We start from the raw sequence: 144,179 nt of genomic DNA on the forward strand, positions 1-144,179 counted from the left end.
TCTTCTATACTCAGGGGAATACAAGCCTAGTCTATGTAATTGTTCAGGAGCAATGTTCACCTGGGGTGGGGATCCAGGTGCAAAGGTTTGGTTTTGGGGCCCTACATTTTACCAGAAGTACTGATGAGGTGCTCAAAACACACAAGCAGTTGGGCTTGCCCTTGCATGATTGTCAGTGGAGAAACACCTGCAGCACTGTGTGACGTGTAAGGCAGGGTGAAATGTGTTGACCAGGGTAAGGCTGCACGGTTCGCACGTCCTGGGGTCGACCACATTTGTGCATCGGCTATGTGTACTGTGCACTGAATCCTGCTGGCTCGAAACGCCCAGGGACCCCTTGGGGCAAGGTCCTAATGTAGGGGTGTCAATCTTCCAGGATTATCCAGGAATCTCCAGGAATTGAATATTAATCTCCAGGATAATGCTGTAAGCAACCCAGGAAAAAAATCAGAGCAGGATTTAAAAAATGGTCTATTTTTCATTTTCTTTGAACATTTTTGTTTATTGATTATAAACATATTGGGGATAGAAACATAGAAACATAGAAAATAGGTGCAGGAGCAGGCCTTTTGGCCCTTCGAGCCTGCACCACCATTCAATAAGATCATGGCTGATCATTCACCTCAGTACCCCTTTCCTGCTTTCTCTCCATACCCCTTGATCCCTTTAGCCATAAGGGCCACATCTAACTCCCTCTTGAATATATCCAATGAACTGGCCTCAACAACTTTCTGCGGTAGAGAATTCCACAGGTTAACAACTCTCTGAGTGAAGAAGTTTCTCCTCATCTCAGTTCTAAATGGCTTACCCCTTATCCTTAGACTGTGTCCCCTGGTTCTGGACTTCCCCAGCATTGGGAACATTCTTCCTGCATCTAACCTGTCCAGACCCGTCAGAATTTTATATGTTTCTCTGAGATTCTCTCTCATTCTTCAAAAGTCCAGTGAATACAGGCCAAGTCGATCCAGTCTCTCCTCATATGTCAGTCCTGCCATCCCTGGAATCAGTCTGGTGAACCTTCGCTGCACTCCCTCAATAGCAAGAACGTCCTTTCTCAGATTAGGAGACCAAAACTGAACACAATATTCCAGGTGAGGCCTCACCAAGGTCCTGTACAACTGCAGTAAGACCTCCCTGCTCCTATACTCACATCCTCTAGCTATGAAGGCCAACATACCATTTGCCTTCTTCACCGCCTGCTGTGCCTGCATGCCTACTTTCAATGACTGATGAACCATGACGCCCAGGTCATGTTCCACCTCCCCTTTTCCTAATCTGCTGCCATTCAGATAATATTCTGCCTTCATGTTTTTGCCACCAAAGTGGATAACCTCACATTTATCCACATTATCCTGCATCTGCCATGCATTTGCCCACTCAGCTAATCTGTCCAAGTCACCCTGCAGCTTCTTAGCGTCCTCCTCATAGCTCACACCACCACCCAGCTTAGTGTCATCTGCAAACTTGGAGATATTACACTCAATTCCTTCATCTAAATCATTAATGTATAATGTATATTGTAAGTAGCTGGGGTCCCAGCACTGAGCCCTGCGGAACCCCACTAGTCACTGCCTGCCAGTCTGAAAAGGACCCGTTTATTCCGACTCTCGATTGTAAGGGGAATAGATAGGCGTTTCTACGGCCGCAACCGAGACTCCAGGATGGTATGTTGCCTCCCTGGTGCAAGGGTCAAGGATGTCTTGGAGCGGGTGCAGGACATTCTGAAAAGGGAGGGTGAACAGCCAGTTGTCGTGGTGCACATTGGTACCAACGATATAGGTAAAAAAAGGGATGAGGTACTACGAGATGAATTTAAGGAGCTAGGAGCTAAATTAAAACATAGGACCTCAAAAGTAGTAATCTCAGGATTGCTACCAGTGCCACGTGCTAGTCAGAGTAGGAATCGCAGGATAGCTCAGATGAATACGTGGCTTGAGCAGTGGTGCAGCAGGGAGGGATTCAAATTCCTGGGGCATTGGAACCGGTTCTGGGGGAGGTGGGACCAGTACAAACCGGACGGTCTGCACCTGGGCAGGACCGGAACCAATGTCCTCGGGGGAGTGTTTGCTAGTGCTGTTGGGGAGGAGTTAAACTAATGTGGCAGGGGGATGGGAACCAATGCAGGGAGACAGAGGGAAACAAAAAGGAGACAAAAGCAAAAGACAGAAATGAGATGAGTAAAAGTGGAGGGCAGAGAAACCCAAGGCAAAAAACAAAAAGGGCCACTGAATGTAAAGGGGCTGCAGGAGGGATCAAAACTAAAAATCATGGATTAAAAACTAGTATTAAAACATTCTACCTAAACGCACGCAGCATTCTAAATAAAGTAAATGAGTTGACGGCACAAATCATTACAAATGGGTATGATTTGGTGGCCATTACAGAAACGTGGTTGCAGGGTGGCCAAGACTGGGAATTAAACATACAGGGGTATCTGATAATTCGGAAAGATAGACAAGAAGGGAAAGGAGGTGGGGTAGCTCTGTTAACAAAGGATGATATCAGGGCAGTTGTGAGAGACGATATTGGCTCTAATGAACAAAATGTTGAATCATTGTGGGTGGAGATTAGAGATAGTAAGGGGAAAAAGTCACTGGTGGGCGTAGTTTATAGGCCCCCAAATAATAACTTCACGGTGGGGCGGGCAATAATCAAGGGAATAATGGAGGCATGTGAAAAAGGAACGGCAGGAATCATGGGGGATTTTAACCTACATATCGATTGGTCAAATCAAATCGCACGGGGTAGCCTGGAGGAGGAATTCATAGAATGCATATGGGATTGTTTCTAAGAACAGTATGTTACAGAACCTACAAGGGAGAAAGCTATCTTAGATCTGGTCCTGTGTAATGAGACAGGAATAATAAACGATCTCCTAGTAAAAGATCCTCTCGGAATGAGTGATCACAGTATGGTTGAATTTGTAATACAGATTGAGGGTGAGGAAGTAGTGTCTCAAACGAGCATACTATGCTTAAACAAAGGGGACTACAGTGGGATGAGGGCAGAGTTGGCTAAAGTAGACTGGAAACACAGATTAAACGGTGGCACAATTGAGGAACAGTGGATGACTTTTAAGGAGCTCTTTCATAGTGCTCAACAAAAACATATTCCAATGAAAAAGAAGGGTGGTAGGAGAAGGGATAACCAGCCGTGGATAACCAGGGAAATTAAGGAGAGTATCAAATTAAAAACCAATGCGTATAAGATGGCCAAGGTTAGTGGGAAAATAGAAGATTGGGAAAATTTTAAACGACAGCAAAGAATGATGAAGAAAGCAATAAAGAAAGGAAAGATAGATTACGAAGGTAAACTTGTGCAAAACATAAAAACGAATAGTAAATGCTTTTACAGATATATAAAACGGAAAAGAGTGACGAAAGTAAATGTTGGTCCCATAGAAGATGAGAAAGGGGATTTAATAATGGGAAATGTGGAAATGGCGGAGACCTTAAACAATTATTTTGCTTTGGTCTTCACAGTGGAAGACACAGAAACCATGCCAGAAATTGTTGATCACAGGAATGTGGGAAGGGAGGACCTGGAGACAATCACTATCACTAGGGGGGTAGTGCTGGACAGGCTAATGGGACTCAAGGTAGACAAGTCCCCTGGTCCTGATGAAATGCATGCCAGGGTATTAAAAGAGATGGCGGACTCTGGGGAGGTACCAGCGGATTGGAAAGCAGCTAATGTAACGCCTCTGTTTAAAAAAGGGGGCAGACAAAAGGCAGGTAACTATAGGCCAGTAAGTTTAACATCTGTAGTGGGGAAAATGTTTGAAACTATCATTAAGGAAGAAATAGCGGGACATCTGGATAGGAATAGTGCAATCAAGCAGACGCAGCATGGGTTCATGAAGGGGAAATCATGTTTAACTAATTTACTGGAATTCTTTGAGGATATAACGAGCATGGTGGATAGAGGTGTACTGATGGATGTGGTGTATTTAGATCTTCAAAAGGCATTCGATAAGGTGCCACACAAAAGGTTACTGCAGAAGATAGAGGTACGCGAGGTCAGTGGAAATGTATTTGCATGGATAGAGAATTGGCTGGCTAACAGAAAGCAGAGAGTCGGGATAAATGGGTCCTTTTCGGGTTGGAAATTGGTGGTTAGTGGTGTGCCACAGGGATCGGTGCTGGGACCACAACTGTTTACAATATACATAGATGACCTGAAAGAGGGGACAGAAGGTAGTGTAACAAAATTTGCAGATGCCACAAAGATTAGTGGGAAAGCGGGTTGTGTAGAGGACACAGAGAGGCGGCAAAGAGATTTAGATAGGTTAAGCGAATGGGCTAAGGTTTGGCAGATGGAATACAATGTCGGCAAGTGTGAGGTCATCCACCTTGGGAAAAAAAAGGGAATACTATTTGAATGGGGAGAAATTACAACATGCTGCGGTGCAGAGGGACCTGGGGGTCCTTGTGCATGAATCCCAAAAATTTAGTTTGCGGGTGCAGCAGGTAATCAGGAAGTTGAATGGAATGTTGGCCTTCATTGCGAGAGGGATGGAGTACAAAAGCAGGGAGGTCCTTCTGCAACTGTATAGGGTATTGGTGAGGCCGCACCTGGAGTACTGCGTGCAGTTTTGGTCGCCTTACTTAAGGAAGGATGTACTGGCTTTGGAGGGGATACAGAGACGATTCACTAGGTTGATTCCGGATATGAGGGGGTTACCTTATGATGATAGATTGAGTAGACTGGGTCTTTACTCGTTGAAGTTCAGAAGGATGAGGGGTGATCTTATAGAAACATTTAAAATAATAAAAGGGATAGACAAGATAGAGGCAGAGAGGTTGTTTCCATTGGTCGGGGAGACTAGAACTAGGGGGCACAGCCTCAAAATACAGGGGAGCCAATTTAAAACCGAGTTGAGAAGGAATTTCTTCTCCCAGAGAGTTGTGAATCTGTGGAGTTCTCTGCCCAAGGAAGCAGTTGAGGCTAGCTCATTGAATGTATTCAAGTCACAGATAGATAGATTTTTAACTAATAAGGGAATTAAGGGTTATGGGGAGCGGGCGGATAAGTGGAGCTGAGTCCACGGCCAGATCAGCCATGATCTTGTTGAATGGCGGAGCAGGCTCGAGGGGCTAGATGGCCTACTCCTGTTCCTAATTCTTATGTTCTTATGTTCTTATGTTCGCTCTGCTTCTTCTCTACCACCCAATTCTCTATCCCCGGCAGTATATTACCCCCAATACCATGTGCTTTAATTTTGCACACCAATCTCTTGTGTGGGACCTTGTCAAAAGCCTTTTGAGAGTCCAAATACACCACATCCACTGGTTTTCCCTTATCCACTCTATTAGTTACATCCTTAAAAAATTCTAGGTTTGTCAAGCATGATTTCTCCTTCATAAATTCATGCTGACTTGGACCGATCCTGTCACTGCTTTCCAAATGCGCTGCTATTTCATCTTTAATAATTGATTCCAACATTTTCCCCACTACCGATGTCAGGCTAACGGTTCTATGATTACCCGTTTTCTCTCTCCCTCCTTTTAAAAAAAGTGGTGTTACATTAACTACCCTCCAGTTCATAGGAACTGATCCAGAGTCAATAGACTGTTGGAAAATGATCACTAATGCATCCACTATTTCTAGGGCCACTTCTTTAAGTACTCGGGGATGCAGATTATCAGGCCCCGGAGATTTATCAGCCTTCAATCCCATCAATTTCCCTAATGCAATTTCCCGCCTAATAAGGATTTCCTTCAGTTCCTCCTTCTCACTAGACCCTCGGTCTCCTAGTACTTCCGGAAGGCTATTTGTGTCTTCCTTCGTGAAGACAGAACCAAAGTATTTGTTCAATTGATCTACCATTTCTTTGTTCTCCATTATAAATTCACCTGCTTTTGACTGCAAGGAACCTACATTTGTCTTCACTAATCTTTATCTCTTCACGCATCTATAGAAACTTTTGCAGTCAGTTTTTATGTACACAGCAAGCTTCCTCTCATACTCTATTTTCACCCTCCTAATTAAACCCTTTGTCCTCCTTTGCTGAATTCTAAATTTCTCCCTGTCCTCAGGTTTGCTACTTTTTCTGGCCAATTTATATGCCTCTTCCTTGGATTTAACACTATCCTTGATTTCCCTTGTTAGCCATGGTTGAGCCACTTTCCCCGTTTTATTTTTATTCCAGACAGGGATGTACAATTGTTGAAGTTGATCCATGTGATTTTTAAATGTTTGCCACTGCCTATCCACTGTCAATCCTTTAAGGATCATTTGCCAGTCTATTCTAGCCAATTCACGTTTCATACCATTGAAGTTACCTTTCCTCAAGTTCAGGACTCTAGTCTCTGAATTAACTGTGTCACTCTCCATCTTAATAAAGAATTCTACCATATTATGGTCACTCTTCCCCAAGGGGCCTCGCACAACAAGATTGCTAATTAGTCCTTTCTCATTACACATCACCCAGTCTAGGATGGCCAACCCTCTAGTTGGTTCCTCGACATATTGGTCTAGAAGACCATCCCGAATACACTCCAGGAAATCCTCCTCCACTGTATTGCTACCAGTTTGGTTAGCCCAATCTATATGTAGATTAAAGTTGCCCATGATAACTGCTGTACCTTTATTGCACGCATCCCTAATTTCTTGTTTGATGCTGTCCCCAACCTCACTACTACTGTTTGGTGGTCTGTACACAACTTCCGCTGGTATTCTGCAGCTCCACCTATACCAATTCCACATCACCCAAGCTAATGTCCTTCCTTACTATTGCGTTAATTTCCTCTTTAACCCGCAATGCTACCCCACCTCCTTTTCCTTTCTGTCTACCCTTTCTGAATGTTGAATACCCCTGGATGTTGAGTTCCCAGCCTTGGTCACCCTGGAGCCATGTCTCCGTGATGCCAATTACATCATATTCGTTAATTGCTGCCTGCGCAGAGAGAAAGACTATTGGACTGAATCATCCAATCGGGTAATGAAGAGACTGTTTGCTTTCCAGTTGGCATGGGAAGGCAGTGCGTGTAGATTAACATTTCCAGCCACCAATGACAGGAGTGTGGGTGCTGGGCGGTTGAAGGCGGACGGGCATGTGATGAAACCTTCGGGAATATGTCCACCCAGAGAGGGCAAGTCTATTCCAACACTGCCCATGATTATGTTGGCTTTGTTGATTGCTGCTCTGCATTGCTTGGTAAGGTTGCTAACCTTCCAGGGTTGTCCTTGTGTCTCCAGGAATTAAAGATTGATCTCCAGGGCAGTGCTGGAAGCAGTCGGGCAGAAAAATCATAGGAGCATTGCAAAATGTATTTTTGAAATTTCTTTGACCATTTTGGTTTATTAGTCATAGACATATTGGAGATATGGGGCGGGGAAAAGCTGTTTGACTGACAGACAAAGAGTTATCCAATTGGGTAATGAAGAGGTTTTACTTTCCAATTGGTGTGGGAAGACAGTCCGCCGTGAAAGAGACATGTCGGGCGACCAATGGAGGGAGTTAGCGCAGGAATATGTCAAACCAGAGGTGGCAACACGATTATTTGGACATGTTGAGCATTGATTCTGCTCAGTCTGAGTTCTCTCAGCTTATCCTTCAAGGAGTACATATGTTGCCCAGTTGTCCTTCCTAGAGCAGTATCTTTTGCTGTGCCATTTTCCCTGAGTACTAAATGTCTTTTCGAACTTGCACGTTTTGCTTACTGCCAAAAATAATTTTTCTTCCTTTACGTATTTTGCTTAATGGAACTTCTTTCTGAGCTGCCACCTTCAATTCCTCCATGCCCGCCAATATTGCTTTAAAGTCTTGACGCTGTCACTTTTTTCTTCAGGAGCTTGGCTGGTGAATTTTATTATTTTTTCTATTTAGGTTGCAATAGCCACAAATCACAGGACTGTCAAACGTTCGGTTTGTTATTGCGGTTCTTGTTGCTGCCGCGGAGACGCGCTCGGTGCAACCACTATTTGTGCCCGGGCGCTCCCGTTGCTTGGCAACGCCCAAACAAAATGGCGAAGTTCGTGATAGCAGGTGAGTTGTTTATGTTAAATGAGGCAAAACCTAAAAATAATCTTTAAACAGCTGGAACTCGCGTTATAAGTTTAGTCACAGGTATCTAAGGCACTAACTTGAATCTTAGAGAGAAACAATAGGGGACAGAAAGGGCAGCTGGGGCAATGGCCATTGGCCTCAGTACCTTGGCCTGGGGAGGTTAATGATCAGCACGGGTTTTTGCCCGGATCCCGATTCAGCGATCCTGACTAGACAAAGTGGGAGAGAAAGAATCAGCGACAACAACTAACAGCTTGCATTTGTATAACTCCTTTAATATAGTAAAACGTCGCAAGGTGCTTCACAGGAGCATTATCAAGCAAAATTTGACATCGAGCCACATAAGGAATTATTAGAACAGGTGAGAGGTAGGTTTTAAGAAGTGTCTTAAAGGAGGAAAGAAAGGTAGGCACGGTTGCCAATGATTGAGCGAATAAAACTGGAGATACTCAAGAGGCCAGAATCAGAGGAGAGCAGAGATCTCTGAGGGTCATAGGGTCGGAGGAGATTACAGAGATAGGGAGGGGTGAGGCCATGGAGGGATTTAAAAACAAGAAATGAGAATGTTAAAATTGAGACGTTGCCGGAATGGGAACAAATGTAGGTCAGCGAGTTCAGGGGTGATGGATGAATGGGACTTGGTGTGAGTTTTGGATGACCTCAAGTTTACATAGGGTAGAACATGGGAGGCCAGTCAGGAATGCGTTGGAATAGTCAAGTCTAGAGGTAACAAAGACGCGAATGAGGTTTTCAGCAGTGGATGAGCTGAGGCAGGGATGGAGTTGGGTGATGTTCTGGAGGTGGAAATAGGTGGTCTTAGTAATGGAGTCAGATATGACACCAAGGCTGCGAACAGTCTGCTTCACCCTCAGGCAGTTGCGAAGGAAAAGGATGGAGCTGGTGGCTAGGGAACTAAGTTTGTGTCGGGCACCGAAGACAATGGCTTCAGTCTTCTTAATATTTGGAGGAAATTTCTGTTCATCCAATACTGGATGTTGGACAAGCAGTCTGACAATTTAGAGACAGTAAAGGGATCGAGAGAGCTGCAGTCAGTTCGAGAATGATGAGGAGGGATAGTTTACCTTTGTCACAGTCACGTAGGATGTGACTTTGATAAGAGCCGTTTCGGCACTGTAGCAGGACCAGAAACCTGATTGGAGAGGTTCAAACATGGAATTCTGGGAACGATGGGCACGGATTTGGGAGGAGGCAACATGTTCAAGGACCTTGGAGAAGAAAGGGAGTTTGGAGAGATGGGGCAGTAGTTTGCAAAGATGGAGGGGGTCAAGGGTTGTTTTTTTGAGGAGAGTGGTGATGAAGGCAGATTTGAGGGAGAGGGGGACAGTACCTGAGGAGAGAGAATCGTTAACAATATCAGCTAACATGGGAGCCAGGAAGTGAAGTTGGGTGGTCAGCAGTTTAGTGGGAATAGGGTCAAGGGAACAGGAAGTGGGTCTCCTGGACAAGATGAGCTTGGAGAGGGCATGAGGGGAGATGACAGAGAAATTGGAGAATGATACAAGTTCAGGGCTAGGGCAGGGGGAACCTTAGAGGAAGTTTGGCCTGGTGGGCTAGTGGAAGGGAGGGAAGTGGTAAGGCAGCTGATCAGATGGTCTCAATCTTAGTGACAAAGAACTCCCTGAGTTCCTCACACTTGCTATTGGTGGTGAGGGTGGAGGAGACAGGAGAGAGGGATTTAAGAAGACAGTTTGTAGTAGAGAAATAAAGCTGGGGGTTATTTTTACTTCCATTTATATAGAAAGGCCTTGCATTTATATAACACCATCATGACCTCAGGATGCCCCAAAGGTGCATTTAAGGGAACACTAAAGTACACGAGGAGCAAAGGAATAGAAGGATATGCTGATAGGGTTAGATGAAGAGGGGTGGGAGGAGGCACGTGTGGAGCATAAACACCAGGAAAGTCCAGGGCCTAGATTTTCGCCGACTTTGCGACTGGGTTTTTGCAGCAATTTGACTCTCTGTGACGGAACCTCGGTCGGTGGGATCCTCGGTGACCTCTTTGTGGCGGTGCTTTCACGTACCGCCAGGGAGAGGTGCGCCGATGTGAAATTATGTGCAACGCAGCGGATTGCATTAGCGTCGTACTTTCGGCTCGCTCGGGAACCTTACCACGCCCAGAATACTGACCGGGTCAAACTTCTCGGTACGTCCCTGCCAGCAGCAGTAAGTATGGAGACCTGCAAAAAGGTAAGTTAAAGTTTTTATTTTTTAATTATTTCTCAGCGATTTAGTAGGTAAGGGTTTTTTGAATGTTTGTGAATGTTTTTTGAATGTTTATTGCAATTTTCATTTGTTGTTTTTCCCCCCTCCTAAGGTCTCTCTCGCAGCACTACTGGCCTCAGACTAAAGTTGCCGAAACTCGCGGTTTGCACCGCGAATCCTCGTGCAACGCCGACTTAGACGGAAAGGAAGAAAGTTAGGCCTAAAAACGATAGCGCAGCGAAAATGGTAATTTTGGCGTAAAACTACCGTTTTCGCACCGAAAATCTAGCCCCAGGTGTCCTAAAGGACCTGTTTCTGTGCTGTAAATTCTATGTAATTTACAGCCAATGAATTGCTTTTGATGTGTAATCAGTGTTGTAATTTAGGGAAACGAGGCAGTCAATTTGCGCACAGCTAGGTCCCACGAACAGCAATGAGATAAAAGATCGAATAATGTGTTTTTAGTATTGGTTAAGAGATAAATGCTGGCCGGAACATCGAGAGAAGTCCCCTGCTTTTCATTGAGAGTGCAGATGGGGCCTTGGTTTAATCTCTTAACCAAAAGATGGCATCTCTGACAGTGCAGCACTACCCCAATACCAACATTCCCTCTAAGCTGCGCGGCCGTTCAGCTGTCTGCCGGTCCCACACAGCCCGGGACCGTGTTTTCCAATGTGAAACTTCGCATGCATGAAACTTTGAATGGGCCGCTCAGCCTGTTAAAGGGATCACGCATCCAAATTTAAAATTAGGGAGAACATTATCCAGTACTGCACTGGAGTGTTGGCCTAGATTACATGCTCAAGTCTCTAGAGTGGGGCTTGAACATCTAACTCCGAGGCAAGAGTGCTACTACTCACGAGTAGCAGGCAGTTGAGCAAATATCCTGGAGGAGGCCTACCAGTGCTTGTGCAACAGTATTCCAGCAACTGTGTCCCAGTGTCTTCAGGAGTGAGAAAGAAAATTGGAGAGTATTATAATATTTAAAAGCTGGCCTAAGTGAAAGAAATAAAGAAAGAAAGACTTGCATTTTTGTAGCACCTTTCAAAACCTCAAGACGTTCCAAAGAGCTTTGCAACCAATGCAGTATTTCTGAAGTGTAGTCACTATTGTAATGCAGGAAACGCGGCAATCAATTTTTCATCCAAGCTGTGAAATAGGAAAAGAAAAAGACCCTGGAAGTGGACTGTATAAATGGGTTCAAGGAGCAATCCGATGCATTTCCGAAGAGAGAAGGGTTTGAGGGATATGGCGAGAAGGGAGGTTGATCTGTGAAAAATGGACAGCCATATTGAACCAATTCCTGTTGCTAAAAATGGTGATGTTCTTACAGCAATGTAAAATTGACATATTTTGATTTGTTTTGCATGTTGCAGGTAGAGCAAATTGCCCTTATTACGCCAAGGCAGAACATGTGGCAGATTATCTTGCGAAAAACTTGCCAGACTTCAAGGTGCATAAAATTGTCCAACCACCTGATGATTGGAAGGTCAGTTAATCTTTAGTTCTGAAAGCAGAAAAACAACTTAAAAAAGTAATCAAATTAGCTGAATTTCAGCTCTGACATTTGTGTTTCTCTGAATCGAATTGTTACTAAGTTTCATTGACGTAGGTCCAGTACTGAACTCAATAAGGCGAGTAGTGATATGCCAAGAAACAGGCAGCTAAGACTGAGTGCTGCATTGGATTTAAGATGCTGAAATTAGGAGTAATTCAGACTCCATGCCAATACTGACTGGATTGAATGAACAAAAGTGGAGTAAAATGTCATGTGGTAATTTTTTCCCCCTAGTTGTTTTTAGAATGATTTGTAAACATAAGGGAAGCTTTCTAAGTGATACAGCATATGATCCTTTTAGTTTGGGTTCCAGTTTAGTAAGTGCTCTACCTTTGTACAGCTTTAGTCCAGATGTCAGCAAGCATGAATGTACAGAAGTGTTCATAAATTGCCACAAAATTACTTCAAAAAGCTCACAAGTAACTGATGTGGGAAATGTCAGTGCTGCACTGATGCTTTTAGAGGGCACTTTTCAGAGTTGTGGGTTGGAATATGGAATTTTGCAACAACATATCAGCATGTAGAAAGTGGCACTACTACAGTATGGTTACTTTGAGCATTTTATAGTGATGGATTAAAAATACAGTTTGAGATATTTATTAGGGGAGGTGTATTCAATTAATTTGTAAATTCTCACTGCAAATTTAGAATCATTACATGTCTTAATGTACCAGAAAAATCATCTCATTTGTACAGGGCATTAATCAATGTCAAACAAATTAGAAGTGCCTGATGAAAGGATGAAAAGGTGCTTCATGGTTCAATTGTTTTATAAAAGGAACTATAGATTAAGAACGAATGAAAATAATGGGCAGGAAAAGAGCAACTTGTCCATCAAGCTTGTCACACATTCATAATAGCTGGAGCATTGTGATCAGTCAATTCCTACCCCCTTCCTCCCTCCCTGACCCCTGGCAGCCATTTACATTTCTAGGAAAGGCAAAAAAAAAAGAACCCCATGGCCCCACATGGAAAAAAATACAATGAAAATTCCTCTCCAACCCCCTCAGGGCATCAAAACCAATCCATGGACCAAGTGTTATCTATAAAGACTTACTTTATGCTCGATCTCTGTCCCAGTCAAGACCTGCTCCAGCTCCCTCTTGAACGCATGTAGAGAATCAGCACCCACCACACCTGCCAGCAATGCATTCCTGAGGCTCACTACCACTTGGGAATAGAAGAACCACCGAAGAGAGGTGTGGGCACTTACGAGGAGAAAACCACATAGACAACATAGAAAATAGGTGCAGGAATAGACCATTCGGCCCTTCGAGCCTGCATCACCATTCAATAAGATCATGGCTGATCATTCACCTCGGTACCCCTTTCCTGCTTTCTTTCCATACCCCTTGATCCCTTTAGCCGTAAGGACCATATCCAACTCCCTCTTGAATACATCAACCGAACTGGAATCAACAACTCTCTGCGGTAGAGAATTCCACAGGTTAACCACTCTCTGAGTGAAGAAGTTTATCCTCATCTTGGTCCTAAATGGCTTACCCCTTATCCTTAGACTGTGACCCCTGGTTCTGGACTCCCCCAACATTGGGAACATTCTTCCTGCATCTAATCTGTCCAGTCCTGTCAGAATTTATATGTTTCTATGAGATCCCAAGCTTCTCCATGTAACTGAAGTCCCTCATCCCTGGAACCATTCCAGTAAAACTCTTCTGCACCCTAAGGGCTGGAAATCCTTTCTAAAGTGTGGTGCCCAGAATTGGACACAATAGTCCAGCTGAGGCCGAACCAGAGTTTTATAAAGGGTAATCATAACTACCTTGCTTTTGAACTCTATGCCTCTATTAATAAAGCCAAGGACCCAGTATGCCTGCTCAATTTGTCCTACCACCGTCAAAGATTTATGTACATACATGTCTCTCTGTTCCTGAAACTCCTTTAAAATAGTATCATGTAGTTCATATTGCCTATTCTCATTCTTCCTACAAAAAATGCATCATCTCACACTTCTCTGCATTAAATTTCTGCTTCAGTTGCTCTGCCCTTGGTTGTAAATATGGCCACAATGATTAATGTTCGAGCCACTGGACCATTGTAATCACAAGAAGTAATTTTTTTCAGGCACTGGGCAAGTAACTATCTTCACCGTGGACAAGAAGTGACTTATGAATATTCTGGAAAAACTGGAAGATACAAACACTTGCACCGTAATATCACTATAGGTTTAATGACTTGACTAAGGCAGCGAAGAATAACCACCTTCCCATTTTTCATTTTGGTGACGGGAACCTCAATTCCCTCACTGATCATACTCACTCCTTAAATGGAATGATAAAGGGTCTTCATTCACATTGCACTATAACTCAATGGCATCATCTTGCTCTCATCGGCATACTGTGGCTGCATTGTATACTATCTATAGGATACACTGTAACAACTCACCAAGGCTTCTTTGACAGTACTTCCAAAACTCACAAGCTCCACCACCTAGAAGGGCAAAGCAGCAGGTGCATGGGAACACAATCACCTCCAAGTCACACACCATCCCAACTTGCACATATATTGCCATGCCATTTGGAAGTTTAAGAACGGAGACAAGATGATAATGAACACCATTTTGCCTCTTGCACCTCTCACCCATGCTGTCTCTCCATCAGTGACACCACCTGTGCCAACCATCTTATCAGTGCCAAGCACTAGCTCTGAGTCTTTCAATCAGGAGGATCTAGTTAGCAGGTATGAGGATAGTGCCTTGGATGACTTACTGAGCACGGAAGCTGGAGGAGCAGCATGTGAATGAGGATTCATCTTCCCCAGCGGAGGCTGTGCAGAAGCCTTCCCTTAGCTGATGATTCAGGGGGCATGGATGTCATGGATACAGCCCTGAACAGAAGAATGTTTGAAGAACATCTCAACTACATACAGGCATTGAAGTGACTATTGCATGATGTGTATAGCATATTACAGAGGTCCGTCCCATTCCATCCTTCATTGCAGCCGCCCAGGAATAGTCAGTGCCACCCCATTCATCAGAAGCAAAGATTGCCTTTCTGGAAGCCTAAGGAGGATAGACTTGGGAAATCACTACATTCTGGACTTCAGACATTTGAGACCAGTCTACTGGAGACATTCCCTAGGGTTTTTATGATCTGGTGGAAGTCATTAGATCTACCCTCCTGCTTAATTAGCCACAACCTGGCCTAAGTACATGTGGTACAGTTGGAGTTGGCTGACATGAGGTTGCTGTTTCTCAAGATACCAGGCTAGCCACTCCATTTCCTACTCAAAGAGCATGCTGGAGACCAGGCTCTGTGTGAGCACTTCAACTGCTGCTTTGGAGCTGAGCCCATTCTTCTTCGGCTCGGCATTCATTCTTTTCCCCTCATATCTCTTTGAAGCACTTTGGGACATTTTTGAACTGCATAACCAAAAGAGAATACGCTATTTGGGTATAAGAATAAAAGAAATAGCAGCAAGAGTAGGCCATACGGCCCCTTGAGCCTGCACCACCATTCAATAAGATCATGGCTGATCTAATCATGGACTTAGCTCCACTTTCCCACCCGCTCCTCATAACCCCTTATCCCCTTATCGTTTAAGAAACTGTCTATTTCTGTCTTAAATTTATTCAATGTCCCAGCTTCCACAGCTCTCTGAGGCAACAAATTCCACAAATGTACAACCCTCTGAGAGAAGAAATTTCTCCTCATCTCAGTTTTAAATGGGTGGCCCCTTATTCTAAGATCATGCCCTCTAGTTCTAGTCTTCCCTATCAGTGGAAATATCCTCTCTGCATCCACCTTGTCAAGCCCCCTCATAATCTTATATGTTTCGATAAGATCACCTCTCTTCCTCTGAATTCCAATGATTAGAGGCACAACCTACTCAACCTTTCCTCATACGTCAACCCCCTCCTTTCTGGAATCAATCTTGTGAACCTTCTCTGAACTGCCTCCAAAGCAAGTATATCCTTTTGTAAATATGGAAACCAAAACTGTATGCAGTATTCCAGGTGCGGCCTCACCAATACCCTGTATAGCTGCAGCAAGACTTCCTTGCTTTTATACTCCATCCCCTTTACAATAAAGGCCAAGATTCCATTGGCCTTCCTAATCACTTGCTGTACCTGCATACTAACTTTTTGTGTTTCATGCACAAGTACCCCCACGTCCAGCTGTACTGCAGCACTTTGCAATCTTTCCCCATTTAAATAATAACTTGCTCTTTGATTTTTTTCTGCCAAAATGCATGACCTCACACTTTCCAACATTATACTCCATCTGCCAAATTTTTGCCCACTCACTTAGCCTGTCTATGTCCTTTTGCAGATTTTTTGTGTCGTATGGTAGCATAGTGGTTATGTTTGGACTAGTAATCCAGAGGCCTGGACTACTGATCCAGAGACCTGAGTTTAAATTCCACCATGGCAGCTGGGGTAATTTAAATTTGATGAATTAAATAAATCTGGAAACAGTAATGAACTATCTGGTTCTCTTAATTCCTTTAAGGAAGGAAATCTGATGTCTTTACCCTATACTGACTCCTGACCCACGGCAGTGTGGTTGACTCTTAACTTCTCTCTCAAATGGCCTTGCAAGCCACTCAGTTTTATTCACCGCCACCTTCTCGAAGGCAACTAGGGACAGGTAATAAATGCTGGCCTTGCTGGCGACATCCACATCCTGTGAATTAACTTTTTAAAAGTCATGATCAAACTCTGGATCAGTTCCTATGGAGTGGAGGGTAGCCAATGTAACCCCACTTTTTAAAAAAGGAGGGAGAGAGAAAACAGGGAATTATAGACCGGTCAGCCTGACATCGGTAAAATGATGGAATCAATTATTAGGGATGTCATAGCAGCGCATTTGGAAAGAGGTGACATGATGGGTCCAAGTCAACATGGATTTGTGAAAGGGAAATCATGCTTGACAAATCTTCTGGAATTTTTTGAGAATGTTTCCAGTAGAGTGGACAAGGGAGAACCAGTTGATGTGGTGTATTTGGACTTTCAGAAGGCTTTTGACAAGGTCCCACACAAGAGGTTAATGTGCAAAGTTAAAGCACATGGGATTGGGGGTAGTGTGCTGACATGGATTGAGAACTGGTTGGTAGACAGGAAGCAAAGAGTAGGAGTAAATGGATACTTTTCAGAATGGCAGGCAGTGACTAGTGGGGTACCGCAAGGTTCTGTGCTGGGGCCCCAGCTGTTTACATTGTACATTAATGATTTAGACGAGGAGATTAAAGGTAGTATCTCCAAATTTGCGGATGACACTAAGTTGGGTGGCAGTGTGAGCTGCGAGGGGGATGCTATGAGGCTGCAGAGTGACTTGGATAGGTTAGGTAAGTGGGCAAATGCATGGCAGATGAAGTATAATGTGGATAAATGTGAGGTTATCCACTTTGGTTGTACAAACAGAGAGACAGACTATTATCTGAATGGTGACAGATTAGGAAAAGGGGAGGTGCAACGAGACCTGGGTGTCATGGTACATCAGTCATTGAAGGTTGGCATGCAGGTACAGCAGGCGGTTAAGAAGGCAAATGGCATGTTGGCCTTCATAGCGAGGGGATTTGAGTACAGAGGCAGGGATGTGTTACTACAGTTGTACAGAGCCTTGGTGAGGCCACACCTGGAGTATTGTGTACAGTTTTGGTCTCCTAACTTGAGGAAGGACATTCTTGCTATTGAGGGAGTGCAGCGAAGGTTCACCAGACTGATTCTCAGAATGGCGGGACTGACATATCAAGAAAGACTGGATCAACTGGGCTTGTATTCACTGGAGTTCAGAAGAATGAGAGGGGATCTCAAAGAAACGTTTAAAATTCTGACGGGTTTAGACAAGTTAGAAGCAGGAAGAATGTTCCCAATGTTGGGGAAGTCCAGAACCAGGGGTCACAGTCTAAGGATAAGGGGTAAGCCATTTAGGACCGAGATGAGGAGAAACGTCTTCACCCAGAGAGTGGTGAACCTGTGGAATTCTCTAAATTCACTAAATATATTCAAAAAGGAGTTAGATGTCGTCCTTACTACTAGGGGGATCAAGGGGTATGGCGAGAAAGCAGGAATGGGGTACTGAAGTTGCATGTTCAGCCATGAACTCATTGAATGGCGGTACAGGCTCGAAGGGCCGAATGGCCTACTCCACCTATTTTCTATGTTTCTATGACTCCCGGTGTCACTGGAGCTGGACACGGGCACGAGCCAGTCCATAATGAGCAAAAAGACTTTCGATAAATTGTTGTGCAGCAAGGCCTCAAGGCCACTCCTGACTCCCATTCATACGAAACTGAGAACGTACACAAAGGAACTGATTCCCGTAATCGGCAATGCTACCGTAAAGGTCTCCTATGATGGAGCGGTGCACAAATTATCACTCTGGGTGGTACTGGATGATGGCCCCACGATATTCGGCAGGAGCTAGCTGGGAAAGATACGCTGGAACTGGGACGACATCTGAGCGTGCTCGTCCATCAATGACACGTCATATGCTCAGGTCTTAAACAAGTTTCCCTCGCTATTCGAACCGGGTATCAGGAAGTTCCAAGGAGCAAAAGTGCAGATCCATTTGATTCTGGGGGCACGACCCATCCATCACAAGGTGAGAGCAGTACCATACATGATGAGAGAGAAGGTGGAGATCGAGCTGGACCGGCTGCAAGGAGAGGGCATCATTTCGCTGATCGAATTCAACGAGTGGGCCAGTCCGATTGTTCCAGTCCTCAAGGAGGACGGCACTGTCAGAATCTGTGGTGATTACAAAGTAATTATCGATCGTTTCTCCCTGCGGGATCAATACCCGCTACCAAAGGCAGACAACCTATTTGCGACGCTGGTGGGAGGAAAAACGTTCACGAAGCTGGATTTGACCTCCGCCTACATGACGCAGGAGCTGCAGGAATCATCGAAGGGCCTCACCTGTATCAACATGCACAAAGGTCTCTTCATTTACAACAGATGCCAGTTTGGGATTTGATGAGCCGCGGAGATATTCCAGAGGAACATGGAAAGCTTCCTGAAGTCGGTCCCGCGCACCTTGGTCTTCCAGGATGACATCTTGGTTACAGGTCGGGACACCGTCGAACACCTGCAGAACCTGGAGGAGGTTCGTAGTCGATTTAATCGTGTGGGGCTCAGGTTAAAACGCTCTAAGTGTGTTTTCCTGGCGCCTGAGGTGGAGTTCCTGGGGAGAAGAATCGCGGTGGATGGCATCAGGCCCACTGATTCGAAGACGGAAGCAATCAAGAATGCACCGAGACCACAGAACGTGACGGAGTTATGGTCATTTCTAGGACTTCTGAATTACTTTGGTAACTTCATACCAGGTTTAAACACGCTGTTAGAACCACTGCACTCTTTACTGCGTACAGGAGATGAATGGGTATAGGGTAAAAGCCAAGAAAATGCATTTGAGAAAGCTAGAAAACTTATGCTCAAACAAATTGCTTGTGTCGTATGATCCATGTAAGCATTTGGTACTAGCATTGTCATATGGTGTCGGGTGTGTATTGCAACAAGCTAATGTATCTGGGAAATTGCAACCGGTTGCTTATGCATCCAGAAGTCTGTCTAAGGCTGAGAGGGCCTACAGCATGATCGAAAAAGAAGCGTCAGCGTGTGTTTGAGGTAAAGAAAAATGCATCAATATCTGTTCAGGTTCAAATTTGAATTGAAACCGATCATAAGCCACTTGTATCCATCCCTCTTTTCTGAAAATAAGGGGATAAATACGAATGCATCGGCCCTCATCCAGAGATGGGCGCTCACGTTGTCCGCATACAATTACGCCAACCGCCACAGGCCAGGCACGGAAAACTGTGCCGATGCTCTCAGTAGGCTGCCATTGCCCACCTCAGGTGGAGAAGGCACAGCCACAGATTTAGTTATGGTAATGGAAGCATTTGAGAGTGAGCAATCACCTGTGACCGCCCAACAGATTAGAACCTGGACGAGCCAGGACCCCTTACTGTCCTTAGTAAAAAAACTGTGTGTTCCACGGGAGTTGGTCTAGTGTCCCATTAGAGTGCAGAAAGAAATAAAGCCGTACCAGCGGCACAGAGATGAAATGTCCATACAGGCAGACTGCCTCCTATGGGGTAATCGGGTAGTGGTGCCAAAAAAGGGCAGGGACACTTTCATTAGTGACTTCCACAGTACCCACCCAGGCATTGTAATGATGAAAGCAATAGCCAGATCTCCCACGTGTGGTGGCCCGGTATCGATGTGAACTTAGATTCCTGCTTATTACCGCACAAGACCCACTCGCTCACTAGGGTTCCCCCGGCTGAACTGCTCATGAAAAGGGCACTCAAGACAAGGCTCTCGTTAGTCCACCCTGATCTACACGAATAGGTAGAGAGCAGGCGGCTTCAACAGAATACTTCTTATCGCGCAAATGTGTCACGCGAAATCGAGATTAATGATCCTGTATTTGTGTTAAACTATGGACAAGGTCCCAAGTGGCTTCCCGGCACTGTCGTGGCCAAAGAGGGGAGTAGGGTGTTTCAGGTCAAACTTTCAAATGGACTCGACCTGCAGGAAACACTTGGACCAAATCAAACTCAGATTCACGGACTATAAAGAACAACCCACAATAGACTCTACCTTTTTCGACCCTCCAACACACACACAAGTGGCAACCGACCCAGCGGTTGACCACGAAGCAGAACCCATCACCTGCAGCAGCCCAGCAGGACTCACCACACCCATCAGCCCGGCAAGGCCAGCTGCGCAGCAGCCCAGCGAGGGCCCAACAAACGACTCACCAAAACCAGCATTTGCACCGAAATGATCAACCAGGGAAAGGAAGGTCCCAGATCGACTCGCATTGTAAATAGTTACACTATTGACTTTCGGGGGGGGGGGGGGGGGAGTGTTGTTATATATGTAAACCTGTAAATACATTGTTTACCCGCCAGAGGGCTCATCCCCTGGAGTCTCCAGGGATCCCACAATCTCTTGGAAGCACCTGTACATAAGGAGGCCTTACAGGCTGGAGAGACACTCTGGAGACCTGAATAAAGGACTACGGTCATAACTCACTTTGAGCTCACAGTATCTGCTCAGATTCTTTATGCAAGATATAACAGGTGGGATGTGCCCCGGAGCGGTAGCGGCCTAGATTATGTTTGTGCAGCCCAGAAGAGCACTCAATAAGGCGAATGCAAAAGGGCACCACCTAGATTTCAGTTGGGCTTATGAATAATTGAAAAATTTCGGCTTGGGTGTAATAAAATAGAAAGAGTTTTTGCTCCATCGTACAGGTACATTCTCTCACATTGATTTTGGTTGGTGTTTAATATTGTGCTTCCCCATTGTTACAAATGACTCAGTTTGACCTTGAGAACCAAGAAAGCAAATACATTTCATGTCTGCATGTTTGTGTTTCTCCAGTCATGGCTTCAAAAGTTATGCAGTGCAAATGACTGGACGCATCAACACTCCCCAATTGTATGGCGAGAGCTTGTGGACCGTGGAGGAAAGGGATTACTGTTGGGTGGATTCAATGATTTTATGGAGTATGCACAGGTAGGTTTTATAAAAGAGATGCTTTGGTGTCTGAAGAGCCATTGGCAAGTTGGAAATGTGTTGGAAAAGGTATTCATTCTTTTTGTCTGAGGTGTTTCTGAATATGGATGTGCTAAATTGTATGAGGATTTTTGAAAAGGGGCAGGATAATGTCTAATTCTAGCAGTTGTAGCCCTCTTTTTTTTAATTTTGTAGAATAAGTCTCTTTGTGTGGGTAACAAATTATCTAAAAGATTGGTCCCTTAGAGGATGAGGCAGAAGAAATTATTATGGGGAATAAGGAAATGCACCCGCAACCGCTGAGGATCCGCTGGAAATGTATGTTTTCTGGGCAATTCCTCCAGAACCGCCCATCTGCCATCCAGGTTCTGCCTGGCGCGGGATCTGCCAGTGTGACGTCATACCGCCTACCTATGCCGGATGCTGCAAATCGGCCATTTTGGCGAAGGATGCTGGTCTCCGATTGACCTGCCGCCCGCCAGAAGGACTGCTCGCAAAAAGCAGGTCTGATCTGGCCGCGTGTCGGGCAGCAGGGAGAAGGGATCCGAGTGCTGCAGCGCTGCATATCGCGGCCATGGTGCAGATACTGGACCATTATGAGTGGGACTGCTGGAAAAAAGTTAGGTAAATTTTGCTTCATTTTATTGCTGATGGTCATGTTTAATTTGGATGTAATAAAAGCGACTGAAATGCGTCTAGGCTATTGGAAACTTTTTTCTTTGATCTTGAGGAAAGACCTTCATTGAGAAGCCCAATGGCGAAGACAAAATAGTTATGAATAAGTGAAAAGTCACATTTTGTCCATCCAAGCTGATTAATTAATTCTGTGACACAGTCCTTCAAGAAGTTCTTCGGGAAGCACTACATATCACATCGAGGGTGAGAGAGTTAGGGTTAGAATGATCTATTGTAAGCCTGAGACAGCTGCAGACTCTGACAACATTTGTATGGGAGGAAAAGGGTATAAAGTTACAGCTATTCAACTTTAGGGGCAGCGCGATTACAGACCAAACTGAGGAAGGACTACGGTCAATAAAACACGGCAAGAGACAAGTGCAGCAGTGACTCAGTGGCCTACCGTTGAGGTTTCAGCGACTAGACTGTTACTATCGCCTTGTTAATGTGTCTTTCTTTGTACTGCAAGGAAACTACTTCATAAAATCTGTTCTGATCCCAACATGCATTGTTGTGGTGAATGACATATGTCTTTTCTGAGAGATATAATTAATCTGACACATCGAATAACCCTCACAGCACATAAAACGTGTTGCGATGGCTTGATGACAATACCCATTATACAGTGCAGTCATTTGTGGATGGGAAGATATTCCTGATAAAGCAGATGACTTGAGGGACAGATGTGTGTTTCTCACAAGGCACCACATATGATGTTAAAATCAGACACTCACCAAGAGAGGGTCAACAATGTGAGTGTATTTACAAGTGCACAATAACAAAGGTTACATAACATTATTACATTTACAAACACACCACCAACACCCACCCCTCTACCCGGCACCACCACCTCGCCCCACCCCCCCCCACCCCCCACCCTTGAAGCGATGCCCAAGCTTCTCTTCCTAACTCCGCCTAAACCCTGGCGTCCCGCTCCCCTGGCCTCTGGTTGATGAGGTTATGCACAAGGGCAGCGGGATGTCTGCAGACGTTTGCATCTTGGTGAGAAGGCAGGGGGCGCGGCCGAAGGTGTTGGGATCTTCTGCTCCTCCGGACTTGTCTGCCTTGAGGGTGTGGGATTGGGTTGAACTGCGCATCCAGCAGCCATCTCTTGCCTCATCGCCTCAACGGTCTCGATTGTGCGCTCCAACACAGTGATGAGCCGATCCATCTTGTCGTCATGCTGCTGGGTGAAGGTGGCCATGCTGGCAGCTATCCCAGTCATGGTCTGGAGCATATCGCGACCTATCTGCATGCTTGTCCGTGATAGCTGGACCATCTCCAGAATTGCAGAGAGTCGTGGTGAATCCTCAGGTGGATGCTCGCTCCTGGTGTGTTCTGGCACCTTGCTTGCCTTCGCGCCACGGCCTCTGCGTTTGGTTGAGCTTGAGTTTGCCAGTGTGGAGTCCGTTCCAAACCCCAGGAACTCTGAGGCCGACGCTGAGGTTTTGCTGACACATGGCTCACATGGCAGGAGGCTGCTGTCATCCTGTTCCTGCTCCTGGAGTTCAAGGGGCTCAAAGACAGGCCTTTCTCCCTGCTCTCTATCCTCTTCTTCGTGGCTCAAGGTGGTGGAGGCTTGCCATGATCACCCCTGGTGAGATCTTTGTACCTGCGCTTCACTTCCGTCACAAGCTCCTCCAATTCCTGCTCATTAAACCATGGAGCTCTGGGCCTGGTTTTGCCAGTATTTCTGGCCACTCATCATCAATGATGAAACGAATGGCTGCTCAACAGTTTGTGTGTCTCAATTTCTCCAATTACCCCCTCTCCAACCTCCAACTCCGTCCTCTCAAGCCTTCAACTCGCTCCTCTCCAACCTCTCACACTCACAGGTGGAATAAAATGTTGTGCCTTTATGCGCATGAGCAGTATAGCAATCAACTTCAAATGGCCCTGAAATGCCGACCGTCGGAAGACAAAAACTACACAAAAAGAAGTCTCGCGCATGCGCATTGGAGGCCCTCCGAAGATCCCCGAGTGGAGAGGCCTCCAACTGCCGCACACTGATGATGCCGGTCGCTCACTCCCACGCCTGCTCGGTGACTGCCGCTGATGCTGCCGCCCATACAACGGAGCTGAAAATGGCTCCCGACAGGACCCAGTGGCAGGCAGGCGGCAAAAAGGTTGGTGCCGCCCAGGTGCCGCTGAGAAATGGGCGACGATCAAATTTGGCCCCCAAGAGTCTAATGAGGGTGAGGAACTTAATGTAAATCATATAAGTAGAGAAAAAGTACTAGAGAAATTAATGGGACTAAAATCCGAAAAATCCCCTGGACCTGACGGCATCCTAGGGTTCTAAAAGAGGTGGCTGCAGAGATAGTGGATGCATTGGTTTTGACCTTTCAAAATTCTCTAGATTCCAGAACGGTCCCAGAAGGTAGCCAATGTAACACTGCTATTCAAGAAAGGAGGGAGAGAGAAAACGGGGAGCTACAGACCAGTTAGCCTGGCATTGGTCATCGGGAAAATGCTGAAGTCCATTGTTAACGAAGCGCTATCAGGGCATTTAGAAAATCATAACATGATTAGGCATGGTTTTAAGATAGGGAAATCATGTTTGACAAATTTATTAGAATTTTTTGAGAATGTAACTAGCAGGGTGGATAAAGGGGAACCAGTGGATATAGTACAGGTTAAACCTCCCTTATCCAGAACTCCCTTATCCAGAACTACCCTCATCCAGAATAATTCCCAGCCATCGGGTGACGCATGCGCAGAACTCTGACATGAACAAATTGAAGTCCTTCCTCGCTGCCGACTCCCACAATCACTGGCCTGACCCCACGATCCACCGCCCCCTCAAGATATCTCTGCCACAATCCCAGCCCCAAGCCAGCCAGTCCCGATATCCCCTTGCTCAGTACCTGTACCATCTAATTTAATGTGACCTCCCTTTGTCCGGAAAAATCCCTTATCCAGAACAGGCCAGGTCCCAAGGGTTCCGGATAAGGGAGGTTCAACCTGTATATTTGGATTTCCAAAAGACATTCGATAAGGTGCCACATAAAAGATTATTACACAAGATAAGGGCTCATGAGATTGGAGGTAATGTATTAGCATGGATAGAGGATTGATTAACGGACAGAAAACAGAGAGTAGGGATAAATGCGTCTTTTTCAGATTGGCAGACTGTAACTAGTGGGGTACCACAAGGATCAGTGTTTGGGCCTCAGCTACTTACAATCTATATTAATGACCTAGATGAAGGGACCGAGTGTAATGTATCCATGTTTGCTGACAATACAAAGCTAGGTGGGACAGTAAGCTGTGAGGAGAACACAAAGTGTCTGCAAAGGGATATAGACAGACTCAGTGAGTGGGCAGTAAGGTGACAGATGGAGTGTAATGTAGGGAAATATGAGGTTATTCACTTTGGTAGGACGAATAGAAAAACAGAATATTTTTTAAATGGTGATAAATTTTTAAATGTTGGAGTTCAGAGAGATTTTGGTATCCTTGTGCAAGAAACACAGAAAGCTAGCATGCAGGTACAGCAAGCAATAAGGAAGGCAAATGGCATGTTGTCCTTTTTTGCAAGGGGGTTGGTATAAGAATAAGGGGGGCCGAAATTACTCCTTCCGAAAAGGCCTCTAGTCGCCTGAAAGCGGGGCGGTGTGGAATGGCCACCGAGTCTCCGCAGAAGGGCTGCCATTTTAAACATTGTCCTTCCTCAGGGTCAGAGCAGTGTAGGGTGTAGCGATGAGCCTCTGACGAGCAGTCCTTGCAGCCGCAACATTGTCAGGCTGCCTCCTCCTCGGCTGAAGCTCCTCGTCTTCCTCCTCATCGTCACGTCCTCCTGAAGTGGATCATCCATCCCTTCTGGTAATGGCTGCCCCCTCATGATGGCCAGGTTCTGCAGCATGCAGCACACAACGGTGAAGATGGACACTCTATCACCCTAGGTGAGTGCTAAATGCCACTCCAGAGTGGTCAAGGCAGCGGAACCGCTGCTTCAGAACCTTGATAGTTTGCTCTATTTTGGTCCTGGTTGCAATATGGCCAGTGTTGTAGCGCTGCTCGGTAGATGTGGTGAGATTGCGGAGGATGAAGGCATCGTGACAGCTGCCAGGATAGTGCGCATTGACAGCAAGGATCATCTGCCTGTGGTTGCAGAGCAGTCGAACGTTGAGGGAGCGGTAGCTCTTTCGATTGCAAAACACCTCTCCATTGTATGGTGGGGTCTGCAATGCCACATGCATACAATCAATGGCCCCCTGAACCATGGGGAAGTCCACTATTCTAGCAAAGCCACGGGAGCACTCATCCAAGTCTTGCCTGGACATACTGAACGTTATGTAGTCCATGCATTGGCTGTAGAGAGCGTCAGTCACCTGGCGAAAGCAGCAATGCACTGCAAACTGCGAGATATTGCATATATCACCTACAGGAGACTGGAAGGAGCCAGTAGCATAGAAGTTGAGGGCTACTGTCACTTTCACTGATACTGACAGCGAGGTCCTGGTGCCAATGTCAGCTTCGAGGTATGTCAGCAGGAGGTGACAGAGCTCCGTGACCATCTCCTTGCGGAAAAGCACCCGGGGAGCGCTAACGGGATGCAACCGACTTTTCTTCCTAGGTCGGCGTATCTGGCCATTCCCGAAAAACCTTCTGGGCACTTAAGAAAACCAGCTCACATTGAGAAATCGATGCTGAAAGACAACATTGTTTTTAAATCGAAGATTTTGGAGAGAGTCAAGAACACTGTCAAAATCAATAATAAAGTTCAACCTTTTTTACCTGTCAACGTAGTAAATGGAAGTATGTTGGATTTCAGATGTTTTCTCTTTTTTTTTTACTCACTCACACGCCACCACCTAACATCTTGAAAGCAGGGCTGGAGGATCGTAGCGTTGGTCGGCAGAGTCAGCCCCACGGCTGGACACAGGGACTCAGAGTTTAGCTAGAAAACAAGCCATTGAGAGGGGGTAGCGGGGGAGGAGAGGGACAGAGCGAGGTGCCGATTGGAGGGCTGCGAGCCCGGGGAGCGAGGTGCCGATCGGAAGGCTTCTGAAGACTGCAATGAGTGGGGGTGGGGGGAGGGAAAGAGAAGGGGAGAACTCATGACTGCAATTAGTTAATGGGAGAGAGAGAAGTCACAAGACTGCAAGTAGTTAAGGGGGGTGAGGTGGAGAGGAGACGTCATAAGACTGAAATTAGTTAAGTGGGGAGAGTGCGGAGAAGTCACAAGATCTTTGGGTGTGGTCCATCCACACAGACCTTTGGGAGAGAGAACTGCAAACCTGTCCTGCCTGCTGTCCTGCCCTTTTGAGCTTCTTTCAAAGGTTAAATTTAAGTATGTGGGCAATACTGACAATGCCATACCTTATCCGAGCCTTCTGCATCATGGTGCTACATAAGAGACAATTGATTTGACATCATCATATCTGTTATATATTTAATCCTTTGTAATTTGCATTACACCTGACCACCAGAAGGCCCACCTGTTGGAGTCCCAACGGATCCCAGCATCCCTTGGGAGCACAGTATATAAGCAGATCACCCACGAGGTATCTGCACTCTGGAACCTTAATAAAGGAGCTAAGGTCACACTTGCTCATTAAACACAGTACTCTGTCTCACCATTTATTAGGAGTGTTACAGCACCAGGAACAACATAGCCTGTAGGGTGTTGGACAGGAGACCTTACCCACTTCGGGGATATTGAGACAGGTGTTCGTACCTCCACCTGTGTGATGCAGACTCTGTCAGAAAGCTGCGTTTCCGCAAAGAAGTTGTGAGAGAGATCTGTGAGTTGGTCAAAGCAGACTTACAACCGAGAAACATCAGGAGAACTGCTTTGTCAGTTGAAGTGAAGGTTACAGCTGCACTTTCATTCTATGCCTCTGGCTTGTTTCAAGCTACAACTGGAGATGTGTGCGCCATCTCTCATCATGCAACGCACGTCTGCATTCGCCAGGTGACAGCTGCACTGTATGCGCGTAGGAATGACTTCATAAAGTTACCCATGACCGCACAAGCAATCCATGACAGGGCTGTGGGCTTCTCCAGGATTGTTGGTTTCCCAAAGGTACAGGGCTGCATTGATTGTACCCACATCGCCTTACCAGCACCTTTGGGGATTCCGAAATATACAGGAAGTTTGGTGTGAATGGGGCTGAGCTTGGGCCTGTGTGCCTTCTTCCCCCACAACCTGTCGGAGGCTGTTTTACTCATTATAGACTGACTTGCCCCCATGTCCAGCTCCATAGATATTGGAATACCATTCAGTTCAACTTTCAACATTATTGGTGGGCACTTCGTCGTGAACGTGTGTATCCCGTACACCTCTGCCTCCTCAGTACGAGTTTCCAATGCCATCTGATCCACTGTGGATCGATCTTCCTCTGTAACGTGGTGGTTTGCAGGGTTTGCAGCTCGTCTGCAAATATGTTGGAGGTGTCCCATTGTTCTGCAGCCATTGCACGAATAGTGCTTAAAGCGGCATTGATGGGGCAGATAATCACTCCCGCAGCGCCAACTGTTAACTGCCTCACATTAACAGATGATGGCAGACTCTGGGTCAATTGAAGTCGTGCCACAGCAGCCAGTGTATACGTTCTGCCCTGTACATTTCTGCTCAAAACCGATGTACTTTATGCACAGTACTGGCCGAAACTTCTTTGCTCTGTGAAATCTGCTTGGTGTTGTCGCTGGTGGACATAAATGCCTGGGCTATCGTTATGGCTTTACTCAAATTCGGAGTTTCTACAGTCAACAGTTTGCGAAGGATTGTCTCATGTCCGATGCCCAGTACAAAAAAAGTCTCTGAGCATTTGTTTTAGGAATCCCTCAAACTCACAATGTCCTGCAAGGTGCCTTAGTTCGGTGACGTAGATCACCACTTCCTGGCCCTCCGATCGTTAACATGTGTAAAACTGATATCTCGCCATCAAAACGCTTTCCTTAGGATTGAGGTGCTCCCGGACCAGCGTACACAGTTCTTCGTAGGATTTCTCTGTTGGTTTTGCCGGGGCCAGGAGATTCTTCATGAGGCCATAGCTTGTTGCCCCACAGACAGTTAGGAGGATCGCCCTTCATTTGGTCGTGTTCTCATCCCCTTCCAGCTCGTTGGCCACGAAGTATTGGTCGAGTCTCTCCACAAAGGCCTCCCAATCGTTCCCCTCTGAAATCTTCTCCAGGATGCCGACTGTTCTTTGCATTTTCACTCGGTTGTTCATTACCTCGTCACCAATTGTTATGCTCATAATAAATGGTTAGACTGAGTACTGTGTGTAATGAGCAAGTGTGACCTTAGCTCTTTTATTAAGGTTACAGAGTGCAGGTACCTCGTGGGTGCTTATATACTGTGCTCCCAAGGGATGCTGGGATCCCTTGGGACTCCAACAGGTAGGCCCTCTGGTGGACAGGTGTGATGCAGATTACAAGGGATTAAATACATAACACTTTGCTTGCCTGCTTGTTTCAACTTTAGGGTTATTATGGTTTTACTTCTGATATGATGACTGAACTCATGATCAAGACTGCAAAGGAGAACTTGAAGGCTAACCAAAACCAGTTGGAAGAAGAATTATCCTACAAGAATCTGATTAAACCAATATCAATCTGGATTAGTGGGTAAGTAATTTATTTTTTTTCTCATAGCCATCACTATTAATTACATAGAATTACATAGAATATACAGCACAGAAACAACCAGTCCATGCCAGCACTTATGCTCCACTCAAGACTCCTCCCGTTTTTCCTTATCTAACTATCAGCATAGCCCTCTATTCCCTTCTCCCTCATATGATTATCTAGCATCCCATTAAATGCATCTATACTATTCACCTCAACCACTCCATGTTGTAGCTAGTTCCTTATACTTACTGTAATGTATTTGTTATATGGGTTCTTTGCTTAAGAATTCATAGCAACACATTGCTAATAAAAACTAGTTGGTTTCTTGACAAATGTTTAACAATCACACTATATTTTACCAGTTCCTTCACTAGGCTCACAACTACATACCTCATTGTGGATGACCTAGACTCAACTGACTGGGGTTTTATTGAGTCTTGTGAATATCAGGTGAATGGCTAAGCCACTCACAATGCAACAGGTCTATAAACCTGTGACATACTTACAGGTGCATACATTATACTTACCAATCTCTGGGTAAAGAAGAATTTTTTGAATTCCCTATTGATTTCTTGGTGATTATCTTATATTGATGGCCTCTGGTTTTGTTCTTCCCCACACGTGGAAACACTCTCTTTGTGTCTACTCTATCAAAACCTTTAATAATTTTAAAGAGCTCAATTAGGTCACCCCTTCTCAAGAAAAAAGAGACCCAGCCTGTACATCCTTTCCTGATAGGTATAACCTCGCATTTCTGGTACCATTCTTATAAATATTTTGTGCACCCTCTCCTGTGCCTCTATATCCTTTTTATAATATGGCGACCAGAATTATACACAGTACTCCAAATATGGTCGATACAAGTTTAGCATAAATTCTCTACTTTTCAATTCTGTCCCGCTAGAAATAAACCCTATTATTTTTTTTAAAAGGCCTTATTAACCTGCGTTGCTACTTTTAGTGACGTGTATTTGATACCTTTGTTTCTCTACCCCATTTAGATTCTTATTTTCCAAGTAATATGTGATCTGATTTTTCTTATCAAAATTTAAAACCTCATACTTATTAATGTTAAAATTCATTTTCCAATCGTATGCCCATTCTGCAAGTTTATTAATGTCTTCTTGCAATTTGTTGCAGCCCTCCCCACTCCAGCCCAAATTTGGTGTCATCTGTAAATTTAGAAATTATATTTCTGATTCCGAAGTCTAAATCGTTAATATAAATTGTGAACGTCAGTGGTCACTGAACCTTATGGGACCCCACTTTCCACCTTCTGCCACTCTGAATAGCTACTCTTTACCTTTGCTCTCTGCTTTCTGTCTTGAAGTAAGCTAGCTATCCATTCTGCTACTTGTCCCCAGACTCCGCATGCTCTGACCGTATTCATTAATCTATTATGTGGCACCTTGTAGAAGGCCTTTTGGAAATCTGGATAAATTACATCTCTGCATTACCCTTGTCTACTCTCTCTCTGTTACCTCTTCAAATAATTTAGTGATGTTGGTCAGCAAGATTTTACCTTTCGAAATCTGTGCTGACTATTCATTTATATGTTTGGTTTCTAGCTGTTTTTCTATTTTCTCCTTTAGTCGGGATTCCATTATTTTTCCTCCCACTGACGTTAAGCTGCCTGGTCTATAGTTCCCTGGACATGTTCTATCTCCCTTCTTAAATATAGATATTATGTTAGCTATCCGCCAGTCCTCTGGCACTACACCTTTTTCGCATGAATTATTAAATATATGTAATAGTGCCGCGGCTAGCTCTTCACTACATTTTTTAAAATAATCCGTTGTTTCTCTTAGCCTCCTTCAGTGCATTTTTCCTCATAATTGTCAGTGTTTGACTATTGCATACTTCTCGGAATTTTCACTACCGTGTTGGTTTCTCATTGCTGTTCTACTGTGTATTGTATTACTTGTGACATAACATTACCATGACCATTAAGAAAATGATCAAATTAAAATGGTAATTTTTCCTTTTATGGAGTTAATATGCCGAGAATTACACTTCACCAAAAACTGAATATATAAAAATATGAGCCTACATATTAGTGCTTCTGACATCAGCTCAGAAATGCTCAACATATTTTTGTGACATTGCTTTACTATTTTAACTTGGACATTAACCAATTTCAAATAAAGGGTTTAATATCTCCATTAAAATATCGGGAAAAGTAATGTCATATGAATTTGATGCTATAATTCCTAGACTCTGATGTCCATCAGCCCAGTTTATTTTCGAAAATGCTACTCGGGAAGCACTTTTTTTTTCAATTTGTTCCTGGGATGTGGGTGTCGCTGGCAAGGCCAGCATTTATTATCCATCCCTAATTACTCATGAGAAGATTGTGATGAGACGTCTTCTTGAACCTATGCAGTCCGTGTGGTGAAGGAACTCCCATAATACTGTTTGGGAGGAAGTTTCAGCATTTTGACCCAGCGACAATGAAGGAATGGCGATATATGTACAAGTCAGGATGGTGTGTGACTTGGAGGTGATGTTGTTCCCAAGCACCTGCTGCCCATGTCCTTCTAGGTGATAAAGGTCGTGGGTTTGGGAGGTGCTGTCGAAGAAGCCTTGGTGAGTTGCTGCAGTGCATCTTGTAGAATGGTACACAATGTAGCCATGGTTTGCCGGTGGTGGAGGGATTGAATGTTTAAGGTGGCGGATGGAGTGCCATTCAAGCAGGCTGCTTTGTCCTGGATGGTGTCAAACTTCTTGAGTGTTATTCTTCTGTTTGTATAAGCACAGGGAAGAGAGGCATGCTTCAGTTTTTGAGTGTATTCAGTAATGTTCCCACTAAGCTGCTCTCTGCTGATCGTTCCAGCCTGGGACTGGCTTTTCCAATATTAGGTTTTGCGCATGCTTTTTTTCCTATCAGTGCGGCAGCTTCCCATCGGGAAATTCAGTAGGCCTCCTGAGCTCCCGCCCGAGGATGAGTGTGCAACGTCACTTTTTGGTGGTGCTTTCTCATCTTTGCAAGTAAAAACTGAATTTAGGACTTTGAGGTTGCACTTTACGCCCGGCACTAAAATTAGCACTCTGGCGGTGACACCGCCTCAAAAATGGTGATACCGAATTTCAACCCCGATATTTTTACTGTGTAAAAGATAAATTCTAAAACATATATGCTTTTTAAAATGTATTTTCAAGCCACATTAGCAAGTGCTTAACAACTCAATTGTAGTATTGTAGCACTTTGTAAATGCTATGGAAAAATGTTTGCCACTGCATGGAGTCTTCAGCCTTGCTCTTACATTTCTAGCTCCATTTTCTAACGTTGTAATCCTTTAGCAATCTTCTGGCTCCCAGATTTAAAGTGGCATTAATGATATTCGGGAGTTTGTGAGAAAATTCACTGCCTAGAACTGCAAAGGAAATATTACAAGAACTCCATTTCAGAGTCGTCATTTTGGTTATAGAAGGAAGTATTGTGATTTTGTTTTTGTGCTTCCATATTTGTTTCTGAAACAAAATGTAAAAATGCATCTCAGTATAACTGCTTCCTCTCCCTTCCTCTCATGTAGGTAGTGCAGTTGCTTGTGCCCCTTTCCATTGTGTTGCTCAAGTGGCCATTCTCATGTGTCAGGTCAAACAGAAAGTGTTGGCAGACTATTCAACTAACAGGGGGAAGGTTTGACATTTTCCTCATCCAACATTTTCATGTGCGTAGTTGTATTTACTGGGATTGTATTCCCTTGAATATAGAAGAGTAAGGGATGATCTAATTGAGGTGTTTAAGATGATTAAAGGAGTTAATGGGGTAGATAAAGATAAACTATTTCCTTGGTGGGGGGAGTCCAGAATAATCAGGCATTGGCTTAAAATTAGAGTTAGACAGTTCAGGGATGATGTCAGCTAGCATTTCTTCACACATAGGGTAGTAGAAATCTGGAACTTCTCTTCCCCCAAAAAGCTATTGAGGCTGGGATCAATTGAAAGTTTCAAAACTGAGAATGATAGATTATTGTTAGGTAAGGTTATTCAGGCGAGTAGATGAAGTTAAGATACAAATCAGCCATGATCTAATTGAATGGTGGAACAGGCTTGAGAGGACGAATGGCCTCCTCCTGATCCTACGTTTGAAACAGAAATTATTCTAAAGTGATCAGGAGCAGGAATCCTGGCTGATTTCCCATCACCCCACTCCTCCCCTTGCTAGCCTGGGAACATTAAAAGCACTTATATTGTTTCCATTGTTGCTCCAGGGAGATCAGTTAACCTCAGGATCAAACCTGTAACTTACCTGATCTATACCGCTCAGTACCACACTGAACAGTAGGCTTTATCCATTGAGCTATCAAGGAAGCTGAGCATAGCAACCTGGCTCCCAGAAGCTGCAATATGTATATACAGCACATAGAAAATGTATTTTTTTCCAGTGAAAGTGGAGATATATCTCAATACTTTGATGATATAAATAGTATATACCACATAGCTATGTAACTTATGGAACCCACTGGGCACAGAATGATTGTGTTTTCATCGTGTAGCTCTTGTACAATTGGTTCCACTCACAATGCTTTATTGCCAAGTGGGTCTCCTACTTTTATAGTAAAAATCATGAATTGAAGTAATCTGTGGACATTGGAGGATCGCTTACATGGTTCATTTATGTGATTTGCTTCATATTTTAGAGCATTGAATCCTGCATGCAATAATCTGATCCCTACCTTGTTAAATGGGGAGCTGTTTGGTGAAGGAAAAGTGGTCAGCTTACACCTGCTGGACACTGAAAGCTCCCCAGAGAAATTGTACGGCATACAAATGGAGATTGAAGATATGGCCTGGCCCCTGCTCCATAAAGTAACAGTGCAACATACCCTAAGAAAGGCTTTCATGGATGCCGAGGTCATCATTGTTCTCAACGATATCGTGCCAGGCGAAAATCGATCAATTGAAGACTGCTACAAAGAAATGGCCTCTGTCTATCAAGACCTTGCCGTTAAGATTGACACCTTTGCAAAATCCAGTGTCCGTGTGCTTGTGGCCGGCGAGTACATCTTGAATATGAAAACACACTTCCTCATGAGTAATACATTTTCTATTGATCATAGTAATTTTGTAGCAGTGCCAACTCAGTTGGAAGGAGAAGTCAAAGCACAGCTAGCTAAGAAGATGAATGTGAATACACAAGGTGGGTGCGTTTTACACTTTATTGCCTCTTTCAAACCTCTCTGCTCCCTCATACAGATGCTTCCCTCCACAGAGTCATATCCATGGCTGCAAATCACTTGATTAATTAACATAAAGAGTTGAAAACTTCCGCAATATGAATTTTATCCCATTTATGGAACTAAGCAGAGCTCATCCATGACTCTGGCACCTGTGAATGATCAAATCAGCCATTTCAGGAACATAAGTTACATTTCTCAAGCATCCTTCCTCTCTATCTGCCCTGCAAATCCTGCGGCAGCATTAAAGCGATAGAGAGCAAGCAGTTCAGCTATCCAACCTTTTATCTTGACTCTTGTGCTGAGGGCACAGAGTGTTCCCTAGGGGCAGGAAGCCATGAAAATTGGCTGTTATTTGTGGCCCACAGGGCTATGTGATGTGCTTCTAAGTGACCCATTAAAATAGAAACACTGATGAACTAGAGTATCAGCAACTTTTTGAACGTAGGCTGATCGAAAAATTAAATGCCCCCTTGTCTTCTATACATTATAAATCTGCACGAAGATAGGACTGTTCTTTAGGTTGTCTCTGTATTTCAGCTTGCTATTGAATTAAAACAATTATTTGATGTGCACTTAAGCTTGTTAGTAGTGTTATAAGTGATGGCCCTTTTTCACCCCACTCTGTAGATGTGAAAGACGTGATTGTGTGGGGAAACATCGGCAGGACTACGTACATTGATCTGCATAGAGCACGTGTCCATCGATATGAAAGCTCCATCTGGGGACCACCCGAGTTCTCGCGCCCTGTACTGGAGGTGCTGCAAGATAGGTATGGGAAAGGTTATTGGTAGAGAATTCGTCTGGACATTATGCTGCACTGAAGCCTTTTCTACTGCTCTGCTAGATAACAGTAGAAACAGCTGTTGCAACAGTTTTGACATGCAGGATTGTATAGTTAGGATTATATCATTCAGAATTTTAAAAATTCTGAAAAATAATCTAATAATTTAAATCTTAACCACTGCTTCCGTTTTCTCTCGGACACCAGGTGCTGGTAATGGAGGATGGCTCCACCTGAGCCACTGTCAGTGGAGGAGGTGTGGGCTAATACTTGGGATGGGGATCCCCTATCGATACATGGCTGGCGGGGTGTTCTGCACCCTGAGGTTTTTGTTATTCATTCACAGAATGTGGGCGTCGCTGAGCAGGACTGCATTTATTTCCCATCCCTAATTGCCCTTGAGTGGCTAGGCCATTTCAGAGGACAGTTACAAGTCAATACATTGCTGTGCGTTTGGAGTCACATGTAAGCCCAGACCAGATAAGGCCGGTAGATTTCCTTCCCTAAAGGACATTAGTGAACCAGATGAGTTTTTACGACAATCCAATAGATACATGATCACCATGACTGATACTAGCTTTTTATTCCAGATTAATTGAATTAAATTTAAGTTCCCCAGTGCTGCGCTGGGATTTGATCTTTTATCTCCGGATCATTAGTCCAGGCCTCTGGATTACTAGTCCAGTAACATTACCACTATATTACCGGTAGGGTTGCCAACTCTCGTTGGAGGCATTCCTGGAGATTTGATCATGTGACATTCTGATCACCTGACATCTGACCATGTGATGCCGGATCACGTGGCATCTGATCACATGATCAGTGTTTATATCATTCCCTTTGAAATGAAATTTAAGTCTCTACTTCAATAGCCACATGTGGTGAAGGATCTCACGGTCTAATAATCCTCAGTTCAAGAAGCTTCCTTTCCCCATTGTTTCTTTCAGTGAACATTTTTTGTTCTTTAGTTACCCATTTGCCTACCAATGGACTCAATCTTCACAATTTACCTACAATGAAGCCCCCAAGATTCACTTAGCACTTTATTGGCTGCTCCTCTCTCAGTACTGCTTGCACTCACCACCTTGCTGCTGTTGCTCCCACTCTATGGCAAACCACGTTCCCCAGTCTCCCTGAGCCTCCATTCCCCAATCTCCCCAGTCTCCCTCTCTCCCCATTCCCCAGTCTCCCTCTCTCCCCATTCCCCAGTCTCCCTCTCTCCCCATGCCCCAGTCTCCCTCTCTCCCCATTCCCCATTCCCCAGTCTCTCTCTCTCCCCGAACCCCCATTCCCCAGTCTCCCTCTCTCCCCGAGCCCCCATTCCCCAGTCTCCCTCTCTCCCCATTCCCCAGTCTCCCTCTCTCCCCGAACCCCCATTCCCCAGTCTCCCTCTCTCCCCGAGCCCCCATTTCCCAGTCTCCCTCTCTCCCCATTCCCCATTCTCCCTCTTCTCCCCGAACCCCCATTCCCCAGTCTCCATCTCTCCCCATTCCCCAGTCTCCCTCTCTCCCCGAGCCCCCATTCTCCAGTCTCCCTCTCTCCCCAAGCCCCCACTTCCTAGTTTCCCTCTCTCCCCAAGCTCTCACTTCCCAGTTTCCCTCTCTCCCTGAGCCCCATTTTCCATCTCTTCTCTTCACTCTCAAGCTTCCTAATTCCGGACTCCCCACAGCCAGTCAGGACTCTCTGCCTGGGTTGGCACTGAGCAGCAGCCGGTGACACACTCCTTGGAAAAGGCTGGGAAATGATTCTGATTAAAATGAATAAAAACAGAAAATGCGGGTCAGGCAGCATCTGTGGAGAGAAAATCAGAGTTAATGTTTCAGGTTGATGACCCTTTGCCAGAACTATTTACACTCTATATTAATGACTTGGATGAAGGGACCGAGTGCAATGTAGCCAAGTTTGCTGATGCTACAAAGATGGGTGGGAAAACAAATTGTGAGGAGGACACAAAAAAATCTGCAAAGGGATATAGACATGCTACATGAGTGGGCAAACATTTGGCAGATGGAGCATAATGTGGGAAAATGTGAGGTTATCCACTTTGGCAGAAATAATAGAAAAGCAAATTATGATTGAAATGGAGAAAAATTGCAAGTGCTGCAGTACTGAGAGACCTGGGGGTCCTTGTGCATGAAACATAAAAAGTTAGTATGCAGGTACAGCAAGTAATCAGGAAGGCAAATGGAATGTTGGCCTTTATTGCAATGGGGATAGAGTATAAAAGCAGAGAAGTCCTGCTACAACTGTACAGGATATTGGTGATGCCACACCTGGAGTACTGCATACAATTTTGGTCTCAGTATTTAAAGAAGGATATACTTGCATTTGAGGCTGTTCACAGAAGGTTCACTTGGTTGATTCTGGAGATGAGGGGGGTTGACTTATGAAGATAGGTAGAGTAGGTTGTGCCGATACACATTGGAGTTCAGAAGAATGAGAGTTGATCTGATTGAAAGTTGTAAGATAATGAGGGGGCTCAAAAAGGTGGATGCAGAGAGGATATTTCCATGGATAGGGGAAACTAAAACTAAGGGACATAGGGCTAGATTTTACACTTTTGTGCTTATTGCCCAAAAATGGGCATTATTTCCGGCGTGGGTGGTAAAAATGGGTTTTCAGATCGCCGGCTTCTCGGTCATTCTCAAAGCACCTGGACTCCATTTTTGAAATTGGGCGTTACCGCGAGTGATATGAAATGGGCGGTAACGTTAAATCTTGCTGACCTTCTGCCATAAAGTGTCGTCGTCCTTAGCAACGGCATGGCAATGCTCGATTCCCGCGATTCAGGAGGTCAAGGGTCATCATGACATGCGCAGAAAAGGAGACAGAGAGGGAGCTGAGAGGGACTGATGGCGTGTGGTGTGGCTGCTTTGGGAGGAAGGAGGGAGACTTTAGAGCTTCACAGAAAATAGGGATATAAAAATTGGCTGTTACCAGCCACATATTTGTCTGAATTTGGCCTATAATGGAGGGAGAGGAGGAGGAATCTCAGCATGCTGTGGAGACTGACACTGGAGAGAGCAGTGAGGTAGGAGAGGAGCACATTGGAGGCCGCAAAAGAGCCAGGAGGTTCTCTGATGAGGCAAATGCCTCCCTCCTGCAGGAGGTCGAGTTACACTGGGGTGATTTGACCCAGGGAGGGCGTGGGAAGCCCACCCCAAAGGTCTACCAGAAGATATGGACCGAGATAGCAGAGGTGGTCTCGTCGGCGACCAACGAGGTGCGTGAGGGCAACCAATGCCGCAAATGATGGAACGACCTTGTGGGATCTGCAAGAGTAAGTATTACATTTATTTACATGTACTTAAGTATTTATATAATTTGATTTATAACAGTCATGAGTGATTATCAGCAGATCTGAGGTCTTTCACTTTTACCGGGAATGTTTTACTCAAAGCCTGTGGTCACGCTCCACGTCTTTAGGTAAAGAATGATAATTTTCATAATAATAATGATTTCATCTGTCGGTTATGTGTTGTATCAGTCTCTGTGACAGTACCTAGCAACGATATCACGCAATGATCTCATGCCATGTCGTCCTGTCACCTTTTACCACCACTGAGATGGAGGAGCGGGTGCTCGCACTCGTGGTGAAGCACACCAGGACAGCCACGGAAGCATCTGCAGACCCTGATGCCACGTAAGTAAAGCTTACACCATTGCGTGATGTAAAGTCAATAGATGCCACACCCACTCATATCCGAAAAATCATGTATGATAGATGGTTTCTAAAATTGTCATAGAAATAATGCTGGCCTAATGATAATCATTGCAATGCAAATGTGTTAAGAACATAAGAACATAAGAATTAGGAACAGGAGTAGGCCATCTAGCCCCTCGAGCCTGCTCCGCCATTCAATAAGATCATGGCTGATCTGGTCATGGACTCAGCTCCACTTACCCGCCCTCTCCCCGTAACCCTTAATTCCATTATTGGTTAAAAATCTATCTATCTTTGACTTGAAAACATTCAATGAGCTAGCTTCAACTGCTTCCTTGGGCAGAGAATTCCACAGATTCACAACCCTCTGGGAGAAGAAATTCTTTCTCAACTCGGTTTTAAATTGGCTCTTCTGTATTTTGAGGCTGTGCCCCCTAGTTCTAGTCTCCCCTTCCAGTGGAAACAACCTCTCTGCCTCTATCTTGTCTATCCCTTTCATGATTTTAAATGTTTCTATAAGATCACCCCTCATCCTTCTGAACTCCAACGAGTAAAGACCCAGTCTACTCAATCTATCATCATGAGGTAACCCCCTCATTTCTGGAATCAGCCTAGTGAATCGTCTCTGTACCCCTTCCAAAGCTAGTATATCCTTCCTTAAGTAAGGTGACCAAAACTGCACGCAGTACTCCAGGTGCGGCCTTACCAATACCTTATACAGTTGCAGCAACACCTCCCTGCTTTTGTACTCCATCCCTCTCGCAACATTCCATTCGCCTTCCTGATTACCTGCTGCACCTGCAAACTAACCTTTTGGGATTCATGCACAAGGACCCCCAGGTCCCTCTGCACCACAGCATGTTGTAATTTCTCCCCATTCAAATAATATTCCCTTTTACTGTTTTTTTTTCCCAAGGTGGATGACCTCACATTTTCCGACATTGTATTCCATCTGCCAAACCTTAGCCCATTCGCTTAATCTATCCAAATCTCCTTGCAGCCTCTCTGAGTCCTCTACACAACCCGCTTTCCCACTAATCTTAGTGTCATCTGCAAATTTTGTTGCACTACACTCTGTCCCCTCTTCTAGGTCATCTGTGTACATTGTAAACAGTTGTGGTCCCAGCACTGATCCCTGTGGCACACCACTAACCACTGATTTCCAACCGGAAAAGGACCCATTTATCCCGACTCTCTGCTTTCTGTTCGCCAGCCAATTCTCGATCCATGCTAATACATTTCCTCCGACGCCACGTACCTCTATCTTCTGCAGTAACCTTTTGTGTGGCACCTTATCGAATGCCTTTTGGAAATCTAAATACACCACATCCATCGGTACACCTCTATCCACCATGCTCGTTATATCCTCAAAGAATTCCAGTAAGTTAGTTAAACATGATTTCCCCTTCATGAATCCATGCTGCGTCTGCTTGATTGCACTATTCCTATCTAGATGTCCCGCTATTTCTTCCTTAATGATAGTTTCAAGCATTTTCCCCACTACAGATGTTAAACTAACCGGCCTATAGTTACCTGCCTTTTGCCTGCCCCCTTTTTTAAACAGAGGCGTTACATTAGCTGCTTTCCAATCCGCTGGTACCTCCCCAGAGTCCAGAGAATTTTGGTAAATTATAACGAATGCATCTGTTATAACTTCCACCATCTCTTTTAATACCCTGGGATGCATTTCATCAGGACCAGGGGACTTGTCTACCTTGAATCCCATTAGCCTGTCCAGCACTACCCCCCTAGTGATAGTGATTGTCTCAAGGTCCTCCCTTCCCACATTCCTGTGGCCTGTAAACTTTGGCATGGTTTTTGTGTCTTCCACTGTGAAGACGGAAGCAAAATAATTGTTTAAGGTCTCCGCCATTTCCACATTTCCCATTATTAAATCCCCCTTTTCATCTTCTAAGGGACCAACATTTACTTTAGTCACTCTTTTCCGGTTTATATATCTGTAAAAGCTTTTACTATCTGTTTTTATGTTTTGCGCAAGTTTACCTTCGTAATCTATCTTCCCTTTCTTTATTGCTTTTTTAGTCATTCTTTGCTGTTGCTTAAAATGTTCCCAATCCTCTAGTTTCCAACTAACTTTGGCCACCTTATACGCATTGGTCTTTGATTTGATACTTTCCTTTATTTCCTTGGTTATCCACGGCTGGTTATCCCTTCTCTTGCCGCCCTTCTTTTTCACTGGAATATATTTTTGTTGCGCACTATAAAAGAGCTCCTTAAAAGTCCTCCACTGTTCCTCAATTGTGCCACCGTTTAGTCCTTGTTTCCAGTCTACTTTAGCCAACTCTGCCCTCATCCCACTGTAGTCCCCTTTGTTTAAGCATAGTACGCTCGTTTCTGACACAACTTCCTCATCCTCAATCTGTATTACAAATTCAATGTTGGTGTTATGTTGTTGATGGTCATGAAATATAATGTCTGTGATGACTTTGATAGCGGTGGTGCTTTTGTCGTGCATATGCTTTGTGTAGCGCTGGACTCACCTTGTGACCCTAGCACCTCTTTCTCCTCTAATAACCACATTTGTGTTTTGCAGCTCAGCTAGCAGCGTGGCCCCAGGCAAGGCCACAGAGGCCAGAAGGTGGAGGCGCGGGGCCCGACTCTCTGGTCGATCCTACATCTGGTGCTGAGGAGCTCTGATTCTCGCCCGTCAATCCGCTGGGTCTGTTCTCTAGGGATGAGAGCGTCGACTTCGAGGAACCTGCATTGCCTCGCTCCAGAAGCCATTCCACCCCAAGACCATCTGGTGGTCCTCCGGTCATTCCCGCCTCTATTCTGGAGGTACCAGCCCCAAGCACCTCACCACAGGCACTCAATTTGTCCCCAGGACGGCGCCAACCCCGCGGAGGCCTCATGGATGCGGCAGGTCTGGTCCACGAGCGCCACATGAGAGCGGAGAGATGGTACAGTTGTCCAGGAGAACTGTAGACATTGGTAACCAGCTCATCGAAGCATTGGGGGACATATTCCGACAGCTGGCCACCATGACTGAGTACATTCTGCGGATGGCGGAGGCCCTAGATGCGATAGCCAGGAATACTGCTGGCACAGGCCTCCCAATGGGCCCAGAGCACGGCATTCCACTGCTCTGTTCCGCACCACCACTGTGAATGACAGATGAGAGCAAGGATCAAGATCCTGCTTCTGTATCAGAGAATGTTGCCCCCACGGCACCGCGCGCTCCCGTACTTGTGCAAACACCACCTCTGCATTGATCACCCCCAATGAGGCACCACCTGAGGAGCTCCTCAGCCTGGCGCTGTGGAGCGAGGAGGGGAAGGGATAGAGGTGGGGAGAAGAAGGGGAAGGAAAGTGAGGTGCATGTCTGCAGGTGATGGCTGTGTTATATCTCCATCTGGGTGTATGCAATTTGTTGGGGGAAGGGGACCACCCTCCTGCTTTGCCTTTGTATTCTGTGTTGCTGGACATGTTGAACATTTGATTGATATCAATGGTGGGAAAAGTGGGGTGTGGGTGGGGGTTGGGTGTTATTGCCTGTGATATTTATGAATTCAGACCAATGTTGGTATAAATATTTTTTTACTGAACATAACATTGTTGTGCATTGTCTCAGATAGCTGGACCGTTACATACTGGTGATTCCTTAACATGAAAGGGTTAAATAAAACTTATCTTCAATCAAAGTAAACTTTAACTGGCATCCAGGTGATGGGCACCATTGATGTCTCAGCTGCATATACACAGCAGTGTGTCAGCGTTGTCACTCACAGCAACGTTCTTTCAGGCAAATCGTTCAGATATCAGCTCCTCACGTAAGAGTCTTGCAGCTATATAGCCACCACGGGCCCTTTCCTGCAGTCTGGAGGGGGTCGTGGGCATGGTTGCATAGCCAGCCTGATTGTCTGGCCCTAGGTCAGCATCCAACCCCTCGTCGTCCTCTTCCTCTCTCTCCTGAGGTGGCAATTCTTGGCCCCTCCTGATAGCCAGGTTGTGCAGCATGGAGCACATGACCACGAATTTACCTACTTGCTCAGGGTTGTATTGTAACTCCCCTCCTGAGTGGTCAAGACATCTGAAGCGCTGCTTAAGCACAGTTATTGTTTTCTGGACCACATTGCGTGTGTCTTTATGGCTCTGGTTGTATCGCTTCTCGGCCTCGGTTTGGGTGTCACGCAGAGGGGTCATCAGCCAGGTGGCTAGGCCATATCGGTTATCACCAAGCATCCAGCATTGTCCTTGTGGCTGACTCTTAAAGATGTCAGAGACAGCGCTCTCACGCAGGATGTGAGCCTCATCGCAGGTGCCCGGACATTTGGCATTTACTGCCATGGTGATCTGGTTGTAGTCGACAACTAGTTGGACCTTCAGGGAGTGAAATCCTTTTCTGTTATGATCACGCTCCGGGTCCTGAGAAGGTGGCCGCATGGCGATGTGAGTGCACTGTTTGGCTCCCTGCACCCTGGGGAACTTAGCAATGCGGTACAATGCTCCAGCCCTGTCAGTCTGAGTCTCCATGGTCATGGGGAAGCTGATAAAGTCCATCCTTCTCGCATACAAGACTTCCGTAACCTGTCTAATGCAGTGATGGGTGCATGGTGAGACAGAGGGCAAATCTCGACCGCAGAGGCCCGAAAGGAACTGGACGCATAGAAAGACAGTGCCGCGGTGACCTTGACCTCAACCGATATTGATGTCCTGATGGCAGGCTGCATATGTGGCCTGATGAACGCACATATTTCATTGATCACCACCTTGTGGAAGGCAGGTGTGGTCAGAGACGTCGTGCATGATATGTATGGTCTGGCACTCCTCCTCATTCTTGCATGTCTTAAATTGGGGACATAATGATGTGCATCACACATCTGCACTCTGCAGCATCTGCATATTAATTGATGCAGGCTGATAAATAGCTGGCTCCGTTGCAATGAAAGTATAATAGCGATTGATCAGAAGCAACAATTTCCTCACTAAAATCCACCAAGAGTAAATCCCCAATAGTTCAGAGTCTGAAAATATGTCTGTTGTGATGGTGAAGAACTCCAGAGTCAATGCAAACTCCCACGAAGTTGAAGCAGCCTTTTGAATGAAATGACCTGCGATTTTAAAAATGGCAGCCACACCACTGGCTTTAGTTCAGAATAGTTCCACTTTTTCTGGGCGTTTTTTTGGGTGAGCGATATTGTGGGCGATATGTGTGCGAGGTGGTGAAAGTGACAGTGGGAGATCTCCTGGGCGTTAGTTTCACCAAATGTGCTCTTTACAACAAAAAAAAATGGGCGGGCGGTATTACTGAATCGCGGCGTTAATTCCGTGCGGACCGTAATGCTGGGCAATATTATGGGCGTTGATTTCACCCATTCTGATGATTCTGCCCAAAAAAAGTGGGCGGGCAGTATTATTTTTTCCCGGTGTTAAGCACATAGGGAAAGTAATGCTCGGTGATAAGTTTCCGAAAGATGCCTGTCAGTTTCCATTTTGTGGCTAAATGGGCGTTAAACGTCATTCCAGCGGTAAAATGGACGTTAAGTGGCCGTTAAGCATGCAAAAAACATGGAAAATCATGCCCTATAGTCTTAGAATAAGGGGCCGCCCATTTAAAACTGAGATGAGGAGAAATTTCTTTTCTCAGAGGGTTGTAAATGTATGGAATTTTCTGCCCCAGAGAGCTGTGGAGGCTGGGTCATTGAATATATTTAAGGTGGAGATAGACAGATTTTTGAGCGATAAGGGAGTAAAGGGTTATGGGGAATGGGCGGGGAAGTGGAGCTGAGTCTATGATCAGATCAGCCATGATCTTATTAAATGGCGGAGCAGGCTCGAGGGGTCAAATGGCCATCTCCTGCTCCTATTACTTATGTTCTTATGTACTCTCCTCCATCGTCTCGGGGACAGGCTGTGCTGCTGCTTGTTCTTGGTTATCTGAAAGCAGAAATACACGAGTCGGGTTATGGTGAGCGGAGAGTCGGGGGAAAGCAAAATATGAATGCCTACAGCATCAGCAGCTTTTAAATGAGGAGGGAGCAGGGGAAAGTGAGTCGTGAGAAGAAGGATTAGGAATGAGCATACCGTTGTCCCCAAGGGCTTCAACCTCGCCCGTTGCCACGGCCTCCATGACTTCCCATCCACTGATGTTGAGCACTTGCTCCTCCAATTGGCTCAGAACCAGTATGGCAGTTTGGCTCCCCCACCCCACACCACTGCCTGTTTGCCACTGCTCATGCGTGACCTTGGCCTGCAAGAGAAAGGGAAGTGTTTGTGTGAATTTGATACACTGTGTTTGGGTTATGTGTCTGCCATGGTTGAATATCAGTGTGTGTGCAAGGTATGAGATGTGGTTGTGAGAGTGAAGTGAAGTTATGATTGTGACATATGAGTGGTGATAGGTTGAGATTGTTGGTAGGTGAGTGTTAGGGGTGTGGTGTATTGAGCAGTGTATGAAGCTTGTGGTGCAGATGGTGTGATATGATATTTGCTGAAGCCTTCTCTCACCTTGACCTGCCATGTGAGATCATTAAACTTCTTACACCATTGGATGGACGACCTGGGAACCACATTGGTGGCCGTCACATAATCGGATCATCCCGCCACAACCTTCTGGATGTATGGACTGATGGCTCCCTGCAGACTTGCGGCAAGAGCACAGTCCACCTCCTCTCCACGGCCACCACCAGTGCCTCCAGAGCCGCATTTGAGTATCGTCTTCCTCTCTCCCTGTGCTGAGGCTCAGCCATCTCTTTATAGTTGGTTCTGTTTCCATGTGGAGTTCCAAGTGGAATGACAATGAGGTGCTGTTGCTTCAATGCACCTCCCCTTTAAGTCCTGGAAAAAGTCTAGGCTAAACTTGACTAGGGGAGAGAAATTCGGTCGTGACTCATTTGTGACGGTAACCCAGGCAGAGCAGTAATTTTAGCGCCTTGAAAAGGTTTGCGCTCTCCGCCCAGAAATTTGTCAAAATCGGGCGAACAGCTGACAGGGGCTCTAAATCACTTATACACCAGAGCTGGGGGGCGCGATAACGAAAATTTGGTCGGTAAATTTGACGGACCAATTGCGCATGCGCTGAACTCCGAATCAGATGCCGGGAACAGCCGAGTCTTAAAGGTGGGGCATAGTAATCACCCATTAATGTTTTCAAAATCACTTGTTTTCAACCTGTACTTTTATGTCTGTCTATCGCTGCAAACTCGGAGGCTCATGCACCGTTGTCTGTGTAAATGTTGCACTGACTGTGACCTCTGAAGAAAGCGCTTCCTCGTCTCTTTAAGTAGCCATCAGTTAACGACTCTGCAAGCCTATTTTTCCAGACGTTGTTCTTGGTGGCCGCTAAATGAGACGGCCGCATCTAATTTTCCAACCGAGGCGCAAGCGTGGGTGTTTTACCATGAATATATCATGATCACACTGATCGTCAGCAGCCAGGCACTACTGGTTTGCGCCCCCGGTAAGCCTCCAATGAATTTTCGGTCGGGGCGCTAAATGTTCCACTCCCGGTCAGTAACCACCTACGCTCCCATTAACGCCCCCTCTGGCCACTAACCGAGGCATTAGACAACTGAAGATCCAGCCTTAGGAATTAAGTCTTCACCTGATATTGGCCCACCCACCTGTTGAGCGGTAAGCCAATGAGCAGCGGTTTTAGCATTGAGATCAGCACTATAATCATGTTAATGAGGACTGTACACGAATGTTGTGTGCTACCTAAACCAGTTTGACCCGTCGCCACTTAGTGATGCTAGGCCATGACACCACCTGTTTTTGGATCATATCCAATTTCCAGGCCTGTGTGTTGTAACTTAAATATGTCATGCCAGCTATAGGGGCCGAAATTTAAGGCCTTACCGCCCACTGCCGCCGAGATCTGCCGACATTGCTCTCCGGATTGCGCCAAGTGCCAGTTTGCACTTGGGCTGGAGCGGGCGGGAGGGGAGAACCGCTGGGAACCGCCCACTGACATCAGCGGATGGCCAAGTGGCGCAAGTGACCTTCCGCCCGCTGCGATGCCAGATTGGTGCGGGTGGGAGTCAGTGCCAGCAGAGGGAAGGACCACCGCGAGGAGGCTGGTCTAACCCCCAAGGTAAGTTTTAAAAAACTGAAAATAAAGGAAAGTGAACTTTTTAATACATTTTTTTTCACAGCGATTTACCTTAATGGGTTCTCCTGAAGGTCTCTGGGTAATTTTTTTTCCAATCATTTTTATTTGAACGTCTTCTGTCCTGTATCCTACATGGCTACTGTTGGTACTATCACAAGGTGTGCCACCAGAGGCCACAGCAGTGGGAGACTGGTAGGTTACTTGTACAGATGAGCCTGGCTTAGTATAAAAAGCAGGCCACCAGGTGTGATCCTCACTCTGGAGTTAGCAAATAAAGGACTAAGGTCTCTACAGTTCAAGTACAACACATTGCCTTGTGGAGTCATTATTAGAGCATCAAAGGACACAACAATTGGTGACAAGATTCAGAACTTTCACGCGAAAATGGCTACCCTTGGTACATTGAAGCAGTTCGCCGATGGTGATGATTGGGACGCCTTTCGGGAGAGGCTCAAATATTTCTTCACAGCAAACGACCTGGCAGGAGATGACCCGGCCACACTGGCAGATAAGCGCAGAGCTATCTTGCTAACCAGTGTGGGCCCACGTCTATGGCCTCGTCAGGGACTTGCTGGCACCAGTGAAGATAACGATCAAGACATACAAGGAGCTCATAACCCTGATCCATGAGCAACTCAAGCCCAAGGAGAGCATCCTCACAGCCAGACACTGGTTCTACACCCACCAATGGCCCGAAGGCCAGGAAATCGCGAAATACGCCACAGACCTCAGGAGTCTGGTGGCACCACCTCAACGAAGTGCTGTGGGAAATTTTTTGTCATTGGAATTGGCCATGAGGGCCTTTATCATAAGCTACTGTCGGCGGATACACAGTCACACTGCAGAAGGCCATCTCCGTGAGCCAGGCATTCATGACTTCGACCTGCGGCTCTAGACAGATGACTCACCCTCAGGACTCACACCCACCGTTTAGAGGCTGGACTGTAGAGCGCAAACCCTCTCAGGGAAGAGAGAACAGGCCCCCAGGTCCCTTAACTCAGAGTCCGCCGAGGGGGGCTAATCAAGTAGCTCCATGCTGGCATTGTGGAGGGAATCACAGGGCTCACCAGTGTCGCTTTAAAGGCTATGTATGCAAAGGCTGCAGCATAAAGTGCCAACTCTAGCGAATGTGTAAGAGAAATATGACTCACTGTGTCGATGAAGAGTCTTTAGATGGCCAATAATCCAATGCAGATTATGAAACGATAGGCAGAGAGGCAGCCCAGCCCCACGGGGTGGTACATAGCATGTTTACCTGCACCCCCGAGTGTTCCCCGCTGAAGATGGAAGTCCCGCTGGAGATAGATGGCGTTCCAGTCTTCATAGAAGTGGACACGTGGGCGAGCCAGTCAGTAATGAATCAAGAAGCCTTTAAGAGGCTATGGGACAATCGAGCTGAATGACCCAAATTGGTCCTGGTTCAGGCAAAGCTGCGCACCTACACCGATGAACTTATCCCAGTCGTTGGTAGTGCGAATGTAAAGGTACTCCATGATGGCGCGGTGCACAAGTTACCTCTGTGGATTGTTGCAGGTGATGGATTAACCATGCTCGCAGAAGGTGGATGTAGAAGATCCATTGGAAGTGGGAAGACTTCAACCCTCCAGCGATCGACGTCCTCCGCGTTCGGAGGCACAGCAAGCCCTCACTTGAGGGTGGACCCGGCACCAGAGAGCAGACCAGCACAGCACCCGAGGCACAGACCGCTCAGCACGACTGCATAGAGATTATCCAGCTGAGACGACTCGAAAGCACCTTTCAGGCTCCAGTGGCAGGACTCCGGAGGAAGAAAATCAAATCCAGAGGCCACTTCCCAGCTGCAGTGGCAGAACCTGGGGAGAAGAGGATCACCACAGTCGACAACATGGAGGGAGGAAAGATGGCGCCCAAACCATGAGGTGAGGCGCTAAAGAAAAAGATGGCGGCGGCCAGACCACGAGGTGCAGCGCTGATGGAGCAACACGTGGCACCAAACGGAGAAGCGGATTGGGGTAAAGCAAGCAAGGCTCTCTTAAAGGAGGCCTGTAACCCACTACAATTAAAGAGACAGTTCTACACACACACGCAATGTAATAGCAACTGTAAGTTAGAGACAAAATGTATAACTGATGATCAGAGTTGTATACATGCAATAAGCAGGAAAAGTCGCGCGACCATGTAAAATGTGTAAGTGATCTGAATTGTGTACATGCAACCAGCGAGGAAAAGTCACACGATCGCGATCAGAACAACAGTATATCCATCATAAGTCATGAAAGGTTGTGCGATGTGGGATTTCAACTGCACGCAGCCAATGCAGCGAGCAGACACCCATCAGGAGCACACAGGTCCAACGAGCTACCTAATGCTGTAGCCTGCGCCCCGGGGACCACAGTTATGCACCATGGAGTATGGCCACAAGCAGCCAACTCACACGAGCTGCAGAGCAAGCGACCTCAGCAGGGCAACGGCACCGGTATCGCTACCCTGCCCCTGATCGGCTCCACCTTTCAGGCACCCAATGGCACCAACCGCCACGAGCCTGAAAGAGCAGACTGTGCTAAGGCGCAGTCCCCAGACCCTATCGCCACCAAGGCCATACCTGTAAATGAAGGGTCACCTGCTACAGTCCCCCCCCCCCCCAAAAGGGGACCGGGCGGACTAGTCAGGATCCCAAACCAATCAACGCCCAGGCCAGCGAGTCAGCAGTTCCCTTTGCACTGCTAGGCGACAGCTCCTCAGGGAGCAGCTGCGACCCAGGGCGCAAAGAAAGGACATGGAGGTCACAGGCATCTGTGAACCGGCCCGACGCTAGGAACCACGGCAACAGCCCCGAGAGCAGGCAACTTGAGCCAACCAGGTTCCCACTGCCAGCACTGGGCACCATGCTGCCACTAGACTGCAGGGACACCATCCAGCAGCTCTGGAACTAGTTTGTCCTTATGCACCGGTAACCACATCGATAATATATCTCAGCAGTCTAATGTATTTGTCTCACAACGGAACCACTAATGTCATGCAACCTTGTTTTTCTGAACTTGAATGTACATGAATGCAATTAGCCTCCAACATAATCTATATGTGGGGCGGGGGGGTGGGGAGAGAATGGGGTGGGAGGGACGTACACAAACAGCAACCACCAGCACTCCACGGCACCAACCACTCACCCAAGATTGAAACGACCTATCAAGGGTCAATCAGATAGAACCCAGATAGAGCTAAGCCTAGAGCACAGTCAATGCAGAGGCAATTTGCACTAAAGGCTCAGGGAAGAGCGATGTCATGTATCCTATATGGCCACTGTTGGTAATATCACAAGGTGTGCCACCAGAGGACACAGCAGTGGGAGACTTGTAGGTTACCTGTACAGGTGTGCCTGGCCTAGTATAAAAGGCAGGCCACCAGGTGGGATCCTCACTCTGGAGTTAGCAAATAAAGGACTAATGTCATTACAGTTCAAGTTCAACACATTGCCTCGTGGAATCATTATTAGAGCATCTAAGGACACAACATCTTTGAGCCTCCATCAGCCCAACTTCATTCTCGGCGGCACTTCGGCGGCAAAAGCCTTTGCCCCCGAGATTAGGAGCTCCAGCCCGCTCCCGCCCAGTTTGACGTCGTACGTCGCTCGTTTGCTGTCGGCCCAACTTTTAAATTATTGTTCAGCAATTTCCCGCCCAAAGTGGTGGCTTTTTGGGCGGTACTTGGCCTTCACCAAGTTCAGCCCCATAGACTTTAATTCAAGTCACACCTCTCTTTGACTATCTCCATTGATTCATTGTTAACCATGATATTGATTTTGAAATCCTCCTTTCTAGTCTATCCTCCCATGGTTTTTAAAACCATCTCCAGCTTTACATCCCAGTCCACACCCTCTGTGCATCCCAGATCCTTCCACTTTACAACCAGCAAGAGCTTTCAGCTGTCAATCTCTAACTTAGAAATCACATCCACAGCTGTATCACCTTGATACACCCTTTCCCACCAACAAAGGACTAGTCAAAATATTTATCTTCAAACAGAACTTTAGGACGAGTGACTTCAGATCAGTGGAGAGAAACTGGGATTGTTCTCTTAGAGCAGAAAAGGTTAAGGGAAGATTTAATTGAGATGTTCAAATTTATGAAGAGTTTTGACAGAGTAGATAGGTAGAAACTGTTTCCACTGGCAGGCGAGTCAGTAACCAGAGGACATAATTTAAGATAATTGTCAAAAGAACCGGGGGGTGTGAGGAGATGAAGAGAATTTATTTTACGCAGCGAGTTGTCATGATCTGGAATGCACTTGATGTGCTGCATGATTCTACGATTTAGTAACCTCCCCGGTCTCTCGCTTGGTGTCTGTCACACCTCCCCCATGCGAAGCACTTTGGGCCATTTGTCACATTAAAGTTATCCAGTCAGCCTCACTTGTTAGAGGTAATTATCAAGAAACAACAGCTAGCCATGACATATAGCTTTTCACTAGGTATTGTGTGTCATTCAGTATGTTTGTCTCAACCTCTTGTTCACAGTAAGTGGGTTGAGGCAGAGTTCCTGGAAGCAGTACATTCTCACCGATCAACAATTCAAGCAGCAATGAAACACCGCATGGGTATTTCCCTGGCCGCTGCAATATTCAATGTCTTGCATTGCTGGTACTTTGATTCACCACCGGGGGAGATTATGTCTCTTGGAGTCATCAGTGAAGGTAAGCTATCTCTATGTTTAAAATATATTTTCTTCCTACAATTTTCTCCCCTCTTCTCTGCAGTGACTGACTCATGCAGGGAGGAGAACGGATCTACAGGCAAAGGGTCCCTCATCCAAGTGGCCATTTTACCAGCACAAGCCCAGGTATTTTTGAAAGACATCACACTTTAGCCCAGTCCTGTTTTACTTAACGGCCACACTTACCAGCAGTAGTTATAGGAAATAGTAAGAGACCAGGTTGATTTATTTTCTGTCTAATCCAGCAGAGCTGAGGCCAATGTACCATCCGGGTCATCCTTGACACGAGGGACTGCCTAATACTATACTATCCCTTACAGATATCAGAAAATGCAGCCAGGATCAGGGATTGCACCTCATGAGCCAGGCTTCGAGCAGACAGTGCACTTTCCAACCACATATCTGGAGTACCAAACCACTTCTATTAACCAGTGATAGTTGACAGTTCAGTAGAACTAAATGAAAAGGATTAGCCCCGATCAGATCGTCTTTTGATAAAATTGTCCTTATTCTCAAGCCTCACTCTGTTACTCCCAAGGCCACTATTACCTGCATGTTACTCATAATAAATACAAAAATCAGCAGCTTGAATTTCATTATATCCAAAGCATTATTATATATATATAAATGTCTTTACGCAGAGAGTGATTAGAATGTGGAACTTGTTACCACATGGAGTAGTTGAGGCAAATAGCATAGATGCATTTAAAGGGAAACTAGATAAACACATGAAGAAGAAAGGAATAGAAGAATATATTAATAGATGGAGAGGTGGGAGGGAGGCTCATGTGGAGCATAAACACTGGCATGGACCAGTTGGGCCGAATGTTTCTATGCTCTCAATTCTATGCAATATTAGGATCAATCATGTGAGTCTGTATTGCCAGCAGGGAGCATCATCCACTTTCAGAGCGAATCAGAAGTTCAGACATGCACTGCCCATGGTTTTCTGACCATTGCTTGAATTTCCAATCTGCGCTGCTCCTGGGCAATGCTCCCACTCATAAAACTATATCTGAAATTCTTGTATATTAATTTCTTCCTGCAGTATCTCAGTTGCATGACTTAGTTAGCGGCAGCAGATGCACAAGAGCAACATGGAGATACTGTGATTTTGTTGCTTGCACAGCTGTAACTTTATGTCCAATTACAACCACCCCCCTTCCACCACTTTATTCTGTTGGGGTAATGTTGGTGCTTTCCTATGACATGAGTGAGAGCAGGATCTCAACATATGGGAAAAGAATGGACACCAGCCTATGTCTGGCCACTCTGTTGGGTAGTGCATTGGACCTCCAGTACATTACTGTTTAATATTGTCTGTGGATGTGGACACCACATGGGTCAGGCACTACTCCTGACTCTGCACAGATTAATTTTTATTGCAAACCCAAAGTGAAGATCAAGGCCTATAGAGCAGGACACCAAAGTTGAAATGAATAAAGTGTGCATTAATGTAAATCAAAGTGAGGGGAAAGGATGAAAATGTACAGGATGCAATTGTGATCAGTGTTGCATGCACTACTGGATACAACATATACAGTGAGATGCTATTAGTTGTAAAATATGCAGTGAGATGAATAATCTTTTTATATTTATCATTATTTAATTGGAAATTACTCTCCAATCTGGGAGTTTAATTTAATCTGGTAGCGCACTGTATATAACATTTGCATAAGATGCCCTTTGTGCACTATTTTAATGCAGCCATTAACCCTAAGTGAATGTTTTAATTGCGTTAAAACAGAATCCGTCCTTTGAAGAAACGTTGAAATGAAGTCCCGTCTCCCCTCTCAGATGGACATAAAAGATTCCAGGGCATTATTTCAAAGAAGAGCTGGGAAGTTCTTCCAATGTCCTGGCCAATATTTATTCTACAACTAACAACATTAAAACAGATTGTCTGACCAGTTGTCTCAGTACTGTTTGTGGGAACTAGCTGTGCACAAATCAGCTGTTGTGTTTCCTGCATTACAACAGTGACTTCACTTCAAAAAGTACTTCATTGGCTGTGAAGCGCTTTGGGAAGTCTGAAGGTCATGAAAGATGCTATATAAATGCAAGTCTTTCTTACATAAATGTGTTAAAACAGTGCGCGATGAGAGGAAATTAACCCCTCCCCCCCCAGGTTACTGGAATTCTATATGTGCTCCATGTACAGTTGTTGCAAGGCATGCACTGAAATATTTAATGAGATGCAGTATCTTTTGACCCCGTGAGCCAGGTGATTTCGGAATTCCGGCGGATCTCGTCTTTTCTGTGCCAGTTCGATTCTGTGGTGGAAAGTATGTGATCCAGTCAGAGATTGAGATCAGTGAGGAGACGAAAAACAAACTGGCGTACATTGCTCAAGAACTGAAGTTGGTAAGTTCTCAATAGCAATAAAAATTTATTTTGACCCGCCCTGACAGAGTACTCTTATCTTACACAGACCTGATGAAGAGGGACCTCAGCACAATTGAGGGTAAAAATAAAATCATCTCTCAACTAGTAAGGTGCCTCCATCCTTGATTCTACAGTCAAACTAAACACAAGTCTCTCTCATAATCTGCTTGGTATTGTCAGAGGGCGCACTTCCAATTTTATCAGTTTTCAACACACATTACGTCCCCACCCGCAGACGTCCAATCAGTAACAAATGCATATTAACCAATGGATATGCAGGAATCAGCTCACATGAAGTGCATTGCAGTCACACACTGGAAACTCGGGGTGAAATTGAGCGACCGTGCAAAGCTAGGCAGTAGCGAACCGGCCACCCGTCTTACACACCACCCAGTTTTCTGCTCCATTAAAGTCTGCCACCCAAGATGCATTTCACCCCCTAATATAGAGTGAAAAATATCACTTCCTAGAGTGGCAACAGTCCAAAAAGAGAGGTAAGACTGAATAACGATGTTGGTAAGCCGTGGACTCATCCTTCTGATCAACCTATCCTAAATTCTGTTTCTAGTTATGTGGTTACTTATCTATTAATCTTTGGTAGATTTGTCCATTTAGTGTCCATCCAGTGACCACATGTTCAGGTTGCATGAACTGAACTCGAGATACATCAAATGCATCAAAAAGCAGCTGCCTTCCACAATTTTCATATTACATTATGCTCCCTGATTTGTGAAATATCACCTCCTATCTCCAAGCAGGGTTTACAGCTCCTGTGGTCATTTATTCACAATTTACAAGCTCTTCTCTTTATACAATATGTCTTTGTGATGAAAGTTCCTTTTTCCCTTATAGACGTTGGGCCGAGTCTCCAAAAAATGCTTTTCCGTAGTCCCCTCTGTGGGAAGTACACTATATTCACACCAATATTAGTTTAGGGACTGCTTATCACAAAAATTGATGTTTCCAAAAAGTGAGTCATTTGCAGAAATTTACTTAAATGACCAATCACAACTGCTGTATTTGTCAGTACCACAAAATCAGCCAATCACGATCTCTGTACTAGATAGCTTAGAGTCAGTGACTGCATGCACCGAAATAATGGCGTGCTGTATGCACGTAGTTGCGGAAGCTAAAGGTGGCATCATTTATTTTTCGGACTCTAGCTGGATAACATTTTTCACGTGTGTTCATCAGTGGAAATTGCAGAGAATTGCTTTGAAAATTTAGATCTGGAGCTGGTTATTGCACCAGAAAGACTTAGAACAATCACACATTTGACTGGATATCATCGGCAGTGCTACATGCGTTTCATGCTAAATCCAATATCGATAGAGTCAAGAAGAAGCGAGAAAGGGAAAATCAGAGCTATGAACGTGAGTACACATGATTTTACAGCATTTCCAATGAAACTGTCAGCATACAAATGTTTATATCCAACTTAGTTCAATAGTTATGGCATTTTACACATTCCATTTTGTGGGACTTCTTCAGCCCCTTATACTTATTTCTGTGTAGACTGACTGACTCACAACATGCACAAACACAGCAAAAAACAGGTGTTTTGACCAAGTATCATTGTCAGTGGGGCTGATTAGAATATCCATTTTATCATTCCTTCGCAGCCATTGCAGAACCAGTACAGAAAGCAGAGGAGAGGAGTGAAACCGGCACCAAGGTTCGATTGCTTCGTTCAATGACGGCAGACCCCAAAGTTATACCTGCGAGGGCTTCCCATCGTCTTCCAGTGAAGTGCCTTCTCTGCAAGAAGGACAAGAACATTGTGGAGAGACACAGCCGAAAGAGACAGAAAGAGAGGCTGGTACAATGTGAGACTAAAACTGCAGGTACGCTGCTCCTTGCAGCTGAAACCTGCAAAGATGAGGCAATCCTGTTGCATATCCACGGACAAGATCTTGTTGCCCTTGAAGCAAGGTATCATCTAAGCTGCTACCAGAGCTACACCAGAATTCTGACCAGAAAGGAGCAGGACGACCCTCCTGAAGGCAACCTCTAACAGACAGGATACAGGCACTTCAGTGATACAGTGATAGAGGGCAGGACTGTAAAGAACCGGGAAATTCTTAGAATGACAAAGCTGAACAGTTTGTTTAAGAAAGAGAGTATCGATGTTTCTTATAAAATGTATAATCTTAAACATAGAATGCAAAAATCTTATTCTTTCTTAAAATTTGTCAGATCATCACACAGTGATAAGAGTGATCTTTTTGTAGAAGATCTTGCAACAGAAGAAGTTGTTGAGAAGGTAGTCAGAGATTTACTTTCAGAAACAAGCACATATACAGCATACCAATTGCCAGTCTGCAATTCACAAGCGGTGTCTTGAAAACATGCCAGAAATCCTATTTGCAAAGGACCATGGGTGGAAACTTGAAGATGCTGTTCTTGTCACAGACTGGATGTCACTTCCTCCAGCACCAGCTAATGTAATGGAGTTTGCACATTGTTCATGCAAAAAGACCCAGCGTGTACAAGGATGGTGCTCTTGTCTTCCCAACAAGCTACCTTGCATCGACATCTGCTCCTGAGTAGGTTGTGAGAATGTTGCATCTTTGCCCGAGACTTCTAGGGCAGAGGAAACAGATACCCTTGATTCTGATGATGATTAATAGAGGCTTTTCAGCCTCTAACTTTTTTCAGATCTATTTTGTTTTTTCAGTACTTCTATCTTAAAAAAAAATCAATCTTACTTCTAATATTATTATAATTATATGGTTGACAAATGAGTGTAGGTGTCTGTTTGAAATGTCAATAAGTGTGTATGAAATAATTTGTTGCTATGGTAGATTTCTTTCTTAGCAACAGATATGAAAACAAAACTTAGATTTATGTATAACTGCACTATATGATGAGTCGAGATGTCAGATGTCCTCAGTGATACTTTTTTAAAACTAATTACACTATCCATGCTTAAAATTTAGCACAGATATGTCACCATTGCTAGGGAAAAGAAAGTCCATCGCAACCATTTTTATGTTTTTCTTTGTTTTTGGCCATTTCTTGGTAACACTCAATTTTCAGACTTGGGAACTTTTGGTTTTTGCTTTGGATACATATGTTTAACATATTTTGCATGAATCCCACACGGAGACTATGGAACTAAAAATCTAGGCAAGAAAATAGACTTTGGCCCACGGTCTATTAGGCATGCCGTATTTTCAACTGTGGCTATAGCGGTTGTTAATTTCTGGTTTTATAGGCTGACTAAAGATTAGTTACGCTTCTTAATTACTTACCTTGCAAAGTGCTGTTTGCATTTCATTCACTCCCATGCTGACTTTCTTATCACTTATTTTTTGTTATTGAACCTATTTACCTTCTTTACCAAGAGTGTGGTGAGAGTGTGGAACTTGCTACCACAGGGGAACAGTAGCCTAGTGGTTCTATTACTGGACTAGTAATCCAGAGGCCAGGACTAATGATAGCATGTAAACATGAGTTCAAATCCCAGGAATTTAAATTCAGTTAATGAAATCTGGAATAAAAAGCTAATCAGTAGTGGTGACCATGTGTGACTCTATATCCACAGCAATGTGCTGAACTGCCCTCTGAAACAGTCTGGTTGTATCAAACTGCTACGGAAAACAATTTCAAGAATAAAACCGGACGGACCACCTGGCATCAACCTACAATCACCGAACATGACAAAAGCACACCCAGCCCAGTTCACCCTGCAAAGTCCTCTTCATTAACATCTGTGGACTTGTGCCAAAATTGGGAGAACTCAAACATAGTCATACAGAATCATACCTTTCAGACAATTTCCCAGATTCCTCCATCACCGTCATGGGTATGTCCCATCCCACCAGCAGCACCGGTGGCACAGTAGTATACAGTCGGGAGGGAATGGCCCTGGGAGTCCTCAAAATTGACTCTGAACCCCATGAAGTCTCATGGCATCTGGTCAAACATGGGCATCAGGCTAATTACCACCTACCGCCTTCCCTCAGCTAATGAATCAGTACTCCTCCATGTTGAACACCACTTGGAAGAAGCACTGAGGGTAGCAAGGGCACAGAATGTACTCTGGGTGGTGAACCACCTTAAGTATGCAATTTGTTGTATATGCAGACTATGGATGTACTCTCTGTGTAGTCACTGTGTGGTTGCATAAGATGGAGACTTGTTTACCTGATGTACTTTCAATAAGGTTTACACTGAGTACATACATGCTGGCACCACTAGAGGGTGCAACTGGTAGAGACCGGGGATTTCCTGCCCTGGTGGCAGGGCCCAGTATAAAAGGCTGCACACCATGCTTGTGCCTCACTCTGGAGTTTGGAATAAAGGACCAAGGTCACTACAGCTTGAGTAAAGCACATTGCCTCGTGGAGTTGTTCATAAATACATCACAGACATAACAAGTGACGACGAGAATATGGACTTTCATGCGATTATGGCTACCTTTGGCCCACTAAAAGACTTCGCAGAGGGTGATGATTGGGATGCTTTCACGGAAAGGCTTGAGCTATATTTCATGGCAAACGACCTGGCAGGGGAGACAGATGCATCGGCGGAGAAGCGCAAGGCTATACTGCTGACGAGTTGTGGGCCCGAGGTCTATCGCCTCGTCAGGGACTTGCTGGCACCCAAGAAGGCCAAGGATAAGACATACAATGAGCTGACTGAACTAATTTGCGACCAGCTAAAACCAAAAGAGAGCATTCTCATGGCCAGGCACAGATTCTGCACTCACCGCAGACCTGAGGGCCAGGAGATTGCAAAATATGCTGCCGACCTCAGGAGACTTGCGGCACCATGTGATTTTGGCACGCACCTCAATGAAGCATTGCGAGACATTTTCATTATAGGAATTGGCCACGAGGGCCTCCTTCTCAAGGTATTATCTGCCGACACCACAATCAACCTGCAGAAGGCCATCAGCATCAGTCAAGCGGTCATGACCTTGACCGGCAGCACCAAACAAATTATTCATTCTGTAGACTAAAACCCGGCAAGTACTGTACACAGAATGGTGCCCAGGGCAGAGAGCACAGACCTCAGGGTTCCAGAACTCAGAGTCTGCCGAGGGGTGCTAATCGAATAGCACCATGATGGCATTGTGGAGGAAACGATAGGGTTCACCAGTGTCGATTTGCTGAGTACGTATGAAAAGTCTGTAACATGAAGGGCCATCTCCAGCGTATGTGTAAAAGAAATACGACTCACCGTCTAGCAGAGGAGTCGGTAGATGACTTAGAATCCAGCGGGGAGTATGATGATTTGGCCAGAGAGGCAGCTCAGCCCCAAGAAGAAGTGTATGGAGTGTATATCTGCACCACCGATTGTCCTCCAGTAAAGATAGAAGTCGAGATAAACGGAGTTCCAGTCTTCATGGAAGTGGACACGGGAGCGAGCCAGTCAGTGATGAGCCAGGATGCCTTCGAGAAACTATGGAACGAAAAACGGGGGGGGGGGGGGAGAGAATGCATGTTTATAGCCAAGGTCACACCCAGAACCCACTGGAACCTCCACTGCATCATCGAACCATCCAAACTGGTAACCACTACCCAACGTTGTGGCAAAAGGACTTGGGGGTTAACAGGGAGAGAGCCAAGCCAAAGCACAGCCAAGGTGCAAGGGCTATTAGCACTTAAGTCTGGGGAGAGCTAAGCCAGACCACATAGTGCAAAGGATTTGGGGGAGAGTGATGTTGTATATGCAGACTATGGATGTACTCTCTATGTAGTGACTATGGTTGCATAAGATGGAGACTTGTTTACCTGATGCACTATCAATAAGGTTTACACTGTGTATATACATGCTGGCACCACTAGAGGGTGCAACTGGTGGAGACTGGGGGTTTCCTGTGGCAGGGTCCAGTATAAAAGGCTGCACACCATGCTTGTGCATCACTCTGGCGTTTGGAATAAAGGACCAGGTCACTACAGTTTGATTACAACACATTGCCTCGTGGAGTCATTCATAAGTAAATCATAGACATAACACACTTCCTCCACCCCGGTGCACCGTGGCTGTAGTGTGCACCATCTACAAGATGCATTGCAAAAACTCGCCATGGCTTCGTCGACAGCACCTCCCATACCTGCGACCTCTATCACCTAGAAGGACAAGGGCAGCAGGCACATGTGAATACCATCACCTCCAAGTTCCCCTCCAAGTCACACACCATCCTGATTTGGAAATATATTGCTGTTGCTTCATCGTCACTCGGTTAAAATCCTGAAACTCCCTCCTTAACAGCACTGTGAGAGTTCCTTCACCTCAGGGACTGCAGCGGTTCAAGAAGGCGGCTTACCACCACCTTCTCGAGGGCAATTAGGGATGGGCAGTAAATGCTAGACTATCCAATGACACCTACATCCCATGAATGAATTAAAAAAATTAAAAAGTTATATTGTTTCATATTTTTTCTTTAACACTGTCCAAATTTTCGTTTTTACTCCATCCCACAGGAGCAACATTTAAATTTCGCTCCTATGGATGGAATTGAGAAGGAACCTGGCCGAAAACTACAATTTGAATCAGGAAGCGATGACAAAGTATCGATCTCCTTTTAAAGAATGAGGATTCAATTATAGAGGAACAACAATCAGAGAAGTAGCTATTGTTCTTTAATCATTTGCTTGCACTGCATATATAGTGTATGGACTTAGGAAAATCAGAGGAATTTCAGGTGGTTTAAGTGACATTTTGCCTCGAAAACACCACAGAACACCCTGGTTTGGGGAGGGGAAGGTGGAAGCATGAATGCTTTGCCTCTGACACCACAAAGAATAGCAACTTGACCCAACACCATCCCAACACAAAGAAGTGTAGAACCTGGCAAACTATGTTGGTTCCCCCACAACCACCAACAGAACAGCCTGACCCTCAAGGTGCAACATTTGTCAAGCCTCTAGAAATACAGCAACAAACTCAGGCAATAGACTTGTGTACTCTCAGTTACTGTGTGTATAAAGATGCAACTCAACCAGTATATGTAGCAATGTAACATTTCTGGAAAATACATTTTTAAAGAAAGACTTTGCAGGTAGAGCTAATTTTTCTTATTTTATCTTGGAATAATTCTTAACATTATTTTGTTGTAACAGAAATGTTCACAACCCTTTAGAAGTCATCCCCATTGTACATTAGTTTGGTTGTTTTGGGATGTACAAAGCTGAGATGTGGTGCTTCCTCACATGGAGGGAAAGCAAATTGGATTTACCTGATAGAATGCATGCAATGGTAACATTAGTTAGTCACAGTATGGCATTGACTGGATTCAGAAGAGCATATGGCTCTCTCATATTTTCAATGAGGGCATGGTGAAGAGCTGGTTGGCAGGGAGGAGATAATTGAGGTTGGTGTTGAAGAATCAGTTCCAAGGTTACAATTAGTCCCCTTCTCACGTGGGAATAAATCCATGGGCTCAATTTTCCCCAATGCTGTTTTTTTGCGTATTTCAAGAGTTATGCCTGTTTTTTTTGGCCCCCAACTACTCCCCAAAAAAAACTTGCAAGTTTCCCCATTCTAATTTTTGAAATTGGCGCCGTGCAACCTGTCCTTTAGTTTTGGGGGGGGTGGAGCCTAATGTCTGCACCGAAAAAAGGATGCCGCACCTTCTGCGCATGCGCGGGAAAAAAAAACATTTTTTATGTGACTGCTATGCCAGTGCATCTCCCGGTCTGCATTCGGCCATTTTTAAAGAGCCAGTTGTGTGTGAGAACTTTGAGTGCTGTGTGAGAACAATCGGAGCTGCAATATGCAACGCGGCTCAAGGATCAAGAATTTCTCACAAGAGGAAGTGGAGGCACTAGTTACTGTAATTGAGGCCAGATGGCACGAGCTGGACACCAGCAGAGTTCACATAAAAGTTTCACCAAAACAAATGAAGAAATGCTGGAACCAACTTGCCGAAGATTTCTGTGTAATGGTGACCACCCCGAGGTCTGGAGGCCAGTGCAAAAAGAAGTGGCAGCACCTTGGTCAAGTTGTTAGTGTAAGTAATATTTTCATTTATTCAATGGAATTGCAATTGTAAATGTGACCATCTGTATATTCCACCCAGCAGAAAGACACCCTCTCTAAAAAGTTATATTTTCATCTTTGCAGAGGAAGGTGGCACACAACAAAAGAGAGAGAATTCGAACAGGAGGAGGCCCGGAAAATCTGCACCCACTGACACACTTGGAAGACAGGGTCGCTGCTTTGACGGGTCCTGCCTGGAAAAAAACAACCACCACTGCACAAGCTGGGCCCGCACTCAAGTAAGAGGGTAAGTCCTGCAAATTCCACATTCTGGCTTTGCTAAAAGTCAAGTACTGCTTGGGCTAGCCATGCTTCGGTTCATGGAGATGTCTCCGCCAGCTATGCTTCGGTTGATGCAATGCGCTATCATTCATCATGGTCCTTCAAATGAGCCTGCTGCTCATGCTGCGCTGTGTGAGCCTACTCACGCCAAGGGGAATTCCAAAGCTTAGGGTTTTGTATTGCACGATTTTTTTCCCTTTTAGCAAGCTTTGGGAAAAACACAGACCAAACTATGGGCTAGAACCTCCACTTTTAAGCTTATCACCCAAAAATGGGCGTTATTTCCAGTGTGGGGGGTAAAAAGGGTTTTCTGATTGCCGGTTTCTCGCCCATTCTCAAAACACATAGTTTACATTTTTGAAAATGGTCGTTACCGTGAGCGATATCAAATGGGCGGTAGCATTAAATTTTTTTGACTTTCTGCCTTAAAGTGTGGCCGTCCTTAGCAACGGCATGGCAACGCTTGATTCCCGCGATTCTGGAGGTCAAGCGTAGAAGAGGAGACAGAGAGAAAGGGAGCTCAGAGGAACTGAAGGCGTGGCTGGGTGTGGTGTGGCTGCTTTGGGAGGAAGGAGGGAGACTTTAGAGCTTCACAGCAAGTAGGCAAACAAAAAGTAGCTGTTAACAGCCACATATTTGACCGAATTTGGCCTATAATGGAGGGAGAAGAGGAGGCATCACAGCACGCTGTGGAGACTGACAGTGGAGAGAGCAGTGAGGTGGGAGAGGAGCACATTGGAGGCCGCAAAATAGCCAGGAGGTTCTTGGACGAGACAAATACCACCCATTCTGCAGGAGGTCGAGTCACGCTGGGATGCTTTGACACAGGGAGGGCGTGGGAAACTCACCCCAAAGGCCTACCAGAAGATATGGACCGAGATAGCAGAGATGGTCTCGTCGGCGACCAACAAGGTGCGTGAGGGCAACCAATGCCGCAAACGATGGACCGACCTTGTGGGATCCGCAAGAGTAGGAATTACATTGATTTACATGTACTTATGTATTTATATAATTTGATTTGTAACAGTCATGAGTGACTATTAGCAGATGTGAGGTCTTACACTTTTACCGGAAATGTTTTATTTAAAGCCTGCGGTCACGGTGTACGTCTTTAGGTAAAGAGTGATAATAATCATAATAATCATGATTACATCTGTCGGTTATATGTGTATCAGTCTCTGTGATAGCACCTAGCAATGATATCATGCAATGATCTCATGCCATGTCGTCCTGTCTCCTTTTACAGAAGAAGCTATCAACGATGAGGTCCATGCAGAGGCGGACGGTTGGGGGGCCACCAGTCCCCAGCGACATCACAGAGATGGAGGAGCGAGTCCATGGGGAAGCACTCCCGGACAGCCACAGATGCATCTGCAGTCCCTGAAGTGATGCTACATGAATAAAGCTTTCACCATTACATAAAAACATAAGAAATAGGAACAGGAGTAGGCCATATGGCCCCTCGAGCCTGCTCCGCCATTCAGTAAGATCACGGCTGATCTGATCATGGACTCAGCTCCACGACTCTGCCCGCTCCCCATAACCCCTTATTCCCTTATCGTTTAAGAAACTGTGTATTTCTGTCTTAAATTTATTCAATGTTCCAGCTTCCACAGCTCTCTGAGGCAGCGAATTCCACAGATTTACAACCCTCTGAGAGAAGAAATTTCTCCCCATCTCAGTTTTAAATGGGCGGCCCCTTATTCTAAGATTATACCCTGCAGTTCTAGTCTCCCCCATCAGCGAAAACATCATCTCTCCATCCACCCTGCGTGATGTAAAGTCAATAGATGCCACACCAACTCATATCCGACCAATCATATATGATAGATGATTTCTAAAAGTGTCATAGAAATAATACTGGCCTAATGAAAATCATTGCAATGCACAATGTGTTGATGGTCGTGAAATGTGATATCTGCGATGATTTTGAGAGCGGTGGTGCTTTTGTTGTGCATATGCTGTGTGTTTTGCTGGACTCACCTTGTCACCCTAGCACCCCCTTCTCCTCTAACAACCTCATTTGTGTCTTGCAGATCAGCCAGCAGCGCGGCCCCAGGCAAGGCCACAGAGGCCAGAAGGTGGAGACGCGGGGCAGGAGTCGGTGGACGATCCTACTACATCTGGTGCTGAGGAGCTCCGATTGTCGCTCGTCAATCCGTTGGGTCTGTTCTCCACGGATGAGAGCGCAGACTTCGAAGAACCTGCATCACCAAGCTCCAGAACCCATTCAAACCCAAGGCCATCTATTGGTCCTCTGGTCATTCCTGCCTCCACTCTGGAGGTGCCGGCCTCAAGCACCTCTCCACAGGGCATCCCATTTGTCCTCAGGACGGCACCAACCCCGCGGAGGTCTCGTGGATGTGGCAGGTCTATTCCACAAGCGTGACATGACAGCGGAGAGATGGTACAGTTGTCCAGGAGGATGGTAGACATTGATGACCAGCTCATCGAAGCTTTGGGGGGGCATATCCCGACAGCTGGCCACCATGACTGAGTACATTCCGCACATGGCAGAGTCCTTGGATGCGATAGCCAGGAACACTGCTGCCACAGGCCTCCTAGTGGTCCCAGAGCACGGCACCCAACCCCTAGGTTCCACACCACCACTGCGAATGACTGATGAGAGCAAGGACCAAGATCCTGCTTCTGCATCAGAGAATGTTGCCCCCTCGGCATCCCCCGCTCCCATACCCGTCCAACCAACGCATCTGCCTTCATCTCCCGCAATGAGGCACCGCCTGAGGAGCTCTTCGGCCAAGCACCATGGAGCGAGGAGGGGAAGGGACAGAAGTGGGGAGAAGGAGGAGTGGGGGGAAGGAAAGTGAGGTGCATGTGTGCAGGTGATGGCTGTGTTATATCTCCATCTGGGTGTATGCAATTTGTTGCAGTGTATGGGGGCTGGGGACTATGCTCCTGCTTTGCCTTTGTATTCTGTGTTGCTGGACATGTTGAACATGTGATTTATGTCAATGGTGGAAAAAGTGGGATGTGGGCGGGGCTTGGGTGTTACTGGCTGTGATACTTATGATTTCAGACCAATGTTGGTATTAAACTTTTGTTATTGAACATAACCTTGTTGCATATTGTCTCACATAGCTGGACTGTTACACATTGGTGATTCCTTACCATGAAAGGGTTAAATACAACTTAACATCAATCAACGTAAACTTTAACTGGCACCAAGCTGATGGGCACCATTGATATCTTTGCTGCACACACACAGCAGTGTGTCAGCGTTGCCACTCACATCAGCGCTCTTTCAGGCAAATCTTTCAGATATTAGCTCCTGATGGAAGAGTGGGATTTAACAAATGCCAGCCACACCACTGGCGTTCGTTTCAGTTAGTTCCACTTTTTGTGGGTAGTTTTTTGAGCAAGTGATATTGTGGGCGATATATGTGCGAGGTGGTGAAATTGAAGATGGGCGATCTCCATTGCCGCTAGTTTGGGTAAGTATGCTCTTTACGACAAAAAACAGTCGCCGGGCGTTAATATTGAATTTCGGTGTTAATTCCGTGTGGAAAGTAATTCTGGGCGATATTATGGGTGTTGAATTCGCCCATTCTGCTGATTCCGTCCAAAAAAAGTGGGCGGGCGGTGATATTTTTTCTCGGCGTTAAGCCTATTGGGAAAATAACGCTCGGTGATAAGTCTCCTAAAAAAAGCCAGTCAATTTCCATTTTGTGCCAGAATGGGCAATATATGGGCATTATACGTCATTTCAGCGGTAAAATGGACATTAAGTGGGCATTAAGCATGCAAAAAAGCTGGAGGTTCTTGCCCAATAACTCTGATTATCAGGCCACAAGAACTGGGGACAAATAATCATGGATGACAGTGACTGAATAATGCAAATTTCATTTTATCACATGGGTTACCACAAGTGTATTAGTTCTCATATTCTATAATTCGGGTTTTTATTCTGTGAAAACAGCAAACCAGTAGCCTTGCAAATAATGAATGAAGAACACATGAAGAAAAGGAAATACTTTGCATTTATATACCAACTTTAATGTAGTAAAATATCCCAAAGTACTTCATAAAAAAATTGATACTGAGTCACATAAGTAGATATTCGGACCGGTAACCAAAAGCTTGGTCAAAGAGGTAGGTTTTAAGAAGAGCCTTAAAAGAGGAGAGAGACGGAGGGGTTTAAGGAGGAACTCCAAAGCTTAGGGCCTAGGTAGCTGAAGGCACGGCCTCTAATGGTGGAGCGATGGAAATCAGTGATGCACAAGAGGCCAGAATTGGTAGAGCGCAGAGATTTTGGAGGGTTGTAGGCTGGAGGTTACAGAGATAAGGAGGGGTAAGGCTGTGGAGGGATTTGGAAACAAGAATGAGAATTTTAAAATTGAGACAATGAGTGTACAATGAATCAATTATCCCTCAACAGAATGTCTTTGGCTATAAAAATAATCTCTAATACTTGAAAGTTCTGTCTCTGAAAAACAAATTCCACATTTTTACTCCTTTAGGTATAGGCGTTTTTGAATTGTATATTCCTGTAAGTCACACTACACACACAGTGAACAAAATGGAATATTCCATCAGATCAGATACCAGAAAATACTTTTTTTGTTTTAAAAATCAGACAAATTTAACAATATTGAAATTCATAAAAAGCCCTACATGTAATTTGAACGTATACAAATGGTGAGCTAGATAAAATTCACAGGGTACTATTAGGAACATCCATTTGTATAAGAACATAAGAATTAGGAGCAGGAGTAGGCCATACAGCCCCTCGAGTCTGCTCTGCCATTCAATACGATCATGGCTGATCCGATCATGAACTCAGGTCCACTTTTCTGCCCGCTCCCCACAACCCCTTATTCTGTTATCGGTTAAGAAACTGTCTATCTCTGTCTTAAATTTATTCAATGACCCAGCTTCCACAGCTCTCTAAGGCAGAGAATTCCACAGATTTACAACCCTCAGAGAGAAGAAATTTCTCTTCATCTCAGTTTTAAATGGGCGGCCCCTTATTCTAAGATTATGCCCCCGAGTTCCAGTCTCCCCTATCAGTGGGAACAGCCTCTCTGCTTCCACCTTGTCAAGCCCCCTCATAATCTTACATGTTTAGATAAGATCACCTCTCGTTCTTCTGAATTCCAATGAGTACAGGCCCAATCTACTCAACCTTTCCTCATAAGTCAACCCCCTCATCTCTGGAATCAGGACCGGAACTGATGTTCTAGGCGGAGTGTTTGCTAGTGCTGTTGGGAAGGGTTTAAACTAATATGGCAGGGGGATGGGAATCTATGCAGGGAGGCAGAGGATAGTAAAAAGGGGGCAGAAGCAAAAGGTAGGAAGGAGAGAAGTAAGAGTGGAGGGCAGAGAAATCAAAGGCAAAAATCAAAAAGGGCCACATTACAACATAATTCTAAAAGGACAAAGAGTGCTAAAAAAACAAGCCTGAAGGCTCTGAGTCTCAATACAAAGAGCATTCGTAATAAGGTGGATGAATTAACTGCTCAGATAGCTGTTAATGGATATGATGTAATTGGGCTCCAGGGTAACCAAGATTGGGAACTCAACATCCAGGAGTATTCAATATTCAGGAAGGATAGACAGAAAGGAAAAGGAAGTGGAGTAGCGTTACTGGTTAAAGAGGAGATTAACGCAATAGGAAGGACATTAACTTGGATGATGTGGCATCAAATGGGTAGAGCTGCGAAACACCAAAGGGCAGAAAATGTTAGTGGGAGTTGTGTACAGACCACCAACCAATAGTAGTGAGGTTGGGGATGGCATCAAACAGGAAATTAGGGATGCATGCTGTCTTGTATCCGACATGGTTACTGCTTATACTATTACAAGGTGTGCCACCAGAGGGCACCGCAGTGGGAGACTTGCAGGTTACCTGTACAGGTATGCCTGGCCGAGTATAAAAGGCAGGCCACCAGGTGTGCTCCTCACTCTGGAGTTATCAATAAAGGACTAAGGTCACTACAGTTCAAGTACAACACATTGCCTCATGGAGTCCTTATCAGAGTATCTGAAGACAACAAATGGTGACGAGATTATGGACCTTCACGTGAAAATGGGTACCCTTGGTACGTTGCAGTAGTTCACTGATGGTGGAGAGACTCAACCATTTCTTTACAGCAAACAGCCTGGCAGGCAACAATCCAGCCACACTGGCCGATAAGCGCAGAGCTATCCTGCTAACCAGTTGTGGACCCACTGTCTATGGCCTCATCAGGGACTTGCTGGCACCAGCAAAGACAACAACTAAGACGTATGAGAGTATCCTCACAGGCAGACACCGTTTTACACTCAACTACGGCCCGAAGGCCAGGAAATCGTGAAATATGCTGCAGCCCTCAGGAGACTGGCAACACCATGTGGTTTTGGTGACCACCTCATCGAAGCGCTGTGGGATATCTTTGTCATTTGAATTGCCCATGAGGGCCTTCTTCATAAGCTGCTGTCTGCGGATACCAGTCACCCTGCAGAAGGCCATCTCCGTGAGCCAGGCATTCATGACCTTGACCTGCGGCTCTAGGCAGATGACTCATCCTCAGGACTCAAGTCCGACAAGTACTATGCACAGAGTGGTGCCTTTTAGAAGGGAAGAGAGAATAGACCCCAAGTCCCTTAACTCAGAGTCCGCCGAGGGGGGGTTAACCGAGTAGCTCCATGCTGGCGTTGCAGAGGGGATCACAGGGCTCACCAGTGCCGCTTTAAAGACTATGTGTGTAAAGGCTGCAGCACCAAGGTCCACCTCCAGCGAAAGTGTAAAAGAAATATGTCTCACTTGTGTTGATGAAGAGTCTGCAGATGGCCATGAATCCAGCGTGGATTATGAAACGATAGCCAGAGAGGCGGCTCAGCCCCACGATGAGGTATATAGCATGTTTACCTGCATCACCGAGTGCTCCCCGTTGAGGATGGAAGTCGAGATAAATGGCGTTCCAGTCTTCATGGAAGTGGACACATGGGCGAGCCAGTCAGTTATGAATCAAGAAGCCTTTGAGAGGCTATGGGACAATCAGGCTAAACGACCCAAGTTGGTCCCGGTTCAGGCAAAGCTGCGCACCTACACCAATGAAATTATCCCAGTTGTTGGTAGAGCGGATGTAAAGGTACTCCATGGTGGCGCAGTGCACAAGTGACCTCTATGGATTGTTGCAGGTTATGGACCAACGCTACTCGGAAGAAGGTGGATGGAGAAGATCCATTGGAGCTGGGAAGATTTCTTCCCTCCAGCGATTGACGTCCCCCACACTCAGAGGAAAGCAAGCCCTCAATTGAGGATGGACCCGACACCAGAGAGCAGACCAGCACAGCATCCGAGGCACAGACCGCTCAGCATGACTGCGGAGAGATGATCCACCTGAAACGACCCGAACGCACCTTCCAGGCTCCAGTGGCAGGACTCCGGAGGAAGAAAATAGGATCCAAAGGCAACTTCCCAGCTTCAGTGGCAGAACCCGGAGAGAAGAGGATCACCGCAGTCGACATCGTGGAGGGAGGAAAGATGGCGCCCAAACCACAAGGCAATGCGCTGAAGGAAAACATGTCGACGGCCAGACCACGAGGTGCAGCGCTGATGGAGCAACACATGGCACCAAACGGAGAAGAGGATCGGGGCAAAGATAGCAAGGCTCTCTTAAAGGAGGCCTGCAACCCACCACAATTAAAGGGACAGTTCCACACTCTCAATCAATGTAAGAGCAACGTGAGTTAGATGTAAAATGTGTAATTGATGATTAGAGTTGTGTACATGCAATAAGCAAAGAAAAGTCGCGCAATCGGAGCTACAGGTTATTTACAATGAGTAATGAAATGTTATGCAATGTAGGATTTCAACTGTATTCAGTCAATGCAGCGGGCAGACACCCATCGGGAGCACACAGGTCCAGCGAGCTACCCAATGTATTAGCCTGTGTCCCTGGGACCAGAGTTATGCACCATGGAGTGTGGCCACAAGCAGCCAACACATACAAGCTGCAGAGCAAGCAATCTCAGGAGGGCAACGGCACCGGTATCGATACCCTGCCCCCGATCGGCTCCACCTCTTAGGCACCCGATGGCACCAACCGCCACAAGCCTGAAAGAGCAAACTGTGCTAAGGCGCACCCCCCAGACCCTATCGCCACCAAGGCCATACCTGGGAACAAAGGGTCACCTGCAACAGTTCTCCCAAATGTGACCAGGACCAGCCAGGATTCCAAACCAAATAACACCCAGTCATGCGAGTCAGCAGTTCCCTGTGCACTGCTAGACGACTGCTCCTCAGGGAGCAGCAGCGACCCGGGGCGCAAAGAAAGCACAGGGATGTCACAGGCATCTGTGAACCTGCCCGACGTTAGGAGCAACGGCAAAAGCAGGCAACTTGAGCCAACCATGTTCCCACTGCCAGCACTGGGCACTGTGCCGCCACCAGACTACCTGGACACCATCCAGCAGTTCTGGAACTAGCTTGACCTTACGCACCGGTGCTGACACCTGTACCGATTCCAAGTACGTATCAAGAATGTATCTCACCAGTTGAATGTACTTGCCTCACAATTGTACCACAAATGTAATGATGTAAATGCAATTTTTTTTCTGGACTTGAATGTATGTGAATGTAATGAGTCACCGGCATAATCTATATGTGGGAGGGGGAGAGAATGGAGTGGCCAGGGACACACAAACAGAAACCACCAGCACTCTACTGCCAATGAAACACCAACCACTCACCCAAGATAGAAACGACCCGCCATGCCCAGAGCACAGTCAATGTAGAGGCGACTTGCACTAAAGGCTTGGGGGGGAGTGATGTCATGTATCCTACATGATTACTGGATCAACTGGGCCTTTATACACTGGAGTTTAGAAGGATGAGAGGAGATCCCATAGTAACATATTTGATTCTGACGGGACTGGACAAGGTAGATGCGGGAAGAATGTTCCCGTTGTTGGGGAAGTCCAGAACCAGGGGATACAGTTTTAGGATAAGGGGTAGGCAATTTAGGACTGAGATGAGGAGAAACTTCTTCACTCAGAGAGTTGTTAACCTGTGGAATTCCCTGGCGCAGAGAGTTGTTGATGCCAGTTCATTGGATATATTAAAGAGGGAGTTTGATATGGCCCTTACGGCTAGGGGGATCAAGGGGTATGAAGAGAAAGCAGGAAAGGGGTACTGAGGTGAATGATCACCCATGATCTTATTGAATGGTGGTGCAGGCTCGAAGAGCCGAATTGCCTACTCCTGCACCTATTTTCTATGTTTCTATGTTCCTATGTTTACTGCTTATACTATTATAAGGTGTGCCACCAGAGGGCATCGCAGTAGGAGACATGCAGGTCACCTGTACAGGTGTGCCTGGCCTAGTATAAAAGGCAGGCCACCATGTGTGAGCCACACTCTGGAGTTATCAACAAAGGACTAAGGTCACTACAGTTCAAGTACAACACATTGCCTCGTGGCGTCATTATCAGAGCATCCAAAGATATAACACATGCAATAAAGGTACAGCAGTTATCATGGGTGACTTTAATCTACAAATAGATTGGGCTAATCAAATTGGTAGCAATACTATGGAGGAGGATTTCCTGGAGTGTATAAGGGTTGGTTTTATAGACCAATATGTCGAGGAACCAACGAGAGAGCAGGCCATTCTAGTCTGGGTCTTGTGTAATGAGAGAGGATTAATTAGTAACCTTGTCCTGTGAGGCCCCTTGGAGAAGAGTGACCATAATATGGTAGAAATCTTCATTAAGATGGAGAGTGACACAGTTAATTCAGAGACTAGGGTCCTGAACTTAAAGAAAGGTAACTTTGATGGTATGAGACATGAATTGGCTAGGATAGACTGGCGAATGATACTTAAAGGGCTGACAGTAGATAGGCAATGGCAGACATTTAAAGATCATATGGATGAACTTCAACAATTGTACATCCCTGTCTGGCGTAAAAATAAACAGGGAAGGTGGCTTAACCGTGGCTAACAAGGGAAATTAGGGATAGTATTAAATCCAAGGAAGAGGCATATAAATTAGCCAGAAAAAGCAGCAAACCTGAGGACTGGGAGAAATTTAGAATTCAGCAGAAGAGGACTAAGGGTTTAATTAGGAGGGAGAAAATAGAGTATGACAGTAAGCTTGCTGGGAACATAAAAACTGACTGCAAAAGCTTCTATAGCTATGTGAAGAGAAAAGGTTAGTGAAGACCAATGTAGGCCCCTTGCAGTCAGAATCAGGTGAATTCATAATGGGGAACAAGGAAATGGCAGACCAATTGAACAAATACTTCACTAACCTCCTGAAAATACTAGGGGACCGAGGGTCTAGCGAGAAGGAGGAACTGAGGGAACAGAGGGAAATCCTTATTAGTCAAGAAATGGTGTTAGGGAAATTAATGGGATTGAAGGCCAATAAATCCCCAGGGCCTGATAGTCTGCATCCCAGAGTACTTAAGGAAGTGGCCCTAGAAATAGTAGATGCATTGGTGGTCATTTTCCAACATTCCATGGACTCTGGATCAGTTCCTATGGATTGGAGGGTAGTTAATGTAACCCCACTTTTTAAAAAAGGAGGGAGACAGAAAACAGGGAATTATTGATCGGTTAGCCTGACATCAGTAGTGGGGAAATTGCTGGATCAATTATTAAAGATGCAATAGCGGCGCATTTGGAAAACAGTGATAGGCTCAGTCCAAGTCAACATGGTTTTATGAAAGGGAAATCATGCTTGACAAATCTTCTAAAATTTTTTGAGGATGTAACTAGTAGAGTGGATAAGGGGAATCTGTGGATGTGGTGAATTTGGACTTTCAAAAGGCTTTTGACAAGGTTGCACATAAGAGATCAGTGTGCAAAATTAAGGCACATGGTATTGGGGGTAATGTATTGACGTGGATAGAGAACTGGTTGGCAGACAGGAAGCAAAGAGTGGGAATAAACAGGTCCTTTTCAGAATGGCAAGCAGTGACTAGTGGGCTACTGCAAGGTTCAATGCTGGGACCCCAGCCAATTACAATATATATTAATGATTTAGACAAAGGAATTGAATGTAATATCTCCAATTTGCAGATGACAGTAAGTTGGGTGGCAGTGTGAGCTGTGAGGAGGATGCTAAGAGGCTTGGACAGGTTAGATGAGTGGGCAAATGCATGGCAGATGCAGTATAATGTGGATAAATGTGAGGTTATCCACTTTGATGGCAAACACAGGAAGGCAGATTATTATCTGAATGGTGACAGATTAGTAAAAGGGAAGGTGCAACAAGACCTGGGTGTCATGGTACATCAGTCATTGAAAGTAGGCATGCAGGTACAGCAGGCAGTTAAAGCAAATGGCATGTTGGCCTTCATAGCGAGAGGATTTGAGTATAGGAGCAGGGAAGGTCTTGCTGCAGTTATACAGGGTCTTGGTGAGACCACACCTTGAGTATTGTGTACAGTTTTGGTCTTCTAATCTGAGGAAGGACATTCTTGCTATTGAGGGAGTTCAGCGAAGGTTCACCAGACTAATTCCTGGAATGGCAGGACTGACATATGAAGAAAGACTGGATCGACTCGGCTTATATTCACCGGAATTTGGAAGAATGAGAGGGGATCTCATAGAAGCATATAAAATTCTGATGGGATTGGACAATTTAGATGCAGGAAGAACGTTCCCGATGTTGGGGAAGTCCAGAACCAGGGGTCACAGTCTCAGGATAAGGGGTAAGCCATATAGAAACGAGATGAGGAGAAATGTTTTCACCCAGAGAATTGTGAACCTATAGAATTCTCTATCACAGAAAGTTGTTGAGTCCAGTTCGTTGGATATATTCAAAAGGGAGTTAGATGTGGCCCTTATGGCTAAAAGGATCGGGGTTATGGAAAGAAGGCAGGAGTGGGGTACTGAAGTTGCATGATCAGCCATTATCATATTGAATGGTGGTACAGGCCAGAAGGGCCGAATGGCCTGCTCCTGCACCTATTTTCTATGTTTCTATATTTCTCTGAACTGCCTCTAAAGCAAGTATATCCTTTCTTAAATATGGAAACCAAAACTGTACGCAGTATTCCAGGTGTGGCCTCACCAATACCCTGTACAACTGTAGCAAGACTTTCTTGCTTTTATACTTCATCCCTTTGCAATAAAGACCAACATTTTATTGGCCTTCCTGATCACTTGCTGTACTTGCATACTAACCTTTTGTGTTTCATGCACAGTACCCCCAGGTGCCGCTGTACTGCAGCACTTTGCAATTTTTCTCCATTTAAATAATAACTTGCTCTTTGATTTTTTTTCAGCCAAAGTGCATAACCTCACACTTACCAACAATATACTCCATCTGCCAAATGTTTGCCCACTCACTTAGCCCGTCTATGTCCTTTTGCAGATTTTTTTGTGTCCTCCTCACACATTGCTTTTCCTCCCATCTTTGAATCATCAGCAAACTTGGCTTCGTTACACTCGGTCCCTTCTTCCAAGTCATTAATATAGATTGTAAATAGTTAGGGTGCTAGCACTGATCCCTGCAGCACCCCACTCGTTACCGATTGCCAACTCGAGAATGAACCATTTATCCCGGCTCTCTGTTTTCTGCTATCCATGCTAATATATTACCCCCAACCCCGTGAACTTTTATCTTGTGCAGTAACTTTTTATGTGGCACCTTGTCAAATGACTTTTCGAAGTCCAAATACACCACATCCACTGGTTCCCCTTTATCCATCCTGTTCGTTATATCCTCAAAGAATTCCAGCAAATTTGTTAAACATGGCCTCCCTTTCATAAATCCATGCTGACTCTGCCTGACTGAATTATGTTTTTCCAAATGTCCTGCTACTGCTTCTTTAATAATAGACTCCAACATTTTCCCAACCACAGATGTTAGGTTAACTGGTCTATAGTTTCCTGCTTTTTGTCTGCCTGCTTTTTTAAATAGGGGCATTACATTTGCAGTTTTCCAATCTGCTGGGACCTCCCCAGAATCCAAGGAATTTTACAACCAATGCATCCACTATCCTTACCACTACCTCTCTTAAGACCCAAGGATGCAAGCCATCAGGTCCAGGGAACTTATTAGTCCCATTATCTTACTGAGTTCCACCTCCTTCGTGATTGTGATTGTGTTATGTTCCTCCCTCCCTTTAGCCCCTTGACTATCCACTATATTGTTAGTGTCCTCTACCGTAAAGACTGATACAAAATATTTGCTCAGAGTTTCTGCCATCTCCATGTTCCCCATTACTAATTCCTCTCTAAAGGACCAACATTTATTTTAGCCACTCTTTTCCTTTTTATATACCTGTCGAAACTCTTGCTATATGTTTTTATATTTTGTGGTAGTTTACTTTCATAGTCTATCTTACCTTTCTTAATCATTTTTTTACTCATCCTTTGCTGGCTTTTAAAAGCTTCCCAGTCTTCTGTCCTCCCACTAGTTTTGGCCACTTTGTATGTCCTTGTTTTTAATTGGATACCATCCTTTATTTCTTTAGTTAGCCACGGATGGCTATCTTTTCTTTTACACCCTTTCCTCCTCACTGGAATATATTTTTCTTGAGAGTTGTGAAATAGCTCCTTAAATGTATGCCACTGTTCATCAACCGTCCTACATTTTAATCTATTTTCCCTGTCCACTTTAGCCAATGCTGACCTCATACTTTTGTAGTCTCCTTTATTTAAGCTTAGTACGCTGGTTTGAGATCCAACTTTCTCACCCTCCATCTGAATTTGAAATTCAATCATACTATGATCACTCATTCTAAGAGGATCCTTTACTAAGAGATTGTTTATTAATCCTGTCTCATTACACAGGATCAGATCTAAGATAGCCTGCCCCCTGGATGGTTCCATTACATGCTGCTCATGGAGCCCAACCCTTATGCACTCTGAACTCTTCCTCAAGACTACCCAGACCAATTTGATTTGTCCAATCAATGTGGAGGTTAATATCACCCATGATTATTGCTGTTCCCTTTTTACAAACCCCCACTATTTCCTGGTTTATATTCCGACCAACAGAGTTGCTATTGTTAGGGGGCCTATAGACTGCACCTACCAGTGACGTTTTCCCCTTATTATTCCTTATCACCACCCAAACTGTTTCAACATCCTGATCATTTGAGCGAATGTAATTTCTCACTATTGCAGTGATTCCATCCTCTATTAATAGAGCCACCCCACCTCTTTTACCTTTCTGTCTGTCCTTCCGGATTGTCAAAATCCCCTGAATATTTAATTGCCATTTCTGATCATCTTGCAACCCCCTCTCTGTAATGACTATCAGATCATACCTATTTACTTGTATTTGTGCTGTCAACTCATCTATCTTGTTATAAATGCTATGTGCATTTAGACAAAGAGCCTTTAAATTTGTTTTTTTACCCTTTTTTCCTGCTTGTTTTCTCTCTCCTTCAAACTTACTTTCTTTATATTTGCTTTCTAATTCCAGTTTTACTCGCCTCTCTACTGAATCTATTTTCAGGTTCCCATCCCCCTGCCAAGTTAGTTTACACCCTCCCTAACAGCACTAGCAAACCCTTCCACGAGGATATTGGTCCTGGCTCTGTTGAGGTGCAACCCATCCGGCTTGTACAGGTCCCACCTCCCCCAGAAGTGGTCCCAATGCCTCAGGAAACTAAAGCCCTCTTGCTTGCACCAGCTCTCCAGCCATGCATTCATCTGCTCTATCCTCCTGTTTCTGTACTCACCAGCTCATGGCACCGGGAATAATCTAGAGATTACTACCTTTGAGATCCTGCTTTTTAATTTCTCTCCTAGCTCCCGAAACTCTGCCTGCAGGACCTCATCCCTCTCCCTACCTATGTCATTGGTCTCGATATGGACCATGACCTCTGGCTGTTCACCCTCTCCCCCCAGAATGCCCTGCAGCCGCTCAGTGACATCCTTGATCCTTGACCCTGGCACCAGGGAGGCAACATACCATCCTGGAGTCACGTCTGCGGCCGCAGAAACGCCTGTCTGCTCCCCTGACTAACGAATCCCCTACCACTATAGCTCTTCCATTCTTCTTCCGCCTCCCCTGTGCAGCTGAGCCACCCGTGGTGCCATGGATTTGGCTCTGGCTGCACTCCCCAGAGCCATCATCGCCTTCACCAGTACTCAGATGATTCACACGATGTATGTTTTCCAGGCAACCAGGTTTCTAACAAGAAGTTCACAATGAAACAAGTACCCACAATGAATCCATTAGTAGTTTAAATCTGGAAACCGCTTCTGATCCAGGATTAAAGGTCCTTTTTTCTTATGTATAGCAGCAGCCATTATGGGATGAAAGCCCTCCCCCAACCCAATCCACCAGCTATAAAAGTTCTATATGAAATATGTGCGGAACATCTCAAACCAATTATCAAGGGTCAACATTCCACAATACAGAACTAATTGATCCTACACAAACTGTCAATCTCGATAAGAGATGACTGATGTGAAAAACATCACACTAGTACAGTAGGGTTCTTATCTAGGGTTGGATGTTAAGATACATTGAGAGAATAATTGCTCTATATAGTGACATCATAAATACTTTCATGAAGATTTCCTGTAATTGGTATTTTCAACTATATCATAAATGCCAATCAAAGGAAATGTTCACAAAACTATTTATGATGTCATGCCAGAACAAGTCACTGTTAAAGAAAGATAGAACTTGCATTCATTTAGGGAACAGTAGCATGGTGGTTAAGTTACAGGACTAATAATCCAGAGGCCTGGACCAATGATCCAAAGTTATGAGTTCAAATTCCATGACTGCAGCTGTGGAATTTAAATTCAGTTAATTAAACTGAGTTAATTTAATTTAAAAAAAATCTGGAATAAAAAGCTTGTATCAGAAATGGTGACCGTGAAACTATCGGATTGTTGTAAAAACCCATCTGGTTCATTAATGTCCTTTAGGGAAGGAAATCTGCTGTCCTTACGTGGTCTGGACTATATGTGACTCTAGACCCACAGCAATGTAGTTGTCTCTTAACTGCCTAACAAGCCCAGCCCAGTTGACCCTGCAATGTCCTCCTCAGGAACTTGTGCCAAAATTGGGAGAGCTATCCTACAGACTAGCCAAACAACAGCCTGACATGGTCATATACACAGAATCATACCTTTTAGCCAATGTTCCAAATTCCTGGGTATGTCCTGTCCCACCGGCAGTGCTATACAATCGGAGGGAATGGCCCCGGGTGTCCTCAACATTGACTCTAGACCCCATGGCTCATGGCTTCAGGTCAAGCATGAGCAAGGAAACCTCCTGCTGATTATCACCTACTGCCCTCCCACAACTGATGAATCAGTACTCCTCCATGTTGAACATCACTTGGTAGAAGCACTGACGTAGCAAGGGCACAGAATGTACTCTGGGTGGGGGACTTCACTAAGAGTCGCTCGGTAGCATCACTACTAACCAAGCTGGCCGAGTCCTGAAGGACAAAGTTGCCAGACTGGGCCTGCAGCAGGTGGTGAAAGAACCAACACAAGGGAAAAACCTACTTGACCTCGTCCTCACCAATCTACCTGTCGCTGATGTCCAAGATAGCATTGGTAGCAGTGACCACCACACAATCATTGTGGAGACAAAATTCCGTGATTTGGGATGTCCTTTTTTAAAAAAAATTAATTCATGGGATATGGGCGTCATTTGCAAGCCCATCCCTAATTGTCCTTGAGAAGGTGGTGGTGAGCCACCATCTTGAATTGCTACAGTCCGTGAGGTGACGGTGCTCCCACAGTGCTGCCACAGAAGGAGTTCCAGCATTTTGACCCATCGACGATGAAGGAACAGGGATATATTTCCAAGTCAGGATGGTGTGTAACTTGGAGGGGAACTTGCAGGTGATGGTGCTCCCAGCGATGTCCTGGGGTTGGGATGATTGACCTCCAACACCCACAGCCATTTTCCTTTGTGCGAGGCATGACTTCAGCAAGTCGGGAGTTTTCCCCTGATTCCCATTGACTTCAGTTTCATTAGATGCCAGTGTTGTAGCTGTACTGGAACAGCTTGGCTAGAGGCGTGGCTAGATCTACAGCACAAGTCTTCAGGATGTTGTCGGGGCCCATATCCAGTGCGCTCAGCCATTTCTTGATATCACGTAGAGTGAATTGAATTGGCTGAAGAGTGGCTTCTGTGATTGTGGAGACCCCATGGGGGTGCCGATATGGATCATCCACTCGGTATTTCTGGCTGAAGATGTATGCAAACACTTCAGCCTTGTTTTTTGCATTCATGTGCTGGGCTCTGCCATCATTGAGAATGGGGATATTCATGGAACCTCCTCCTCCTGTTAGTTATTTAATGGTCTACCACCATTCACGACTGGATGTGGCAGCACTGCAGAGGTTTGATCTTATTCGTTGATTGTGGTATCGCTTAGCTCTGTCTATAGCATGCTGCTTCCGCTGTTAAGCACGCATGTATGTCCAGTGACAGGACAGATGCACCAACATTAGCGTCCTCGATCAGGCCAACATCCCCATCATCGAAGCACTGACCACACTCGACCAGCTCCGTTGGGCGGACCACATTGTTCGCATGCCTGACACAAGACTCCCAAAGCAAGTGCTCGATTCGGAACTTCTACACGGCAAGCGAACCCAAGGTGGGCAGAGGAAATATTTCAAGGACACCTTCAACGCCTCTTTGATAAAATGCAACATCCCCACCGACACCTGGGAGTCCCTGGCCAAAGACCGCCCTAAGTGGAGGAAGTGCATCCGAGAGGGCGCTGAGCACCTCGTGTCTCATCGCCAAGAGCATGCAGAAAACTGTCATGTATCTTACATTATTATATATAACTGTATCCTAACATGCTGTACATGACTGTAATAAGATATTACCTGTAACCACCAGCATACCTTACCACCAGGGGTGCACTTGCAAGAGACAGATATATAAGGACACGTCTCAGGCAAGTGCAGCATTCCAGAGCTGTGAAATAAAAGTGCAGGTCCAGAGTGACCTTGACTTCACTATATGCCTCATGTGAATCTGTGCTGAGGGGACAGGACTTTACAGTGGCGATGAGTTACGGGATTACAGAATCTACAGAATGGCGAACAACAGATCAGATGAAAAGTTACAATGCGAGAGACAATTGGGAGGACTTTATAGAAAGGCTCCAGCAAAGCTTTGTAACCAAAGACTAGTTAGGCGACGATAAGGCAGACAAGAGAAGAGCTCATCTCTTGACCAGCTGTGGCTCGAAAACATACGCTTTAATGAAGGATCTGTTGGCACCCGAGAAACCAGCAAGCAAGTCGTTTGAAGAATTGAGCACACTGGTAAGAGACCACCTGAAGCCAGCGAGCAGCCTACACATGGCCAGACACAGGTTCTACAACTACAGACGCTGTGTGGGCCAGAGCATTCCCGACTTCGTGGTGGAACTTCGGAGGTTGGCTAGTTTATGTGAGTTCTCTGATGAACTGAGGAGAGAAATGCTGAGAGACTTTTTCATTGAAGGAATAGGCCACACAGGCATATTCCGAAACCTCATATAGACCAAGAACCTGACCTTAGAGGCAGCAGCACTGGTTGCACAGACATTCTTGGTAGGGGAAGAAGAAATGAGGTTGATTTACAATGCAGGTACGACAACTAACAAAATATTGGAACAAGAAGTTCACAGCACTAAACAAGCTGCTACCCCCACACACAGACAAAACCGGGAGAACAGGCTCTCGACAGCAGGCAGAAGCCATCAAGGGCCACAGGAACGGCCATTCACACCTCATCAACCCACAATGTGAGCAATCAACTACAAACTGAGAAGCTCAAGAGAAATCAGCCAGACGCAGCTCATTTTTGGAAACACTTTGAACAATGGAACAGGTCTGTGCTGGAGCTGTGGGGGTGGGCACTCGTCAAGGGGATGTCGATTTCAGCAGGTTGTTTGCAGAAATTGTGAATATACAGGGCATTTGGCCCGCATGTGCAAAAAAACGGCAGCTCGGCTGGTATACGAATCGGATGGGTCGGAAAGCGGACCAGAAGATGGTGGGAACAGTACCCGGAACACCGATGTACAGCGGGTCAACACGATCAATGGCCGCTGCTCCTACAACAGGACGCCTCCTATAATGCTGAGGGTCCTACTCAACGGGATATCTGTCAACATGGAGCTGGATACGGGAGCGAGTCAATCTCTCATGGGCGCTCAACAATTTGAACAACTGTGACCGCATAAAAGAGACAGACCAAAACTCACAAGGGTCGACACCAAACTAAGGACCTATACCAAAGAAATCACACCAGTTCTCGGCAGCGCCATGCTCTCTGTCACACACAAAGGGACAGTGAACCGACTTCCCCTGTGGATTGTCGCCGGAGACCCCCCAGCACTGCTGGGGAGAAGCTGGCTGGCAAAACTAAACTGGAAATGGGATGATGTCCATGCCATGTCATTAGAGGAACGGACCTCCTGCCCAACAGTTATAAAACGATTTGAACATCTCTTTCAGCCATGTGTGGGCACTTTCAAAGGGGCCAAAGTCAAAATCTACATCACACCGGATGCTATACCGGTCCATCACAAGGCCAGAGTTGTACCCTATGTGATGAGGGAAAAGATTGAACACGAACTAGACAGGCTTCTGTGGGAAGGCATTATATCACCTGTGGAATTTAGCGACTGGGCAAGTCCCATCGTCCCAGTCATGAAGCCTGATGATCCGTACGAATCTGTGGGGACTACAAATCTACCATAAACAGAGTCTCCCTACAGGACCAGTACCCGCTGCCCAGAGCGGAGGACTTATTTGCCACATTGGCTGGAGGTAAACTTTTCTCAAAATTAGACCTCACATCTGCGTATATAACGCAAGAATTGACCGAGGAATCCACGCTACTCACCACCATCAACACACATCGAGGCCTTTTCTTGTACAATCGATGCCCATTCGGCATCAGGTCGGCAGCTGCCATATTCCAGCGCAACATGGAGAGTCTGCTCAAGTCCATCCCGGGGACGGTTGTATTTCAAGACGACATACTTATCACGGGCAGGGACACCAACTCCCATCTCCGTAATTTGGAGGAAGTATTAAAGCGATTGGATCGGTTAGGCCTATGAGTCAAGAAATCCAAGTGCCTGTTTCTCGCACCCGAGGTTGAATTTTTGGGCAGAAAAATTTCCGCTGATGGAATCCGCCCAACAGAGTCCAAAACAGAAGCAATTCGCCTGGCACCCAGGTCCCGGAATGTCTCAGAACTGCGCGCCTTTCTCGGGCTACTCAATTACTTTGGGAACTTTATGCAGAACTTAAGCACGCTGCTGGAGCCTCTGCATGCGCTACTCAGGAAGGGGTGCGATTGGTTTTGGGGGGACGCCCAGGAACGCGCCTTCAATAAGGCACGCAACCTTCTGTGTTCCAACAGTGTTTTGACTTTCTTTAACTCAGGTAAAAAGCTAGTTCTCACATGCGATGTGTCAGCGAATGGGGTCGGGTGCATTTTGCAACATGTCAATAGTGTGGGCAAATTACAACCCATAGCTTATGCCTCCAGGTCACTTTCATGGGCAGAACGCGGGTACGGAATGGTAGAGAAGGAGGTGCTCGCGTGCGTGTACAGTGTCAAAAAGATGCACCAATACATTTTCGGGGCCAAGTTCGCGTTAGAAACCGACCACAAGCCCCTCACCTCCCTCCTATCCGAGAGCAAGGCAATAAACGCCAATGCCTTAGCGCGAATTCAACGGTGGGCACTCATGCTGGCCTCCTACGACTATAACATAAGGCACAGACCAGGCACAGACAACTTGCCGACGTGCTCAGCAGGCTACCCCTGGCGACCACGGAAGGGTCTGACGAACAGGACTGTGAGATAGTCATTGCAATCAATGCCTTTCAGTCCACAGGGTTCGCCCATGACGGCTCGCTAAATCAGAGCCTGGACGGCCAGCGACCCCATGTTATCCTTAGTAAAAAGATGTGTCCTAACCAGTGACTGGGCAGAGGCTCGCGATGCCTGCCCCGAGGAATTAAAACCCTTTCACAGGCGCATGCATGAGCTATCACTACAAGCAGACTGCCTGATGTAGGGCAGCCGAGTAGTCATGCCTCTGCGAGGCAGAGAGGCATTTGTCCGGGAGCTCCACCACGAACACCCGGGGATCGTTCTCATGAAGGCCATAGCCAGATCCCACGTCTGGTGGCCTGGTATTGATGCGGACTTGGAGCTCTGCATCCGAAGGTGCACCATTTGTGCCCAACTCAGCAATGCCCCCAGGGAGGCTCCACTGAGGCCCTGGCCCTGGCCTACCAAACCGTGGTCGCGGGTGCACGTAGACTATGCGGGCCCATTCATGGGCAAAATGTTCCTTGTAGTTGTAGATGCATTTTCAAAGTGGATCGAATGCACCATTTTAAACTCGAGTACAACCTCCACCACTGTGGAGAGCCTCGCAACCATGTTTGCAACGCACGGAATCCCTGACATATTGGTCAGTGACAATGGTCCGTGCTTCACCAGCACAGAATTCCAAGACTTTATAATTGACCACGGCATAAATCATGTCAAGACGGCACCGTTCAAGCCGGCCTTCAACGGCCAGGCGGAGAGAGCAGTGCAAATCATTAAACAAGGCATGCTTAAAATCCAAGGTTCCACGCTGCAGGGTCGCCTGTCGCGACTGCTGCTGGCATGCAGATCTCGTCCGCACTCACTGACTGGGATCCCCCCAGCGCAACTGTTGATGAAAAGGACTTTAAAAACAAGGCTCTCATTAATCCTCCCAGACATGCACGAAATCATTGAGGCAAAGCGCCGTAAGCTGACTGAGTACCATGACAGAAATTCGAGGGGGAGATGGAATGAGATAGGGGACAAAGTGTTTGTACTAAACTATGGCAGGGGTCCCAAATGGCTTGCAGGGACAGTAACGGGCAAGGAAGGAATCAGGCTACTGGTAGTACAAATGGACAATGGCAAAAGCTGCATGGAGACCAAGTCAAAAGCAGATTTACCAACAACACTGCGGAACCAGAGGCAGACTACAATGTGGAACTCGCACCACACCTGGTGGACAGACAGAGGGAACAACCTGAGGAAAGGGCAATCCCAACAGACAGCCCAGGTGAGTCAACAACAATCACACCAATCAAAACAGACAGCCCAGGCGAGATACCAGCAACCACACCCAAAGAAAAACAGACATCAAGGCAAACAACTGAACCACAACTCAGACGCTCCACGCGAGAGCGTAGACCACCTGAGAGACTGAACCTATAAAGACAATAAGACCTTGGGGGAGGGTGATGTCATGTTTCTTACATTATATATAACTGTATCATGCTATACATGACTGTAATAAGATATGACCTGTAACCACCTGCATACCTTACCACCAGGGGTGCACTTGCAAGAGACAGGTATATAAGGACAGGTCTCAGGCAAGTGCAGCATTCCAGAGCTGTGAAATAAAGGTGCAGGTCCAGAGTGACCTTGACTTCACTAAATGCCTCATGTGAATCTGTACTGAGGGGACAGGACTTTACAAAAACAAGGACAGGCAGTGGAAGGAGCATGCGGCAAATTAGTGCCACCCACCCTTTCCTTCAACAACTGTCTGTCATTCCTGTATTGGACTGTTCAGTCACCTAAGAACTCACTTTTAGAATGGAAGCAAGTCTTCCTCGATTTCAAGGGACTGCCTATGATGCAGTTTCACCACGTTGGCACCTCATGTTTAGGTATGGCTGGTGCTGTTCCTAGCATGTTCTTCTGCATACATCATTGAACCAGGGTTAGTGATAATGGTAGAGTGAGGGATATACTGAGCTATGAGGTTACAGATTGCAGTGGAATATAATTCTGCTGCTGCTGATGGCCCACAATGCCTCATGGATGCCTTGTTTTGAGCTCCTAGATCTGTTCTGCATCTATCCCACTTAGCACGGTGCTAGTGCCACACAGCACGATGGAGGGTGTCCTCAGTGTGAAGACGGGACTTTGTCTCCACAATGACTATGCGGTGGTCACTGTTACCAGTGCTGTTATGGACAGATGCGTCTGTGACAGCTAGATTGGTGAGGATGAGGTCAAGTAGGTTTTTCCCTCATGTAGATTCTCTTACCACCTGTCGCAGGCCCAGTCTGGCAGCTATGTCCTTCAGGACTCGGCCAGCTCAGTCAGTAGTGGTGCTACCAAGCCACTCTTGGTGGTGGACATGGAAGTACTCCACCCAAAGTACATTTTGTGCCCTTGCTACTCTCTGCTTCTTCCAAGTTGGTATTCAACATGGAAGAGTACATCCATCAGTTGTGAGAAGGTGACAGGTGGTAATCAGCAGGCGGTTTCCTTGCCCATGCTTGACCTGAAGCCATAAGACTTCATGGGATCTGGAGTTAATGTTGAGGACTCCCATGGCCACCTTCTTCCGAATGTTTACCATTGTGCCACCACCTCGGGTGGGACAGGACATACCCAGGGATGGTGATGGAGGAGTCTGGGACATTGGCTGAAAGGTATGATTCTGTGCGTATGACTATGTCAGGCTGTTGCTTGACTAGTCTGTGGGACAGCTCTCACAATTTTGGCACAAGTCCCCAGTTGTTTGTGTGGAGGACTTTGCAGGGTCAACTGGGCTTGGTGTGCCATTGTTGTGTCCGTAACCGGTGCCGAGGTCAATTGTGGGAAGTCTGTCCGTTTTTATTATTATTGTTTTTCGTAGCGGTTTGTTACAACTGAGTGGCTTGCTAGGCCATTTCAGAGGCTGTTAGAGTCAACCACATTACTGTGGGTCTGGAGTCTCATATAGGCCAGACCAGGTAAGGAAGGCAGATTTCCTTCCCTAAAGGACATTAGTGAACCAGATGAGCTTTTACAATAACCCGATAGTTTCATGGTCACCATTACTGACACTAGCATTTTATTCCAGATTTATTTAATTAACTGAATTTAAATTCCCCAGCTGCCGTGGTGAGATTTGAACTCACATCTCGGGATCATTAGACCAGGCCTCTCTGCAGTAGCATAACCAGTATGCTACCATTCCCAAGAGTCTTGGTCTCAGCTGCAAGGTAGAAGGAAATGATAAGCAGAAGACAGATGTTCCCCACAGACAGGAGAAGGGAGAATTGGAGGAGCAGTTACCCTAGGCCTCCTAGCGCTGGGTAAGGAACACCTTTGGCAGAGGTCTAAGAGCAAGTTGTGGTCTGCTTTCAACCTGGGAATAGTGCACAACATGAAAAAGGTTACAAATTGGAAGAAAATACACCACCAAAAAAAATGTGGGTGGTTGGAAGATAAAAGACTAATGCCTTCTAATGACATCAATAAATTATGTTGCAATGAAAAAAGGTGTTATTGATTGAAAGGAATGAGACATACCTATTGTTATCTTTAGCTAGAATTAGCAGAAGATTGATTGAGCTGAGCAGGAAAGTCATGAAAAAGAAGTGGTCATTTTTCACTTTGACCCATAAGTTTGTACAATAGGAAGGCAAATGGGGGGGTTGTAACAGGTTAGAATTAGATGCTTGGATCAAGAATAGATTGGCCTGCTTCTGCCTAGCTGCTCATGTTCTTCTCTCTTCTATTACAGGCCGTGAACCCTACTATGCTTACTGTTCTCCAACTACCCAGAGTGTAACATAAACACAACAGACATTGGAAAGGGCTTTGTTCACTGAAATTACAATTGTTGAATGTTACTTTGTTAATTAAAGAGTGGATCACACTATTGAGTCCTCTCTTAAAATGTGAGTCACACTGTTAGGACCAATTTTTTAAAAAATCAAACAGTTCCAAAGGCTTGAGATTAACTTTAATATCCTTTTTATGTTTATTCAGGTTTTCTTAAATATTTTTTGTTGAAAGGGTGGGTGTTAATGACCTAATCAGGGTAGCTGGGAGGAGATGCTGAACTGTTAAGGATCAATATCAATGGAAGCAGAGTTATTAAACCAACGTCCCTTAGTCTTATCATTTTAATGATTTACATTGATTCACCTTCCTTGTGTTATTTGACTCAATCATTTGTCCAAAGCAATTATCATGAAGATGTCACCATCATACAAGGGTATGAGAAGAAGGATGGGAAGACTGCCAGGCCCACTACTGCTCACTATTCCCTAGATCTCATGCATCACCCTCCCCACCCATTAGTAATTCAACTTCTGGGGAGGCAAGACAACACAGAGATAAAAACTCTGTAACCACTTTCAGCAAAAAACACCGGGAGATTCATCCCTCACACCCTAAACATCAAGCAAGCTCCAGGAGACTATGATTCCATGTGGTGCATTTCTGGGTAAACTGAACCAAATCACATAATCCAGATCTACCCAATGTCTACAACAACAATGTCTTCTTTCCTCTGGAAATGATAAGATCCCGTTTTAAACGTCTCCGGCATAACCACCAGTAATCTGTTCTACAACTCTCCTGATGGAAAAGAATCTTGTAGCAGCTAACCTGACTCTTTGCTTACCTATGCTTTCTAGTCCTACAATTATTCATTTGGAATATCTTATTCAAATCTGCAATATCCAAACTTTTTATAATTTTAAAACCCTTAATCATATTCCTCCATCCCGAGCCACTGTTTCTATAAAGTGAATAATCTAAGCTCTGTAAGTTTATCCTTGTAACTTCAGAAATCAAAAGTTAGGTGTCATCCTTGTTCCATCCTCGGCACTCTCCCTCCAGAGCCTCAATAAACCAGATGCTGGGACCAGAATTATACACAATATCCTGAAGTGCAGATGAACCAAATCCTTATGTAATTCAAGTAAAGTTTTATACTTTACTGACTTAGTAATGCGTTCTTCAGAGTAACAAAAACAAGCAAAATTAATAACCCAAAATCATTTTAAAGTTAATCATCATTCATTAGGGCTGATTTTTAAAGGGGTACCTAATAATGTTACTCCCACTGAATGAGATTCTGACAGTGACTCTCACTTTAATGCAAAACCTAATTAGTCTCTTGGAAATAGTACTTGGTAAATGATTTACATTCATGTTCACTGTCCATACTTCTATTTTGTTGCCATATAATAAAATCATTTGTTTTGCATCGATTCTGTGTGAATACTTCTAATTAATGGAATTGCTGTCACTGGTACAGGAATGGACATGTGCAGATTTCCGACAGAAAAGTGAAGGGTTGCAAGGCCATTTCAGAGGGGCAAAGCAGGAAAAACATAGAGAGAAGAAAATGATGTTGGGATGCCGAATTTATACAAGACATTGTTGCACAGTATTTCATAGAAATTACAACATGGAGAAAGGCTGTTTGGCCCAACCAGTCTGTCTTGGTGCTTATACTCCATACAAGCAGTAGTCCTAATCCCATGTATCCATCCTGTTCTCATATCCCTTTATTCCTTTTTCCTTCAACCACCTATCCTATTCATAAATGTTGATACTCCAGTTGTGCATTCCACAGCCTCACAACCCTCTGTGTAAAACAAAAAAGTCCCTCCTATTCTCTGTCCTAAATCTCTTACATTTAATCTTATCTATGTCACCTCGTTCTAGATTCATCAACTGCTGGTAACAGTCTGATGAAGGAATAGAGAGCCATATATCCAAGTTTGCTGATGACACCAAGTTAGGTGGTACAGTAAATGGTGTAGATGGGAGTAGAAGGTTGCAAAGGGACATTGATAGAGATTAAGCAAATGGGAAAAACTAGCATATTGAGTTCAGGTGGGAAAGTGTGAGATCATCCACTTTGGACCTAAGCAAGATAGATAAGAGTATTTTTTCAATGGTGAGAAGCTAGGAAAAGCGGAGGTGCAGAGAGATTTAGGGGGCTGAATACAGAAATCACTAAAAACTAGTGGACGGGCACAGGAAACATTTAAAAGGCTAATGAGATGTTAGTCCTTATCTCAAGGGAGCTGGTGTACAAAGGGGTGGAAGTTATGCTACAGTTGTGTAAATCTCTGGTTAGACCACATCTGAGCTACTGTGGTCAGTTCTGGGCACTGCACCTCAGGAAGGATAGATTGGCCTTGGAGGGGGTGCAGCGCAGATTCACCAGAATTATACTGGGGCTTAGAGGGTTAAATTATGAGGATAGGTTGCATAAGGTTGGCTTGTATTCCCTTGAGTCTAGAAGATTAAGATGTGATCTAATTAAGGCGTTTAAGATGATTAAAGGATTTGATAGGGTAGATAGAGAGAAACTATTTCCTGTGGTGGCAGTGCCCAGAACAAGGGGGCACAGCCTTAAAATTAGTTAGCCCATTCAGCGGTGATGTCTTCACACAATAGGTGATGAAAATCTGGAACACTCGTCCCTAAAAAGCTGTTGAGGCTGGGAGTCAATTGAAAATTTAAAAACTGAAATAGATAGATTTTTGCTAGATAAGGGCATTAAGGGATATGGAACCAAGGCGGGTAAATGGAGTCAAGATACAGATCAGCCAGGAGCTAATTGAATGGCGGCACAAGCTTGAGGGTCTGAATGACCTACTCATGTTCCCATGGGTGACAACTCTAGGCAACAATGCTGACATGGGATTGCTAAATTTATCTTACGAACCTTGAGGCCCATTCTTACTGGGAGAAGTAAGTATGAGCAATTTAAGGACTGATCTTTGGAGGCATTGAAATAGCTGCGAGCTCTGCACGGCTATTTCAAGGCCTCCACTGGGTCACCAGAGTGGTATGGCCACAGCCCACACCGAGACGAAGTGCTGGGCTGCATGATGGCGGTCCGGATCACTCGAAAGCAAATCCAAACGGTGATTCGGCCGAAGAAAAAAAATGGCGGCGGGCAGCAAAGTGCACCTCCCCTTTAACTTCTGCCCCACGAGCGAAGGTCGGCTCGATTTGCGACTCATGAGACAGGCGCCTCGCGGGGCGCTGGCCGATTTCCGACGTGGGGCGGAAAGGGGTTGGCGCGGGCTGAAAAGGGGTCTTCGGGCATGGCGATGACGTCATTACCAGAGGCACGGTGTCCCGGGGTGCTACTGTTTGCATCTCCGCTAACTCTCACGGAAGCAAGTAGCCCCCAACTCCCACCCCGAGGTGAAAACAGTTTCACGCCCCGATAGCGCCCCCCAGATGTGCCAGCGGGAGGTGCAGAACAGGAGAATTCCGGCCTCTAAATCTTTAGATCTTTAGAATGGGACTTGAACTCATAATCCTATGACCCAGAGGTGAGAGTGCTACCATTGAACCACAGCTGACACGCTTCCCAGTACAACCTCAACAGCAAGGTGAGTGACATCTTTTACTTTGAAGGGCAGGGAAGTATATTCTAACTGAACCCCTCCTCCTCTGCCCCGATCTTATTTCTAGCACCAATGCAATTCTACTTTGAAAATTGGCTCTTTGCTTGCATGCACACGCGTACACACACTCACCCAGCAGCTTTGCTACAACCTAGAGCAACTTACTGATGTTTCCAAGGTAACCAGGTGGCTTGGAGCACCATTTTCCACCTATATATAGTTTATTTTTATATATATTTTAAATTTAACAAAACAAAATAACTGATAAAGATTTGTTTCTCAATTGCAACTCTTAAAATTTATTTTCTATCTGTCTCGGGTTACAATTGAATACACAAACGTGTATTTTTTTTGCAGCTTGAGCTACCTCATAAATTATTTAGCGCCCAAACATCCTCGTCATTGAAACCACATCAAATTAGAATTTGTCTTCAGGCAGAGAGAAAAGAAAATGCAAGCAAAGGTGGTGCAAAATGCCGAAGGGATTTACGGTGAGATTATTGTTTGATTCCTCCCCCCGAGGGAGGTTCAGGGACGCAAGATTCCGCAAATGAAAGTTGCATGAAATCGTTGTGCTTTGTAATAAGTTTTGTTCCTTTTTAAATGTACAAATACCATGCAATATAAAATGAAACTAAATTAATCTGTAATCATTTTAATCTAATTTTCAAAAAGAAAAAAAAGCATTGTACCTAAATATAATCTTTGCACATGAAAGCAATTCGTTTGCATGAGTAAAGTGACCCAGTGGTGCCAAAGGGCTTTTACACTCTGTTGCATCGGAATTGTTGGGCCATACTGTTAGAAAAATTGATGAAGGCGTTTGATAGAGTAAATAAGGAGAAACTGTTTCTAGTGGCAGGAGGGCCAGTAACCAGAGAACTAGAGATTTAAGGTAGTTGCCAAAAGTACCAGAGAGGAGATGAAGAGATTTTTTTTTAACGTAACTAGTTGTTATGATCTGGAATCCATTGCCTGAAAGGGTGGTGGAAGCGTATTCAATAATAACTTTCAAAAGGGAATTGGATAAATATGTGAAAAGGAAAAGTTTGCAGTGCTTTGGGGAAAGAGTAGGGGAGTGGGACTAATTCAATAGCTCCTCCAAAGAGCCAGCACAGGCACGATGGGCCGAATGGTCTCATGCTCTGTATGATTTTATATTATTAATGCCACTATGATTATAATTGTGCAAAATTCCCAGTGAAGAGGCCAACAGTTCCACTAGTGTTAACTGAAATGTTGCCATCGAGATAAACACAAAGTGGCGATCCATCAATGCAGTAGGATGTTAACAACAAAAAAGATCATGGGCCTGTGAACTGGGCAAGAGGCTGTGCTCATGCTGTGTAAAGATCTGGACCAGGAGCGCGTATGGTGAACGTTTACCTCAAAGAATCGTTCAAATCACAAATTACATATCTTCCCTTTTAAAATCATTCCTCCCCTAGATTCTCATATACAATCGGCGCTAGAGCCACGGGTCAACTAAATAACTAAGAACAGCTTGCTCTGAAAAGTCAACTACAGATTCCGCACGGGTTCTGCTCCATAGCTATAAGTTTTAAAGCATAAAATACAGGGACAAAGGAATACTGAGACACCTCAGTAAGTGTATTGATAATTCCTTTGCTACGATTTAGGATCATGTGGCATTTCAATTGATTACAGCACTCTTTAGTGTGGCTGGTGGCTATTCAGCTCCCTTAATAGGTTTGTAAGTTCCAAACCTTCGACCTCCATTACCTAGAAGGACAAGGACATCAGGTGCATGGGAATACCACCACCTCCAAGTTCCCCTCCAAGTCACACACAAACCTGACTTGGAAATATATCGCTGTTCCTTTATCATCGCTGGGTCAAAATCCTGGACCTTCCTACCTAACACTGTGGGAGCCCTTTCACCACATGGACTGTAGCGATTCAAGAGGGCAGTCCTTCCACCACTGCCTTACCAAGGCAACTAGGGATGGGCAATAAATAGTGGCCTTGCTAGCAACGCATATATCCTAAAAATGAATATTGAAAAAAAAATTGGCTAATTATCCACGAGCAGAGAAGATTGTACAACGTATTGTGCATGGAAGAGGTCTAACAAGCTAGATGGCCTTGTCTCTTCTCGTACGTTCTATATGCATCAGAATTATATAGCCTCGAATTTACTGTTTGCGATATATGGGGTTACATTTAAAATATACTGGCTAAAGTATTTTACAATAGCAGGTAGAAGAATCTAATACAAAGTAGTTCAATGTCTGTACACCAATATCGCAAACACTAATTACTGGTCATTATATTATTTGCTTTACTTTTGCACCTCGCTATCCCTGTGGATCTACGAAATTAACCTTGAATCTCCCTCCCTTAATGGACAGTGTGTCTACATTTTTGTAGTATTCTGTACAGAAATGTTCATACTCAAAGTCCAACAGTGCCACACACTGGCATAAGAACATCATGAGATCAAGAGTTTCCTCTTTGTAGTACAAGCAGTAAATTCAGTTTTCGTTTTGGGTTATGCGGGTGTCTGCTCTGTAACGAAAGCACCACACACAGTTTGATATGAATTGTAACATGCAATGGACAGATGATATAATTTTACATAGAATTACATAAAATTCCAACAGCATGTTCGGTCCAGTTCTATCCATTTTGAAGTTTATCCTCCACACAAGCAGTAGTCCTAATCCCATGTGCCCGCCCTGTTTCCATATCCCTTTCTTTCCTCTTTTCCTTTAACCAGCTTTCTAATGTATTCTTAAATGATGCCATGAGCTCTGCTTTTTTAAAAATTAATTCTTGGGATGTGGATGTAGCTGGCAAGGCCATCATAGATTGCCCATACCTATTTATCCCTTGAGAAGATGGTGTTGAGCCTTCTTCTTGAATCGCTGTAGTCCATGTGCTCCCAAGGTGTTGATGGGTAAGGAGATCCAGGATTTTGACACAACGATGATGAAGGAATGGCAATATACGTCCACGTCAGGAGGGTGTATGGCATGGGGTTGGGGGCAATATATTAGCATGGATAGAGGATTGGCTAACTAACAGAAAACAGAGAGTCAGGATAAATGGGTAATTTTCCGCTTGGCAAACAGTGACTAGTGGGGTGCCGCAGGGATCGGTGCTGGGTCCTCAACTATTTACAATCTATATTAATGACTCGGATGAAGGGACCGAGTGTAATGTAGCCAAGTTTGTTGATGATACAAAGATGGGTGGAAAAGCAAATTGTGAGGAGGACAAAAAATCTGCAAAGGGATATAGATAGGCTAAGTTAGTGGGCAAAAATTTGGCAGATGGAGTATAATGGGAAAATGTGAGGTTATCCACTTTGGCAGAAAAAAAAGAAAAGAAAATTATAATTTAAATGGATAAAAATTGCAAAGTGCTGCAGTACAGAGACCTGGTGGTCCTTGTGCATGAAACACAAAAAGTTAGTATGCAGGTACAGCTATTAATCAGGAAGGCAAATGGAATGTTGGCCTTTATTGCAAGGGGGATAGAATATAAAAGCAGAGAAATCCTGCTACAACTATACAGGCTATTGTTAAGGCCACACCTGGAGTACTGCATACAATTTTGGTCTCAGTATTTAAGGAAGGATATACTTGCATTAGAGGCTGTTCACAGAAGGTTCACTTGGTTGATTCTGGAGATGAGGGGGTTGACTTATGAGGATAGGTTGAGTAGGTTGGGCCTATATTCATTGGAGTTCCGAAGAATGAGAGTTGATCTTATGAAAGTTATAAGATAATGAGGGGGCTCGACAAGGTGGATGCAGAGAGGATATTTCCACTCAAAGGGGAAACTAAAACTAGGGGACATAGTCTTAGAATAAGGGGCCGCCCATTTAAAACTGAGATGAGGAGAAATTTCTTCTCAGAGGGTTGTAAATCTATGGAATTCTCTGCCCCAGAGGCAGAGATAGTGAGATGTTTGAGTGATAAGGAAGTAAAGGGTATGGAGAGCGGGCTGGGAAGAGGAGCTGATCAGATCAACCATGATCTTATTGAATGGTGGAGCAAGCTCGAGGGGCCAAATGGCCTACTCTTGCTCCTATTTTTTATGTTCTTATGGAGGGGAATTTGCAGGTGATGGTGTTCCCATGCGCCTGTTACCCTTGTCCTTCTAGATGGTGGAGGTTACACGTTTGGGAGGTGCTGTTGAAGAAGCCTTGGCGAGTTGTGGCAGGTCATCCTGTGGCTAGTGCACACTGCAGATTCAATCTTTAAATCCAATATTGCATTTCACAGCCTTACATTAGTAATCGCTGCCCATATTTTTGTGTCGCGGTTTCTTGCTGGCGTGTTATCACTGTGGGACTTTGTTCTGCTACAGGTCCCAATGGGAGAGTGGTAGCTCCTGAGATTGACACAGAGCTAGCAGATTGCAGTTATACTGTCTGGTCAGGAGAAATGGGGCTCTATGCATATGTACTTGTATGCAGGCAGCAGCTTCCAGTTACAATGTAACATTGGAAGAGAGTCAATTGTCCTGCTATGCATTCTGTTAAAAAAATTCAAAGTGACATTTCAAATGTCGCATTGAACCATCTGAGGGCTAGGACCCTTTAAAGTCACATTTGTTCTGGTCCAGCGGTTAGGAAAGAAAGGACTTGCATTATTATAGCGCCTTTCACATCCTCACGACTTTCCAAAGCTTTTACAGCCAATACTGTTGTAATGCAGGAAATGCGGCATCCAATGTGCACAATGCAAGGTCCCACAAACAGCAGTGTGATAATGACCAGATCATCTGTTTTAGTGATATTGCTGAGGACTAAATGTTGGTCAGGGCATCGGGAAGAACTCCCCTGTTCTTTTTTGAAATAGTGCCATGGCATCTTTTATGTCCACCTGTGAGGGCAGACGGGGCCTCAATTTAACATCTCACCTGAAAGACAGCACCTCCAACATTGCAGCACTCCCTCAGCACTACACCGGAGTGTCAGCTGAGATTAATGCTCAAGTCTCTGGAGTGGGACTGTGAACCCATGCCCTTCTGACAGAGGCGAAAGTGCTACCCACGGAACTACGGCTGAGTTGAAGTCATGTGACACATCCTCTCGGAGGTGGCCTCACCCTTCTTGCCTACAGTCCCTTCACCTGAGTGAATGTTGTGCAGTCAAAGACAATGACTTTGTCTAGCATTGCATATTAAAGAGTTTAACTGTAAGAATTAAAATCAACATTGACGATTTGCCAGTTCTTGCAATGAAATGAGTTTTACTGATAATGGTAATTTCTCCAAATCCTTGTTCCCACAGTGGCATCTGGCACAGGAAACGGTGGGGAGCTTCTGGCTCAGTTTTATCCAGGAAGAATGGGTAGGATTCAATAAGTTGCATCTAGCTGCATGGGTTAAGCCTCAGGTTTTCTTTCATTTTTAAATGTATCAGTAAACTTTCTGGGCTAGACTTTGCATTAGTGTCCAGATCGCCCAAAAGTGGGCGATATTTCCAGTGTTAGCGTTTATATTGGTTTTTGTGACCGCCAGAATATCGGCTATTTTCAAACCCGCTAGTTTCCACTTTATAATTTGGGCGTTAGCCGTAGCGATGTGAAATGGGCGTTAGCGGTTTTTTGAATTGTGCAAGGCCGGCGTCGATAGCAACGGTCTTTTCCCCGTGTTTCAAGAGGTCAGGGGTCATCTGCACGTGCGCAGAACAGAGAGAGAGTCGAGTGTGGTTGTGTTTGGAAAACTGGTTTTGAGGGATAGTGATTAATTGATTTTTGGCTGAAAATAATTGAAAATAATTCAAACGAAATAATGGAGCACATAGAGGAGGTGCTGGGTGATGTTGTAGAGGTGGAGGAGGTGGGTGAAGGCAGTGATCTGGGTGTGGTAGGAGAGGAGATGGGTGGCAGAAAGCATGCAAAGCATTTTTCTGAGGAGGCCAATGCTGCCCTCGACCACGAGTTAGAAACTCGTTGGGCCCAATTTACCTGGGGCAGTTGTGGGAAACCACTCCCCCAGGGTTTATCAGCGAATAGGCGGAGATCGCCGAAGTGGTCTCATCGGTGACACATGAGGTCCGTGAGTCGAACCAGTGCCACAAGTGCAGGAACGACCTTGTTGGTTCCGGAAGAGTAAGTATTACATTTATTTATATTTATTTATAGAATTGTAATTGTAATGATGCAATGATGAATTTAAATTCAGATCTGATGTATTGTAATTAGACTGGTAATCATTTAATCCAAACCTCTATCTTAAACAAGTTATTTACAGACGATAGATAAAACCATGCATGCGATATGTATGACATTTATGGTGGACTACCATCTGTGTTGTGTTGCGTAATATGAATAATAATAATATGATATCTGTCAGTAATCTGCTATTGGTTGTATCAGTATCTGTAACAGTACCTAGCAATGATCTTATGCCATGCCATGCTGTTGTCAACTTTTGCAAAAGAAACTTCCGAAGAATAGGGCCGAGCAGCGGAGCACGGATGGCGGCCCAGTGGACTGATCTGGAGGAGCTGGCGCTGGCACTTGGATATCCACAACCGGTCGGCCACCTGTGCTGCATCGGAACCTGTCCTCATGCCACGTGAGTAAAGTATAAACCATTGGATGATGTAAAGTAAATTAATGCCACTCATATCCGTATAATATATGATTGATGATTGATGATATGATGTACTTTATTGATACAATGTTATGTTATGTTGTGTAATGTAATTAAAGATGGGATCATGAAAATCATTGTAATGCAGATTTTGTACTATCATGATGTTCATTAAATTGATGTCTGTCATTATTTTTATAGCAGTAGTATTGCCCTCGTGCATATGCCTGTGTAGCGTTTAGATTCCCATGTGACCCTAGCACCCCCTTCTCCAATTACCTAATTTATGTTTTCTAGCTCAGTCCAGAGCATGCCCTACAGGAGCCACAGCCACCTATGGATCCGGCGGTGGTAATTGTTTCTGCGGGCAAGGAGCCACTTATCTCGTCCATGCTACAGGTCCTCCTCTTCACTGAGGACAGTGAAGAGGTGGAGGAGGAACCTTCAACAGTAGCATCCAGTGTTCCTGCGGCCATGTCCTCCTCGACCGAGGAGGTAGCGGGGCCAAGCACTTTGCCGCAGGGCACCCCGAGTGATTCCATGCCGGCGCTGACCCCGCGGAGTTTGGTTCGGCGCAGTAGGACTGCTCCAAGAGTGGTAGATCTGAGTGTGGACAGGGTGAACTTGTCCAGGAAGAGCATCGAAATCGGTCGGGAGCTCCTCCAGGCAATGGGCGGTTTATCTGGACAGGTTGCCACTCCGTCCTCAAACATCAATGAGATGATGACACGGATGGCCCTGGAGATAATAGCCAGGAACACTGGTGCCAGAGGGTTATCAGTGGTCCCGGAATCCGGCACTGCACCCCAAGGTGCCACACCCCCCTTGCCAGAGACACATGTGAGCCAGGAGGAAGCTCTTGCTTCTGGCTCGGAGGACGTTTCCTCAGAAATGTCCTCTCCATCATCGGCCCAAACAACGGATCTGCCGTCATCCCCCCCACCAAAGCAGCACTTGAGGAACACTGCGGCTTAGCGGCTTGGAGTTGGTAAGGGAAGGGGAAGAGGTGGGGTAAAGACCCGGGGGGGGGGAAAGGAGGGGTGTGGCTGCAGGTAGGGATGGAGGGAGGGAGTGGATCTGTTAGTTATTGTACGTTTACTTTAAAAAAATGTGTTACCTATTGGGTGAGTGGTTTATTAGGTTAGTTGTTTAAATTGTTTTGTTGTTGTTTTTCAGTTTTTCACTGTTGGGATGGTTTGGGGGAGGGGGGATAACGCGTTTTTATTAAAATCCTTGTTGTATTTGTTGTTATTTACTGTGATGTTAAAATATTCAAAATTTGGGGTGGGGGTGGAGGAGGGGGGTACTGTTGTGCTGTGTTATGTTTTTGAATTAAAAAAACATTATTTATTAACATTAACATTTTTTTATTTAACTTAACATTGTTGTGCATTGTCTTCAGATAGCTGTAACATTAAACACTGGCGAGTCCATACCATGAAAGGGGAACATTAAACGTAACATAACTCGACTGTAACTGTAACTGTCACCAACGTAATGGAAACCATTCATGTATGAGCTGCAGACACAACAGTCTTGCAGCTGCGTAACTACCACCAACATTATTTCAAGCAAAGCGTTCATTTATGAGCTGCTGACACAACAGTCTTGCAGCTGCGTCGCCACCACAGGCCCTTTCCTGCGGTCTAGAGGGGGGTGGGGGTATGGTTTCAACGTCAGCCTGATTGTATTCCTCGAGGTCATCGTCCACCTCCTCTTCTTCCTCTTCCGCTTCTCCTCTCTCCTGAGGTGGACCGGCAGTTCTTGTCCCCTCCTGATAGCCAAGTTATGCAGCATGCAACAATGAATTGAGCGACCTGCTCAGGGTGGTATTGTAATTTGCCTTCTGAGTGGTCCAGGCATCTGAAGCGCTGCTTAAGCACTCCAATTGTCTTTTTGACGATATTGCGTGTGGCTATGTGACTTTCATTGTATCACTTCTCGGTTTCTGTCTGGGGCTGACGCAGGGAGGTATCAGCCATCTGGTAAGGCCATATCCTTTATCACCCAGCATCCAACCGTGTACTTGTGGCTGACTCTTAAACAGGTCAGAGACAGTGCTCTCACGTAAGATGCACATCATGGATGCTGCCTGGAAATTTAGCATTTACTTCCATGATTATTTGCTTGTGGTCGACAACGAGTTGCACATTCTGGGAGTGGAATCCCTTTTGGTTCCGAAACACCTCTGCATCCTGAAAAGGTGCTCGCATGGCAATGTGCGTGCAGTCTATTGCTCCCTGCACCTTGGGGAAATTTGCTATTCTCGAGAAGCCCAAAGCCCTCTCAGTCTGTGCCTCCCTGGTCATAGGGAAGTTTATAAAGTCCATCCTCCGAGCATAAAGGGCTTCAGTCACCTGTCGAATGCACCAATGTGTGGCATGCTGAGAGATACCGTCAAATGTCGCCAGCTGAGGCCTGAATCCAGCCCGATGCATAGAAGGAAAGTGCCACAGTAACCTTGACCTCAACAGACAGTGCGGTCCTGATGGTGCTGTTAGGCTGCAGATCTCCCTTAATGAGCTGGCATATCTCATTGATGACCTCCTTCTGGAAGCGCAGTCTCCTAAGGCACGTGTTCTTGGACAAGTTCATGTAAGACCGCTTCTCCCTATAATTGCGTCGGGTGTAAGTTCTCCTCCTCCTCAGTCTGCCACCTCTTTGATTGGGCACATAATGCTTTTCAATATACCTTCTCCCATCTCCAGTCTGCGGCATATGAGTAGTCATCAATACTAGCTGAGAAATTACAGGCCCCATCACAATTACTATTATATGTATTCTTCAGAAATAATATATTTTCCTCCTAAAACTCATAAAAGAAATTCAATTCATCCACAATATGATAAAATGTTCCTTCAGATTTTATATTCATCTTAAAAGAACTCACAGATTAAATCTAAACTCCCCAGAACTTAAAGCAGCTTTTTATATGAAAAGGCCTTAGATTTACAAAATGGATTCCATACCGCTGGGTTAAGGTCAGGTGAGTGCAGCTTTTTTTCAGCGTTTTTTGGGGCGAGCGATCTTTTCGGCAATATATGGACGAGTTTCCAAAAATAACGCTCAGCAATATTCTGGGCGGTTTCTGGGTGTTAGTTTCCTTTAAAAACTGTATTCTGGGCACTGCACTATTGTTGACGTCATAACAATATGGGCGAGCGGTCTAACTAATTCTCGCCGTTAACTTGGTGCTGAAACTAATGCTGGCGATAAATGGACGTTAGTTTCCATTTTTAATGAAAATGTGCGATAAATGGGCATTATACTTCATCACAGCGTTTAATCATCAAGATCCATGGCGGGGCCCTGCAAAACGTGGACCATTTCCCATACCTTGGGAGTCTATGATCAACAAGAGCAGACATTGACGACGAGATTCAGCACCACCTCCAGTGCACCAGTGCAGCCTTCAGCCACCTGAGGAAAAGAGTGTTTGAAGACCAGGCCCTCAAAACTGCCACCAAGCTCATGTTCTACAGGGCTGTAGTAATACCCATCCTCCTGTATAGCTCAAAGACATGGGTCATGTACAGTAGACACCTCAAGACGCTGGAGAAATGCCACCAATGACGCCTCCGTAAGATCCTACAAATCCCCTGGGAGGACAGACGCACCAACATTAGTGTCCTCGAGCAGGCCAACATCCCCAGCATTGAAGCACTGATCACACTTGATCAGCCTGGGCAGGCCACATTGTTCGCATGCCAGACACGAGACTCGCAAAGCAAGCGCTCTACTCGGAACTCCTTCACGGCAAACGAACCAAAGGTGGGCAGAGGAAACTTTACAGGAACATCCTGAAAGCCTCCCTGAAAAAGTGCAACATCCCCACTGACACCTGGGAGTCCCTGGCCAAAGAATGCCCTAAGTGGAGGAAGTGCATCTGGGAGGGCGCCGAGCACCTCGAGTCTCATCGCCGAGAGCATGCAGAAATCAAGCGCAGGCAGCGGAAAGAGCGTGCAGCAAACCTGTCCCACCCACCCTTTCCCTCAACGACTATCTGTCCCACCTGTGACAGGGACTGTGGTTCTCGTATTGGACTATTCAGCCACCTAAGCACTCATTTTAAGAGTGGAAGAAAGTCTTCCTCGATTCCAAGAGACTGCCTATGATGATGACTTCATCTCAGCGTTTAAATGGCCGGTAAGTGGGCGGTAGTGAGGCAAAACTGATGGAAAGTCTAGCCCTATATGTTTAGCAATCAAACATCTAATACGAAAAACTTTTGATTCTATTTCGGCCCTTGAGGAACTAACAGATACTTTTGTGAGACTAACATGTAGGAAACGTTCACTGAAACAATCCTTTCAGAAGGAATTTCAAATAAAAAAAAATTAATTCTCGGTTTATGGGCTTCGCTGACAAAGCCAGCATTTATTATCCATCCGTAATTACTCTCGAGAAGATGGTGGTGAGCCACCTTCTTGAACCGCTGCAGTCCGTGTGATGAAGGTACTCCCACAATGTTGTTGGGGCGGGAGTTCCATGAATTTGACCCAGCGCCGATTAAGGAACGGCGATATATTTCCAAGTCAGGATGGTGTACGACTTGGAAGTGATGGTTTTCCCATGCACCTGCTACCCTTGTACTTCCAGTTGGTCGAGGTTGTGGGTTTGGGAGGTGATGTCGAAGAAGCTTTGGCGAGTTGCTCCAGTGCTTCTTGTAGATGGTACACATTGCAGCCGCAGTGCGCCAGTGGTGGAGGGAATGAATGTTTAAGGTGGTGGATGGGGTGTCGATGGTGTCCTGGATGGTGTGGTGCTCCTTGAGTGTTGTTGGAGCTACATTCATCCAGGCAAGTGGAGAGTATTCCTTCACACTCCTGACTTGTGCCTTGTAGGTGGTGGAAAGGCTTTGAGGAATCAGGAGACAATAGGGCCTCAATACCTGTAGGCTAGCAACTGGAGTGGAGTGCGGGGGTGGGAATCAACCAAGATTCCCATACCTGATCACCGCTGAATGACTCCCGATGGAAGAAGTGCCACTGAACAGGCAAGGATGTGATCAGTCTCAATGTTGATGCCTTTTGCGTTCGAATAGCCTGTCACAATCAATGTTCCCCATGATTTTTTTGGGTGTGCACGATCCCTTTAACTGGCTACGTGGCCCATTCAAATGTGTGACATCTCCCATTTACAAAGATAGCCCCATGCTGCATGGGACTCCAGGCAGCTGCACAGCATAGCGAAAACATTGGTCACAATCCAACTGTCAAGGTTCACATGTGACGTATGTCCACTTGGGAGAGGTACTTGAGTCCAACCGACATCTGTGGAAGCTGTACACCGGGACTAGTCAGGAGAGCAGAGTTGCAAAGGAGATTAAAATTGGAGGAGGTGACAGTGAGTTCCCAGTGGCGTGCCAGTGACTGAGCTCCCGGTGAGTCTGACCTCCCGGTGACACTCAGCTCCCGATGACACTGAGACACGCCGAACAATGTCAGCAGGACATGCAGCATGAACCAAATGCAGCTCAGGAAGCCACATGAGAAAATTAATAACACCACTGACATGGTACTCAGGAGTTAGCCACTGTGACGCATTCAGTATCTTTCGGAGTCTAACACCACTCATCATGTTTGTTCAATTTATCTGATAACTCAGTGTACATCAGTGGTAGTAATGCCATCATTTGACAAGTAGATTTGTATTCAGTAATGCATCTTGCTTCTATCAGAACGAATCGGCGGAGACTGGAGGAAGGCCAGCAATGCAAATGAATTCCCTTTTCATATCAAGTAAGTGCTGCAGATACTTGTGATTTTGACCAGTTATATCTTCCAGGTGCAGTTGCGAATGTCTTATTTAGTGCCCCTGAGTTCCGTCTAAGCCCCAATCGGGTAACTAAGCACAAAATCTAGGCTGGCACTTCACTGTACTTGGGGTTGGCAACCCTCCAAGATTGCCCTGAAGCTTCTAGGAATTAAAAACTAATCTGCAATGCAGGAAAAAAAATCAGGGCATTGAAAAATTATGATTAAAAAAAATATATCTTTGAACACTTTGTTTATTGGTTATTGGTTATATAATTATGAGATGGGGAAAAATAGGCAGTTTGACTGACAGTCAAAAATCTTCCAATTGGGTAATGAAGAGTTTATTGGCTTTCTGATTGGCTGGGAAGGTGGGGCACTGTGTGGATGGACATGTTGGCTGACCAATAGCAGGAGTGTGTGGGCAAAGGGTTGGAGATCATGTGATGACACCTCCAGGAATATGTCCAACCAGAGTTGGCAACCCTAGTGCACTATTAAGGGAGTGCTGCATTGCCAGAGGTGCCGCCCATTGGATGAAACATTAAACTGAAGACATGTCTGCCTGTTTTCTCTTGTTCAGGTAGACATTAAAGATCTCATGGCATTATTGAGAAAGACGGCAGGGGTGTTCTCCCAGTGTCCTGGCCAATATTCATACCTCAATCAACATCACCAAAAAAAAACAGATTAATTGGTCATTCATCTCATTACTGTTTGTGGGATCTTGCTGTGTGAAGATTGGCTGCCTGGTTTGCCTAAATAACAACAGTCATTGAGCTGCGGGGCATTCCCCAGAGATATGATACGGCGCTAGCTAAGTGCAGGTCTCCTTTTCAGTCTGTTTTACTCCATTATTTTAAAAGAAATCCTGGTTGACAGGAGCTGTACGGTAAGTTGGTTCCCATAGGAGGACATTTCTGATTTCCCTACACAGTGATTTCCACCCTCTGTACATTTCAGCTCATTCAAAACTCTGCTGTCCATATCCTAACTCGCACCAAGTTCCATTCACCCATCACCAATGTTCCCTGTAATTTTATTTGGTGCTTTGCGGGATAGTCAAAATACCGCACTTGCGCGGTTTTTGAATTGAAAAGCTGACAAGCCGGCTGTGTGGGTTCCCTGGAGCACTGAGTGGCCACGCAACTTAAAGGGAATATTGCCCATCATCCCTGTACTCCTTGACCTACATTGGCTGCCAGTCAGGCAACACCTCAATTTTGGAATTCTCATCCTTGTTTTCAAATCCCTCCTATACCTCACCCCTCCCTATCTCTGTAATCTCCTCCAGCCCTACAAACCTCCAAGATCTCTGCATTCCTCTAAATCTGGTCTCTTGAGCATCCCCCACTTCCATCACCTCACCATTGGTGGCCATACCTTTAACCGCCAGGGCCCTAAGCTCTGGAATTCCCTCCCTAAATATCTCCACCTCTCTCCCCTTCTTTAAGATCCTCCTTACAACCTATCTCTTTGGCCAAGCTTTTGATCACCTATCCAAATATCTCTTTATGTGGCTGGGTGTCAAACTTTGTCTGATTACACTCTTGTGAAGCACCTTGAGATGTTTTATCAGGCTAAAGGCGCTATATAAATGCAAATTGTTGTGGTACTGTGACGGACATGTTGCTGCATGGAGACCAGCCACCTGAAAAGGGATGAGGTCCTACGAGATGAACTTAAGGAGCTAGGAGCTAAATTAAAAAGTAGGACCTCAAAAGTAGTAATCTCAGGATTGCTACCAGTGCCATGCGCTAGTCAGAGTAGGAATTGCAGGATAGCTCAGATGAATACGTGGCTTGAGCAGTGGTGCAGCAGGGAGGGATTCAAATTCCTGGGGCATTGGAACCGGTTCTGGGGGAGGTGGGACCAGTACAAACCGGACGGTCTGTGCCTAGGCAGGACCGGAACCAATGTCCTCGGGGGAGTATTTGCCAGTGCTGTTGGGGAGGAGTTAAACTAATATGGCAGGGGGATGGGAACCAATGCAGGGAGACAGAGGGGAACAAAATGGAGACAGAAGCAAAAGACAGAAAGAAGATGAGAAAAAGTGGAGGGCAGAGAAACCCAAGGCAAAAAACAAAAAGGGCCACTGTACAGCAAAATTCTAAAGGGTCAAAGTGTAATAAAAAGGCAAGCCTGAAAGCTCGGTGCCTCAATGCGAGGAGTATTCGGAACCCAGGAGAGGGCTCTGAGCTAGTTAGAGTGGGTGAGAGCTCAGATGAACAGGACCCCAAGAAAGAATGCAAAAGGCAGGAGGCAACAGAGCAGAGTAGCACTGGGGTAAGTGTAAACCACAAGGTGATAGGAAGGGACAATATGTATGAATATAAAGGGGCTGCAGGAGGAGTCAAAACTAAAAATCATGGTTTAAAAACTAGTATTAAAACACTCTACCTAAACGCACGCAGCATTCGAAATAAAGTAAATGAGTTGATGGCACAAATCATTACAAATGGGTATGATTTGGTGGCCATTACAGAAACGTGGTTGCAGGGTGGCCAAGACTGGGAATTAAACATACAGGGTTATCTGACAATTCGGAAAGATAGACAAGAAGGGAAAGGAGGTGGGGTAGATCTGTTAATAAAGGATGATATCAGGGCAGTTTTGAGATTCATGCACAAGGACCCCCAGGTTCCTCTGCATCGCAGCATGTTGTAATTTCTCCCCATTCAAATAATATTCCCTTTTACTGTTTTTTTTTCCAAGGTGGATGACCTCACATTTTCCGACATTGTATTCCATCTGCCAAACCTTACTCCATTCGCTTAACCTATCTAAATCTCTTTGCAGCCTCTCTGTGTCCTCGACACAACCCGCTTTCCCGCTAATCTTTGTGTCATCTGCAAATGTTGTTACACTACACTCTGTCCCCTCTTCCAGGTCATCTATGTATATTGTAAACAGTTGTGGTCCCAGCACCGATCCCTGTGGCACACCACTAACCACCGATTTCCAACCTGAAAAGGACCCATTTATCCCGACTCTCTGCTTTCTGTTAGCCAGCCAATTCTCAATCCATGCTAATACATTTCCTCTGACTCCGCGTATCTTTATCTTCTGCAGTAACCTTTTGTGTGGCACCTTATCGAATGCCTTTTGGAAATCTAAATACACCACATCCATCGGTACACCTCTATCCACCATGCTCGTTATATCCTCAAAGAATTCCAGTAAATTAGTTAAACATGATTTCCCCTTCATGAAGCCATGTTGCGTCTGCTTGATTGCACTATTCCTATTTAGATGTCCCGCTATTTCTTCCTTAATGATGGCTTCAAGCATTTTCCCCACTACAGATGTTAAACTAACCGGCCTATAGTTACCTGCCTTTTGTCTGCCCCCTTTTTTAAACAGAGGTGTTATATTAGCTGCTTTCCAATCTGCTGGTACCCCGCCAGAATCCAGAGAATTTTGGTAGATTATAATGGATGCATCTGCTATAACTTCCGCCATCTCTTTTAATACCCAGGGATGTATTTCATCAGGACCAGGGGACTTGTTTACCTTGAGTCCCATTAGCCTGTCCAGCACTACCACCCTAGTGATAGTGATTATCTCAAGGTCCTCCCTTCCCACATTCCCGTGACCAGCAATTTTTGGCATGGTTTTTGTGTCTTCCACTGTGAAGACCGAAGGAAAATAATTGTTTAAGGTCTTAGCCATTTCCACATTTCCCAATATTAAATCCCCCTTCTCATCTTCTAAGGGATCAACATTTACTTTAGTCATTCTTTTCCATTTTATATATCGGTAAAAGCTTTTACTATCTGTTTTTATGTTTTGCACAAGTTTACTTTCGTAATCTATCTTTCCTTTATTGCTTTCTTCGTCATTCTTTGCTGTCGTTTAAAATTTTCCCAATCTTCTAGTTTCCTATAACCTTGGCCACCTTATACGCATTGGTTTTTAATTTGATACTCTCCTTTATTTCCTTGGTTATCCACGGCTGGTTATCCCTTCTCTTACCGCCCTTCTTTTTCACTGGAATATATTTTTGTTGAGCACTATGAAAGAGCTCCTTAAAAGTCCTCCACTGTTCCTCAATTGTGCCACCGTTTAGTCTGTGTTCCCAGTCTAATTTAGCCAACTCTGCCCTCATCCCACTGTAGTCCCCTTTGTTTAAGCATAGTACGCTCGTTTGAGACACTACTTCCTCACCCTCAATCTGTATTACAAATTCAACCATACTGTGATCACTCATTCCGAGAGGATCTTTTACTAGGAGATTGTTTATTATTCCTGTCTCATTACACAGGACCAGATCTAAGATAGCTTGCTCCCTTGTAGGTTCTGTAACATACTGTTCTAAGAAACAATCCCGTATGCATTCTAAGAATTCCTCCTCAAGGCTACCCCGTGCGATTTGATTTCACCAATCGATATGTAGATTAAAATCCCTCATGATTACTGCCGTTCCTTTTTCACATGCCTCCATTATTCCCTTGATTATTGTCCGCCCCACCGTGAAGTTATTATTTGGGGGCCTATAAACTATGCCCACCAGTGACTTTTTCCCCTTACTATCTCTAATCGCCACCCACAATGATTCAACATTTTGTTCATTAGAGCCAATATCGTCTCTCACAACTGCCCTGATATCATCCTTTAACAGAGCTACCCCACATCCTTTCCCTTCTTGTCTATCTTTCCGAATTGTTTAATTCCCAGTCTTGGCCACCCTGCAACCACGTTTCTGTAATGGCCACCAAATCATACCCATTTGTAATGATTTGTGCCATCAACTCATTTACTTTATTTCGAATGCTGCATGCGTTTAGGTAGAGTGTTTTAATACTAGTTTTTAAACCATGATTTTTAGTTTTGACTCCTCCTGCAGCCCCTTTATATTCATACATATTGTCCCTTCCTATCACCTTGTGGTTTACACTTACCCCAGTGCTACTCTGCTCTGTTGCCTCCTGCCTTTTGCATTCTTTCTTGGGGTCCTGTTCATCTGAGCTCTCACCCACTCTAACTAGCTCAGAGCCCTCTCCTGGGTTCCGAATACTCCTCGCATTGAAGCACCGAGCTTTCAGGCTTGCCTTTTTACTACACTTCGACCCTTTAGAATTTTGCTGTACAGTGGCCCTTTTTGTTTTTTGCCTTGGGTTTCTCTGCCCTCCACTTTTTCTCATCTTCTTCCTGTCTTTTGCTTCTGCCTCCATTTTGTTTCCTTCTGTCTCCCTGCATTGGTTCCCATCCCCCTGCCATATTTAGTTTAACTCCTCCCCAACAGCATTAGCAAACACTCCCCCTAGAAGGTTGTGGGTTCAAGTACCACTGAAAAGACTTGAGCACAAAACCTAGGCCCGGCATTCCAGTGCAGTACTGAGGGAGTGCTGCACTGTCGGGGGTGCCGTCTTTCGGGTGAGACATTAAACTGAGGCTCCATCTGCTCTCTCAGGTGGAAAAGATCCCTGGCACTATTCGATGGAGAGCAGAGGATTTTTCCCTGGTGTCCTGACCAATATTCATCCTTCAGTGAACATCACTAAAACAGACTAACTGCTCATTATCCCATTGCAGTTTGTGGGGGTTTGCTGTGTACAAATTGGCTGCCGTGTTTCCTACATTACAACAGTGACGACACTTCAAAAGTATTTCAGTGGTTGAAAGCATTTTGGGACATCCTAAGGTCATGCAAGTATTTCTTTCTTTCCAGTTAATCTGGTATATAATTTCAGACCTTATCTCTCTGGCAAGGAGTCTGACATCCTTGTCCATTCCAGTGCTCTCCTGGGGTTTGGGTTGCACCAACTTTAGATGCAAGACTCTGCCTAAATCGATGGTTTAAAAAAGAATAGTGCCATGGAGGTTAAAAGTACAGGAAGAGACTGTTCAATTCATTGTGTCTACATCATCTCTTTGCCAGAGCAAATAAAACTTAATTGATCATTTCTCCACTTCTTGTTTCCACAGTGAGTTTCATCACAGTACAAGACAGGAGCACCCAGCACAGTTTAATTTGGACAAAATGGGTATGAGACCATCGACTACTTCTTGACGTCTGGATTAGGCCTCAGGCTTTTATCCATTTAAAATGTATTGGGACAATTTTAAAATTCCCATCTGATTGTGCTCTAGAGGATATCATCTGCTTTTCAGTGAGGTCTAAAATGATTCATCAACATAGTGCATGCTTGTCCCCTATCCAAACTAGGGTTGCCAGCTCTGGTTCTACATATTCCTGGCGGTTTCATCACATGACCTCTTGCCTCCAATTGCTCCACCCCCATACTCCCAATTGCGGTGCCCCGTCTTCCCATATCAATCGGAATTCCAATTGGACGATTCTTGACTGTCAGTTAAATGGCCTTTTTTCCCTTGTCCAATGTTTTTATAACTAATAAACAAAAGTGTTCAAAAATTTTTTTTAAAACGCAATTTGTAGTGTCCAAGAGTTTCCACTTTTTGCAATTGGTGATCCTGACTCAAATTGTACCCAAAATTGTGAAGTGCTTTTTTTGGGTCAAGTTTCCGCTGAAACTCATTTGCATATCGCTGAACATAAAATCTTCCATGATGCAGCGAAATCGGACAGCATTCTAGAAGGTCATTTCTTTTTTTAAAAATTTGCGTTCAAAATATTCCTTGAAATATTTAAGGGCGGTAACCTGGTGCAGCTTTATTAATACAGCTGGAAAAGGGTTTATCACAAAAAATAAGCATTTTAATCAGTGTCCACCACTTGTGAATAACTCGATGTTAAATAACTGAAAATGACTTAAAAAACTATACAGAACCAGTTACTAGTTACATTGGTGTACAGTAGTCAGTTTCTTAGTAAATTCAAAATAATATTTAAAAGCTATTAGTGTCCTTGCATCTAAAAAAAAAGCTTAATTTTAAGAGCCTGCTCGAAGGCCCACAAGCGGGCAAAACGAGGAGAAACTCAAATGAAATTCCTCGATCTTTTGCACTGTGTGGCCGATTTGTTTAACGCCCGTATTAAATTTCTCTCGGGTGTGCTCGCAGCAGTGTCTGGGAGACTAGTCTTTAATTCCTGGAGTCTCCAGAGCAATCCTGCAAGGTTGGCAACTCTAATCCATTCATGTATGAATGCTTATGTTATTCGAGTTCCAGGTTTGAGTAGAGAGAACCTACTCATGTAGGTGCCACCATTTGAATGTTTAACTCTCTGAGGGCACTGCCGGATACACCACTCTTATCACCAGTTTTGGATATAGCACTGACCATAGTGAAGTAAGGCAGAAACAGATCATTAGTACAAATGCAGCAAGACCTGGATGATAATCAAGCTTGGGCTAATAAGTAGCAATTAACATTCGCGCCACACAAGTGCCAGGTAATGACTATCTCCAACAAGAGAAAATCTAACCACCGCCCCTTGATATTCAATGACATTACCATCGCCTGGGTGTCACCGTTGACCAGAAACTTAACTGGACCAGCCACATCAATCAGAAGGTGGGTATTCTGCGGTGGTTGTCTTGCATTCTGACTCCCCAAAGCCATTTACAAGGCACAAGTCAGGAGTGTGATGGAATACTCTCCATTTGCCTGGATGAGAGCAGATCCAACTACACTCAAAAAGCTCGACACTGTCCAGGACAAAGCAGCCCGCTTGATTGGGACCCCATCAACCAACTTAAACATTCACTCCGCCCACCACCGGTGCACCATGGCTGCAGTGTGTACCATCTACAAGATGCACTACAACAACTCGCCAAGGTTTCTTCAGCAGCATCTCCCAAACCCATGACCTCTACCCCTAGAAGGACAAGGGCAGCAGGCGCATGGGAACACCATTACCTGAGGGTTTCCCTCCAAGTCACACACCATCCTGACTTGGAAATATATCGCCGCTCCTTCATAGTTGCTGGGTCAAAATTCTGGAACTCCCTCCCTAACAGCATTGTGGGAGTACCTTCACCACATGGACTGCAGCAGCTCAAGAATGCGGCTCACCACCATCTTCTCAAGTGCAATTAGGGATGAGCAATAAATGCTGGTCTTGACAGGGACCGCCACTGTCATGTATTCAACTATCATTGCAACCCATGTATAAGCTGACCTAAGTTCTACACCTTGAGAACATTGACCACAAGGGGGTGAACTTGTGGGAGACACTCCTAACCTGGACTTTCAGGTATAAAAGAGGAAGCTCCACTCACCTTCACCACTTGAGGTCTTGGTAATAAAGGTAACTGGTCACAGAATGACCTTCGCTCAAGTATGGGCCTCGTTTGCATTTATACTGTATAGTAAGGACATATCATTGGCGACGAGAAACTGGGATTTAAACCACGCGAGCATGGCCACTAGCAGCACAGAAGAGAGGTACTGTGTTGGTGATGATTGGGACGACTTTATTGAGAGACTACAGCAAAGTTTTGTCACTAAGGAATGGTTGGGTCAAAATTCGGCCGACAAATGCAGGGCTCATCGCCTGACAATTTGTGGATCCAGAACGTACTCCCTGATGAAGGACCTTCTAGCGCCAGAGAAGCCAGCGGAAAAGACGTTCGAAGAGCTCAGTAAGTTGATCGGGAAACACCTTAAACCGGCGAGCAGCATGCACATGGCGAGACACCGGTTTTACACGCACCGGCGGCGAGAAGGGCAAAGTGTTTCAGACTTCGTGGCAGATCTCCGCCGACTGGCAAGCCTATGTAAGTTCCCAGATGCATGCAGGGCGGAGATACTGCGAGACGTTTTTATTGAGGGCATCGGGCACGCTGGGGTTTTCAAGAAACTGATTGAGACCAAAGACTTGACCTTGGAAGTGGCGGCTCTGATAGCCCAGACATTTATCTCAGGGGAGGAAGAGACCAGAATGATGTATGACAAAAATCTTGCCTCAAATGCAGCAAACGACCAGGGAGTCAACATTGTTAATGCGGCACACAGTTCTCTAGGCAGACAAGGGCAATCGGACATGCCCCAGCATGTAGTCGAATCCAAAGGGGGAATTCAACAGAGACAATGGCCAGCTGAACGGCGATTCATGCCATCGCAATGGACAATGCGGACAGTAATGGGGCCATCAACACCTGTTAATGGTACGCTTAAGGACAGTTACAGAGACAGTCAGAGACGATTGACTGGTACTGGACCTTTTGTTTCCTCAATGGGGCCTCCAGCTCATGTTGGAGGTGTGGAGGCAAACACCCAGCCAGAGCTTGCAGGTATCAGCAATATACCTGCAGAAACTGCAACATCAGCGGTCACTTGGCGTGTATGTGCAGGAAGCCTGCAGACAGGTTGATGTACGAGGAGGACGGGTCTGATGTAAGCCCTACGAGGCCAAATGAATACTGGGGGGAATCGCTGGAAGCTGAAGTTCAGCGAGTTCATGTGGAACACATATACAGTTCATATACCAGGACGCCACCGATAATGATGGAAGTGCTCCTCAATGGCATCCCATTATTAATGGAGCTAGACACAGGGGCCAGCCAGTCCCTGATGAGTATCAAACAGTTCAAAAGGTTGGGGGTGTCCAAGGCCAGGAGGCCAAAATTATTGCCGATTGACGCACAGCTACGGACATATACAAAGGAGATCATTCCGGTGCTAGGCAGCGCCACGGTAGTCGTGACCCACAAAGATTCGGAGAACAGGTTGCCACTCTGGATTGTCTTGAGGGACGGTCCCGCACTACTGGGGCGGAGTTGGCTTGCTGTCATGAACTGGAAATGGGACGATGTCAATGCAATTTCTTCTGTGGAGCGAGTATCATGCTCACAGATTCTGGACAAATTTGACTCATTATTTCAATCCGTCATCGGCACATTCATGGAGGCCAAGGTAGTGATTCACATAAACCCGGATGCCAGGCCAGTACACCACAAGGCCAGAGCGGTGCTGTACGTGATGTGGGAAAAGATAGAATGCGAATTGGACCGCCTGCTGAGGAAAGGCATAAGAACATAGAACATAAGAATTAGGAACAGGAGTAGGCCATCTAGCCCCTCGAGCCTGCTCCGCCATTCAAAAAGATCATGGCTGATCGAATTCGGTGACTGGACGAGCCCAATCGTGCCGGTGCTCAAGGCAGATGGGTCTGTCAGGATATGTGGCGATTACAAGGCCATTATCAATCGGGTGTCACTCCAAGACTATTACCTGCTACCGAGAGCGGAGGACCTCTTTGTGATGCTATCCGGTGGAAAACTTTTTTCAAAATTGGACCTGACCTCAGCTTGCATGACCCAGGAGCTGGCGAGTGAGTCGAAGAAGCTGACCACCATCATAACAGATGTTTGAGTATAACAGATATCCGTTCGGGATTCGTTCGGCCATCGCGATCTTTCAGCGAAATATGGAAAACCTCCTCAAGTCGATTCCAAGGACGGTGGTTTTACAAGACGACATCCTCATCACGGGTCGCGATACTGAAGAACACCTCCACAACCTGGAGGAGGTGCTACGCAGACTGGACCGGGTAGGGCTACGACTGAAAAAGGTGAAGTGCGTCTTCTTAGCTCCAGAGGTAGAATTCCTGGGAAAGAGGGTAGCAGCAGATGGGATCAGACCCACTGCATCCAAAACGGAAGGGATCCAGAGAGCACCCAGACCCCGTAACATGACGGAGCTGCGTTCGTACCTGGGGCTCCTGAACTATTTTGGTAACTTTCTTCCCAAATTGAGCATGCTGTTAGAGCCGCTACATATTTTCTTATGCAAAGGTCACGATTGGGTCTGGAGGGACAGCCAGGAAAGGGCTTTTGATAGGGCACGTAATTTGTTATGCTCCAACAAACTGTCAACATTATATGACCCGTGTAAGAAACTTGTTTTAACGTGCGATGCGTCGTCCTATGGGTTCGGGTGTGTGTTGCATCATGTGAATGCCAATGGTCAGTTACAGCCAGTAGCTTATGCCTCCAGAAGTCTATCCTAGGCAGAAAGGGGCTACGGGATGGTAGAAAAGGAAGCGCTAGCATGTGTATATGCAGTAAAAAAAATGCACCAGTACCTGTTTGGCAGGAAATTTGAACTGGAGACAGATCACAAACCCCTGACATCCCTTTTGGCCGACAACAAGGCCATAAATGTGAATGCATCGGCCCACATACAGAGATGGGCACTCACGTTAGCCGCCTATGACTACACAATTCGGCACAGACCGGCCACTGAAAACTGCGCTGATGCACTCAGCAGGCTCCCACTAGCCACCACTGAGGGGGCAACTAAGCATGATGCTGAGATGGTCATGGCTGTTGAAGCTTTCAAAAGCAAAGGCTCACCTGTGACAGCCTGTAGGATTAAAGTCTGGACAAATAAAGACCCACTACTGTCTTTAGTTAAGAAATGTGTCCTGAATGGGGACTGGGCAGCCACATACGAGGCATGCCCTGAGGAATTTAAGCCGTTTCATAGGTGCAAGGATGAACTCTCGATTCAGGTCGATTGCCTACTGTGGGTAAACCGAGTAGTCATGCCCCAGATGGGCAGAGAGGTGTTTACCAGAGAACTTCACAATGAGCACCCGGGCATTGTCATGATGAAGGCAATTGCCAGGTCACACGTTTGGTGGCCAGGGATAGATGCAGACCTAGAATTTTGTGTTCGCAGGTGAAACCGGTGTGCTCAGCTGGGCAACGCACCCAGGGAAGCCCTCTTAGCCCCTGGTCCTGGCCCGCCAAGCCATGGTCACGCAGCCATGTGGACTACGCAGGTCCTTTCATGGGAAAAAATTTTTTCTTTGTAGTAGACGCCTACTCCATTGTGTGCCATTTTAAATTCAAGCACATCCTCTGCCACGGTAGAAAGTCTACGGGCAATGTTCACCGCCCATGGTCTACCAGATGTCTTGGTCAGCGACAATGGCCCGTGCTTCACAAGCACTGAATTCCAGGACTTCATGGCAGGCAATGGAATCAACCATGTCAGAACGGCACCATTCAAGCCGGCCTCAAACGACCAGGCAGAACGAGCAGTGCAGATAATCAAACGGGATGCTTAGAATCCAAGGGGGTTCGCTACAAAGCCGCTTATCACGCCTCCTGTTGGCCAATAGATCCCGACCACACTCGCTCACAGGGGTTCCACCCACAGAGCTGCTAATGAAAAGGACGCTCAAAATCAGGTTATCCGTTATACACCCCACTATGAAAGAAATTGTTGAGAGCAGGCGTCAGTCACAATGTGACTACCATGACAGGAATGCGAGGGCGCGATGTATTGATGTCAATGACCCTGTTTTTGTCCTTAATTACGCTGCAGGACCCAAATGGCTTGCAGGCACTGTGATTGCCAAAGAGGGGAATAGGGTTTGGTAGTTAAACTTACTAATGGACAAATCTGCCACAAACACATGGATCAAACTAAAAGGAGGTTCAGTAACCCCATAGAAGAAGCAGAGGAAGGACACGATGTAGAGTTTACTCCACCACAGGTGACCGAACACCGGAACCAAGTGGAGGAGAGCCCAGTCACTGTGAGCAGTCCGGACAGGCCTGAGGCACCGCAAACAGCAGACACTCAGGCCAGCACCCAACAACCGGAGCCCCAACTCAGGTGCTCTACAAGGGAGCATAAACCACCAGAGAGACTTAACCTGTGATCCCAATTTGGAGGGGGGAGGTGATGTCATGTATTCAACTATCATTGTAACCCATTTATAAGCTGACCTAAGTTGTACACCTTGAGAACATTGACCACAAGGGGGTGAACTTGTGGGAGACACTTCTAACCTGGACATTCAGGTATAAAAGAAGAAGCTCCACCCACCTTCATCACTTGAGGTTTGGTAATAAAGGTAATTGGTCACAGAGTGATCTTCTCTCAAGTATGGGCCTTGTGTACATTTATACTGTATAGTAAGGACATATCAGCCATATCCCCGGAACAAATTTTTAAAAAAAGGCAGGTTTGAATGTAAAACCACTGGGCCCACTATGCAGCTGGCAGCAGAGCGAAAGCAGGTGAAGAGAGATGAACAGTTAGTTTTGTATGAGGTATCTATTTAGTTGTTGAGCGAAATAGATTTCTCATATAGTGCTTCTTTCAGGCCAGACAAAGTGCTCTTAACAGTACCATATTACTACATTCACTATCAGTAAACATTATTTACTATCCATGGGGAGGAGAGAGAGAGAAAGAACAGGAGCTGCATCTGTAGTTATATATTCAGTGGGCTGAGGTCAAAATCAATGCAGGATTAGATACCTGGAGTGTTAGTATTCATCCGACCCTTCCTTTAGTGTAGTTTTCTTTCTTGACATTTAAAAAGAATCACTTTTGAAAGCATGCATTTTAGCTGGCATTTATAAAAGACTGCTGTTAAATCTGGCCTGTTTAAAGTATTGTTCTCAAAATGGCCATTGGGCGATGTGTCACCATCTTCCAATCAAGTTTCATGTCACCAAAAGAATTGATTGCAAGATGATGGTTCGTCATCCAGCTGAATGCTGGGTAATGAGTTGGCCTCAATGTGCTACTCACTGTAGATGAGGTCTATGCATGGTATAGGGTTGTCAGTGCAGGAGAATGCAGTGCCTTTCCACTTTTTTTTCCAATTGGTGCCAGCATAAAGTACTACCAACTCAGCGAGAGTATGGATTAAATCAGGATTCCTAGGACCCTCTGGTACCCCAAAGACAACTTCTGCAGCAACCTTAACCAAGTCAGCAACATGAGGATATTCGTTCTGCAACAAGGCTGTCTGGAGTGTGGGGACAACTTAATTTCAATATATATTCTAAAATGTTTAAAAATTGTGCTAATCTGGTGGCTTTTCATTTGGAAAAATTATGGACTTTAAACTGTTTAAAAGCAGTTTACTTTGCTCCTCAACCTTAGGGTCCGCAAGTGTTGCTTATCCGTTTACAGTAATAGCTGCTATTTAACTCCTTGTCATCTCAGGTGACTTTTCAGGTGAGACAACTAGGTGTCAGTTGGCAGCTAGGTATTAGATTGTAGGCACCCAGTACCTGCTATATCAGTATTTGGTGATTCCAATTAGAATGCTGTTAACTGATGCCAATCTTCCTGTTCCCATTGATTTGCAGCTCATTAATGTCCATGCATTTCACACCTTGCACTGAATTTGGAATTAGAAGTATAAGAAGTGGAGGAGGCTATTCAGCCGCTTGAGCCTGTTCCGCCATTCAATTAGATCATGTCTGATCTGTAACTTACTCCATTTACCTGTTTTGGTTCTTCATACCTTAATACCCTTACCCAACAAAAAATCTATCAATCCTCAGTTTTGAAATTTTCAATTGACACCTCGCCTCAACAGCTTTTTGAGGGTGAGAGTTCCAGATTTCCACTACCCTTTGTGTGAAGAAGCCCTTCCTGACATCATCCTTGAACTGCTGAGCTCTAATTTTAAGGTTATGCCATCTTGTTCTGGACTTCCCACCAGAGGAAATATCTACCCTATCAAATCCTTTAAATCCTTAAACATCTCAATTAGTTCACCCCAATCTTCTTATAGGGCCCTGGTGAGACCGCACCTGGAGTATTGTGCACAGTTTTGGTCTCCTTACCTAAGGAAGGATATACTTGCCATTGAGGGAGTGCAACAAAGGTTTACCAGACTGATTTCTGGGATGGGGGGATTGTCCTATGAGGAGAGATTGAGCAGACTAGGCCTATATTTTCTAGAGTTTAGAAGAATGAGAGGTGATCTCATTGAAATATACAAAATTCTTACAGGGCTTGACAGGGTAGATGCAGGGAGGATGTTTCCTCTGGCTGAGGAGTCTAGAACCAGGGGTCACAGTCTCAGAATAAGGGGTCGGCCATTTAGGACTGAGATGAGGAGAAATTTCTTCATTTAGAGGGTGGCGAATCTTTGGAATTCTCTACCCCAGAGGGCTGTGGAGGCTCAGTCGTTGAGTATATTCAAGACAGAGATCGATAGATTTTTGGATATTCAGGGAATCAAGGGATATGGGGATAGTGCAGGAAAGTGAAGTTGAGGTAGAAGATCAGCCATGATCTCATTGACTGGCGGAGCAAGCTTGAGGGGCCAAACAACGTACTCCTGCTCCTAATTCTTATGTTCTATTTTCAAGAGAATACAGGCCTAGTCTTTCAACCTGTCCTCATAATTTAACCCTTTAGCCCCGGTGTTGTTCTGGTGAATCTGTGCTGTACCCCCTCCAAGGCCAATATATCCTTCCTGAGGTGGAGTGGCGAGAAATGAATGCAGTCTAACCAGAGCTTTTTACAACTGAGCATAAATTCCACCCCTTTGTATTCAAGCCCCCTTTAGTTAAAGGCTAGCATTCCAGCTGATTAAGAAACTGAGATCAGTGGGGTTCAATAACATCCATGCAGTTCACACTTTATATTCTTCATTCACCTGCAGGTAAAGTGTGCAAGAAGTGAATGCATGGTGATTAAGGGGGGGGGGGCAAATCAATAAGGATTAGTAATAAAAACAAAAAATGCTAGAAATATTCAACAGGTCAGGCAGCATCTGTGGAGAGAGAAACAGAGTTAACGTTTCAGGTCGATGGCCCTTTTTCAGAACTGGAAAAAGTTAGAGATGTAACAGGTTTTTAAGCAACTACTGAGGTAGGGAAAGGGTAGAGGGGAGGAAAGAACAAAAAGGAAGGTCTGTGATCGGGTGGATGGCAGAAGAGATTAAGAGACAAAAGGGATGATGGTGCAAGGCAAAAGCAGATGGTAATGGGACAAGTTAAAAAAAACAAAAGTTGAGGCTCGATAGGGTGTAAATAGAGATGGCAGAATCATCACAGCTGCCATGGGAAAGAAAAAAAAACTAAAAAAAAGAAAAAAATATGGGCAGAGGTTATGGTCCGAAATTGTTGAACTCGATGTTGAGTCCAGAGGCTGTAAAGTGCCTAAACGAAAGATGAGGTGCTGTTCCTCGAGCTTACGTTGAGCTTCATTGGAACAGTGTAAGAGGCCGAGGATGGAGAGGTCAAGAGTGGGAGTGGAACGAAGAATTAAAATGACAGGTGACCGGAAGCTGGAGGTCATGCTTACGGACTGAACAGAGGTGTTCTGCAAAGTGGTCACCTAATCATCATTTGGTCTCCTCTATGTAGAGAAGACCACATCGTGAGCAGCGAATACAGTATACTAAATTGAAAGAAGTACAAGTAAATCGCTATTTCACCTGGAAGGAGTGTTTGGGGCCCTGGATAGTGGGAAGGGAGGATGTAAAAAGGCAGGTGTTGCATCTCCTGTGCTTGCATGGGAAGGTGCCGTGGGAAGGGGAGGGGTGCTGGGGGTGACTGTGGAATGGACCAGGGTGTCGTGGCGGGTGCAGTCCCTTTGAAAGGGGAGGGGAGGGAAAATATGATTGGTGGTTGGATCACGCTGGAGGTGGGGAAATGGCAGAGGATGATCCGATGAACGTGGAGGTGGTGGGGTGAAAGGTGAAGACAAGGGGTTCTAGGAGGGAGAAGAACAGGTGAGAGCAAAAGTGCGGGAAATGGAACGGACACGGTTGAGGGCCATGGCAACCATGGTGGAGGGGAATCCTTAGTTGAGGATAAAGGAAGACATATCGGAATCACTAGTGTGGAAGGTGGCGTCATCAGAAGGCGATAGAGGCAGAGAAACTGGAAGAATGGAATGGAGTCCTTACAAGAAGCGGGGTGGGAGGAAGACTAATCCAGGCAGCTGTGGGAATCAGTGGGCTTATAGTGAATGTTTGTCAAAAGATTAGTCATTGATGTCACTTGACTCTATTCAAAAAGCAGGGTACTGGGTATTGGTTCAGCAGGCATTAGTACACCAGATCCACTGGGCATTAGTACACTGGGTTTGGTATAGCAGGCAATATTTAGGGTTAGTTCTTTCAATATTTCTGCAACAATGTGCCTTTATTGCACATTAAATCACCCATCACAGCACCTCTGTAACACTTTGATTTCCCTTTTTGGCCATCCCGCTGACCTCTCTGAGGGAGATTGCCAATTTACTGACAGTTACTGCTAGGAAAAAGGTGGCAGAATCGGGGAATAGTGGCTTGTGGGGAGAATTATGTCAATGGACAGTAATTCATGATGTCTCAGGAGCAAAGGTTCTACACAAAGGGAGCAATTTTAACCAAACTCGTGGGATCGGGTGAAATGCCGATTTTGCCTCCTCCCCGCCCCGCCTCCAATTTTAATGTTCACTGATGATAATGGGGAATAAAATTGGTCAGGGTGTAAAATCATTGTTGCACCCGATCCCATCAGTTTCCAGAGGGGTGGGTTAGGTTAAAATTGCCACCAAAGTATCTGCTTTCAGACTGCCTCTGAAAGGGACAATCATAAATGCACAGGGTTTTCTAATATTTACGATTAGGATACAATTCAGTAGCACGTTTTAAGCAACAATCAAATTTCCACTTATGGTTGCTCCGCCATTATGATTGTGTTGGTTTTAATTTCCCCTTTCCGCCTTTCAGAGGCTCTCAATGAGATCCAGTATGCGGTGTACCGGACAGCCTTGAAAGTGCGGGAACTGCAGAAGCTCTGTCAATGTAAGTGTACGAGTGGCAAAGAAAGTCAACACTGGAGGTTTAATAGACTGTGTTGCTCGTCTATTATTTTATATAGAGTTTAAATAAGGCTACCTCTTAATGTCTACAAGCTCAAACAACTCAAATGGTGCAGTAGTGTAATGGTTATGATACTGGACTAATAATCTAGAGAATGTGAGTTCAAAACCACCATGAGAATTTGAATTTTTTTAAAAAGCTGGTTTCAGTAAAAGTGACCATGAAGCTGTCGATTTGCTGTTAAAAATCCCTCTGGTTCACTAATATCCTTACTCGGTCTGACCTATATGTGACTCTCGACCCTCACCAACAAGTATGCAAGTTAGGATTTTGGTGAGGATAGGATGTGGTTCTGCTGTGGTGACCCCACAGTCGAATTATCCACTCCCACTCTGTGTCCAGGCTCCTTGGTTTGTTTTTTTAAAAGCCTAATTAGATGAAGTTCTGGAAGATTGTTAATGCCCCTGATACTGTATCCTAGTGCGAGTCATTAAGCCAGAGGGAAGGGGAGAAGAGTGGGGGAAAAGAAAGAAAGATGTCTGTTTTTGTTTTAAAGTATCTTTCCTCATGCGTGACTCTCTTTTAATTTTTATTGCAGTGCACGTGATTGATGTGTCGTTGGTTCGAGATGTCCTGCAGAGACATTGGCCAAAGCTAAAAGCTGCGTGCTCTGTTTGGGAGCTGTCCGCGGTGCTAAAGGTGCTGTTTGAAACTGCCAGGCAAGAGAGATTGGGCCAGGAAGAATCAACAGGAGCGCAGGTGACCCTGAACTTGCTCCTCACTATGTTTGATAGGTCAGTGCCAATACAATCCATAAATTATACCCCGCCCCCATCTACATTACTAACAGCAATTTTTTTGTTAAACTGTGTTGCAATATTTCAAATGCATTCATTTAGAAAGAAAGAACTTGTATATCTCTAGCAGCTTTCACAACTTCAGGATGTTCCGAAGTGCTTTACAGCTAATTAATTGAAGTGTAGTCACTGTTGTAATGTAGAAAAAGTGTTAGCCAATATTCTGCACAACAAGCTCCTACAAATAACAATGGGATAATGATCAGATCATTTTTTTTAGTAAAGTTGGTTGAGGGATAAATATTGGCAAGGACATCAGAGAAAACTCCCCTGCTCTTCTTCAATATAGTGCCATGGGATCTTTTACGTCACTTGAGAGAGGGCATTGGTTTAATGTCTCATCTAAAAGATGGCACCTCCAACAGTGCAACACTCCCTCAGCACTGCACTGGAATGTCAGCCTAGATTATGTGCTCACGTCTTTGGAGTGGGATTTGAATCCATAACCCTCTGGCTGAGAGACATGAGTGCTTCCAACTGAGCCACGGCTGACACCATAAACTTATGTATCAGAAGTGTGATGTTACACTGATGTTGTTTCCTGTTGGATTGTTCCAACACAGATGGAACTCAACCATGCTTGTTGTATCCTCTGGCTCATTCAGTGGAACAGTTGCTCAATTAAGGGAACAACGTATTATATCACAGAGCTAACTTTATGATTAGAGATCCAGTAAAATCTCAAGGGTTCTAAAGACTAAAGGAGGATTATTCCAGGATCCAAACTAGGATTAGATGAAGTAGGGTGGGAGGAGGCTGAATGGCCTGTTTCTGTGCTGTGAATTCTATGTAAACAAGATTGTAGGGATAATGGACAATTGATGTTTGGATTAACATGAACATGGTTAACACAGGGTGCATTCTGGAAAGGATTCTCAAGAGGCAATGAAGCACTACAGATTGTTTATAGAAAGTCTTTCTACTTGTGTCTGTCATGATTGGGTTATTACTTCAGAAGTATGGTACCTGTGGAGACAAGAGCAGTAATTTGGCAGTAGCATTGAGTCTGTCAGAAAGCAATAGATCTGCCCTATCTTGGGCTCAGCCATTCACACTGTTGTAGGTCTGAAGATCGATCGGCTTCACGTTTTGGGCAGGACTTTCTCACTAGTCAAATCACTGGGGAATATTTTTTTTTAATTCAGTTTGAAGTACTTATTAGGTTGCAACCTTGCATTCCTGGAACATGCCTTGACGAATCCAATGATGTCATCTCTTTCCAGTTGTGTGAAGGATGGTGGGATTGCAGCATTCCCTGCTCCATTTTATTTTTGAGGATCGCTAGCCCTAATATTCTTATCAGTATTGGGCTCCAATTTCAACATGGCTCTCATCAGTCCCTGTACCTAGTTGGGTACTCTCATAATTTCATAGCACTGTCATGAACGTATGGACACAGCGTCCAGTGAAGTGAAGCTGTTTAGTTACAAAGTGGGCAATTTTAATCTAACGCACCCGTCGGGAAGCTGATGAGAATGGGTGCAATGCTGGTTTTGCATCCAACCTGATTTTACTTTCCATGCGAGTAATATTGAGTGTGGTGTAAAGCCAGCGTTCCATCCAATCACGTGGGTTGCCAGCCTGGCGAGTTCGGTTAAAATTACATCCAAAGTGTCAAATCATTGGGAGGAAGTGTCACTCACTAATGGACTGCTCTGAAAGAGTAACACCGAGGAGGTTAGTTAACTGACTGAGTGGCAGGACTGGCACTGAGGAGGCTTATTAATATACTGGTTAGTAGGAATGACCACTGTGGAAGTCCATTAGTCGACTGAGTGGAGGGAGTAACATTGCAGAGATTCATAAAGATAAGGCTTACCAGGCGTATTGGTTTTGCATTCATTCAAACATACAGGTGAATCTCTGAAAGAGGATTTGAGTACAAGAGTAAAGACGTCTTACTGCAATTATATAGGGTCCTGGTGAGACCACACCTGGAGTATTGTGTACAATTTTGGTCTCCTTACCTAAGGAAGGATATACTTGCCATAGAGGGAGTGCAACAAAGGTTTATCAGACTGATTCCTGTGATTGGGGGATTGTCCTATGAGGAGAGATTGAGTAGAGTAGGCCTATATTCTCTAGAGTTTAGAAGAATGAGAGGTGATCTCATTAAAACATACAAAATTCTTATAGGGCTAGATTGGGTAGATGCAGGGAGGATGTTTCCCCCGGCTGAGGAGTCTAGAACCAGGGATCACAGCCTCAGAATAAGTGGTTGGCCATTTAGGACTGAGATGAGGAGAAATTTCTTCACTCAGAGGGTGGTGAATCTTTGGAATTCTCTACCTCAGAGGGCTGTGGAAGCTCAGTCGTTGAGTATATTCAAGACAGAGATCGATAGATTTTTGGATATTAAGGGACTCAAGGGATATGGGGATAGTGCAGGAAAGTGGAGTTCAGCCATGATCTTATTGAATGGTGGAGCAGGCTTGAGGGGCCGAATGGCGTACTCCTGCTCCTAATTCTCATGTTCTCATGAAAGAAAGTCTTGTTTTCATATAACGTCTTTCACAAGCTTAAGATGCCCCCAAGTACTTTACAGCAATTAAATGTTTTTGAAGTACAGCCACTGTTGTAATGTAGGGAAACCCAGCAGCCAATCTGTGCACAGTAAGATCCCACAAACAATAATGTGATAATGACCAGATAATCCATTTTAGTGATGTCGATTGAGGGATAAATATTGGCAAGGATCAGGGCGAACTCCCCTGTTCTTCTTTTAATAGTGCCAGGGGATCTTTTACGTCACCAGAGCGGGCAAATGGGGCCTCGGTAATTGTCTTATCCAAAAGACGGCATCTCTGACAGTGCAGCATTCCTTCAGTACTTTAATGTTTCAGAATGCAATGGGATACTTCGTAAGATCTTTTCAACTGAGACTTTGATGAAGGTTCTCTCTCTCTCCACCCAAATCATTAACCAAACCCGACCTGCCATGCTTTTCCAACATTTTCCATTTTTCATTTAGGATATTCAGGGTTTGTAGTTATTCTCTATTGACACAATGGTTTTTCATTGAACAGGAACAGAACCGGTTCTATCCAGTTTCGATCGGTTGCTGCTGCCTTGATCAGCCTTTCAGGAGGCAAGTTGTTTGCAAAATACAGAGGTGAGGACTAGCCCAACGGAGCATACCTTCAGGTGCATGTCATAGAGAACTATTGAACAGTTCATAATAACAGCAGCTATAGTCTGATAGGCTACTGAGATCATCTCCCTGAAAACCTATGCAGAGCTCCCACTGGTCTGTTCGAAAAAAAAGATAGAACTTGCATTTATATAGCAGCTTTCCTGACTTCAGGACATCCCAAAGCACTTTAAAACCAATGAAATACTTTACTTTTGTAGTGTAGTCACTGTTGCTGTGTAGGAAATGTGGCAGCCAAATGTGCACAGCAAATCCCAAAAGCAGCAATATGATAATGACCAGACAATCTGTTGTTTTTAGTGGTGTTGGTTGTGGGATAAATACTGACCAGGACATGGGAAGAAATTCCCCTGCTCTTCTTCGACATAGTACCGTGGGATCTTTTACGTCCACCTGAAAGGGCTAATAGGGCTTCGGCTTAATGTCTCATTAGAAAGACGGCACCTCAGACAGTGTAACACTTCCTCAGTACTGCACTGAAACAAGAAGTTTTAAGAATCGCTGGTTGGAGAAACCAGAACACAATTCACATTGGTGTTTTTCTGAGGTGAGTGTTACAGCACTAAGGGAAGGGGGTTGGGGAGTTTACTGGGCATCTGGTGTTGTACCTCATTGGGAAGTCCATAATGTTCTAATGTTGACACTCAGGAGGTAACTTGCCATTGTGCTGTGATTTCCTGACACATTTCCACTTGCACTTATTATCCCCTCAAAGCCCAATAATAGACATGCTCCATGTTGATGAGCTCAATAGTAAATACCACTTCCCTCTTCAATCTTGTGCTTGTATTTTTATGCTTGTGCTGCAGCCAGGTGCAGTACCACTACCTTCCTATTGAGGACACTGCTGGGCTATTGGAACTCACTATTGACATTGGTGGCAGGTGGGAATTAGAGGGATGGAAACTTCAGCCCCAATGCAGAAGAACAGCAAATCGAAGCAGTTCAAATTCTTTGTATGTTGTGATCAGCCCTGGCTCAGTGGTAGCACTCTCGCATCTCAGTCAGAAGGTTGTGGATTCAAGTCCCACTCCAGGGACTTGAGCACAAAAATCTAGGCTGACACTCCAGTGCTGAGTGAGTGGTGCACTGACGGAGGTGGTGTCTCAGTTGAACGTAAAAGATCCCACAGCACTATTTAGAAAAAAAGAGCATGAGAGTTCTCCCCGGTGTCCTGGCCAATATTTATCCCTCAACTAACATCATTAAAAAACAGATTGTCTAGTCATTCGCACATTGCCAATTGCGGGAGCTTACTGTCCACACATTGGGTGCCGCGTTTCCCACATTACAACAGTGACTACACTTTAAAAGTACTTCATTGGCTGCAAAGTGCTTTGGGGTGCCCTGAGGTTGTGAAAGGCGCTATATAAATGTAAGTCATTCTTTTATTTTTCTATTGGCTTATATATTGGTAAATGTACATTCGCAGTGACCCTACTCACTGTGCAGACTATTTGTACGAATGTACTTTTATACCGTGAGTCTGGTCACAATATTCTATACAGTACAAGATTGCTGCTACTTCTCGGCAAAGGTCATGGAGATTGGGGGTGGTGGGGTGTAGTTACTCAAGGATGTTTCAGAGCCATTCTTGCCTTGGGATGGAGTTGGGTGGGTCAGTGTTCTTGTCATCATCATCATAGGCAGTCCCTCGAGAATGACTTGCTTCCACACTAAAAATGAGTACTCAGGTGACTGATGAACTAATTTTAAATGGTGGAAGATGCCTGTGCATGAATTCTTTTAATGGGCTTGATCGAGCAAGGTCTTGGTCCAGTGGCAAAGAGACCCAAGACGCCTGGAGACCAGGCTCCACCGCATGTGTCAATGCATACACCCAAACTCAAACATACTCCTATTGTCCTCCTTTCTTCCTCATTTCCACAGGACCTCTCTCTACGTGGAAGTCATAGTATTCAATGTGAGCCTCACGACCTCACAGCCTCGCTATTGGCCTGTGCTGCACCTTCTCTTGGTCTTGTCCACGCTGCTCCACCTCTGGGCTCCGACCTCTCCGTTCCTCCGTGTCTCGTCCATCCTCTCCTGTCTGCTTCCGATCTCTGGACCTCGCCCGAACCGACCTCTGGACCTCGCCCGTCCCGACCTCCGCTCCTCGCCCGTCCCGACCTCCGCACCTCGCCCGTCCCGACCTCCGCTCCTCGCCCGTCCCGACCTCCGCACCTCGCCCGTCCCGACCTCCGCACCTCGCCCGTCCCGACCTCCGCACCTCGCCCATCCCGACCTCCGCTCCTCGCCCGTCCCGACCTCCGCACCTCGCCCGTCCCGACCTCCGCTCCTCGCCCGTCCCGACCTCCGCACCTCGCCCGTCCCGACCTCCGCACCTCGCCCGTCCCGACCTCCGCTCCTCACCCGTCCTGACCTCTGGACCCCACCCATCCCAACCTCTGGACCTCACCCGTCCCAACCTCCGGACTTCACCCGTCCCGACCTCTGGACCTCGCCCATCCCGACCTCCGTTCCTCCCCCGTCCCGACCTCCGGACCTCGCCCGTCCCGATCTCTGCTCCTCGTCGGTCCCGACCTCTGGACCTCGTCCGTCCCAACCGCCACACCTCGCTTGTCCGGACCTCGCCCGTCCCGATCTCCGGACCTCGCCCGTCCCGATCTCCGGACCTCGCCCGTCCCGACCTCCGGACCTCGCCCATCCCGACCTTCCCTCCTCCCCAATTCCGACCTCTGGAGCTCGCCGGTCCTGACCGCCGCTCCTTCCCGATTCCGACCTCCATTCCTTGCCGCTTCCGATCTCCGCTCCTCCCCGATTCCTTCCTCCGCAACTCGCCGCTTCCGACCTCCACGTTATTGATTTTGCTGCTGCGGTGGCTAGCTTTTTTTTGATTTGCCGAAATTTACATTTACTAAGCTTATGGTAAAGGTCAGAGTAGAGTGGTCCGTATCATTGGATAAAGCTGTAGCTTTTTTTAACTAATTTCAGGGGCTTTTAACGATGTGGCAAATGTCTTGGGCAGGTCACATTCCAATCTCTTTTGTGATAATCTAACGATCATCCTCTCCCTACCTCCCCCACCCCTAAAAACACTATGGAGTACAGTTTGTGTTTGAGACGCAATCATCGATCCTAGCGCAAATCGCGCCCAAAATTGCTCTAGTTTTGAGAAGTGTTTTTTTTCTCAAGTTTCTGCTCAAACTCATCTGCATATTGCCAAATGCAAAATCTGAGATGAACCAGTGCAATCGGACAGCGATTTATAAAATATATTTTTTTTTTAAATGTTTCACTTTACAAAATATTCCTTGATATATTTAAGTGGTAACTTGGTGCAGTTTGATTAATACAGCTTAAAGTGGGCTTATCACAATAAAAAGAATTTAATCAGAGAGTCTAGTCCTCCACCTGTGAGTAACCCGATTTTAAATAACTGAAAATGACTTTAAAAAAAAGCTATTCTGAACCATTTGCTAGTTATATTGAGTTACAGTTATCAATTTCTTAGTAAATTAAAAAATATCCAGCTTAATTTTTGGAGACATCTCAAGGGCCTGCAAATGAGCATAACTAGTGGAAACTGCATATGGTGGTTAATTCGATCTGGGGCCCTGGCCAGGTTTGTGGGCGGTGTTTTCAAACTAACGCAAAAGATCACAGTAACTCGATTGTGTTGAACATAATTTGTGCTTAAAATCCTGTGATGTTTTGTGCTGGTTTCGCCGATTTTGGATAAATTGCGCAAAAAAAACCTGCATAACCGAGCACAAACTCCAGGCCTATTTCTAAAGGAAAGCTTTGTAATTTCTCTTACTTTTTCTACATGAGCAGAAAAAAAATTGAACTTATCATTAAGATAATATTAATATTAGTAGCTACCTTCATCTTCCTGATTAAACATGTGAAGTAAATAAATCCCCACTACTCAAAACATCCATGTTTCAATCGAGTAGTCGCATATATCGGCCAAAAAGTGATAACCATTATCCATTTGCATTAACAGCAATTTCAAAGTTGCCGGTTGTAGCGTCTTATGTGCTCTGCTTATTTTGGGTTGAAGATGTGCTTATTCACTGATTCGTACTCATAAAAGGTGCACTGAATGCAAGAACAAACATAAATAAGTAAATAATACCTCAATAATGTTCAGTTACCTTTTGTGTACTTAAACTCTTCTAATCCTGTTTAAATGGAGTGGGGTTGCTGTTTGTACTAAGCACTGACTGCAGGTTAAATAAAGCTGTAGGTCAATGTGGAGCTTGAAACAACTGGGCAAAAGGTCGCTATGCAGAAGGAGCATTCTTGTTATCTAGTAGAGCGCTGTAATAGCGCCACCACATTATACCGGCCATCACATATAGCGGGAAAATCGCATTCGCTCGAACACAGCGGCTGGAGGCGGTGGGGTCTGTAGATTTAAAGTAACAGCAGTAATTCATCCTCTTAAACTTGTTCGCTTTAGCTCTGTTTCAGCTGGTGGCTCAGTGGTTTTTGGTGAGCCATGGGAATGAGACAAACAACAGCTACGTGACTCGGGGTGATGTCAGGGTCGTTTTACAGGATCTGCAACAGGTACGTTTATTCAGTGATGACAACATGGCCAGAGTATAGAAACATAGAAACATAAAAAATAGGAGCAGTAGTAGGCCATTCGGCCCTTCGAGTCTGCACCGCCATTCAATATGATCATGGCTGATCCTCTATCTCAACACTATATTCCTGCTTTTTCCCCATACCTCTTGATGCCTTTTGTTTCTAGAAATCTATCTATCTCCCTCTTAAATATATTCAGTGACTTGGCCTCCACAGCCTTCTGTGGTAGAGAATGCCACAGGTTCACCACCCTTTGAGTGAAAACATTTCTCCTCATCTCGGTCCTAAATTTCCTACCCCATATCCTGAGATTGTGACCCTTTGTTCTAGACTTCCCAGCCATGGGAAACATCCTCCCCGCATCCATTCTATCCGACCCAGTCAGAATTTTATATGTTTCATTGAGATCCCCTCTCATTCTTCTAAATTCTAATGAATACAAGCCTAGTCAACCCAATCTCTCCTCATACGACAGTCCTGCCATCCCAGGAATCAGTCTGGTGAACCTTCGCTGCACTCCCTCTATGGCAAGTATATCCTTTCTTAGATAAGGAGACCAAAACTGCACACAATACTCCAGGTGCGGTCTCACCAAGGCCCTGTATAACTGTAGTAAGACATCCTTGCTCTTGTACTCAAGTTCTCTTGCATGAAGGCCAACATACAATTAGCCTTCCTAACTGCTTGCTGCACCTGCATGTTTGCTTTCAATGACTGGTGTACAAGGATGCCCAGGTCCCTCTGTACATCGACACTTCCCAAGCCATCACCATTTAAATAATACTTTGTTCTTATGTTTTTCCTACCAAAGTGGATAACTTCACATTTATCCACGTTATACTGCATCTGCCATGTGTTTGCCCAATCACTCAACCTATCTAAATCGCCTTACAGCGTCTTTGTATCCTCCTTACAGCTCACAATGCCACCTAGTTTTGTGTCATCAGCAAACTTGGAATTAGTACATTTGGTTCCCTCATCCAAATCATTTATATATATTGTGAATAGCTGGGGCCCAAGCACTGATCCCACTAGCTGGGTACCCCACTAGTCACTGCCCATCACCCCGAAAAAGACCCCCGTTTATTCCTACTTTCTGTTTCCTGTCAGTTAACCAATTTTCAATCCATGCCAATACATTACCTCCAATTCTATATGCTTTAATTTTGCACAATAACCTCTTATGTGGGACTTTATCAAAGGCCTTCTGAAAATCCAAATACACTACATCCACTGGTTCTCCCTTATCTATTCTATCATTTACATCCTCAAAAAAACTCCAGTAGGTTTGTCAAACATGATTTTCCTTTCATAAATCCATGTTGACTTTGTTTAATCACGTTGATATTATCTAAGTGTGCCATTATCACATCCTTTATAATAACTTCATGGTGGGGCGGGCAATAATCAAGGGAATAATGGAGGCATGTGAAAAAGGAACGGCAGTAGTTATGGGGGATTTTAACCTTCATATCGATTGGTCAAATCAAATCGCAGGGGGTAGCCTGGAGGAGGAATTCATTGAATGCATACGGGATTGTTTCTTAGAACAGTATGTAACAGAGCCTACAAGGGAGCAAGCCATTTTGGATCTGGTCCTGTGTAACGAGACAGGAAAAATAAATGATCTCCTCGTAAAAGATCCTCTCGGAATGAGTGATCACAATATGGTTGAATTTATAATACAGATTGAGGATGAGGAAGTTGTGTCAGAAACGAGCGTACTATGCTTAAACAAAGGGGACTACAGTGGGATGAGGGCAGAGTTGGCTAAAATAGACTGGAAACAAGGACTAAATAGTAGCACAATTGAGGAACAGTGGAGGACTTTTAAGGAGCTCTTTCAAAATGCGCAACAAAAATATATTCCAGTGAAAAAGAAGGGTGGCAAGAAAAGAGATAACCAGCCGTGGATAACCAAGGAAATAAAGGAAAGTATCAAATCAAAGACCAATGCGTATAAGGTGGCCAAGGTTAGTGGGAAACTAGAGGATTGGGAAGATTTTAAGCAACAGCAAAGAATGACTAAAAAAGCAATAAAGAAAGGTAAGATAGATTACGAAGGTAAACTTGCGCAAAACATAAAAACAGATAGTAAAAGCTTTTACAGATATATAAAACGGAAAAGAGTGACTAAAGTAAATGTTGGTCCCTTAGAAGATGAAAAGGGGGATTTAATAATGGGAAATGTGGAAATGGCTGAGACCTTAAACAATTATTTTGCTTCCGTCTTCACAGTGGAAGACACAAAAACCATGCCAAAAATTGCTGGTCATAGGAATGTTGGAAGGGAGGTCCTTGAGATGATCACTATCACTAGGGAGGTAGTGCTGGACAGGCTAATGGGACTCAAGGTAGACAAGTCCCCTGGTCCTGATGAAATGCATCCCAGGGTATTAAAAGAGATGGCGGAAGTTATAGCAGATGCATTTGTTATAATCTACCAAAATTCTCTGGACTCTGGGGAGGTACCAGCGGATTGGAGAGCAGCTAATGTAATGCCTCTGTTTAAAAAAGGGGGCAGGCAAAAGGCAGGTAACTATAGGCCGGTTAGTTTAACATCTGTAGTGGGGAAAATGCTTGAAACTCTCATTAAGGAAGAAATAGCGGGACATCTGGATAGGAATAGTGCAATCAAGCAGACGCAGCATGGATTCATGAAAGGGAAATCATGTTTAACTAACTTACTGGAATTCTTTGAAGATATAACGAGCATGGTGGATAGAGATGTACCGATGGATGTGGTGTATTTAGATTTCCAAAAGGCATTCGATAAGGTGCCACACAAAAGGTTACTGCAGAAGATAAAGGTACGCGGAGTCAGAGGAAATGTATTAGCATGGATAGAGAATTGGCTGGCGAACAGAACGGGATAAATGGGTCCTTTTCCGGTTGGAAATCAGTGGTTAGTGGTGTGCCACAGGGATCAGTGCTGGGACCACAACTGTTTACAATATACATAGATGACCTAGAGGATGGGACAGAGTGTAGTGCAACAAAATTTGCAGATGACACTAAGATTAGTGGGAAAGCGGGATGTGTAGAGGACTCAGAGAGGCTACAAGGAGATTTGGATAGATTAAGCGAATGGACTAAAGTTTGGCAGATGGAATACAATGTCGGAAAGTGTGAGGTCATCCACCTTGGGAAAAAAAACAGTAAAAGGGAATATTATTTGAATGGGGAGAAATTACAACATGCTGTGGTGCAGAGGGACCTGGGGGTCCTTGTGCATGAATCCCAAAAGGTTAGTTTGCAGGTGCAGCAGGTAATCAGGAAGGCAAATGGAATGTTGGCCTTCATTGCGAAAGGGATGGAGTACAAAAGCAGGGAGGTCTTGCTGCAACTGTATAAGGTATTGGTGAGGCCGCACCTGGAGTACTGCGTGCAGTTTTGGTCACCTTACTTAAGGAAGGATATACTAGCTTTGGAAGGGGTACAGAGACGATTCACTAGGCTGATTCGAGAAATGAGGGGGTTACCTTATGATGATAGATTGAGTAGACTGGGTCTTTACTCCTTGGAGTTCAGAAGGATGAGGGGTGATCTTATAGAAACATTTAAAATCATGAAAGGGATAGACAAGATAGAGGCAGAGAGGTTGTTTCCATTGGTTGGGGAGACTAGAACTAGGGGGCACAGCCTCAAAACACAGAGGAGCCAATTTAAAACCGAGTTGAGAAGGAATTTCTTCTCCCAGAGGGTTGTGAATCTGTGGAATTCTCTGCCCAAGGAAGCAGTTGAGGCTGGCTCATTGAATGTTTTCAAGTCAAAGATAGATAGATTTTTAAACAATAAGGGAATTAAGGGTTATGGGGAGAGGGCGGGTAAGTGGAGCTGAGTCCACGACCAGATCAGCCATGATCTTATTGAATGGCGGAGCAGGCTCGAGGGGCTAGATGGCCTACTCCTATTCCATATTCCTATGTTCCTATAATAGACTAGCATTTTCCCTACTACTGATGTTAGGTTAACCGGTCTGTAGTTCCCTGTTTTCTCTCTCCGTCCTATAACCACTCACACCATGTCTAAATCAAAACAACAGCTTGATGTCACACGCCCCAAACATCAAGCTACAGTGAGGCCGACTTAAATGTTTACAACTCCGATTCTTTTGGTTTTTGAATCTAACAAAATAATTACAGGGAGATTTAAGATAATTGGCAAAAAAACTCTGGGAGGAAATGAGAGGGGAAAACTTTGCCCAGCGAGTTAATATGATCCGGAATGTACGGACTGAAAGGGTGGTGAAAGCAGATTCAATAGTACCTTTCAAAAGGGAATTGGATAAATACTTGAAAAGGAGAAATTTGCAGGGCTATGAGGAAAGAGCAGGGGAGTGGGACTAAATGGTCAGCTCTTTCAAAGAGCCGGCACAGGCATGATGGCCAAATAGCCGCCTTCTGTGCTGGTTGATTCTATGAGAAAGTCCATTCAGCCCATCATCTTAATTTATCCATCCAGAGGGATCCTAGTTGTCAACCCAATATAGCATCCAGTTGTTTTTTAAATTATTTCAGCATTTTTGCTTCCATTACTCTTCTCTCCTCAGATTGATCACTCTTTTTATATGAAAGTTTCCTGATGTCAGTCCCAAAATTACCTTTTACTAGTTTGAGCCTGTATCCTCTAACTCTACTCGCCAAGTTTAATTTAAAGTAATATTCTGAGTGATTTTTTTCAATACTCTTCACAATCTTGTATGCCTTCTATAAGATCATCACTCAGTTGCCTCCTTTTCAGGCTGAAAAACTCTCTCCAATCTTTCTTCATAACACCAAATCCCTGATACTGGGGGATCAGCCTTGTGGCTCTTCTCTGCATTGTCTCCAGCTCTTGGATAACTCGGTTATTTCTTGGTGACCAGAAATAGACATAGTTTTCAAAGTGTGGTCTGACCAAAGTAGTAACAGTTCTGATTGTTACCTCCATTGAATTATATCTGACTGTTGTGGCTGGGTAGGCCAACTTTCTTTTGTCTTTGTTGATTTGCTGCTCTGCATTGATTGGACACACGAGCATACAAAACTGACACGCAGGAAAAGACGAGAACCTGTCTCATCATCATAGGAACAGGAGAAGGACATTCAGCCCCTCGAGCCTGTTCCGCCATTCATTTAGATCATGGCTGATCTGTAACCTAACTCCATTTACCTGTCTTGGTTCCATATCTCTTAATACCCTTACCCAACAAAAATCTTACCAATCTCAGTTTTGAAATTTTTGGGGGAAGAGAGTTCCAGATTTCCAACACCCATTGTGTGAAAGCTTCCTATCATCACTCCTAAATTCTCTGTTCCTCCACAGTCCCTAGCTTCTCACCATTTAGAAAACACTCTGATCTATCTTTCTTGCATCCAAAGTGGTTGGCCTCACCCTTCCCACATTGAACTCCTTCTGCCACAGTTTTGTGCACTCAACTATTAATGTTCCTTTGCAACTTTCTGCTCCCACTTGCATTTCTTATTGTGCCACCGAACTTTGTGACGTCAGGTGCAACTGAGCATCATGAACACTATCGCCCCACCCCCCACCAACACCAGCAGTCGCCCAATCTCCTGGGAGAGGCAAAAGACCAGAGAAACACAAACTCAATTTGGGGGGAAAAATCTGAGCAATTACTCTCCGATGCTCAAAACGAGGTCCAGGAGACCAGTGATGTGTTATGTATGCAATAAAGGTTCAAACTGAGTACTGTTTAACTAAGCAAGGTACGACCTTGGCTGTGCTTTATTTAGTCCCAAAGTTTCTGACTCTCAAAATGGCTGGCCTTTTATATCAAGCAGCACCATGTGCGTGCTGCTCAGTGACCTCCAACAATGGCACCATCTGGTGGCTACAAACAGCATGTACATACATGACAATACCCTCCTCTGAGATCTTATCACAGATTGAGACAGTCTGGTGCTTTACGCTCTCGGGTTGACCGTCTCAGTTCAATTCTGGCCTTGGGTGAGTGTGCGGAGTCTGTTGTGGCTGGATGGCTGACTTGTTGGGGGTGGCAGTGGCCATGTCAGGAATTGCAAGTCCATTTTTATTGAACAAGTCCATGATAGAAATTCCGGGTTCATTGATGACCCTTGAGTCCACTGAAGGCTGCTGGTAGGTTAGTTGGTCATCGATGGTTTCTTCGTCCGACTGCTCTGGCTCGTCTGTGTGCCTCAGTTTTGTTTGATCCATGTATTTCCTGCAAGTTTGCCCATTCTTGAACTTAATAACAAATACTCTGTTGCCCTCCTTGGCCATGACCGTACCATGACCGAATTCGACCTCCGGTGCCATGAAGACGCACTTCGAGCGTTTCAGTCTGAGTCCCACTCGGTCCAAACGCAGTAGAACCTCTTCCAGATTGTTCAGATATTCCTTAGAGTCATGACCGGTGATCAGGATGTCATCTTGGAACACGACGGTTCTGGGAACGGACTTCAGTCGACTTTCCATATTCCTCTGGAATATTGCTGCAGCCGAGCGAATTCCAAACGGGCACCTGTGGTAAATAAACAGTCCTTTGTGCGTGTTAATGCACGTAAGTCTCTTCGACGTCTCGACCAACTCCTGCGTCATATAGGCTGACGTCAAGTCCAGTTTTGTGAACGATTTCCCTCCGGCTAGCGTTGCAAACAAGTCATCAGCCTTCGGTAACGGGTACTGATCTTGTTTCGAAACTCTGTTGATTGTAGCCTTGCAGTCTCCACAGATTCTGACTGTGCCATCACTTTTCAGCACAGGAACAATGGAGCTGGCCTATTCATTAAATTCAATCGGTGATATGATCCATTCACGCTGGAGTCTGTCCAGTTCAATTTCGACCTTCTCCCTCATCACTGCTCGAGCTTTAAGATGGACAGGTCTTGCATCTGAGTCCACGTAGATCTGCACCTTGGCTCCCGTGAAGTTGCCAATATTCGGTTCGAACAGCGAGGGAACTTGCTCAATACTTGGGCACATGTATCTTCCTCCGACGACAACGCCTTTATTTCGTTCCAGTCGCATCTGATTTTCTCCAACCAGCTCCTGCCGAGCAGCGTTGGGCCATTGCCTGGAACAATCCACAGCGGTAACTCATGAACCGCACCGCTATATGACACGTTAATTTGTGCACTGCCAATCACCTTTATCAGTTCTTTGGTGTGCGTGCGCAGTTTGGTGTTAACAGGGCTCAGCCTGAGTCTCGCAGTCTTAGTATCTCATAGCTTATTAAATGCACTCTCGTTCATGATCGATTGACTTGCCCCTGTGTTCAGTTCCATCGATACTGGTATCCCGTTAAACTTCACATTAATCGAAATTGATTTACTCTTGGTTATGAAAGAGTACAGTCCATACACTTCCTCCTCTGGCATCTCGGATTGCGTATCTGGATCCGCGCTAGTCTGACTCTCATCCTCCACGTGGTGCGTTGCAGCTCGCTTGCTCATCTGCGGACACTTGCGCTGGAGATGCCCCACTCTCAGACAGCCTTTGCAACTAAAATGCTTAAATCAGCACTGCTGGTGCCGATGATTTCCCCCACAACGCCAACACGGAGAAGTTGGATGCATTCCCGCTGGGCAGCCACAGGTTTCACGAACGCAGCCAGATAGGTCCTGCCTTGTGCCGAATCAATCGCATTTACAGTACTTGCTGAGTTTCGGTTCTTCATCGACATATTCTTTAAACTCCTGTCTGTTGCCATACATGATTGAGCGATCTGGATGGCCCTTTTTAAATCCAACTCTTCCACCGCTAGAAGTTTGTGCAGGATCACCTCATGGTTGATACCGATAACAAAGAAGTCCCGCAGCAGGTCTGCTAACCCTGTCCCGAACTTGCTAGATACAGCAACGAATTCCGCCGTACTCTGGCCCTCCGATCGAATGCGTGTATGAAACTCGTATCTCGAGATGATGATGCCGTCATCTGGCTTGAGATGCTCCCGTACCAATGTACATAACTCCTTGTATGTTTTCTCTGTTGGATCACTAGTCATAAGTAGATTCTTTATCAGACCGTAGATCTTTGAACCACACACAGTGAAGAACATGGTCCGCGCCGATCTGCATCGTCGGCCCCTTTCATTTTGTTGGCCACGAAATACTGGTTCAATGGCTCACAAAGTCTGCCCAATCTTCTCCCTCCCTCTAAAAATCCAATTGTGCTCATTTTGAAAACAAAGGTTCTTCTATTCTCGTCGCCAAATGTTACGTATGCAATAAAGGTTCAAACTGAGTAGTGTTTAACTAAGCAAGGTATGATCTTGGCTGTGCTTTATTTAGTCCCAAAGTGTCTAACTCACAAAATGGCTGGCCTTTTATATTAGAGCAGTATCATGTGCATGCTGCTCAGTGGCCTCCAACAATGGCACCATCTGGTGGCTACAAACAGCATGTACATACATGACAAGATGCATCTCCCAATGCCCCATTTACCTTGCGTGTGCTATGATATCAGCATCTTTAGCACTATGTCTACTAAGACTCCTAGGTCCCTTGCAGTTTCATCCTTAGCTATTTCAATGGTTATATATCTTGTCTGCTTTTCTTTATTATCTGTAGCACTTTACGTTTGCCCATATTAAATTTCAACTGCCATTGTTTGGCTCACTTACATATCTTGTCCAACTTATTTTGTGGTTTCAGATTCTGCTACACCTTCTGGCCTGCTCCATCTGACCACTTTGCATTGTGTTTCTGAATCCAGATCACTTGTATAAATTAGAAAATTGTAGTTGCCCCATGTTGAATGGGTTGTACTGGTGATCTTATCAATCCTATCATTCACAAACTGTTGATTATCTCCCTGCATGTGAGGCACCAGAAAATAAACCTTATAATATGGGTGTTGAGTGGACCTGAGCTTAAGTTCACTGATGCCACGTCCACCAGTAGGAAGCCACGCTTGATGACAGCATGAGACAGAGAATCGACACTACAGTTGTTGTAGCACTATCTCCTACATGTGCATCCTTTCGAGCATCTGTCCCTGCCACGGCATGAGATTGGGGATTCACCAACTTCAAGATGTCAGCCTTGGCTCAGTTGGTAGCACTCTTGCCTCCAAGTCAGAAGGTTGTGAGTTCAAATACCACTTCAGAGATTTAAGCACATAATCCAAGCTAACACTCCAAATGTAGTCCTGAGGGAGTGCTGCGCTGTGGAAGGTGCCATCTTTTAAATGAGATGTTAAACCGAGATGTTGAACCTCACAGGTGGACGTAAAAGATCCCACAGTGCTATATTGAAGAAGAGCAGGATAGTTCTCCTTGGTGTTCTGGACAATATATATCCCTTAACAGACGTCACTAAAACAGAATATATGGTCATTATTTCATTGCTGTTTGTGGGAGCTTGCTGTGTGAAAGTTGGCTGCCGCATTTGCTACATTACAACAGTGACTTCGTTTCTCTCTTTCTGATGTCTGAATTGTCTGGATTTGAGGGGGACGTGTGTGCATTTGTAGAAAAATTAAAAAGCATTGCCTTATTTGTTTGTGCCCCGACAATTTTAGATACCTGCAGTTTTATGTGAGGGAGAAACCTTTGGTGAGGTGGAAACTGCGATATGCCATTGTTTTCAGGGGGTGAGTGGAAATAGTACGTTCTAATGTCGCTTAAAAATATTGAATGTTTATTTATGCTTTTGCTTGCCAATGGTACGATTGTATTGGGTAAGTCATCTCTACCAATGATCTTGGACATTTAAACAAATATGTCCATTGGGACATGGTGGGAGGTGTGGCTGTTTACTAGCATATAAATTGGCCAGAAAAAGCAGCAAAGCTGAGGACTGGGAGAAATTTAGAATTCAGCAGAGGAGAACAAAGGGTTTAATCAGGAGGGGGAAATAATGAGAGGAAGCTTATTGGGAACATAAAAACTGACTGCAAAAGCTTCTATAGATATGTGAAGAGAAAAAGATTAGTGAAGACAAACGTAGGTCCCTTGCAGTCAGAATCAGTTGAATTTATAATGGGGAACAAAGAAATGGCAGACCAATTAAACAAATACTTTGGTTCTGTCTTCCAGAAATACTAAGGGACCGACGGTCTAGTGAAAAGGAGGAACTGAAGGAAATCCTTATTAGGCGGGAAAATGTGTTAGGGAAATTGATGGGATTGAAGGCCGATAAATCCTTAGGGCCTGATCGTCTGCATCCCAGAGTACTTAAGGAAGTTATCCTAGAATTAGTGGATGCATTAGAAACATAGAAACATAGAAACATAGAAAATAGGTGCAGGAGAAGGCCATTCAGCCCTTCATGCCTCCACCACCATTCAATAAGATCATGGCTGATCATTCCCTCAGTACCAACGACATAGGTAAAAAAAGGGATGAGGTCCTACGAAACGAATTTAAGGAGCTAGGAGCTAAATTAAAAAGTAGGACCTCAAAAGTAGTAATCTCGGGATTGCTACCAGTGCCACGTGATAGTCAGAGTAGGAATCGCAGGATAACGCAGATGAATACGTGGCTTGAGCAGTGGTGCAGCAGGGAGGGATTCAAATTCCTGGGGCATTGGAACCGGTTCTGGGGGAGGTGGGACCAGTACAAACCGAACGGTCTGCACCTGGGCAGGACCGGAACCAATGTCCTAGGGGTAGTGTTTGCTAGTGCTGTTGGGGAGGATTTAAACTAATATGGCAGGGGGATGGGAACCAATGCAGGGAGACAGAGGGAAACAAAAAGGAGGCAAAAGCAAAAGACAGAAAGGAGATGAAGAAAAGTGGAGGGCAGAGAAACCCAAGGCAAAGAACAAAAAGGACCACTGTACAGCAAAATTCTAAAAGGACAAAGGGTGTTAAAAAAACAAGCCTGAAGGCTTTGTGTCTTAATGCAAGGAGTATCTGCAATAAGGTGGATGAATTAACTGTGCAAATAGATGTTAACAAATATGATGTGATTGGGATTACGGAGACGTGGCTCCAGGATGATCAGGGCTGGGAACTCAACATCCAGGGGTATTCAACATTCAGGAAAGATAGAATAAAAGGAAAAGGAGGTGGGGTAGCATTGCTGGTTAAGGAGGAAATTAAGGCAATAGTTCGGAAGGACATTAGCTTGGATGATGTGGAATCTATATGGGTAGAGCTGCAGAATACCAAAGGGCAAAAAACGTTAGTGGGAGTTGTGTACAGACCTCCAAACAGTAGTAGTGATGTTAGGGAGGGCATCAAACATGAAATTAGGGGTGCGTGCAATAAAGGTGCAGCAGTTATAATGGGTGACTTTAATATGCACATAGATTGGGTTAACCAAACTGGAAGCAATACAGTGGAGGAGGATTTCCTGGAGTGCATATGGGATGGTTTTTTAGACCAATATGTCGAGGAACCAACTAGGGGGGAGGCCATCTTAGACTGGGTGTTGTGTAATGAGAGAGGATTAATTTGCAATCTCGTTGCGCGAGACCCCTTGGGGAAGAGTGACCATAATATGGTGGAATTCTGCATTAGGATGGAGAATGAAACAGTTAATTCAGAGACCATGGTCCAGAACTTAAAGAAGGGTAACTTTGAAGATATGAGGCGTGAATTGGCTAGGATAGATTGGCGAATGATACTGAAGGGGTTGACTGTGGATGGGCAATGGCAGACATTTAGAGACCGCATGGATGAACGACAACTATTGTACATTCCTGTCTGGCGTAAAAATAAAAAAGGGAAGGTGGCTCAACCGTGGCTATCAAGGGAAATCAGGGATAGTATTAAAGCCAAGGAAGTGGCATACAAATTGGCCAGAAATAGCAGCGAACCCGGGGACTGGGAGAAATTTAGAACTCAGCAGAGGAGGACAAAGGGTTTGATTAGGGCAGGGAAAATAGAGTACGAGAAGAAGCTTGCAGGGAACATTAAGACGGATTGCAAAAGTTTCTATAGATATGTAAAGAGAAAAAGGTTAGTAAAGACAAACGTAGGTCCCCTGCAGTCAGAATCAGGGGAAGTCATAACGGGGAACAAAGAAATGGCGGACCAATTGAACAAGTACTTTGGTTCGGTATTCACTGAGGAGGACACAAACAACCTTCCGGATATAAAAGGGGTCGGAGGGTCTAGTAAGGAGGAGGAACTGAGGGAAATCCTTATTAGTCAGGAAATTGTGTTGGGAAAATTGATGGGATTGAAGGCCGATAAATCCCCAGGGCCTGATGGACTGCATCCCAGAGTACTTAAGGAGGTGGCCTTGGAAATAGTGGATGCATTGACAGTCATTTTCCAACATTCCATTGACTCTGGATCAGTTCCTATGGAGTGGAGGGTAGCCAATGTAACCCCACTTTTTAAAAAAGGAGGGAGAGAGATAACAGGGAATTATAGACCGGTCAGCCTGACATCGGTAGTGGGTAAAATGATGGAATCAATTATTAAGGATGTCATAGCAGTGCATTTGGAAAGAGGTGATATGATAGGTCCAAGTCAGCATGGATTTGTGAAAGGGAAATCATGCTTGACAAATCTTCTGGAATTTTTTGAGGATGTTTCCAGTAGAGTGGACAAGGGAGAACCAGTTGATGTGGTATATTTGGACTTTCAGAAGGCTTTCGACAAGGTCCCACACAAGAGATTAATGTGCAAAGTTAAAGCACATGGGATTGGGGGTAGTGTGCTGACATGGATTGAGAACTGGTTGTCAGACAGGAAGCAAAGAGTAGGAGTAAATAAGGACTTTTCAGAATGGCAGGCAGTGACTAGTGGGGTACCGTGAGGTTCTGTGCTGGGGCCCCAGATGTTTACACTGTATATTAATGATTTAGACGAGGGGATTAAATGTAGTATCTCTAAATTTGCGGATGACACTAAGTTGGGTGGCAGTATGAGCTGCGAGGAGGATGCTATGAGGCTGCAGAGCGACTTGGATAGGTGAGGTGTGTGGGCAAATGCATGGCAGATGAAGTATAATGTGGATAAATGTGAGGTTATCCACTTTGGTGGTAAAAACAGAGAGACAGACTATTATCTGAATGGTGACAGATTAGGAAAAGGGGAGGTGCAACGAGACCTGGGTGTCATGGTACATCAGTCATTGAAGGTTGGCATGCAGGTACAGCAGGCGGTTAAGAAAGCAAATGGCATGTTGGCCTTCATAGCGAGGGGATTTGAGTACAGGGGCAGGGAGGTGTTGCTACAGTTGTACAGGGCCTTGGTGAGGCCACACCTGGAGTATTGTGTACAGTTTTGGTCTCCTAACCTGAGGAAGGACATTCTTGCTATTGAGGGAGTGCAGCGAAGGTTCACCAGACTGATTCCCGGGATGGCGGGACTGACCTATCAAGAAAGACTGGATCAACTGGGCTTGTATTCACTGGAGTTCAGAAGAATGAGAGGGGACCTCATAGAAACGTTTAAAATTCTGACGGGGTTAGACAGGTTAGATGCAGGAAGAATGTTCCCAATGTTGAGGAAGTCCAGAACCAGGGGACACAGTCTAAGGATAAGGGGTAAGCCATTTAGGACCGAGATGAGGAGGAATTTCTTCACCCAGAGAGTGGTGAACCTGTGGAATTCTCTACCACAGAAAGTTGTTGAGGCCAATTCACTAAATATATTCAAAAAGGAGTTAGATGAAGTCCTTACTACTAGGGGAATCAAGGGGTATGGTGAGAAAGCAGGAATGGGGTACTGAAGTTGCATGTTCAGCCATGAACTCATTGAATGGCGGTGCAGGCTTGAAGGGCCGAATGGCCTACTCCTGCACCTATTTTCTATGTTTCTATGTTTCTATGTTTACCCCTTTCCTGCTTTCTCTCCATACACCTTGATCCCTTTAGCGATAAGGGCCATATCTAACTCCCTTTTGAATATATTCAATGAATTGGCACCAACAACTTCTGCGGTAGGGAATTCCACAGGTTAACAACTTTCTGAGTGAAGAAGTTTCTCCTCATCGCAAACCTAAATGGCCTACCCCTTATCCTAAGACTCTGTCCTCTGCTTCTGGACTTCCCCATCATCGGGAACATTCTTCCCGCATCTAACCTGTTCAGTCCCGTCAGAATCTTATAAGTTGCTATGTGATCCCCTCTCATCCTTCTAAACTCCAGTGTATAAAGGCCCAGTTGATCCAGTCTCTCCTCATATGTTAGTCCCGCCATCCCGGGAATCAGTCTGGTGAACCTTCGCCTCACTCCCTCAATTGCAAGAACGTCCTTCCTCAGATTAGGAGACCAAAACTGAACACAATATTCCAGGTGAGGCCTCACCAAGGCCCCGTACAACTTCAGTAAGACCGCCTTGCTCCTATACTCAAATCCCCTAGCTATGAAGGCCAACATAACATTTGCCTTCTTCACCGCCTGCTGTACCTGCATGCCACCTTTCAATGACTGATATACCATGACACCCAGGTCTCGTTGCACCTCCCCCTTTCCTAATCTGCTGCCATTCAGATAATATTCTGTCCTTATGTTTTTGCCTCCAAAGTGGATAACCTCACATTTATCCACATTACACTGCATCTGACATGCATTGGCCTACTCACCTAACCTGTCCAAGTTACCCTGCAGCCTCTTAGCATCCTCCTCACAGCTCACACTGTCATCCAGCTTAGTGTCATCTGCAAACTTGGAGATATTACACTCAATTCGTTCATCTACATCATTGATGTATATTGTAAAGAGCTGGGGTCCCAGCAATGAACCCTGCAGCACTCCACTCGTTATTGCCTGCCATTCTGAAAAGGACCGTTTATCCCGACTCTCTGCTGCCTGTCCGCCAACCAGTTCTCCATCCACATCAGTACATTACCCCAATACCATGTGCTTTGATTTTGCACAACAATCTCTTGTGTGGGACCTTTTCAAAAGCCTTTTGAAAGTCCAATACACCACATCCACTGGTTCTCCCTTGTTCACTCTACTAGTTATATCCTCAAAAAATTCCAGAAGATTTGTCAAGCATGATTTCCCTTTCATAAATCCATGCTGACTTGGACTGATCCTGTCAACCAATTGGTGATCATTTTCCAACAGTCTATTGACTCTGGATCAGTTCCTATGGACTGGAGGGTAGTTAATGTAACACCACTTTTTAAAAAAGGAGGGAGAGAGAAAACGGGGAATTATAGACTGGTTAGCCTGACATCAGTAGTGGGGAAAATGTTGGAATCGATTATTAAAGATGAAATAGCAGCG

At 45.2% G+C, this 144,179-nt stretch overlaps 1 protein-coding gene across 4 annotated transcripts; it reads left to right on the forward strand.

Moving 5' to 3' along the window:
* The first annotated feature begins 7,703 nt into the window (after positions 1-7,703).
* mdh1b (malate dehydrogenase 1B, NAD (soluble)) lies at positions 7,704-88,525 on the forward strand. Of its 4 annotated transcripts, XM_070876178.1 has the most exons (11): positions 7,704-7,990; positions 11,614-11,726; positions 21,151-21,285; positions 29,396-29,538; positions 34,185-34,684; positions 35,352-35,493; positions 51,733-51,908; positions 54,153-54,292; positions 55,477-55,686; positions 60,748-60,892; positions 87,078-88,525. In XM_070876178.1, exons 1-10 carry the CDS (start codon positions 7,969-7,971, stop codon positions 60,850-60,852), a joined length of 1,686 nt encoding a protein of 561 aa, XP_070732279.1. In that variant the 5' UTR covers positions 7,704-7,968; the 3' UTR covers positions 60,853-60,892; positions 87,078-88,525. The 4 variants fall into 4 exon arrangements, with proteins under 4 accessions (XP_070732279.1, XP_070732280.1, XP_070732282.1 ...); XM_070876179.1 differs by lacking the exons at positions 60,748-60,892; positions 87,078-88,525 and adding an exon at positions 55,936-56,373; XM_070876180.1 differs by lacking the exon at positions 55,477-55,686 and having other exon boundaries at positions 7,705-7,990.
* The last annotated feature ends 55,654 nt before the right edge of the window (positions 88,526-144,179 follow it).

The sequence above is a fragment of the Pristiophorus japonicus genome, chromosome 3, assembly GCF_044704955.1.
Source record: "Pristiophorus japonicus isolate sPriJap1 chromosome 3, sPriJap1.hap1, whole genome shotgun sequence".
Classification (NCBI taxonomy): Eukaryota; Metazoa; Chordata; class Chondrichthyes; family Pristiophoridae; genus Pristiophorus; species Pristiophorus japonicus.

What these genes read in the sequence shown, in the direction of transcription:
- mdh1b (XM_070876178.1), top strand. Translation starts at nt 7,969, where the DNA reads ATGGCGAAGTTCGTGATAGCAG. An exon ending in CTGGAGGTGCTGCAAGATAG is followed by an intron (nt 35,494 to 51,732) that starts GTATGGGAAAGG and finishes TCTTGTTCACAG; the next exon opens with TAAGTGGGTTGAGGCAGAGT. An exon ending in GGAAAATCAGAGCTATGAAC is followed by an intron (nt 55,687 to 60,747) that starts GTGAGTACACAT and finishes TCCATCCCACAG; the next exon opens with GAGCAACATTTAAATTTCGC.